Source organism: Lissotriton vulgaris, chromosome 3_1 (genome assembly GCF_964263255.1).
Source record: "Lissotriton vulgaris chromosome 3_1, aLisVul1.2, whole genome shotgun sequence".
In the NCBI taxonomy this organism is placed as follows: domain Eukaryota; kingdom Metazoa; phylum Chordata; class Amphibia; order Caudata; family Salamandridae; genus Lissotriton; species Lissotriton vulgaris.
In genome coordinates, this window is record NC_141689.1 from 1858901505 (window position 1) to 1859045683 (window position 144179).

A 144179-nucleotide genomic window follows, 5' to 3' on the forward strand; every position below is an offset into this window, starting at 1 on the left:
TAAGCCTTTTTCTAACAGTGTGATTTGTTGATTAGTGAGTGTAATATTTGAAAGGTTAATGATGGGAGCTTTGTTGTGGTTGGCTAATCCCAGTGTTTCTGGCTGCGTGTGTTTGGACGTCGTAGGAATTGTGGTGTCGTATTGTAATTCCCTTGTCCTCTGCCTCTCCCTTTCGGGGGACCTTGGTTTTGTTGGCGCTGTTCCAAAAAAGGAAGAGTGTTGTGATTTGAAGTGTTTGGTGTTTCTCTATCCTTCATGTTTCTACTATCATTCTGTTGTTCTCCCTCAGATTCGGAACTAGTATAGGAAGTATCAAAGAACCTGACTTTTCTTTTTTGGAAAGTGCGAGGTGGGTTCTGCCACGGTCTACGCTGTGGGTAGTTCTCTTTGCTTCTCTCATAGAAGTCCTTTTGTAAGTATGGGTAGACATATTCAGGGTTATAGTTTGCTATATCTTTGCGTAATTTATTACTCTTCTTGTTCATTAAATAGTCAGTATAACCCGATATGTCCTTCTCTATTTCCTCTAATTTTTGTTTTGCTTCTAGTAATGCAGGGCTACCTTTTAGTTGGGCTTCTTGATCTTCTATTTCTTTACGTTCCACTACTAGTACCTCATGGGCAGTCTCTATAATGAGGAGGATCCAGTCCCGACTGCAGCGATTAGCTACCAGTGTCCAGTTCTCTATGAATTTTCTATTGTGTATAAATATACCTGGTTCATTTACCACCTGGAGACCTTTGGGAATTACTCCTTTTTTGCAGTATTCTACTAGGAATTCTGCGTGTAGCTCTGCTCTGACTACCTTCTTTTTTAAATTCCATAGGGCTCGCCACTGTTCTTCGTCTGACTTATCCAAGCAGACGGCGGAGATGTTTTTAACAGGGGGCCCATTGATGATCTTATTAAAGTGGTCTTCTGTGCAGCTAAGTATTTTTATCCCTTCCATATTCCCTACTATTGAATTGTTGGGGGGCCGGTCTGGGGCGTGGCAGTAAGAATGCGACAATGGAAATGGTATGTGAGGTATGTGTACCTCGAGCGTACCTCCTCAGCTAACTAGCTGGGTATAAACGAAGAAAAGTGGAGGAGGCCCCCTTTATCTGTCAATTCTGGGACAGGGGAGGAGAGTAGAAAAGCAGGGAAGTTCCACTGGTAACCCTTAAAGGTTAGTGTTATATGGTAGGTGCCCAAAGTCTTGTTTTTTACAAATATCAATCGCACAATAATGTTACCAAACCTTATCTGCAGCTTGTTAAGTTACATATTAGCCAACATTGTGTTGAAAAACTATCAGATGTCTTTAATAGCTTTCAGGCTCACACACTACTAATCTTATGTCAGAATTTAAAAAGAACAGAAAAGTTAGTTTTAGAAAAATATAACATTAGTATGTTTATTTCAGAATCACGAGTAAGTCACAATGATCACAGTTAATTAAAACAATTTTTACAGTAACAACTTTAAAAGCATTCAAAATCATTGGTATAAACAATAAACAAACAATTTATACATTATCAAGTTAAAAATGTTCACAAGAACAGAAGTCGACGCGGCGTTTCGGTTTTGGAGAAACAATTAAAACATTCTTCAGGACCAAGTTCTAGAAGGAAACACACAATTACTTTTTCGTGTTTACAAGTCATTTTTTACAACAAACACATAATCCTAAAACAATTCCTGTTGTCCAAAGATACAAAAACATACTACAGCTATTTCGCAGTTGGCACTAGTCTATATCTAGTTGTTGGTAATGTTATTGGTATATGTAAAAGACATCTTAGTTACTAAAAAGGTCACCACCGGTAAATACCAGTATCTAATTTCCACAGAAGTAATGTCATTCTGTTATCATTCAGTCAATGTATTAAGAGTGGCATTGGTTACCCTAATATTAAAACTCCAATCGATGGTAATATAATTGGAGTTCTCAACACATACTAAATTCTATAGCAATCACCATTGGTCACTGGTTTGTAGATAGATAATAACTCACTCTTCTCACCCAATAAGTGGTTATAAAATTTGGAAACTATTACCTTAGTTGTAAAAAACTATCGTCCAGATAAATCATGGAGGACTAGCCGCCCGAATATAATTTCCGGGTCTCAGCTATGCTGCATCTTTCCAAGTGTAGGGATATGTCTTTGCATAATTATGGTGCCTGTGGGTGAATGACAATAGGACCCATGTCAATGTCTAATCAAACATTTTTTATGGTGCGTTTAACAAATAGTGGGGCAATGAATCTATATGTTATGCAGCTACCTTGTATTTTCATAAGACAGATTCGCGCTCTGGTAGTAGGAGCCACCGATATGGGATTTCTGTTGGGCTGTAGATAAGTGAAATTAGATTACAGTCATCGTTTTTCTAGAAGTAATTCCCAAAAATCCAAAGGGACTCTATTGTATGCACTTACCCAGATTTTAGATTACTGGACCCTCAATTTAACACGACCTTTTCAATTGGCTTGTGTTCAAGGTTGCTTTCATATGTTAGCAGGATACGCCTTGCACTGTAGATAGAGAGAGGGGGAGTTTGCAATCAGGATGCTCCCATTGCCCAAATGGTTCTATACTGCCCTCATCTAGTTATAATACTAGTGATATATATACATTCTAACGGTGAATTCGTAATGGGTACTGCTGTATATTTTTTGGCCATTTATCGCTATTACCCTTGATACATGAATTATGTCAAGTCGATATGGAGTCGGATTCTTTCATTTGAAGCATATTGCTTTAAAGAACTTACAGATATATTGCATCTTATACAGCTAGATACCACGAGTATATATAAAAAATCTTTAGTGTGGGTTTAATCTATGTATCTCGCTTTGTCAGTCGCGGCTACGTTTTAAAAGTGTTGCGTAGTGGTGCAGATCTCATTAAATGAAATTTATTCTAGCCGCATATTTTATGTCGGAGATATATCGGCACAAGGGTATTTCATTAACTATCAGCGTTCTGGCTGGTTAAAATCCTAACATTATGCAGTTCCTTTAGGAGACTCGTAAGCGGACTGGGAGTGCGGCTGTTTGAATAACCTCAAGAACTCGATCAAAGATGGACAGTTAGGTCTAAGGGCAGACGGATACTGTTATCTACAAACGCACATGTTCAATCGAAGCGGCAGGTCGTATTCAGCTTACCGTGAATTCGGAATTCGGCTTCCCTGCTCCTACTACGGTGATACTTCCCGGGATCTGCAGTCATCTGATATGCGGAGAGGAAGTGATTTGGAGCCGTTTTATGCTACGGGTCTAACAATTGGGCGGCTGCTAAAGTCACGCTGATAGGCTTTTGAGAGGTCACGTGGCCACATTCTCTGTTTACCTTCTGTCTCATTTCTGTTTATTAAACCATTTGGTTCTGTAACTAATCGCCGTATATAACGCATTAAGTTATGTGTAGAATTATCGAAAGACAAGTATGTGTGTAAGGATTATGCGTAGTTTACATTGGAAACTCTCCTATTCTATTTAAGCGCTAGTTGTGTTAAACACGAGTGCAGGAGGTAATTATCATACTCATGGAGTATCAAGGAATCGTTAAGCAGCAAATAACTACAACTTGTCAAGGACACTCATTTGTTCATATTAAGTAGATACAGGGAGGGAGACAATTATGTTTCCTAGATAGTGCTGTTGGTGTGGATGCCATATATTGCCACCTGATAGATAAAGCCTGTGATTTAACTTTATTACTTAGACTATCCTTTCCCAATCTTCTCTGCTGTTCAATCCGATGCGGACACTGTTGCATTTGGACATGTAGAATTGTTCACGTCTTTTTCTTTTCTGTGTGAGGTTTCCACCCCTGATACTGAGACTTACATGTTCTAAGCAGCACCAACGTAGGTCACTGAGCTCATGTTTTGCTATTTTCCAATGGTCAGTTAAAGGGGCCCCTATCTTATTGGTACGTAGAGCTGACCTGTGTTCATTAAGTCTAATACGTACCTCTCTAGAAGTTTCCCCTATGTAAATAAGGTTACAAGGGCAACTAATGAGGTATATTACACTTCTGGTCCGACAATTCATGAAACTCGTGGGTTTAATGACGACATCTTTTACGGTGATAGTACTTCCGCGAATAATGTCTTTACAGTTATTGCACCCTGAGCATGGGAATGTACCTGTTGGTAGAGGTGCATTATTGATGCAAGGCTGACTTACTGATTTATTTTCTCTGTACGTGTGTACTAAGCTATTTCGGATTGTGCGGTTCCTCCGATAGGAAAACGGCGGTTTAGGCAATTTATTGTGCTGTTTATCAGTGATAAGGTGCCAGTTTCTGTTTATAATATTCTTTAGTTTGTTACTTATAGCATTGTAATTAGTGACAAAGGCAATGGGCTGGGGGATGCTCTCTTTGTTGTCTTTAGGCAAGAATAGGTTTTCTCGATTGTAATATTTGGCACGCTTATATGAATGTCTTATTAATCTTTTCGGGTACCCGCGTTCCATAAATTTAGTTTTCAGAATGCTCGCATGCTTTTCAAAGTCCTGGGGTGTGGTGCAGTTTCTCTTCAGTCTTAAGAACTGACCAAATGGGATATTGTTTATTTGACTGGCAGGGTGGTTACTTTTGTGGTGAAGCATGGTGTTTCTATCTGTTGGTTTTGTGAAAAGTTCTACAGTTAAAATGCCATCGGTATGTTTAATAACTATGTCTAGGAATTCAATGCTATTGTCATCAATGTGGGACGTGAACTTCAGGTTTTGATCACCGAGGTTTAACCATGCGATGAACTCTCTTAATGTATCTATGGGGCCTGTCCAGATAAAAAAGACATCGTCTATGTAGCGGGACCACATAGATATATTCTCATAGAATGGAGATACCGTGTTCTAAATATGGTGTTCTTCGAAATTTGACACATACAAACAGGCCAGACTGGGGGCACAGGTGGCCCCCATACTGGTCCCCTTGGTCTGTCTGAATAGTTGTTTGTCGAATAAGAACAGATTGTTTTTTAATACCACTGAAATGCAGTCTATGATGAACAGTTCGTGGTCATTGAGGTCTCTATCTTCATTATTGAGCATGGATGTTATAACCTCTATTGTTGCGTTCTGTGGTATATTGGTGTAAAGTGCTTCTATGTCTAATGTGACAAGAAGCTGGGACTCTGGGTTGAATTCTAGGCCTTCTACTTTACTAATGATATCTGCTGTGTCCCTAATGAATGCCTTTTGGGTGGTGACAAGGGTTTGTCGAAAAACATCTACATATTTACTAAGCGGTTCTGTGAGAGACCCGATGCTAGACACGATAGGCCTCATGGGGGGGTTCAGGATGTCCTTGTGGACTTTCGGGAGTCCATAAAGGGCGGGTATAATGGGGTCCTGATTATTAAGGAAAGAGTATTCCTCATCACAAATAATATCATCGTCTCTAGCTTGTTTCAGAAGAGTAGATATGGATAATCTAAGGGATGTCCATTCATCCATCTTGGCAGGTTCATAGTGTTCCTTGTTCTGTAGTAGGCTGAGCATCCTATTGTTATAATCAGGGGTGTCCATCACTACGATGCCGCCCCCCTTGTCTGCCGGTTTAATGGTCAGTTCAATGTTATTCTGCAAAGTCTGTAGAGCTGATGCCTCATCTTTACTAAGATTATGATTAATCCAGTGCTTATGTTTAAGTAGATCATATATACTCTTATCTACGCTCCGCTCTAAGGCTTCTATGTCATTCGGGATCATATTAACACTGGGAGTCCAAACGGACTTGTTCTTAAGTCCTGATTTGTTTTGACTAGGGTGCCGTTCTTTTCCCTCAAAAAAGACTGCTAGCCTAATTTTCCTAAAGAAACTTTGGAGGTGCCTTTCTAGAGAGTATCTATCAATGTTGGAGGAAATTGCATATCCTAAGCCTTTTTCTAACAGTGTGATTTGTTGATTAGTGAGTGTAATATTTGAAAGGTTAATGATGGGAGCTTTGTTGTGGTTGGCTAATCCCAGTGTTTCTGGCTGCGTGTGTTTGGACGTCGTAGGAATTGTGGTGTCGTATTGTAATTCCCTTGTCCTCTGCCTCTCCCTTTCGGGGGACCTTGGTTTTGTTGGCGCTGTTCCAAAAAAGGAAGAGTGTTGTGATTTGAAGTGTTTGGTGTTTCTCTATCCTTCATGTTTCTACTATCATTCTGTTGTTCTCCCTCAGATTCGGAACTAGTATAGGAAGTATCAAAGAACCTGACTTTTCTTTTTTGGAAAGTGCGAGGTGGGTTCTGCCACGGTCTACGCTGTGGGTAGTTCTCTTTGCTTCTCTCATAGAAGTCCTTTTGTAAGTATGGGTAGACATATTCAGGGTTATAGTTTGCTATATCTTTGCGTAATTTATTACTCTTCTTGTTCATTAAATAGTCAGTATAACCCGATATGTCCTTCTCTATTTCCTCTAATTTTTGTTTTGCTTCTAGTAATGCAGGGCTACCTTTTAGTTGGGCTTCTTGATCTTCTATTTCTTTACGTTCCACTACTAGTACCTCATGGGCAGTCTCTATAATGAGGAGGATCCAGTCCCGACTGCAGCGATTAGCTACCAGTGTCCAGTTCTCTATGAATTTTCTATTGTGTATAAATATACCTGGTTCATTTACCACCTGGAGACCTTTGGGAATCACTCCTTTTTTGCAGTATTCTACTAGGAATTCTGCGTGTAGCTCTGCTCTGACTACCTTCTTTTTTAAATTCCATAGGGCTCGCCACTGTTCTTCGTCTGACTTATCCAAGCAGACGGCGGAGATGTTTTTAACAGGGGGCCCATTGATGATCTTATTAAAGTGGTCTTCTGTGCAGCTAAGTATTTTTATCCCTTCCATATTCCCTACTATTGAATTGTTGGGGGGCCGGTCTGGGGCGTGGCAGTAAGAATGCGACAATGGAAATGGTATGTGAGGTATGTGTACCTCGAGCGTACCTCCTCAGCTAACTAGCTGGGTATAAACGAAGAAAAGTGGAGGAGGCCCCCTTTATCTGTCAATTCTGGGACAGGGGAGGAGAGTAGAAAAGCAGGGAAGTCCCACTGGTAACCCTTAAAGGTTAGTGTTATATGGTAGGTGCCCAAAGTCTTGTTTTTTACAAATATCAATCGCACAATAATGTTACCAAACCTTATCTGCAGCTTGTTAAGTTACATATTAGCCAACATTGTGTTGAAAAACTATCAGATGTCTTTAATAGCTTTCAGGCTCACACACTACTAATCTTATGTCAGAATTTAAAAAGAACAGAAAAGTTAGTTTTAGAAAAATATAACATTAGTATGTTTATTTCAGAATCACGAGTAAGTCACAATGATCACAGTTAATTAAAACAATTTTTACAGTAACAACTTTAAAAGCATTCAAAATCATTGGTATAAACAATAAACAAACAATTTATACATTATCAAGTTAAAAATGTTCACAAGAACAGAAGTCGACGCGGCGTTTCGGTTTTGGAGAAACAATTAAAACATTCTTCAGGACCAAGTTCTAGAAGGAAACACACAATTACTTTTTCGTGTTTACAAGTCATTTTTTACAACAAACACATAATCCTAAAACAATTCCTGTTGTCCAAAGATACAAAAACATACTACAGCTATTTCGCAGTTGGCACTAGTCTATATCTAGTTGTTGGTAATGTTATTGGTATATGTAAAAGACATCTTAGTTACTAAAAAGGTCACCACCGGTAAATACCAGTATCTAATTTCCACAGAAGTAATGTCATTCTGTTATCATTCAGTCAATGTATTAAGAGTGGCATTGGTTACCCTAATATTAAAACTCCAATCGATGGTAATATAATTGGAGTTCTCAACACATACTAAATTCTATAGCAATCACCATTGGTCACTGGTTTGTAGATAGATAATAACTCACTCTTCTCACCCAATAAGTGGTTATAAAATTTGGAAACTATTACCTTAGTTGTAAAAAACTATCGTCCAGATAAATCATGGAGGACTAGCCGCCCGAATATAATTTCCGGGTCTCAGCTATGCTGCATCTTTCCAAGTGTAGGGATATGTCTTTGCATAATTATGGTGCCTGTGGGTGAATGACAATAGGACCCATGTCAATGTCTAATCAAACATTTTTTATGGTGCGTTTAACAAATAGTGGGGCAATGAATCTATATGTTATGCAGCTACCTTGTATTTTCATAAGACAGATTCGCGCTCTGGTAGTAGGAGCCACCGATATGGGATTTCTGTTGGGCTGTAGATAAGTGAAATTAGATTACAGTCATCGTTTTTCTAGAAGTAATTCCCAAAAATCCAAAGGGACTCTATTGTATGCACTTACCCAGATTTTAGATTACTGGACCCTCAATTTAACACGACCTTTTCAATTGGCTTGTGTTCAAGGTTGCTTTCATATGTTAGCAGGATACGCCTTGCACTGTAGATAGAGAGAGGGGGAGTTTGTAATCAGGATGCTCCCATTGCCCAAATGGTTCTATACTGCCCTCATCTAGTTATAATACTAGTGATATATATACATTCTAACGGTGAATTCGTAATGGGTACTGCTGTATATTTTTTGGCCATTTATCGCTATTACCCTTGATACATGAATTATGTCAAGTCGATATGGAGTCGGATTCTTTCATTTGAAGCATATTGCTTTAAAGAACTTACAGATATATTGCATCTTCTACAGCTAGATACCACGAGTATATATAAAAAATCTTTAGTGTGGGTTTAATCTATGTATCTCGCTTTCTCAGTCGCGGCTACGTTTTAAAAGTGTTGCGTAGTGGTGCAGATCTCATTAAATGAAATTTATTCTAGCCGCATAGTTTATGTCGGAGATATATCGGCACAAGGGTATTTCATTAACTATCAGCGTTCTGGCTGGTTAAAATCCTAACATTATGCAGTTCCTTTAGGAGACTCGTAAGCGGACTGGGAGTGCGGCTGTTTGAATAACCTCAAGAACTCGATCAAAGATGGACAGTTAGGTCTAAGGGCAGACGGATACTGTTATCTACAAACGCACATGTTCAATCGAAGCGGCAGGTCGTATTCAGCTTACCGTGAATTCGGAATTCGGCCTCCCTGCTCCTACTACGGCGATACTTCCCGGGATCTGCAGTCATCTGATATGCGGAGAGGAAGTGATTTGGAGCCGTTTTATGCTACGGGTCTAACAATTGGGCGGCTGCTAAAGTCATGCTGATAGGCTTTTGAGAGGTCACGTGGCCACATTCTCTGTTTACCTTCTGTCTCATTTCTGTTTATTAAACCATTTGGTTCTGTAACTAATCGCCGTATATAACGCATTAAGTTATGTGTAGAATTATCGAAAGACAAGTATGTGTGTAAGGATTATGCGTAGTTTACATTGGAAACTCTCCTATTCTATTTAAGCGCTAGTTGTGTTAAACACGAGTGCAGGAGGTAATTATCATACTCATGGAGTATCAAGGAATCGTTAAGCAGCAAATAACTACAACTTGTCAAGGACACTCATTTGTTCATATTAAGTAGATACAGGGAGGGAGACAATTATGTTTCCTAGATAGTGCTGTTGGTGTGGATGCCATATATTGCCACCTGATAGATAAAGCCTGTGATTTAACTTTATTACTTAGACTATCCTTTCCCAATCTTCTCTGCTGTTCAATCCGATGCGGACACTGTTGCATTTGGACATGTAGAATTGTTCACGTCTTTTTCTTTTCTGTGTGAGGTTTCCACCCCTGATACTGAGACTTACATGTTCTAAGCAGCACCAACGTAGGTTACTGAGCTCATGTTTTGCTATTTTCCAATGGTCAGTTAAAGGGGCCCCTATCTTATTGGTACGTAGAGCTGACCTGTGTTCATTAAGTCTAATACGTACCTCTCTAGAAGTTTCCCCTATGTAAATAAGGTTACAAGGGCAACTAAGGAGGTATATTACACTTCTGGTCCGACAATTCATGAAACTCGTGGGTTTAATGACGACATCTTTTACGGTGATAGTACTTCCGCGAATAATGTCTTTACAGTTATTGCACCCTGAGCATGGGAATGTACCTGTTGGTAGAGGTGCATTATTGATGCAAGGCTGACTTACTGATTTATTTTCTCTGTACGTGTGTACTAAGCTATTTCGGATTGTGCGGTTCCTCCGATAGGAAAACCGCGGTTTAGGCAATTTATTGTGCTGTTTATCAGTGATAAGGTGCCAGTTTCTGTTTATAATATTCTTTAGTTTGTTACTTATAGCATTGTAATTAGTGACAAAGGCAATGGGCTGGGGGATGCTCTCTTTGTTGTCTTTAGGCAAGAATAGGTTTTCTCGATTGTAATATTTGGCACGCTTATATGAATGTCTTATTAATCTTTTCGGGTACCCGCGTTCCAGAAATTTAGTTTTCAGAATGCTCGCATGCTTTTCAAAGTCCTGGGGTGTGGTGCAGTTTCTCTTCAGTCTTAAGAACTGACCAAATGGGATATTGTTTATTTGACTGGCAGGGTGGTTACTTTTGTGGTGAAGCATGGTGTTTCTATCTGTTGGTTTTGTGAAAGGTTCTACAGTTAAAATGCCATCGGTATGTTTAATAACTATGTCTAGGAATTCAATGCTATTGTCATCAATGTGGGACGTGAACTTCAGGTTTTGATCACCGAGGTTTAACCATGCGATGAACTCTCTTAATGTATCTATGGGGCCTGTCCAGATAAAAAAGACATCGTCTATGTAGCGGGACCACATAGATATATTCTCATAGAATGGAGATACCGTGTTTTAAATATGGTGTTCTTCGAAATTTGACACATACAAACAGGCCAGACTGGGGGCACAGGTGGCCCCCATACTGGTCCCCTTGGTCTGTCTGAATAGTTGTTTGTCGAATAAGAACAGATTGTTTTTTAATACCACTGAAATGCAGTCTATGATGAACAGTTCGTGGTCATTGAGGTCTCTATCTTCATTATTGAGCATGGATGTTATAACCTCTATTGTTGCGTTCTGTGGTATATTGGTGTAAAGTGCTTCTATGTCTAATGTGACAAGAAGCTGGGACTCTGGGTTGAATTCTAGGCCTTCTACTTTACTAATGATATCTGCTGTGTCCCTAATGAATGCCTTTTGGGTGGTGACAAGGGGTTGTAGAAAAACATCTACATATTTACTAAGCGGTTCTGTGAGAGACCCGATGCTAGACACGATAGGCCTCATGGGGGGGTTCAGGATGTCCTTGTGGACTTTCGGGAGTCCATAAAGGGCGGGTATAATGGGGTCCTGATTATTAAGGAAAGAGTATTCCTCATCACAAATAATATCATCGTCTCTAGCTTGTTTCAGAAGAGTAGATATGGATAATCTAAGGGATGTCCATTCATCCATTTTGGCAGGTTCATAGTGTTCCTTGTTCTGTAGTAGGCTGAGCATCCTATTGTTATAATCAGGGGTGTCCATCACTACGATGCCGCCCCCCTTGTCTGCCGGTTTAATGGTCAGTTCGATGTTATTCTGCAAAGTCTGTAGAGCTGATGCCTCATCTTTACTAAGATTATGATTAATCCAGTGCTTATGTTTAAGTAGATCATCTATACTCTTATCTACGCTCCGCTCTAAGGCTTCTATGTCATTCGGGATCATATTAACACTGGGAGTCCAAACGGACTTGTTCTTAAGTCCTGATTTGTTTTGACTAGGGTGCCGTTCTTTTCCCTCAAAAAAGACTGCTAGCCTAATTTTCCTAAAGAAACTTTGGAGGTGCCTTTCTAGAGAGTATCTATCAATGTTGGAGGAAATTGCATATCCTAAGCCTTTTTCTAACAGTGTGATTTGTTGATTAGTGCGTGTAATATTTGAAAGGTTAATGATGGTAGCTTTGTTGTGGTTGGCTAATCCCAGTGTTTCTGGCTGCGTGTGTTTGGACGTCGTAGGAATTGTGGTGTCGTATTGTAATTCCCTCGTCCTCTGCCTCTCCCTTTCGGGGGACCTTGGTTTTGTTGGCGCTGTTCCAAAAAAGGAAGAGTGTTGTGATTTGAAGTGTTTGGTGTTTCTCTATCCTTCATGTTTCTACTATCATTCTGTTGTTCTCCCTCAGATTCGGAACTAGTATAGGAAGTATCAAAGAACCTGACTTTTCTTTTTTGGAAAGTGCGAGGTGGGTTCTGCCACGCTCTACGCTGTGGGTAGTTCTCTTTGCTTCTCTCATAGAAGTCCTTTTGTAAGTATGGGTAGACATATTCAGGGTTATAGTTTGCTATATCTTTGCGTAATTTATTACTCTTCTTGTTCATTAAATAGCCTTTTCAATTGGCTTGTGTTCAAGGTTGCTTTCATATGTTAGCAGGATACGCCTTGCACTGTAGATAGAGAGAGGGGGAGTTTGTAATCAGGATGCTCCCATTGCCCAAATGGTTCTATACTGCCCTCATCTAGTTATAATACTAGTGATATATATACATTCTAACGGTGAATTCGTAATGGGTACTGCTGTATATTTTTTGGCCATTTATCGCTATTACCCTTGATACATGAATTATGTCAAGTCGATATGGAGTCGGATTCTTTCAGTATCCGTCTGCCCTTAGACCTAACTGTCTATCTTTGATCGAGTTCTTGAGGTTATTCAAACAGCCGCACTCCCAGTCCGCTTACGAGTCTCCTAAAGGAACTGCATAATGTTAGGATTTTAACCAGCCAGAACGCTGATAGTTAATGAAATACCCTTGTGCCGATATATCTCCGACATAAACTATTCGGCTAGAATAAATTTCATTTAATGAGATCTGCACCACTACGCAACACTTTTAAAACGTAGCAGCGACTGACAAAGCGAGATACATAGATTAAACCCACACTAAAGATTTTTTATATATACTCGTAGTATCTAGCTGTATAAGATGCAATATATCTGTAAGTTCTTTAAAGCAATATGCTTCAAATGAAAGAATCCGACTCCATATCGACTTGACATAATTCATGTATCAAGGGTAATAGCGATAAATGGCCAAAAAATATACAGCAGTACCCATTACGAATTCACCGTTAGAATGTATATATATCACTAGTATTATAACTAGATGAGGGCAGTATAGAACCATTTGGGCAATGGGAGCATCCTGATTACAAACTCCCCCTCTCTCTATCTACAGTGCAAGGCATATCCTGCTAACATATGAAAGCAACCTTGAACACAAGCCAATTGAAAAGGTCGTGTTAAATTGAGGGTCCAGTAATCTAAAATCTGGGTAAGTGCGTACAATAGAGTCCCTTTGGATTTTTGGGAATTACTTCTAGAAAAACGATGACTGTAATCTAATTTCACTTATCTACAGCCCAACAGAAATCCCATATCAGTGGCTCCTACTACCAGAGCGCGAATCTGTCTTATGAAAATACAAGGTAGCTGCATAACATATAGATTCATTGCCCCACTATTTGTTAAACGCACCATAAATCATGTTTGATTAGACATTGACATGGGTCCTATTGTCATTCACCCACAGGCACCATAGTTATGCAGAGACATATCCCTACACTTTGAAAGATGCAGCATAGCTGAGACCCGGAAATTATATTCGGGCGGCTAGTCCTCCATGATTTATCTGGACGATAGTTTTTTACAACTAAGGTAATAGTTTCCAAATTTTATAACCACTTATTGGGTGAGAAGAGTGAGTTATTATCTATCTACAAACCAGAGACCAATGGTGATTGCTATAGAATTTAGTATGTGTTGAGAACTCCAATTATATTACCATCGATTGGAGTTTTAATATTAGGGTAACCAATGCCACTCTTAATACATTGACTGAATGATAACAGAATAACATTACTTCTGTGGAAATTAGATACTGGTATTTACCGGTGGTGACCTTTTTAGTAACTAAGATGTCTTTTACATATACCAATAACATTACCAACAACTAGATATAGACTAGTGCCAACTGCGAAATAGCTGTAGTATGTTTTTGTATCTTTGGACAACAGGAATTGTTTTAGGATTATGTGTTTGTTGTAAAAAAATGACTTGTAAACACAAAAAAGTAATTGTGTGTTTCCTTCTAGAACTTGGTTCTTAAGAAGGTTTTAATTGTTTCTCCAAAACCGAAACGCCGCGTCGACCCCTGTTCTTGTGAACATTTTTAACTTGATAATGTATAAATTGTTTGTTTATTGTTTATACCAATGATTTTGAATGCTTTTAAACATGTTACTGTAAAAATTTTTTAATTAACTGTGATCATTGTGACTTACTCGTGATTCTGAAATAAACATACTAATGTTATATTTTTCTAAAACTAACTTTCCTGTTCTTGTTAAATTCTGACATAAGATTAGTAGTGTGTGAGCCTGAAAGCTATTAAAGACATCTGATAGTTTTTCAACACAATGTTGGCTAATATGTAACTTAACAAGCTGCAGATAAGGTTTGGTAACATTATTGTGCGATTGGTATTAGTAAAAAACAAGACTTTGGGCACCTATCATATAACACTAACCTATAAGGGTTACCAGTGGGACTTCCCTGGTTTTCCAGTATCTTATTAGAACACTGGAATCTCCACAATTCGACCCCCTAGCGGTGGGGCCGAGACAGCAGGGAGAAATTCATGACATTGTTCCATTCAAAGACAAATGTTTTTTCTTGTCAGCAGGAGATCTGCAGATGGATCTTAAAAGCATTCCTCCATTTTTTTAAAAAATGTCTGTATTTTTTGCTTACCTCTATGTATAAATATTTTTGGTATGTAGCATGCTTTCCAGTGATCACAAAATGCAAGTTAAAAGGAAGTGGACAGAGGAATTCTGTTGGTCTCTATAACTTCTAGGTTTGAATTCCTAGATCAATGCACCTAAATGCACAGCTGGTGAACTGTTGCTCAGAACTGATTTTGGCTATTGTAGACCCCTGCTTCCCCTGCAGAGCTTTACAGTCAATGAAGGAGGGTTTGATGGTCGACAGGGCTGAGTGTACCAAGAAGGTCCAAGAGGACACTGGGGTGTAGTTATGATTGTAGCGTTCACAGTGATTTTGAGTTAGTTAAGCAGTTGAGTTTCAAAAAATCTTAACTTATCCTTAAGGAAATTAACAGTAAGGAAAAGGGGTTCAGGAAATCCAAGGTGCATATACTTGTAAACATAACAGAAAATCAGTTGGAATCTAGTTTGTTCTGCTGTAGGAAGAAGATTTAAAGTAAGTAGTAGAGATGGACATTATAGAAAAGCTAAAAATAATACCCATGAATGTTAATTGGTTAAATTATCATGAAAGTAATGGAATACAGAATTACTTATGCTCTTCAGCCCCAGATAATGCACTAATTCAGAAGTGATAGCTATTCCTTGAAGAGAATGGGATGTTTTAAAGAGAATCCCAGTGGAGAAGCATCACTCTGCTGCTTTTGATCAGTGTAAAGGAAATATAAAATGATAATAACTCATGGAGCAGGACAGTGGAGGAGTGGTCTTCTCACTCCTAAGTGAGCAATAACTGTTTGGCCACCCGTCTTAGGCTGCTCAAGCCAGTCATGCACACTTTCCCTATTCTCCATCCAGGCTGCATTACATGGCCATGCTCTAAGAGGCTGGGAGAGAGCAGGCACCCATTCCCTGGTTGTGAGTTGAACCAGGATGGCCTAAACCAATCACAACCCTGCATTGCAGCATAGTGATTGGTTAGGGAAGCCTGGGTGCTTACCAAACACTATGTTGCATTGCAGCATTGTGATTGGTCAAGGGAGCCTGGCTGTTCTTCCTGTCCCATAGGGAGAGCAGGAGCAAGGAGCCGAGACCCGGTACCAAGGTAAGTGTGTAATTTTGTTTACATTTTGTTTGTTTTACATCGCGCTACCTCGTGCCCCCTGCCCGCCTTTACCTCCACTTCCCCACAACCACACAAAAAACTGAAAAACTGTGAGGTCTCACTATAAGTACATTTGAAAAAATAAGCCAACTCTTCAAAGTATTGCAAAATGGATAAGTCTGACTGATTTTGGCATGAATGTATATTCAAGCAAATGTAGCGGTAGTGGATCTTTTTTTAGTTATGCATTTCCTTACCTGGGATAAGCACTGTTTTATCTTGTTTCTACAAAGAGTTCTGGTCAAGATAGGTAACACTAAAGCGATCATAATAAGGGCAAGAACATCACTCTAGATCCAGTGGGGACCAAAGGAGGATTCGGAGATCATGTAAGAGGTGTTGTCTAGAAAATTGATAGAATCCTGGAGATTGCTGCACTAAAGAAATATTTCTCTTCCGTGTCACAGTTACTAGAAAAGACTAATATACTGAAGTGGGTGAAAGAAATATAAGATTGTGCATATTTTTTAGAAATAGAAACCCACATGCATTTAAAATGGAGTATAAATCACAGTATCGCCATATGCCCAACTGAGTCACGTGGAGGTGTATTTTTCGACATGTAAGGCATATTTGATGAGAAAATCGGTGAAGGAAGCTGACAACAGTAAAGTAATGGCGGAGGAAGAAGTTAAATGTGGGTTAGGATGGAATATTAATATAGGTTTTAGTTTTGCCCATTTTTATTAAAAGAAGCGCAGTGCTGCTTTTGGGATTAAACAATTGCTCACAATATAAAAAAGAAACATTAAATAGCACAGCCAATATTATTTGCACAGAAATTCTATTTAGACTTTCTTGGTTTGCACACATAATGTAATAAAAGAGAGCCATTACATTGTCAATCGTTTGTTTTGGATCTGTCTTTCCAATTATCAACGAATGAGTCAATATAAAAATGTTTACCTTGTATACGTCTATAATGTGTACAATTCCACATAATGTAGTTCAAGAAGATTTCCGGGTCTTAGTTTGACATGTACACCTTAATTGTTCTGATGTTAATCTTTATTTGGCCGTAATCCAGATCAATAGTTTAAAGTAGCCTTGTTGAATCACAATTTTCTTGGTGCACAAGGACAACCACATCTTATTGTTTGAAGTACAAAACACATGCACCACCATACGTATTCTGGTCTTTCCTTTTACAGAGGAATACCCAGATAACACCAGACATACCAATTCACAGATTAGCAATATATATTTCAGAAACAACACTAGTGTCTATCACAAGGGCTTAGTCTTGACTTGTCCAGTGTGGCTTGTTCTTGCTTATGCGTCACTGAAGTTAATGAAGACTATTTCTAACTAGTGTTCACAAAACATAATCAGAAATCTTTGGAAACACATGGTGCAGACATGTTTATTAATTGCAATCCCAACTCTAGGTGGATTACACTGATCAGAGTAGGGGTCCGAATCGCTTCTCCTTTCCTGAACATTTGATCTTCATACTTGTTGTCTGCTGCTCATGAAAGGGTATTAGCTGTTGAAACCAACAAGAGCTTCCGCGCATAAAAAAAATCCAAATAGCTAAACATTCATTCAGAATTATTCAGAATTATTTAACTTTTGCATGGTCGTGCTGGATTGGAAGTCCTCCACTTTCAACCTGTGAAAAATCACCTAGATAGAAATAGGTATTTTACTTTGTTACCACACTGAACTCCTAAACATATTACATTTATTTATTATTATTTTTTTTTTATAACCTTTATTTTAGCATTCAGTAGAAACACAAGCATGGGCCTACAACCACGGGGGCCGGCTGCTAGACAGATTGAAATTCGTTGATATCACAATACGACACAGCTCATCAGCCGACAACCCAAAGGTCCGGCAGCGATTCAGAGTAAAACTTGTATTGGAATGCATAGCTGAATTTCAGGATAAGACAGAGGTTTCATTTTATATTATATAAGAGAGGATCAGGTGCCATATTATCAAACAGGAGAATGCGGGGGGGAGGGGGAGAAACAGGATATACAAGTAATGACCACTATAATGGAGATTTGGCGCCAGAGCATATAGGTCGGTACAAAAGAACACACAATATACATTTCCATATTGCTCCAATACTTGAGGCCTGCCCGCCCATAAATCAGGATATCATAAAAGCAAAAGCACGAAGTACAAGCATACAATAAGAATCCGAATGATTCGTAGCTATACTGACCCTACGAGAAAGAAAGAGAAAGAAGAAAGGCCATGAAAAATAAAAAAGGCAAAATAACCCCCCCCCTTCAAGCCCCCCACCCTGCACCCCTGCAAATGGCTACAGCCTAACCCCACCAGCAGCGTGCTTGTCGCCCCTAACAAATAAAACCCCAAAGGGAAGGAAAAAGAAGAACGGAAGTGGGCATATCCATGTGGGCTCCCAGCACCTTTAGACCCCCCGCCTGAAACAGCCACCCCCTATCCCTAAAAGACAAACTTATGAAAGCAATGTAGAGAAATTAGAGGGTACCGTGAGACACCGCCCAGCCTCTTAGAGCAAACAGTTGCAGGCCCAAAACTTGTAAAAGCCATGCCAACCCATCCCGATCCAGCCGATCTTAACCTTGGCCCTTCCGAACGAAAACACGAACCCCATCCAGCAAGACCCAAAGGCACACAAAGAAGCAATAAAAAAGAAAAGAGTCAGCAGAAATTAGCCCATGGCTACCAGCAGGCAGTGAGTCCTCAGGAACTGTAGATGCAGACGAACTCTCCCTCCGAGACGAACAGTCCCAATGTGTCTTGAACAGGAGTCGTAGCGTCGCCAGGAAAGGAGAAGATGACCACAAAATGGATGAAAAGTCACAGGCAAAAGTCTCCGGGGAACGCCTGACGATATCTCCAAAGCCAGTAGTGGTGGAAAGTTCAGCAATACCATGCCATCCTCGGAAACACCGTCCACCAGGGCACCATCCGATGGTTCCAGTACTCGTTTCTTCACGGGGCTCTCGCACGGAGTCAAAATGGCCACGTTTTGAATGGCTGCAGAATCCCGTTTCAACAATAAGGCCGGGCCCGGTTCCATCAGGAGCATTTCAGATAGGCGCGTGTCCAATTTGCTCAACAAAGTATCCACATGTGAGCGGAATGCCCAAAGTTCTGCCAGTATTAACCTCAGCGATGGCTCATGCACCGTTCGATCCATATTCTCGTACTCAATATCAATCACTATCACCTCCCCGGGTGAATCCGGCATCCTCGGGGGGGACAGACAGGATTTCGAACTTGCAAATGCGAAGGGTGACCAGTCTTTGTTCGCAACCACGGTCAACCCAGTTAAGGCCGCAGGCCGGTGACCCCGAACCACCGAACCCCGGTGGGCGGGAACCGGGTCCGCGGGACGGGGCCCCCACCCGCAGCCAGCAGCACGCAGACTCACTCCTCCGTCGATACTGAGCAATGAAAACGATCGCCACCAAATCCGGGCTGAAACAAAGCCTCCACTCCGGTCGACCGGGCCCAGCCTGAGTCTCCTGGCCGATGTTGTTGCACTACATCCCGGCTGTGAAAGTACTCCAGGCCCTGGCTTCACCGCTGGAGCAGGCCGCAAACTTAAACTCGATGCAACTCTGTCAAAAAAGCCGATAAAAGTTTCCGGATTTCACCATCGGAGTGTGGGACAGTTCATGCACACAGAGACTAGGCGTTAAGTCAGGATAACATGCAGGATATCGCGGCGGGTTACGAGGGTCGATGGAGCCGGGAGCCTAAGCAGCCATCTTGCTTGCTGACGTAGCTCCTCCTCCATATTACATTTATTTAATTCATTAATTCATTTCTTTAGATTAATTTAATTTTACTCAATGCAATAACTTTGATCTTGATCAAGGTGGTGTTTATGTTAAGTTTTATCTGATGTAGGACAGTCACTCTTGTTGCCCTGATCACCCCCATTTTGTGACTGATACTGGTGGTTACTGATCTGAAAGTGCCCTGCTAACCAGGCCCAGGACCAGTGCTTCGTCCTTAAATGGTGTATGGTAATTGGTATAATTATAATTGGCCAAGACAACCGACCTGTAAGTCCCTAGTAGATGGTAGAGCATTATATGGTAGGTCTGTTAGGCTTTTAGATCCCAGCGGACTTAATACCTTTAAGTGTACATTGCTGGGGTGTCTGGTTTTATTTTAAAGTCAGGCCTGCCTTTCAGGCTGGTTTTAAAATAAAACAGTGTCCAAATTCAACTTTGGAATTAAAAGTACTTCCAAAGTCCAAAATTACCTTTTTATTACATATAAGTCCCCCCTAAAGTCTACCTTATGTGCCGCCAGGGTAAGGTGCCTTGTTATAATAAGCATTGGCATAGCTAATAGGTCTCGGTTTTGGGACCTTATAAGTATTTAGTTATGCAGCACAATATCCTTGGTGCAATAACATCAACTGTTGCATGGCTAAAAACATATAAGGTCCCAAAGGCGAGACCTATTGGCCATGCCAATGTTTGACGAGTCGAAATTTGCCATGATCCTAGATGTAACATGAAATGTCAAGCATGGCTTCTTATTTAGAGGTACTCTAATGTGCATACTTTTCTATCAAAACCGAAACTGTGTATCAATATCGCTGTGAAGTCAGTTTAAACGTGTCATGTGTTGAGTTTGGCAACATTGGTATAACTGGTAATGCCAAAATTAATCATTTGAATTTGCTGGCAGAGAGGCGGTCAGTTTGAGGTAAGGAAAGTACAGGGGCCCTGAGAGTAAGGGATTAAAATGTAAGTGGTAAGAGCTTAAGAAATGAGGCTTGGTGATGAAAGAGACCGTAGAGAAAGAAGGAAGCAAGAAGGACAAAAGAATAAGTGTTAAGCTGCTATAGAAAACGAGAGCCATGGCCCAGCAAAGAGAATAATAATCAAGACACAATGGAAGAGAGGCCAGGAAAGAGAGAGCGACAACAACATGTTGATGGACCCCTGCAGAAGTGGGGAGAAAGGATCAGAGAAAAGGGGAGAGACAGCAGAGATGGACAGAAAAGAAAGAGATGGTGTGTAATGTTGACTCCAAACAAGAATTGTAGAAAAGTAGGTTTATTGGAAGAAAGCACAGGAGCAAGGTAGGTCACAGCTAGGCTGTCCTGTTTTCAGTTTCTATTTTTAGTAAATTCTGGTGGGGTTTTTTCAGTGTTTTCAATATCTTAAAAAACAGTTGTTATCAGTGGTTACACATTTTCACGCCATTAAAAACAACAGAAAAAGTGTTTTTCCCGTGTTTATGGAACGTTTTGCTTTTATCATTGCTTGCTTTCTGCACTGAAAAAACATGTTATGTTATCCATTTATTGAGCACGACAGCTGCCCCAGCAACGAGGCATCCCGGCGCTGAGAACCATAGCCTAGCCAACTGAGGAGAAAAGGGGGGGAGGGGGAAGGGGAAGGGATTACAGAGGAGGAAAGAGGTGCGTTTTTACTGCTTTGCGAAAAGCAGACAAATTGGTGAGGTGACGAATGTGGAGGGGCAAGGAGTTCCATAGTTTAGCTCCCTTTACTCTGAAGGAGCGATCTCCAATACGGCAGAACTTCGTTCGAGGGACCACCACTAGATGTTGACCCATGGAACGAAGATTGCGTTGGGGGTTGTAAGGAGTAAGCAGCATTCGGAGTAGTTCAGGGCCATCCGTTCTAAGGATTTTAAAGGCGATGGTAAGAGCCTTGAACTGGATGCTAGCTTCTATGGGCAGCCAATGAAGCCTCTGAATGGTGGCTCTGGCCGAACATCTTCTGGGCAGACCTACGATTGCCCTTGGCGCTGAGTTCTGAATACGTTGGAATCTAGATAACTCAGCTTTATTTGCGCCTAGGAGGAGGACGTTAGCATAGTCCAGCCGGGCAAGGATGGTGGCTTGGACAATAAGTTGCCTTGTCTTGGGGTCAAAGAAGCCCAGGATGGGACTTAGGCTTCTCAGCAACCCGATACAAGTGGCTGCCACTTTTTTTGTATGCGACTGGTAATTCAGTGCAGAGTCCAGCCATACTCCTAGGTTTTTTACCAAGGATTTTGGTGGGGGGGTAGGACCAAGCAGGGGAGGCCCCCAGTGGTCGTTCCAACCGCTAGTGTTCTTGCCCAGAAGTAGCACCTCTGTTTTTCCCGCATTGAGTTGCAGGCAGTTTGCCGTCATCCAGGTGGCGACTGCTGCCAGCCCATCCCTAAATTTAGTGGACGTGGCAGAGGGTGATTCAGTGAGGGTGATCACCAGCTGGGTATCGTCAGCGTATGAGACTAGTGTGAGGTTCCATTCTTTAGCCACAGCTGCCAACGGTTGCATGTACACATTAAAAAGGGATGGGCTAAGGGCCGAGCCCTGGGGGACTCCTTGGCCAATTGCATGGGGTTGGGAAATAAAAGGGGGGGCTGATACGCGAAACGATCTGTTCGTGAGAAATGACCGAAACCATTCCAGTGCCAGTTCAGTGATCCCTATGCTCTCCAGGCGGCCCAGTAGGATATTATGGGAGACCGTGTCGAATGCTGCGCTGAGGTCGAGCAATATCAGCGCAACATGGTATATAGACAGTGTACGTATAGTGTATATGAGGTCCAAAGAGATTTTTGCAAATGAATCTTATTGTAGTACACCATACAATACTTCTTCAGTGAGTCTTTGGTCATATGCGCTTGTGCTTTCCTTCCCATGTAAACTTCTGTGAAAAGGCCCTGTCAGCATTCATAGCCCCTTGGGCTGAGAACCGTCAGCTAAGGGACACAGTTGGGATGACTCTTTCTTTGATGCCACATAAAGCACAAATTGATAAAAATTTGCATTTTTGTTCCTGGGCATAAGAAAACAGTGCACCAGAATGGACTAAAAAGTCAATAGCATCCCTCATTAACTCTGAAGATTGTAAAGATGCTTTCAGCATACCATCTAACAAGTGGCGAGGATCTCCTACAGGGAATCACTTCAGCTCGGGTATCAATTTTGACAGGTCATCACATACATTTTTTATATACGTAGCTGAATCACTACAAATACAAACAATATCACTCCAATCTTTGTTGAACTTGGAAAGAACCTTTTTTGCAGAGCATAACAAGTGACACTGCGTTCCATGTTTTCCAAAAGTCTGGTGTCACGTTTTCACCACTATCCCAGATGCTTGGTGATATATATACTTGTCACTATACCTTGCATTTAATGTTTAAAGCATGAGGTGTTGGCAATTCACTTACTATCAATACTGTCCCACTAGAAACTATGGTCTGATGTATTAAGGGTTTTTACCCATTCTCTGTGAGTAAATGTGATGACACATATTAGGAAAAATGTTATGAAACTAGCCTCTTTACCTATCAGTGAAATAATCAAATGCAGCCAAAATATCAAATCTGAGTTTGATATCTCCTGATTCTCTACAGTTTATAAAATAATTAAACTAAACCTAAAACGTGAAACTAAACCCTGAATCTTTAGACCAAAGGCCATAAAACTGAAAAAAATAAAAGGAAGACTAAACAATATTTTAGTGGCATCCCTAAAGAACAAAACACAAGCAGAATAATGTTAGCCAGTCTTTCCTACTACTAGCTTGTATAACAAAGTTACATTTTATTGACCCCTTCAGTAAGAACAAAATGACTCTTTCACTTTCTTTTTCCTTTCTTTGAATGGCATTTAGTTTGTGGTTGTGCAGGTGTTTTTTCAGTGTTTATATGTTTTCACCGGTGAGGGCTATTTTTCTTTCAGTGGGGTTTTATCAGTTATTATAGGTTTAAACCTAAAACCCCACAGCCTAGTCACAGCCTACGCAGGACTTCTTCCCCTGCAACTGTCTCTATAGAAGCAAGGAAGGGAATCCTGCAGCAATACAGAACGTTGAAAGAAAACGATTCTAAAGAATATTTAAAGAGACAACATGACACATCTTCTTCCTTATAAAACAAAAGAAAAAAAACAAATGGCTAGAGAGAGAACATCTGAAAGAGACAGCGAAAGAGAGCAAGAAACAGAATGAGCGTGAGGGGAAACGGAGGGAAAATATGAAGACAAAGAATTTGAAGCTGAACTTGAAAGAGCTGAAGGGAATTCTGGAAAATGTAGCGAGGAGCTGCTGGAATAAGAAACCGAATATTAGTGTAGGAAAGAGCAGAGGGAGAGGGACCTAAAGGGAGATGGGAGAGGCCAACTGTTAGATATGCATGAAGTGGAAGGAAAATGTACTTACAAGGCTGAAAGAAAACCGCGAGACAGGACGATGAAACTGCAGGAGGCAGGAAGGAAAAGGAAAAAAAAATTAGGAGAAAGGTGGGGGAGGACTGAAATAGAAAGAATAAAGCTAAGAGCACTGGGGTGCTGAGGCAGAATGTGAACATGTCGATAGAAATCTGTGAAAGGAGGCAAGTGAGATACTGCGCGAGGAAAGCAGGGTGCAGGAGAATGGAGGCTTAATGAAAAGACACCGGGGGCCACAAAAAGAGAAACAAGGGAGACAAGAAGATGTCGAGCTCATGAAAAATTGATTGAATGAGCTGCACAGGGCTATTCTTCAAAGTTTTTCCGTTTGTAATGTCAGATAGTGCTGGACTTTACTTTTCACTGCTGCTGGAGTGATATGCAACGCATACTATACAATGCTGCGCCATACTATTGACATGATGCTGACAGTGTCCCGGACGTAGGAGCAGCAGTTGTGCATGGAGCCAGAGGACACACACCTTGATCCAGGCGCGCAACACCCATTGAACTCACCCGGCTTCAGCCCCCCCATCATGTGTGGCAGCGCGGGATGAGACAGATCTCGGGCACACACAGAGCCGCTCCCGAACATTTCACAGGTCTTTAAAAGACCATTTGAATGTTAATTAGGCCTTGCAGTTGTTTCACCCCTTGTTGAAGGGCCTGCAGCTCCACTCTGCCTACTGATTAAAGGTTCAGCCACCCCCGAAATTTTTTCTTAGCCCCCCCCCGAAATTTGGCTCTAGTTGCGCCTCTGCCTTGATGCATGAAAGGCACGCAGGTGGCTCCTTTTCATCCAGCTACCACGCGTCCAGTAGCTAGGTAATCCCCCAGCAAAACAAAATCAACGCTGACACCTTCTCAGCTATGTAGGACAGATACTGCCCTGAAGCCAGCAGCATGACACGAGCTCGATATCTGCCTATAACCAACCATGCATGCTCGGCCTGGCAGAGTTCATCTGTACCTTGTGCCACATCTTTATGGGAATGCATGTGAAGGGCACATTTACAATGGTCATAGGGACCTCAAACTTGGCATGTGCGTGTCTTGTTGTTGTGGCTCAAAAATAATTTCTGCAGCGCAGATGTGTGACTTTGCACAGAACTGCTCTGTAAACAGCATTTTGGTGGGAGTTTACCTGTAAAATTGTACTTTGCTGCTGCTCTCGCTATTTTCCAAGGAAAAGTTCCCATTGTGACGTGAACATCCAAGTCTGTGTAAGTAGTGGCGAGACCTTGAATAATAGAGGTAAGGAACAAAGAGTATGAGAAGAAAGAGTGGAAAGGAGAGAGTGGAAAAGTAGTCGGGTGGAGGAAAGAGGGAGAGAAAATGTAGGGAAAGTGGAAAGATGGAGGCGGGAGACTACTGATTAAAGGAAAGAACGAATACGAGGCGATACCTGATGGGAAGGCTGAAACTTGGCGCCTCGGGTAGCCTCCGCTCTGCTCTAATGAATAACAAGCATTGGCCGCACGGCCGGGCCGCAAAATAAAATAATACAAAAAATAAACTGCGAGTTGTGCGCACGCGCGCAAAATAATTACAAAAAATAAACCGCGAGTTGTGCGCATCCGACTAAAAAGGTGATGTGCACGTCGCGGGCGTGCTTGTGCATGTGCAGGTAAGCTGGTCGCCGCTTTGAAAGCACTTCCAAAAGCGGCTTACTATATGTCTCGGCCGAGCCAGATGGGATAACTCCTAATTAGATTAGGAAAGGGGCTGGAAGGGGAATTTTGATTTTTGGAGACTAGTGCATTCTGGATCAAACATTTGCCCCACATCTCGGGAAGTGGTAATAGTAAAGGGTGGCAACTTGAACTCCATTGGTTGGGGGTGTCATCCTCTTGCCAGCCAAGATGGGGAAGACATATGGGAGATGTTCAGGAGCCCGTCTGATCCCTGCCTGAATGTTAGACCTGGCACCTTGGCGTGAGTTTCCCTTCCATTTTTTGCTGATGTGCCTCAGATGTTTTTGCTGGTGTCCGCTGCTCAGGGCACTGCGCCATGGCCAATCCGTGCCGCAGTCCAAGTGCTCCCTATGTAAAGTGTATATGCGATTGATTTCCATGATTGGTTCATTGGATTTACTGTCAGTCCCCAGTAAAGTGCACCAGGAGTGCCAGGGCTTGTAAATGCCAATACTGCTAGTGGGCCTGCAGTGCATGTTGGGCCACCCACAGAAGCAGTCTTTTAAAATGTGTCTAGGGTCTGCCATTGCAGAACCTGCGTGCAGTCTGGTACTGTCATGCTGGCTTGGCAAGTGCACACACTTGCCAGCCTCTAAACCTTCCCTTAACTTCATATTAGTCACCCCTATGGTAGGCCCTAGGGCAGGGTGCATTGTAAGTGGAAAGGTAGGACAAGTCCTGATGCATGTGGCATGTCCTAATAGTGAATTACATCCAAATTCGTTTTTCACTATTGTAAGGCTACCTGTTCTCTTAGGCCAGATGAGATGCTGGAGTTATTACACCCTATAATCCCAGCAGGCTCAGGGAACATGGTAGAAAGTCAAGCTTAGTACGCCTGAACTTAGAATAATAAAATACATCTTTTAGTAAAGGTTATTTTAATATCCTGTGTTTGCAAATGCTACTTTTAGAAAGTTAGAATTTGCTTGCCTACCCATTTCAGCCCATCTCTGCTTGGATGTGTATCTGACTGTCTGGGATATGTGAGTAACAGGGCTGGGGGATGACAGGTGGTGAATGCAAGGATCACACCTTGGTGGGAGGTGGGAGTGCCCCTGGACTCTCATTAGGGATTTGATCTGCCGCCACAATGCTGGCTCCGCCCCCTGGGGAGCGACTGATGACTCAGCCAACACCTGGCCCAGGAGAGGCAAAGCACTGTCAACAAGGTACTCCTGGCTGCCCCTGTCCACACAATGCTGGCTCCACCTCCTGTGGAGCGTCTAATGTGCCTGCCCCTCACACTGAAAGGAAAAGCCAGGAACTGCACAACAGGGTGCTTCAAAACTGAAATGGACTATGCAAAGGCCCCCCTGGCCTGAAAAGACAAAATAAATGCTGTATAAAAGTAGGAGCCCTGCTCCTTGTAAATCAGAATCCTGTTTCCCACAAAGAACCTCTGCCCAACTAGAAGGGGAAGAAGACGCTGGAAGGACTGGCCTGCTGCTTGCCTTGCTGAGGAAGGAAAGGAAAAGACTTGCTGAAAAGACTTTGCTGACTTGTGCTTGAAACTTTCTCCAAGGGCTTGTCTGAGCTTGCCCCCTGACCTGAGCCACAGGACCATCTGGCTCAACCTGCTCTCTGCTCGTCTGCTGGTAATTTCAAGGACTTCTGCCCCGCCTGAGCCGTGACCTGTGGTGCCCCCAGCCCCTCCTTGAGGCCGTGACCAAACCGTGTTTCTCCGTCCCCGCCGAGGAAGAGCCCTGCTCCGTCGAGCCGCTCTCCCCCTGCTGAGGGAAATCGCCGCATTACCTTGCCTTGGAGGCTCGCTGCCGTGACCTTTGTGGTGCCCCCCAGCCCCTCCTTGAGGCCGTGATCGAACTGTGCTTTCCCGTCCCCGCCGAGAGAGAGCCCCGCTCTGTCGAGCCACTCTCCCCCCGCTGACGGAAGTCGCTGTATCACCGCCGTTGGAGGCCCGCTGGTGCACCCCCCTACACTCCCGACTGACGTCCCTACCGGACCACAAAAGACCCAGAGACCAGATTCCCTGAAGCTTCAGGAGCCTCGGGCACCAGCCTCGCTCTGCTGAGAGCCGCTGTGTGCCCCGCACCCGCCTTCACGGAAGCCCCCAAGAAGCGCCGCTCGCCAACGCACAGTGCTCACCACGGGCAAGAGGCCCGCAACGTTATTCTTTCCCCTTCAGCACTGTGCACAGTGAGTGCCCCGGTACATCTGGTCCCCCCACCTTAGCCGCCTCTCTGCAAGCAGCGCACGCCAGAGGTGCGTGCCGACCCACCTGAGCAAGCCGCGAGAGGCGTACAGCTTGATCGGACTGCCCCGTACGCCTCGTAGCTGAGAGCGAACGCATCGTACACGTGCTCAGGCTAGATGTGTGAGACGCGGTAGGGTTTCGGCCATTTATACCGGGAAAGGCGTACAGAAGTACTACGAAGCGGCTAGTAAAGACCCAAAGAGATACCAACGATCTAGAAACTGCTTTTGAAGTAAAAGAGACTCAAAAGAACCAGTTAAGAACTGTAAACCAAGAGAACAATTGGCCTATTTACAATCTGGTGGCTAAGAGAAACGTTATTTCGCTTGTGATAAGTCTGATCTATATATTTTTACATGAAGGAAAGTATTTTTATATATAATACTTGCCTGGTGTCCATTTGTGGGGGGATTGGTAGATTTTAAAGTGTGGATTATTACAAATGCTTAACTCCATAGCGCCTGAAGAATAGCCTTGGCTGCTCACGCCACGCACCTAGAGGGTGAGCAAGGGTAATTCTAAGGGGTCATCCTTCTCCCTGACTTAGAGGAGAGGGTCCCTGTTTGTCACTAGTACATACTTGCGCCAACCAGGGACCCCCAATTCTAACACTGAAACATCAGGAGAAGAAGATCTGCCCTGCTGGCCCCATGGACTGTACCACAGAAGGCTTGCACTCAGAAGGACTGTACCTGCTGCACTTTCAAGGCTCCACAAAAGAAGGACTGCGCCTGATTGAAGGAAAATAAGTGGACTACCTGAGCAGCAACAGGTAAAAAAATGCTGGAGTAAACGATCTGCATCACCTATTTAAAGGACTACTCCAGCTGACCATATGCATTGTGGAAGATTGAGTCCCTGATGCCAACAGGCAAACCAGAGATTCTGAACCCTTGGCTGGTGCTACAGGACACTTTCTGACCCAAAGGAAAGTACTCAGAAAAATGTATGAAAGTTTGGCAAGTTTTTCCAAAGGTTTGGCGAAAAGCTCCAGGAGAAGACTGGCTCGACGTTGAGTGTCAAGCTGACGTCGTCAACTGGGGAATTGGACTGACAATGCTGGTGTGTCCCACTGAAACTCCAGAGCTCACTGTAGTTGATGTTGAGGAAAAGACCTCCAGACACCCACTGAGGCATTGCGCTGAAGCAGGCTACTGTCATTGAATTGAGCATTGGATCCAAATGACCTGAGGACCAGCTGAGGAGCCCGTCAATGAGAGAAAAGCAAAAAAACGAAAGTGACTAAGTGCAAAGGTAAAATCTTGACCGGGACCAAGCACTCATCATATCCGACCTATGCTCCATTGCAACCGCCTGAAACTTTGGTTTTGTCCCATTCCAGCACCACCAGATAGCCATGAGTAGTGCTTTAAGCTTTTTGTAGCTAGACAACACATTATTTTATTTAATCTGTAAAAAAGCATATCTCCAGTACCCTACATTGGAGCTTTGACATTTTGGTATCATTTGAATGATTGCAATATTTTCTGCTTTTATAAATTGGTGCTGGATTTCTATTGTGTTGTGTCTTGTACTTATTTACTCTTTTGGTGATATTGATTGCTTTACACACGTGACTTCTAAGTTAAGCCTCAATGTTCATCTGCCAAGCTACCAAGGGTTGAGCAAGGATTCATTTATTGAGACTTGACTGGACCTGACTAGGGATAGTGGTTCAGTAGCTCTTTATTTGGCGATTAAAAAACACCATAAAAGCACATATAAATACACAGATTAAAATACAATTTAATCATCAGATGAACCCTGACTCAAAACACAATGATAAAAGGAAATTCATTGGCACAAGCGTGATCAAACCTGACCTCTACTTTCTCTTAATTGCAACGAAACTTTGATAAAATTCATGACACAATAGAAGGTCCTGGGGTCGCTTGCCCTTTGTAAAAAAGAGTAAGGCAGCTTTGGCATGGGTCAGATTGGCTTGTTTTAACATTTCCACTAATAATTTGTGCCTAGGTGTGAAATAAAAAGGATGCAAGAGTACAAAATGCAGGGGTCCTACTGTCCTACTGACCTACTGTCGCAGCCGCAGGCCCCCTTCTGCTCAATTGATAAAATTAAACCTGGCGGGTCAGCCAATATATAAGCTAAAAGATTGAGCCTAAAACGGACCATGAGAAACCTGTCCTGTGCGCTGTACATTAGGCGGAGGTACGGTTCCATGCCCCCGTTACTTTTAACCAAGCTATGGGCGATCACTGTGTGCTTGGTCCCTTCTACAGCTGCTCTATGTGTCGTTCTCTGGTCCCCAACATTTTTTTTTATTCTAAGCTTATCTAAGGTTACAATTAATGTGGGGTTTGTAAAAAGATCCACATGGCCTAACCTTTCCAGGTTGGATTTTAGATATTTGAGCCATGGTATATTCATGCTTTTATCCCTCTCCAGGCAATCTTTTAAGATTTGCCTGCTCAATGCTGCTTCGGGATTTAACCAGATTTTTAGCCAGGTCACTATAGGTCTGAATTTGACCAAGTCCTCAATATACGGACAGCGATTATGAGCGATTACAGCTGGGATACTCTGAGGTATTTTCAAAATAGATCTTAATATTTTGTTTTCCTTCCGCTGCAATTGCTTGATGTTAACAAAGCCCCAAAGTTCAGCCCCATATGTGGCTTTGGAACAACAAATGGGACTGTACAGGTTCATGACCTGTTCCGGGGACCAGCGACCCAGCCTCCGCCCATAGTTGGCTATAGCGCCGTTAGAGGATATTAGTCTCGAGCAACGTTCCTCCACCAGGCAATTACATTTTAGGGAACCATCGAATAGCAGGCCAAGGTATGAAAAGGACTGCACCCTTTCTAATATGTGTTTTCCTATATTATAGGAGAATCTAGTACAGGGTTTCTTACCCGCCAGCATTACATATGATTTGGTCAAGTTGACTGAGAAATCCAGGGTGTCCATAAATTTGACGAAACCGTCAATTATGGCATGTAGACTCTTCGGGGTACGAGCTAGGAGAACTGCGTCATCTGCGTACAAAAGTACCGGAATATCGCGCGTTCCTACTCGGGGTCAGTCCGTCTTTAAATTAATCAAGAACTGCTCTAAATTATTAAGATAAAGTGAAAATAGGAATGGGGCGAGAATACAGCCCTGCCTCACACCACTAGTGCACAGGAAAGGATCAGTGTTCCCCCCTTCCATATTATAACGTACCCTGGCAGTGGTTTTCCTATGTAGTTCTCTCAGGATGGTGATCAGGACTGGATCAAGTCCCAGGGTGCTCATCAGTGACCAAAGTTCGTCCCTGTTCACGTGGTCAAAAGCCGCACGCCTAGTCCATGAACCCCAAATAGATGGCCTCATTACTGGTTTTAGTATATTTAGCAACCAATAAGTAGAGGTTCAGGCATTGGTCGCTTGTGCACCTCCCTGTTCTAAAGCCATACTGAATTTCCGAGATGGTGTTATTTTCATCGGTCCACTCAGTAAGGTGATTAAGGACAACCCGACCCAAAATCTTAGCTGAAACGTCAATCAATGAGATGGGACCGTAGCACTGGGGGTTGTCCTTATTGCCCTTCTTAAAGATGGGAACTATTATGACCGTAGACCAGGATCGGGGTAAGCCTGACCTAATAGCGGCAATTATTACTCTAGTAAGGATTGGTGCCCATAACTCAACATTACTCAAATAAAGGTCAGGTGGAGTACCATCGGGGCCTGGGGCTTTATTTTTTGTCAGGCCCATAATTCCCATAGTTATTTCAGCTAAAGTAAAGTCCACAGCCTTATCTTGCAGAGCTACTTGACCCCTCCCATGACTGGGTTCCTGTGCATGATTATACAGGCCCTTAAAATGTGTAACCCACTGGTCCGGCAGAATATTAGTTCCAATCTCAGGGGCATTGCTGTCCTGGAAGCATGGCTTGTTAATAATTCTCCAGAATTCAGCAATGTCCCTTCTATCCGCTGTCTCTCTCAGGTCTGCCCATGCTTCTCCCTAAAGGGCTGCTTTCCTCCTTTTGACTGCCTTCTTATAATACTGTCTAATTAGGGCTATTTTTTTTATTTTCTCTGGGTTTATCTTTTAAAGTATGTTTAAGCTCTCGTAGAGCACGTGAACATTCACCATCAAACCACTTTGGTGAGTTGTTATTTCTTGTGGGTGCGCTCGATTTCAGCAAACCCTCGACCAGCCTAGTTATTTGCCCAAATGCACTAAGTAGTGCTGACCCCTCTACTGCAAGATCTAAACACTGCTCAATGGGGAGTTTCCCTTTGTCCAGTAGCGACTTGTAGAATATTGCCCCATCGATTTTTGACCACCTGAGCCATCTTCCCTAGTCCATAGCCCTCTGGGTGATATCAACCGCCGCTCCCACCCTAGATCGGGGCATGTGCCTAAGCTCAATTACCAGGGGGTTGTGATCACTAAACGGGCCCCACTCGATCCCTGCATAGTTAATCCGATATTTCAATAATTTGGCTACCAGGATATAATCTATGAATGATGAGCATCCTCTCCTCTTAAAAGTAGGGGGGAGCGACCCATCACCCTCCAGACTCATCATATCGATCGTGTGCTCAAGGTCGTGTGTATTCAGGATCCTGCTCATTATCGCTCCCTCCCTGGTATGATCAAAATGGGGGCCATTCTCCATTGGGCAGCGAGACCAATCGGCATCTAGTGGGAACAAGAGTGGACATAAGTGACAGTTCAGATCGCCCATTACTAGGGTCATTGCAGCAACTGCCCCTTTTTTAAAAGTAACCTCTTCAGACAGTCTGTGGTCTAGTTCCTGGAGGATAGGATTATGTTCTCTATGGGTTCCTGCGCTGCATACATTTACCAGAACCATCCTTAGCCCACTGCCCGCGAACCTCAAAGCTTGTATGTTGTCAGATGACCAGGCCACACCGGACCACATTCACTCCAGGTTTAAATCTACATATATAGGCAATCCACCTCTTGCTCTTCCTGAGCTCGATTTCTGGGCAGGTAAAAAAAACATTTATAGCCCGTCATGTGGAAGGTGCTGTTATCAATAACCCATGTTTCCTGTAGGCTGATAGCTTAGAACTGGCTTATAAACTTACGCCATTCACAGTTTTCAAATATGCTAGCCAAGCCGGCAATATTTCATGAGATTATACTCAATCCGCCATCGGCTACTTGGTCATCTAATGATTCATGACTGCTAAAAGGTACTGGGGACAAGACAGGCTTTGACCCAGTAGTGTCTGTGAACCTGAAGGCCTTATCTATGGCTAGTGGGTCAGTGAGAGCCATTTCATTTAACGCTTTCATCTCAGTCCTACGTGGTTCCACCTGATTGATATACCCCGCTTTGCTTCTTGCTGGCCATACTATAGCAGGTGAGGATAAAGGTAGTCAATCAATGTCCTCGAGGGACGCCAGTGGGATAAACCTGTTTCTCCAACTGGGTAAGCCCCCATCCCTCGCCGCAACACTACGCCAAGAGTAGCATCCAGCCCCCTCTCTAGTTGGGCCCTTCCCTGCTCTCCCAATTAAATGAGGGGCATCCTTAGGTGCAAATTGTCTAGGTTAAAAATATCCTAGGGGCAATGGGCTTATCACGGAGTTACTTATTCTGCACAAGAGTATATGTGCTACTACATTCTTATCCCTAAAGGTTACCACTATACAATTGCCTGCAATGTCTTTTGGCCTAGTGCCTAGCCACTTCACTCTTCTAACCTGAAGAATTTCCCCTTTGTTATTACCAGGAAGAGGTGTGTTCAGATTCAACCAATGTGTGATCTTATTTTTTAGTTCTGTGTGTGACTCTGTCTTCGCACTCTTTAGTTCCAGTGCCCCTGCGAGAATTACTATGTAGGGGCACTCTTCCGGAGGCAAATTGATAGTAGGTAAATTAGTGGTAGTTGGACTATTGGTCGCACAATCCCGCTGTACTATCTCTTGTTCATGAGCAGGTACTGGTTGATCAAAAGGTTGTTCTGGCAATTGTATGGGCGGACCCTCATCTACCTGTGAGCTCCTCCCATCAGTCACTGTGTCTCTATCCTGCCACATTGGGGGATCTAGTAGGTTAATAGTCTGAGCAAGCGATGGTTGGCCAACAATAGGTAATCTGGGTTGTGTGGTCATCTGGTGAGCTGGATTACCTTCTCGAGTGGTTCCACTATTAGTAAGGTCCGGGATGGTGCCTGATACCCGGCCCCTACTTTTTACTTCGCTCTAGATCTTGTCCAACCTGCTAGCTAATGGCTTAAACTGGCTTATAATAAATGACTCCAGATGGGTCTGGAGATCAGTCACTATTTGCGCCATCCACAATTGAGGAACTGACAACTGGGGCGCCCGGGCTACCCTATCCTCCCCTGGAGTACTTCTTGTTATCACTAAGGGAGTAGTTAGTCTAGTTTTACTGGCTCTCTGTTTTTTGGGGCAGGCTCTATATTTTCTAGGTATTGGGGCTGGCTTGCCACTCTCGATATCCACTGCATCAGCCCTGTTATCTGGCTGAGCACAGGGGATATCCTGATCTTGTAACACTATAGAGCAAGTGGGAGAGATGTCCACAACCTCAACCTCCGACCCCTGGGGGGAGGTGGGTAAACCGATTACTGGTGTTAGGGACAAACGCCTCTCCGTTCGCTCAATTTCACTCGATACTGCCCCAATCACTTTCCGCAACATGCGGTCATATGCAGTGGGCTGAGTGACAGGGGAGGGCAGTATACTTTTCTCTGGGCAGGACTCGAATGGGTGTGGGATTCCCCCTTACTTTAGTGGAGCGTGTTTGGACAGGTAGTCCTGGTAGTTCCTGGTAGTTCCTTTGTTGCTCCGTGGATGCAGGTGAGCAAACAGGCGTGCTCCCCCAGATCTGGCCCCCCAACAAGTAATCCTCGATCCGCAGCAGGTCTCCCCCTCAATGCAACAACACCAATGCTCCACAGTGAAAGAATTTGCGCAGCGGCACTCGCGCCAGCGGGTGCTGCAAGGAGTAATGACGGGTGCAGCAAACTCGCCTCAGGTGTTTGTGGCGCTCGGGTTAGCACACGGCTGCTGGGACAGGTAGTCCTGGTAGTTCCTTTGTTGCTCTGTGGATGCGGGTGAGCAAACAGGCGTGCTCCCCCAGATCTGGCCCCCAAAAAGTAATCCTCGATCCGAAGCAGGTCTCCCCCTCAATGCAACAACACCAATGCTTCCCAGTGAAAGAATCCTTGAATCCTTGGGATAACATATGGTTAACTTGTTACATTTAATAAGAGATTACATTAATTTAGAAACTTGTAGGAATTTTGAGTTTAGTGACCAACAATTGTAATTTAAAACACTCTTTAATTGTATTTTAAGTCACAATTGTGAAAGTGCCACTTTTAGAAAGTTGGCTTTTTCGTGTCCCAACAATTTGGTGCCTGCAGCCTGTATCCTGGGTCACATAACTAGGTTTAGCTGGCAGTTGATCCTTGTGTATTGATCACAGACAGTGAAACAAAGAGGGAGTAGGTGTTGGCAGGATGGACCATCTCTGACTTGATGAGAGCTGTCAACTACCACAACTGCACTTCACAAAAACTCGGAGCACACTTTCAAAGTATTTGATGCTTGTGATTTGTGTCACTAGAGAAGCTGGGGCAAGAGCAGGGAGGCAGGAAACCCCAAGTGCCTTGAGGGGTGAAAACCTCCAGAAACTTCTATTACGTCAAAGTGGGTACTAAGTATAATTAATGGACCCTCAGACCCAAATCTTCAGTGCACCTCTGGGTGTTTGGAAGACTCAGAAGGACTGCTGTGCTATTCTCTAACAAGGACTGCTACTCTGCTGCTTTGCTGCCCTGCTGCCTTACTGCCTGAGTGAGAAGGACCAGACCTGAATCTTGAACACAGGACCACAGATTGACTCCAAGGGCTGGTTGGCTGGCCTCTGATCAGATCCTCAAGGACAGAAAAAGCTCCATCAATTTTGAACCTATCACCTGGACTCTGCCTGCTGTGAGTATTGCACCCCCCAAGTGGTATCACCCCAACCTTGGACCCCTGGAAGTGGGCCTGACGGTGCTCTGCCAACCCAGCTATGGTTTCTCAGGAAGAGTCAAAGCAGCGTGATGCATCTCCTTGCAGTCTTGGGTTGGAACTGTCACAGCGAGATGTATCCTGATGTAGGACTTCCCCTCAGCCTTCTCTGAACTGCGGCTGCATGATGCATCCTCGACGCAGGAGGTCACAGCTACCACCACACAGCACATCCTCAATGCAGGAGCTCACAACTAGGGGTGGGTGATAAACTCTGCTCTGCCGGCAGAGTTGTCAAAGTTTTGGCTACTCTGCGTGACAATCCCAAATTCCACCAACTGCCAAATGGTGCAGGATTTTCTCACGAACAGCTCACTTAAGGTAAGTTGGTAAGTGCAAGTTATAATTGACTCCCCCTAATATGATTTTCAGATGCTAGAAGGCCACGCAGCAAGATTTTCTTACCACAAGCAGTCGCAGTTGATTGAAAATGCGCCCAATAATGGTGAGAAAGCTGCTGCTCAACTATAAAATCTATTCGAGCAGCAGCAAAATCAACTCAAGCAGCAGCACCCTTTGGCATGCCCAATGGTGCTTCTCACGCTGTTCTTTCAGAGCGGAATCAGCTCCCGACGCTAAGAATCATTGCACTCAGGGTGATGTTCTGATTTCAGTCCATTGGCAGAGCTTCATTTAATCTTGAAGAGTTTTCATGTAACTCCACCAGTTCTGCCCACCCTACTCGCCCTTCTCTGCCACCCAGATTTACAGTACTTTGTTCATCTGGCCTAACTTGGCCCCGGTATCCAGCCAATACTCCATCGTGGTCGGCCTGAACTTGTGACTTTATCCAGGGCCAGCGCGACCAGATATCCACAGTTGGCGCTTTGTGCTTTGAGGCCCTGTTTTTACTGAAATCGTTAAAATTGCATATCCCCAGTTCTTCTGGTAGGATTTTTGTCGTTTTGGTCTCAAATTATTTTACTCTATTTTTCTAAATTGTTGTGGGACGTTTCTTGTGGGTTGCTATCAGTTTAATATTGTTTGAACGTTTATATGTTGTACCCATTGCCTCTAAGTTAAGCCTAACTGCTTTGTGACATGCTACCAGAGGGTGAAGCACAGGTTAATTTAGTGTTTGCTTGTGACTTCCCCCTGACAGAAATTGGAGTTGCAGATTGAGTATGGTTTCACCCCCTCAATCAATAAAACAACTTCCCAAAATGTCCATCTTTCAACATGTATATAAATATCTGGTTATATTTGGTGGTGATTGTTTTCATAGCTGGAAACTACCTAGTACCCTTCCTTAACTAATCTTTGCAAGTCCCCTGTCTTTTCCAAATTTTTATATTATCCCGTATTCGCCTTAAGTGGGTTGTACTGAGCTTATTCAGCAATTAATTCATTATTGTTTTCCTCATTTTTCAATAGTGTTGGCACTTTGATGTATTATATGGACCTGCATTTCCGAAAAAGGAGATTCAAGGAACCATGGGAAACTGAGAATACACTTAATAGAAAACACATTACACCTGACAAAAATTTTTTGGGCCATTTTACCAACAACTAGCGATAATTATCGCTATGTTGGCTTAGCGGCAATATTTTTATCGCCGAGCTGCGGCGATTTTTATCGCTTAGGAGCCTTGCTATTATCAAGGTTTATCTCCTAAGCGTAAAATCGGCCGAAATGCATGAATATCGCTGAAAAGTCAGCGATATTCATGCATTACCGAGCTAATGCTCTTAGCCATGTTATCCACCTACCATTGGATAACATGGCTAAGAACTGCTCAGGGGCAGGTGTTAGCTTCCGGAGATATTCGTGCTTAGCGCGAATATCTCCAAAAGTTGGTAATAGGAGATAGCGATGTTAGGCACTGTTTCCAGTCGCTAACATCTTGGCACGCCCACTTTGCATGTCATTAGTGATAAATTTCACTGACATGCAAAGCGGGGCCCAAGATGGTCGCTATTTCCTACTAGCTGTCGCTAACTGGTGTTAGCGACAGCGAGGTAATAGGGAGATAATTTTATTTCCGCTTTCTTGGCTTTTAAAGCCAAAAAAGCGAAGATAAACCCCCTTGATAATATGCCCCTTTGATTTTTGTAGATTTTCATATTTTTTTCTGTCCAAGTTCACATTGGATCAAAATGTTATTAAATGTTAAGTAAATAATATGAGTCATCTGTTGTTCTCAAATATTATTTTGTTGATATGTTTTTAAAATTCTGCTATATATATCCTTTTTTAACATTAAGAAAAATGCATAATGCTACAGGAAGCTCAGTAAAGAATGTGCCTTTGTGAAGTCAATTACAGTTATATATACAATTCAAAATAATGGTACATTCATACAGATAATAGTGAATCCAACTAGAACCGTTATATACAAAAATATTATAAATTGAAGATTAAGTGGCTATTTATTATATTCCTAGTAGACCGTTACTCAAATGTAAGTGTTAACAGCACTGGTGATAGACTGAGGACAAAAGAGTTGGGAAAACCAATGTGCTAAAACAAGGCTATCTAGGTGTATTTTATGTAGAATGGGTGCACAAGAGCTTCACGCTTACTACACTGATTTTGGCCAGTATACTTGAATGATCTCTGTCAGTACTTTTATGTATAACTTGCCATGCTATATGATTAGGCAAGATAGTTCGCACATGTGGGAAGGTGGGTTATAGTAGGTGGAGGTAAGTATATTCAGCTAGTAATAATACCACAATCCTTAGTCAGGTCCAGTCAAGTCTCAATAAATCAGTGATGTGCATTTGAGATGTCATCAGTGCTGTCATGAGTGATGTCACCGACCATGTCATGAGTGATGTTATATGTGACTGCTGTGAGTATTGCACCCCCCAAGTGGTATCACCCCAACCTTGGACCCCTGGAAGTGGGCCTGACGGTGCTCTGCCAACCCAGCTATGGTTTCTCAGGAAGAGTCAAAGCAGCGTGATGCATCTCCTTGCAGTCTTGGGTTGGAACTGTCACAGCGAGATGTATCCTGATGTAGGACTTCCCCTCAGCCTTCTCTGAACTGCGGCTGCATGATGCATCCTCGACGCAGGAGGTCACAGCTACCACCACACAGCACATCCTCAATGCAGGAGCTCACAACTAGGGGTGGGTGATAAACTCTGCTCTGCCGGCAGAGTTGTCAAAGTTTTGGCTACTCTGCGTGACAATCCCAAATTCCACCAACTGCCAAATGGTGCAGGATTTTCTCACGAACAGCTCACTTAAGGTAAGTTGGTAAGTGCAAGTTATAATTGACTCCCCCTAATATGATTTTCAGATGCTAGAAGGCCACGCAGCAAGATTTTCTTACCACAAGCAGTCGCAGTTGATTGAAAATGCGCCCAATAATGGTGAGAAAGCTGCTGCTCAACTATAAAATCTATTCGAGCAGCAGCAAAATCAACTCAAGCAGCAGCACCCTTTGGCATGCCCAATGGTGCTTCTCACGCTGTTCTTTCAGAGCGGAATCAGCTCCCGACGCTAAGAATCATTGCACTCAGGGTGATGTTCTGATTTCAGTCCATTGGCAGAGCTTCATTTAATCTTGAAGAGTTTTCATGTAACTCCACCAGTTCTGCCCACCCTACTCGCCCTTCTCTGCCACCCAGATTTACAGTACTTTGTTCATCTGGCCTAACTTGGCCCCGGTATCCAGCCAATACTCCATCGTGGTCGGCCTGAACTTGTGACTTTATCCAGGGCCAGCGCGACCAGATATCCACAGTTGGCGCTTTGTGCTTTGAGGCCCTGTTTTTACTGAAATCGTTAGAATTGCATATCCCCAGTTCTTCTGGTAGGATTTTTGTCGTTTTGGTCTCAAATTATTTTACTCTATTTTTCTAAATTGTTGTGGGACGTTTCTTGTGGGTTGCTATCAGTTTAATATTGTTTGAACGTTTATATGTTGTACCCATTGCCTCTAAGTTAAGCCTAACTGCTTTGTGACATGCTACCAGAGGGTGAAGCACAGGTTAATTTAGTGTTTGCTTGTGACTTCCCCCTGACAGAAATTGGAGTTGCAGATTGAGTATGGTTTCACCCCCTCAATCAATAAAACAACTTCCCAAAATGTCCATCTTTCAACATGTATATAAATATCTGGTTATATTTGGTGGTGATTGTTTTCATAGCTGGAAACTACCTAGTACCCTTCCTTAACTAATCTTTGCAAGTCCCCTGTCTTTTCCAAATTTTTATATTATCCCGTATTCGCCTTAAGTGGGTTGTACTGAGCTTATTCAGCAATTAATTCATTATTGTTTTCCTCATTTTTCAATAGTGTTGGCACTTTGATGTATTATATGGACCTGCATTTCCGAAAAAGGAGATTCAAGGAACCATGGGAAACTGAGAATACACTTAATAGAAAACACATTACACCTGACAAAAATTTTTTGGGCCATTTTACCAACAACTAGCGATAATTATCGCTATGTTGGCTTAGCGGCAATATTTTTATCGCCGAGCTGCGGCGATTTTTATCGCTTAGGAGCCTTGCTATTATCAAGGTTTATCTCCTAAGCGTAAAATCGGCCGAAATGCATGAATATCGCTGAAAAGTCAGCGATATTCATGCATTACCGAGCTAATGCTCTTAGCCATGTTATCCACCTACCATTGGATAACATGGCTAAGAACTGCTCAGGGGCAGGTGTTAGCTTCTGGAGATATTCGCGCTTAGCGCGAATATCTCCAAAAGTTGGTAATAGGAGATAGCGATGGTAGGCACTGTTTCCAGTCGCTAACATCTTGGCACGCCCACTTTGCATGTCATTAGTGATAAATTTCACTGACATGCAAAGCGGGGCCCAAGATGGTCGCTATTTCCTACTAGCTGTCGCTAACTGGTGTTAGCGACAGCGAGGTAATAGGGAGATAATTTTATCTCCGCTTTCTTGGCTTTTAAAGCCAAAAAAGCGAAGATAAACCCCCTTGATAATATGCCCCTTTGATTTTTGTAGATTTTCATATTTTTTTCTGTCCAAGTTCACATTGGATCAAAATGTTATTAAATGTTAAGTAAATAATATGAATCATCTGTTGTTCTCAAATATTATTTTGTTGATATGTTTTTAAAATTCTGCTATATATATCCTTTTTTAACATTAAGAAAAATGCATAATGCTACAGGAAGCTCAGTAAAGAATGTGCCTTTGTTAAGTCAATTACAGTTATATATACAATTCAAAATAATGGTACATTCATACAGATAATAGTGAATCCAACTAGAACCGTTATATACAAAAATATTATAAATTGAAGATTAAGTGGCTATTTATTATATTCCTAGTAGACCGTTACTCAAATGTAAGTGTTAACAGCACTGGTGATAGACTGAGGACAAAAGAGTTGGGAAAACCAATGTGCTAAAACAAGGCTATCTAGGTGTATTTTATGTAGAATGGATGCACAAGAGCTTCACGCTTACTACACTGATTTTGGCCAGTATACTTGAATGATCTCTGTCAGTACTTTTATGTATAACTTGCCATGCTATATGATTAGGCACCTTAGTTCGCACATGTGGGAAGGTGGGTTATAGTAGGTGGAGGTAAGTATATTCAGCTAGTAATAATACCACAATCCTTAGTCAGGCCCAGTCAAGTCTCAATAAATCAGTGATGTGCATTTGAGATGTCATCAGTGCTGTCATGAGTGATGTCATCGACCATGTCATGAGTGATGTTATATGTGACGTCATCAGCATTGCATTGCGGGCGCGCAAGTTATAGTTAGCTGAGCTAACTATAACGGAGGAATTTCAAAGGTTTTGTATGAGAGAAATGTTCAGCTAACTATAACGTGTGAAAACTAGGGTTTAATCAATGAATTTGCTTGGTTTTTTAAATGCTAATTCCTAACTATATCATGTGTGAAACCTATGGTTTTTTCAATGAGTTTGCAAGGTTTTTTAAATGCTAATTCCTAACTATAACGTTTGTGAAACCTATGGTTTTTCTGTGAATTTCAAAGGTTTTGTAAATGATAAGTTATAAATGTATTAATTATTATGTCTCTCTTTTTACACTAATTTCTCATATTGTTAATATAAATATTTATATGTATTACATTTTTTAGATTATATTTCATATTCTTATTATAAAATAATAACAAAACTAAATTGCAAAGTATTTTTGGGATTAATTATCGCTTCACTTAGATTGCAAGTATAACACAACTCCAGCAATGCTCTGGGGCCCTATACTCACAAAGCTGTATCAATCCTTACACCTGTTTCAAGCATGTGCAAGGTTTTGACGCAGCATAACCTCAAAAGTAACTGAATGAAATGTTATACATTTCAATCAGTCACTTTTAGGAGGCGTTGCTGCACCCCCTTCGGCACAGGAAAGCCTCTTCTGGCGCACGGCTTTACAATGTAATGCACCCTCCAGATGCGTCACATTGTTAATAGCACACACCATGGCACATCTTTTGCACCACCACTGTGTCACAAAAGTGACATAACAGCTGTGTAAAAGAGGCACAAGGGGATTGTAAATCCGCCCCTAACACATACAAATTCACCCAGGCAGTTTCACCATCAGCGCAAATTGAAGCATAGACTTCTAACATATTTATGTACATATGTTACATTCAAGTGCATCGCACATACTACAGTATACTATAGGTAAACACCTTATAGATTTATGCTGTAGCACTTTCTTATAGTTCTGCACTTTCATATTCTCCATACACTAGTAATATATTCATTCATTCATTTATAAACTACACACTCATTCTGACAAACTTTTACACACTAACATAGAAATATAGTTCTTTCTTTAACCAGTGAAGGTAGTTCTAAAAAGAACTGTTTTTTTTTGTTTTGTATCTTTTTTGTGTTTTCTGAACAAATTCCAAGAGGAACAAAAGAACAACTATTGTCGAGGACAGCAATGATCCTGTATCCTGCATTTTATCAGGTCGATAGACTGTTCCCCATAACACAAAAGTTTATTGCAATAAATGCAAAGAAATGTAACTTTAGCAAAGTCAGAATCAATATGTGGGTGTGGACTGCTTGCTAAAAATGCTGCCGCAGTTGATGGGGTGCAAGTTCTTCATGTGTCGCACCATATTTGCTGTACCAAAGGAGTATTTTTTACATGGATCACCCCTTGAAAGAGTTGCTTGGCACATTTTACAGGTTACTTTTGCAGCTTTTCTGACCTTCTGGGAAAGTGAAAAACTTCCAAATTAGAGCTTCTTTCCTCTTCTTTGGGGGATCTTCACAAATGAAATCTCCCTCTGAAGAACTGCTGGAAGATGACTCCATTGCTCTTATTATGGTGATCATCCTTCTATTTGAGAAGATTCTCACAACAAATGCTTCTTCTCAGAAAGTCAAAGTCGAATAATTATAATGAGACAGAACTTTCAACTCTCGCAATAGGAAAAGTTACGAACCAATCAAATCTCTACTTTTAAAGTCACATGACTTTGCATACGCTTATGATGCTCTTGCGCAGCTCTTTCAATACGATTACGCATGATATTCTACCGCGATTTGTGTAATTCTTTTTAAAAGTAATATAGGATTATTAAAAGTATTTAAAAAAATCATAGTTATCCCAAATGTCTGCCCTTAGTATCTACATTAAATTACAGAACGACGGACATGACGTCACACCGAAGCTTTAATGCGACGCGTAACGTCAAAGCATATTCGTACTGTATGTGCGGGTATACGCTGAGTATGATAAGCATTACAAACTATGGTGCAATCACCCTCTCAGTGACAAATCAGAGCTCAGGCGCACTAAGGAGAATGATTAGAAGTGCTGACTCATTGCAGATCCGATTCTGGGCCTGTCTCTGCGTACATTATAACACCGCCCCATCTCTCTCTGTTGTTAATTGATAGAGCACACACTCATACTTGCACATGCGCGGTGCACGCCCACCCACACTACCCTCATGCCACCACCAAGCATGCTTGCTATCATTTAGCCTAGAAATCAATACATTAGCCAATGTGATCTCCCCCAGGGCCATCATTCTTATAGACCGCGAAAACGCTACCAATGACGCCACTGGGCTTGGTTTGGTCATCCCCCACGGTTCCCATATAATGCGGGCACTGATGTGAGCACGCTCTCTTTTGCCTGCCTCTGCTGCGATGAGACAAAGACTGTCGAAAACACCCCAGACTCAGGAAAGCCACAGCCTTTCAAGACAAGACAAAAGACGACATAAAAAAAAGGTAAGAGAAGACATCACAACATCAGATTCCACTGTAAATTGTATATGCATAATACTATTTTTTATCCTTCATATGGCTTTCCTACCCCTCAATGGTTTTAAATTGTACTTACATAATTGAAATATTTCTTTATAAGTCACGAGGTTCTATGCACGTCTAATCTTAAAAATTGTGCGTGCATACATTTTTTGTGTCGTATTTCTGTACTGCTCCACGTGCTTACGCCTCTATTATTATTAATTGTGCATCCATGATAGTATTTTTTTTCTGCGTCACAACACCGTTCCAGGCCTTTATTAACTTATTGATCTTCCTTTGTTTGCTGGAGCTGCAACAGTCTTAACTACGGAATATTAAGAACCCACATTAAAATTCACTTTTGATAGTAGTTACGCAACTCAGTTTCAATGACTAATCAAAATCTCCTTTTCTTTCCTTCACCAAACATCGTTCAGAAGCAACTACGGGCGATCGAGCAACAGCATTGGAATTCTCTGCAACTTATTGAATATACTTTGACGTATAGAAGCAGAGTTCAAGTGGAGTGGTGAACTCCGATGGCCGCACTCTTTATACAAGGTAAGCACAGCAGCCTAGATCTCCAAAGCCTTCATAGGAATGCATTAGAAATAAGTCGGCATAAAAGGCATCAGTAACGCAGTAGGGACTTTCATATAGACACCACTTGAACGCGGCACTATAACAAGTAAAATGTACCAGGTACACTGCCCTCGTGAAACTGTAGTGTAACTTTTAATTATGAAAGGAGAGAGGGCCATATTATCAAACCTTGGCAACAGAATTATCGCCACTTTATCGTCAGGAAAGTGGCGATAATGGGTTTGATAATATACTCTATGGAATTCCAATCGAAGCTCATGTTAGATGTGAAGGACATCTGACATGAGCTTCGATTGGAATTCCATAGATCATATTATCAAACCCATTATCGTCACTTTAGCAACACTTTCCTGCCGATAAAGTGGCAATAATTTATATCGTCCAAGCTTGATATTATGGCCCAGAGTGCGTAGTGTACAGCAGCTTCTCTGTAAAATGTATAATTACCTCTGAGCAGTGACAACAGATAGGTTACAACAGTCTGACAAACAGATCGTCAACCTTATTACACCACGTTTGAGTCACTTTCAACATAGGTAAAGTGATGCAAAGAGCTAGTAAATCTACTTCTGGTTCAACAAAAAATCTCAACTCCAGACTCTGCGACACAGTTGTTTGTTGTTTTCTCTCTCACTCTCTGTGACATAATTTCTCTTTCTCTCTTAAACTTAGACACTGCTGTCTGCTTCGACGTGTAGAAGATCTGCTCAACTAAAGTTGTGAACTCTACTTCCTAATGTGTTTGGTGCAAAGCTTACACAACGGTAAGCACAGAGGCCTAGAACCACAAATACTTCATAGGAATACATTAGAAATAGTTCGGCATAATGGGCGTCAGTAACGCAGTAGGCACTTCCATGTAGACACCACTTGAACGCTGCACTATAACAAGTAAAATGTACCAGGTACACTGCACTCGTGAAACTGTAGTGTTAGCTTTATTTCTGAAACGAGAGAGGGCCATATTATCTACCCTTGGCGACAAAATTATCGCCACTTTATTGACAGCAAACTGCCGCTAAAGTGGCCATAATAGGTTTGATTATATGCTCTATGGAATTCCAATCGAAGCTCATGTTAGATATGAAGGACATATGACATGAGCTTCAATTGGAATTCCATAGAGCATATTATCAAACCCATTATCGCCACTTTCCTGCCGATAAAGTGGCAATAATTTTTGTCGCCCAGGCTTGATATTATTTCCCAGGGTGCGTAGTGTACAGCAGTTTCTCTGTAAAATGTATAATTACCTCCGAACAGTGACAACAGATAGGTTGCAACAGTCTGACAAACAGATCATTACACCACTTTTGAGTCACTTTTAACATGGGTAAAGTGATGGAAAGAGCTAGTAAATCTACGTCTGGTTCAACAAAAAATCTCAACTCCAGACTCTGCGACACAGTTTTAATGTTTTCTCTCTCTCTCTCACTCTCTGTGACATCATTTCTCTATCTCTCTTAAACTTAGACACTGCTGTCTGCTTGGACGTCTAGAGGATCAGCCCACCTGAAGTTGTCCATCCCAGTGCCTGCAGTGTTTGGTCGCAAGCTTTATACAACGGTAAGCACACAGGCCTAGATCTACAAATCCTTCCATGGGAATGCATTAGAAATCAGTCGCCATAACGGGCGTCAGTAACGCAGTAGGCACTTCCATATAGACACCACTTGAACGCGGCACTATAACAAGTAAAATGTACCAGGTACACTGCACTCGTAAAACTGTAGTGTAACTTTTATTTATGAAAGGAAGAAGGGCCATAATATCAAACCTTGGCAACAGAATTATCGCCACTTTATCGTCAGGAAAGTGGTGATAATGTGTTTGATAATATACTCTATGGAATTCCAATCAAAGCTCATGTTAGATGTGAAGGACATCTGACATGAGCTTTGATTGGAATTCCATAGAACATATTATCAAATCCATTATCGCCACTTTAGCGACACTTTCCTGCCGATAAAGTGGCAATGATTTTTGTCTTCCAAGCTTGATATTATGGCCCAGAGTGCGTAGTGTACAGCAGCTTCTCCGTAAAATGTATAATTAGCTCCGAGCAGTGACAACAGATAGGTTACAACAGTCTGACAAACAGATCATCAACCTTATTACGCCACTTTTGAGTCACTTTTAACATGGGTAAAGTGATGCAAAGAGCTAGTAAATCTACGTCTGGTTCAACAAAAAATCTCAACTCCAGACTCTGCGACACAGTTTTAATGTTGTTTTCTCTCTCACACTCTCTGTGACATCATTTCTCTATCTCTCTTAAACTTAGATACTGCTGTCTGATTGGACGTCTAGAAGATCAGCCCACCTGAAGTAGTCCATCCCAGTACCTGCAGTGTTTGGCTGCAAGCTTTATACAACGATAAGCACACAGGCATAAATCTACAAATCCTTCATAGGAATGCATTAGAAATAAGTTGCTATAACAGGCGTCAGTAACGCAGTAGGCACTTCCATATAGACCCCACTTAAAAGCAGCACTATAGCAGAACTGGAATGTATGAGTCACACTACATACGTAAAACTGTAGAGTTACCACAACTTGTAATGCTTCAGCTCATTTACTCACATCTACATATTTCTGAACTCTAATTTTCTTTTTTCTTTTGCAGATTACCAATCGGACACCTTTTGGAATTCATTTCACAATTTCTTTATAACATTGTTTAACTTATTTTGCCAGTTCTAATATAGTTATAATTGAGTTTTGTTTATATGTATTGTTTAGTAAAAGTTAATAAAAAAAAACTTCATACTTCTTTAATTTTGTGGGGGAGGGGTATGACGGTCCACAATAAAAATAATGTTGAAATACTATAGTAAGATATTCAAGACTAGGATTGAAAACTACTGAGTTCTAACTAACTGATATAATAAATACAAAGGTGAGAAACTACCAAAATGGCGGTGGACGGAGTACGTAATCAACGTTTGGCGCCTCGGCACTACCTTTCAAATAAATATATAAAAAATATGACTATTAATACTGTACAAAAATACAGCACCGGATGAATCACACGTACCGGGAAAAGAAAGCAACAGATTTACTAACTGATATAAAGAAAGGTTTGCTTGTTGAACTTGAAGAAAAAAACATGAACTTCAAAACGACGCTGATCATGCAAAGAGAGTACAACTGCTACACCAAAAAAAAAGGAAATCTTTACATACAAAAAGCGATACATTATCGCCTCTTTTATCATCAGGAAACTGCTGATAAAGCGGCGATAATGTGCTTGATAATAGGCCCTTGTAACTTCCCGTAGCAGCCCAGGTTCTGATCCTAACCTAGGCTGCTATGGGTATTCACAAGTATATATTATCAAGCCCATTATCTCTGCTTTATCGGCAGTTTCCTGCCAATAAATGCCACGATAATGTATCGCCTTTTGTTGATATTATGGACCATTGCTCTTTTTTTTACCAGTAAACTTAGGTGCATATTATCAAGGACCGGTATTAAAATTCAGCCCCGGATGAATCAAACGAACCGGCAAAAGAAAACAACAGATTTAGTAATTGATATAAAGAAAGGTTTTCTTGTTGAACTTGAAGAAAATGAAAACGTGGGCTTCGAAATGACGCTGAGCATTCGAAGAGAGTACAACTGCTACACCAAAAAAAAGGAAAGCTTTACATACAAAAGGCGATACATTATCGCCGCTTTTATCGACAGGAAACTGCTGATAAAGTGGCGATAATGTGCTTGATAATAGGCCCTTGTAACTTCCCATAGCAGCCCAGGTTCTGATCCTAACCTAGGCTGCTATGGTTATTCACAATTACATATTATCAAACCCATTATCTCCGCTTTATCGGCACTTTCCTGCCAATAAATGCGACGATAATGTATCGCCTTTTGTTGATAATATGGACCATTGCTTCTTTTTTTTGACCAGTAAACTTAGGTGCATATTATGAAGGACCGGTGTTAAAATTATCACCATTTTATTGGCAAGAAACTGCAGATGAAACGGCGATAAGGAGCTTCATAATACGGCCTTGTTATTTCCCATAGAACCCCATGATAGCACCAGAACATAGGCTTCTATGGGACTTAACAAGGACGTATTATCAAGCCCACCCTCCCAACATTAATAAAAAACTCCAGACAATGCAGATACCCAGAGCTAGAAGGTCATTTTACATATCACTGCCCCAGAAATGTGGCGTTCCCCGCGACATGTACGGGGACAGAGAGAGAGAGAGCTCAAAACATTTTTTTTTTTAAAACGACCCAAGGGTTGCCACTCCCCGAGACTGCAGGGAGTAGGACTGTAACCCCCCGTGCATACTTCAAAAATAAAACCAGAGGAGTGCCGTTTCCCAGTGCTCGGGGCACCTTACAAGCCCCCATTATGCAGAAAAATTGCCCCCGTAATTTACCCCCGGGACCTAATGAATAAAACGGACTTCTACTTTTTTTCACCTTTTCCACCGCGTACAAGTACTGCACGAGTACCCCGCCATTTTTTATTTTTTTTTAAATAAAAATTGACCCTAAAGGTCCAAGTACCACCCCCTGACCAAGAATATAGGCTCAGAATGTTTCTACCCTGCCCCCTTTCCTTATGTCTCAACTTTGTTTTACTGTTTTCTAGTGACTCTGCTCTTTCGACAAAAAACATGGCTGCCAATAATTCCTGGTTTGGAGTATTGACAGCCAATCAGCATGCAGCTCCTGCTCGTAATTGTAGGTATTTACAGATGCGTACGCCTGCAATTTTTCTTTAAAAAAATAAAATGAAAAATAGAGCCTAAACATCCATATACGACCCCCTAAGCAAGCCTAGAGGGTCAGAATATCTCTACCCTACCCCTTCCCTTATTTCTCAACTTTGTTTTACTGTTTTCTTCTGACTTGGTTCTAGCGAGGCACAACACGGCCAGCAACACTTCCTGGTTTCGAGTGTTGACAGACAGTTCACAGCCAATCAGCATGCAGCTGGCACTCGTAGTTGAACAGATTTCAGTACGCGTACTGAACTCTGGCTCTAGAGATCGCTATGATTTTAGTTGCAATTTTCTCAAAAACTACTGAACGGATTTACACCATTTAACAAAAAGCACAATCTGCGAACAGAACTCTACCTCTCTGCCAAATTTCGCGTAATTCCGTTCAGCCGTTCGGGCTGTAGCCCTGGCTAAAGGTCGCTATGGAAAATTGCATGGGGAAAACACGTTTTGGGACCCCCTTTTTTATTGGCTCCCACTTGACGAATCACCCCCAAACTTTCAGGGAAGGAGCGGAACTGAGCAGGCCATTTTCATGGAGAAATTTGCGAATATTCGTCCACCGACGCCAAAGTTATTCTAAATAGAAAGTTGTGGATTTCCTATGGAAACTAGGTCCTAACTATAACTACCTACTGGCGACCGCCAGTAGGTAATATATATATATAGGTCCCTATGGAAATTAACATGGGGAAAACACGTTTTGAGACCCCCCTTTCGGCACCCCCTTGATGTATCTCCCCTAAACTTTCAGGGAAGGAGCGGAGCGGAGCTGGCCAAAATTCTGGAAAATTACACACAGATTCCACAATCGGCGCCAAAGTTTTTCCCAATAGAATGTTGAGCGCATATAGATATATAATTTGCTCAAATTCAATTTTCTCAACAACTTCTGGAGGGATTTTCACCAAATATAGAAAAGGCACTACTGCATACCTGTCCCTACCATTTTGCCAAGTTTGGTGTAATTCCGTTCAGCCGTTCGGGCTGTAGCCTTGTCTAAAGGTCCCATAGAAAATGCCATTTGAAAAATTTCTAATTCAATTTTCTCAAGAACTACTGGAGGGATTTTCACCAAGGCCCAACCATTTTGCCAAGTTTGGGGTAATTCCATTCAGCCGTTCGGGCTGTAGCCTTGTCTAAATGTCCCTATGGAAATTAACATGGGGAAAACACGTTTTGGGACCCCCTTTTTTCTTGGCCCCCACTTGACGAATCCCCCCGAAACTTTCAGGGATGGAGCGGAGCAGAGCAAAGCAATTTTAAGGAAAATTACACGCATATTCCTCAATCGGCGCCAAAGTTATTCCCAATAGAATGTTGGGGATTTCCTATGGTAACTAGGTCCTAACTATAACTACTTACAAGCATATTCCTCAATCGGCGTCGAAGTTATTCCCAATAGAATGTTGGGGATTTCCTATGGTAACTAGGTCCTAACTATAACTACCTACTGGCGACCGCCAGTAGGTTATACAATCTATTTTTCACTAAAAAAGCAGCCATTTATACACTTATATACTCAATTCTTCTTCCATTAACCTTCAGATATACATATATAAAACATATTTAATTTTCAGAACTAACCCATTCACTGGATGATGTCATCAGTGATGTCATGAGTGAGGTCACTGACCATGTCATGAGTGATGTAATATGTGAAGTCATCAGCAGTGCATTGCGGGCGCGCGAGTTATAGTTAGCTGAAGTAACTATAACGGGGGAATTTCAATGGTTTTATATGAGTGAAATGTCCAGCTAACTATAACATGTGTCAAACCTATGGTTTTTTCAGTGAATTTCAAAGGTTTTGTAAATGCTATTTCCTAACTATAACGTGTGTAAAACCTACGTTTTTTTCAGTGAATATATAGATATAGATATGGATATGGATATATATATATATATATATATATATATATATATATATATATATATATATATATATATATATATATATATATATATATATAAATATATATATATATAAATATATATATATATATATATATTACCTACTGGCGATAGCCAGTAGGTATATATAGTTAGGATTTTTCCCTATGGGATTTCTGAAAATTCTATGTCTAATAACTTTGGCGTTTGTGGACGGAATCGGCTGAAATTTTCAGGAAAATGGCACATTTTGTTTCTGAGCAGCTCCTGGAAATTTGGGGGGGCCGTCAAGGGGGGGCCGAGAAAAAAGGGGGGTCCCAAAACGCGTTTTTCCCATGTTAATTTCCATAGGGCGGTTGGCCTCACTTTTAGCTCGAACGGCTGAATGGATTTCCACGAAACTTGGCAAAATTGTAGGGACTGTTAGCCCGATGTGCCTTTGCTAGGTCTCAATATATGTGCTTTAGTGGATTTTGAGAAATTAACGTTTAAATCAAGATATATATCTGTAACAGCGCTCCGGGCAGCGATCCGGTTAGCGAACTTTTCGCGTATCGGAACTTTGCGATGCGAAGCTGATTGGCCCTCCGGTGTCTGTCAACATTCTAAACAGTCCGGAGCGGCCGCCATCTTGTCTCTCGGTAGGATCGAGAGACAAGAGGAGGCCAAAACAAAGGGGGAAATTACCATAAGGGGGCATAGTAGATCCTCGTTGACCCTCTAGGTTTTATGTGGAGGTTTTAAAAGGGCCCAGGAGGGTCAAAAAAAATTTTTTTTTTTTTTTTTTGCGCCAAGTTCGCGAACCGGAAAGCGTTCTGGGCAGCGTACTATAAGGATAAAAGAATGATAGACTTTTCTAATACTGTATGTTAATTATATGTTGTTTTTGTTCGTTTTTTTTTAATTTTTTTTTTTTTTTGATTATAAAAAAATGTATGGGTCAGAATTTTCATAGTTCATTAAAAAAAAATGTTTAGAAAAGCAGTGCTTGTAAGACTGTCTGAAGCTCTTTTGCACCGGCTGCAGCTTCACTATTGCCCTGGTGTGGCCAAAGATCGCCCATGACATAGGCGGCCGGCTCCCGAAGTCCGGCGGAACTTTTTTCCTTTTCCTTTCTGCTTCTTGTCCCACAATCCGTTTCATCTGAAGACACGACCAGGTCCCTGAATGTGTGCAGGGGGACGCTATTGATTGAATGAAAATGGCGGCTTGACACAAAGCTGACTCAAGCGTTGCTGTTGATGCTATACAGACAAAAATTGGTTTTCAGTTTGTACATTCTTCAGGATTTTTTTTCCACCCAAGGCTGATTGAGAGTTTGTAGAAAAATGGCTTCAGATTTTCCACATACTACTCTTCAACATTCTTCCTAAATGTAACAATGTGAGACTCACTAGGAGAACGGCTGTTTATCTTTCCTTTCAAAATGCTGCCAACAATATTTTCTGAATGGAAGACACCATCTTGTAGCATAAAGGGCCGAAAGGGGTTCTGGTCTGGCCGATTGTTGGTGGAGACATTTTGACTATATCTTGGACCTGCCCGGCCTCGCCCAAAATGGCGCCGGTATAAATGGGACTCGTAACTCCTTGCCCGCAAATGTATATCTAGAAAATGTTATTGTAAGTGGCCCTGTCTTATTTTAATTACAAAATGTACGTCCACCGATTCCGCAACTGTTAGACACCTTAGTTCTTGCAACCTAATGGCCCGCTCGTTACGTTCCTCTACAGTGTAAATGTCTCCTCATCATATACGATTTCAGTTTGCTCCGTGGCCGGCCCACGTGGTTATAGGCCCGTATTTGTATACTGACATTTTCACAATAAAGGTTTTTAAAACAAAACACGGTAGTAGTATTTACATTGGTAAAGTTTTTACTTTTAGTCACTGTTTTCGAATCAGTAAAAGGCAAGTGAAATAAAGCAGTCCAATTACATGACGGATAAAAGGTATAATATGTAGGAACGTAGTAAAGATAAATGGTCAAGGGCAGTTGTGTTTTCCACTCCTGCAACATAAAGTGATCGATAAGAATCTGATAATCAGGCGTATCGGCGACTAAGACAGCAGGCCGAGTCTCTTTTACTCAACGGCTCCGTCATGGAACGAAGAAACGCCCTTTTTCTCGAAAAAGGAATATATTTTGCTTGCAGGACAGTTGTAAATTTTCCGCGAAAGTACATTAGCCTGGAATATTATAACATATATGTTTAAAAAAAAATAATGTTCGAAAACAATAAAAAGCGTAATTTTTAGGTCATATGACCAAGCTTTTCATCATTAAAATAACAAAAGTAAAATGAACCAATGAAAAGTTTTATTAACAAGTCACATGACCTGTTATGCTTACGTTACGCGCTGCGCGCCGCGCCCCGGATCACTTCCGGGTGCGCTAACGCGGCGTGTCATATAACGCATTACGCGACAACGTAGGTCAAGAATATAGTCAAAATGTCTCCACCAACCAGCGTTCGGAACACAACCCCTTTCAGCAGTCCAAAAAGTTCTGTTAAATGACAACAGAGGGGACAGGCAACAAGAACCATCAGTCAAAGAGGGGAGGGCAAGTTCTTCTCTTCCGGGTCATGTTGGGGCGCTACCGGAACTGATCGAATTGGTAGTCTACAGTGTTTCTGGATGTTTCAGACTAAAGCTGGCGTCAGCATGAGAGCACTACCATCTCGTAGCTCCGTCGTGGCCATTCCACGAGCAGACATGGCATCCGCTCCCCACCAGAAGCCTGCGGGAGTCGGGGGCCCCCAAGACTTTTGTAGAATCTTCACGGCTGAGGGGACGCTTTCGAGAATGGGACCCAAGCCCTATCAGGGAAGCGTCCGAGTTCCAAGGTGTCCCAGGGCCATTTTAGTGGACCAGGCCCAAAACCGAAGAGCCGGCCGCCATTTTGAGAGTCCTGTGGCAGCCGCCTATCGCTGCACCGCAAGAGCGGGAGCAACTTAACTACATGGTGAGCGAGACGCTGTAGTCGCAAGAGCGGGCGGTAAACAGCTGAATGGCGGAAGAGGCACAGTGTAGCAAAAGCGGGCGGAATGGCAACTAAAATGGTAAAGGGGCGCCCCACTACAGCGTGTCTTCAGGTCAAACGGATTGTGGGACAAAGTCCAGAATAGAAGAGTCATCAAAAGGCAAAAAGTTCCGCCGGACCCCGGGAGCCGGCCGCCTATGTCGGGGGCGATCTCAGGCTACACCAGTGCTATAAGACTTGGGGAGGGGGTCGGAGCCAAGCGTCTTCTCCGAGTCCGTGCCATCACACCGCCCCTTGGGGGCCTCCGTCAAGCGGTTTAGGGAGGTACCATATAACATTGTTTTCAAATGCAGTCAGGTCCACAAACGACCCTCACTTACTTTGAGAATAGTGAAGCTGCAGTAGGTGGAAATAAGCTTCAGACAGTCTTACAAGCACTGCTTTTGTAAACATTTTTTGATTTTTTTGTATTTTTGCACAGTTTTATATTTTTTTTTTTGTTTTTGATGGAGGGGAAACAACAAAGCACAGGCATTGAAAAAGGCTCAAACTCAGAACTCTGAACTATGGCACCCAACATCCAGGACTTTCCATCCGGATCTTGGCGCCTTGTGCTGCTTCCGACCTATTCACACTACGGTCCACTACTGACATCATCTTATAAACCAACGTTATGTAAATAGTTATTTAATAAAATGTTTTACCCTGTTTCTTTGCTGGTGTGTTGTCTATATTTTTAATATTTGCATAGGGTTTGTTGTTATTTTGGGCGGGGTGGGTGACGGAGCCGAGCTGTCTTGCAGCCCTCATGGTGTGGAGCTCAGTTCATCTCACTATTTTCGTATTTCTCATGAAGGGTTGTTTATAATATTTCTATTTTAGCGAGGTCAAAAAGAGATCCAATTAGTGGCCTACTGATTTTGCTCGATTACTTTTATTTTTTTACACGATTTTTCACGATCTGCAAAGACTAAATAGAGTATTGCGACTTTGTGCTTGTTTGTAAATAGAGAATGAACCAAAGAGAATCAATTGAAAAACAGTAAATGCTTGGATAATAATCAATCAAATGGAGAGACAAGCAGGCAGGACGGATTACAACGGGGGTAAAGGCCTGCGTTAACTACTCTTCACTATCTGCAAAGAGAGAGTACTACTAAGAGAAAAGAGGGAAGGGGGGCAGCGTTCAAAGCACATCAGCGTGCATAAATACGAAAATGTTTTTATCTATCACGTACTTGACATTTTAAAGCTTTTCATATTTGCTATTAAAAAACCAATGAAATTCACAGAAAAAACCATAGGTTATAGTGGATATATAGTTAGGAATTTGCATTTACAAAACCTTGAAAATTCAATGAAAAAACCATTGGTTTTAGGCCATATATAGTTAGGGATTTGCATTTACAAAACCTTATTTTACTCGCATAAAACCATTGAAATTCCATATATAGTTATAAGCGCTAACTATATATCGCGCACCCGCAATCCACTGCTGATGATGTCACATATTACATCATTCATGACATGGTTAGTGACATCACTGATGATATCACTGATGACATCTCAAATGACATCACTGATGACATCACTGAAAACATCTCATTTGACATGACTGATAACATCACTGATGATATCATTCATGTGATAATACCATGAACCTCTTCAGACTCTAATATAACCTTAGATACAATCAGTGTAAACAGACAGTCACAGACTGTCACTCATCCATGGAGTTACTCACACACCTAGTCAGTTATGCCAAAAATCAATCACACCTCCATTTTCTCAACTATACAGTTATACACACCTTACTTATTCAAACATATACTAACACATATTTACTTTACTGTCTTATACAATCTCTGATACATGTTCACAATGATCCATACAGCCACTCACACATTCACTGGCTCTTATGCACAGTTATTTATAGATGTCAACTCTCACATGTACTGTGTTTTACATATGTACTTAATTTGACATGTAGCACTGAGATATCCATTCACTCACTAATACACTCATGCACAGTCAACCGCCCATACAGCTGTTTGCACATGCACTTTTGAATCTATACATATAGTGAATCAACTACTCACACATCTATGTACAGAGTCACACACCTTCCAGCCACCCATACACACACACTCAGTTTCCCATACAAATACTTGGACAACCAATCAATAACCCATACAGTTACTCATATAGCTACTGATCAACATAGGCAGCAGTTTGTAGAACAACAGATATAATGATGCACAAATTAAAACAGTTTAGTCACTAACCCATGCACTCAGTGAGACACATTTAATCACTCACTCAATCAGTCAGTCATGCACCTAGTAAATCCTTCATCCAGACACTTATATATCCACTCATTCTTCAATATGTAAAACATATTTTAACTTTACAGAAACATACAGTCACTGGATGTTGTAATCAGTGATGTCATCAGTGATGTCATTTGAGATGTCATCAGTGATGTCATCAGTGATGTCACTAACCATGTCATGAATGATGTAATATGTGACATCATCAGCAGTGGATTGCGGGTGCGCGATATATAGTTAGCGCTTATAACTATATATGGAATTTCAATGGTTTTATGCGAGTAAAATAAGGTTTTGTAAATGCAAATCCCTAACTATATATGGCCTAAAACCAATGGTTTTTTCATTGAATTTTCAAGGTTTTGTAAATGCAAATTCCTAACTATATATCCACTATAACCTATGGTTTTTTCTGTGAATATATATATATCATGTGATCAAGCCTCTGGCTAGAGGCGAAACGCGTCATGCAGGACTGCTTGGGTATTACTTTTTTGAAATAAAGAACACTTAACTTTTGCACGAAGCTTTGGGTCCGACTTGTTCGTTTTCCTGAGGAATGGAGGAATGATGCTGTGCGCATTAAACGATATCGGATTTCATATATATATATATATATATATATATATATATATATATATATATATATATATATATATATATATATATATATTACCTACTGGCGGTCGCCAGTAGGTAGTTATAGTTAGGATTTTTTTCAATGTTAAATCTCAAAATTCTATTTGGAATAACTTTGGCGCCGGTTGACGAATCTGACTGAAAATTTCCTCAAAATGGCCTCGCAGCGTTCCGGTCCTTCCCTGAAAGTTTGGGGGGGATTCGTCAAGCGGGGGCCGAGATAAAAGAGGGGTCCCAAAACGCGTTTTTCCCATGTTAATTTCCATAGGGCGGTCGATTTCACTTTTAACCCGAACGGCTGAATGGATTTCCACCAAATTTGGCAAAATTGTAGGGACTGGTAGCCCGATGTGCCTTTGCTATGTCTCAAGATATGTGCTCCAGTGGATTTTGAGAAATTTAGGTTAAAAAAAATATATATATATATAGCAGCGCTCCGGTACGCGCCCCGGGGAGCGCTCCGGGCGCGCCACGCGAGGTGCGCATGGAAAGCTGATTGGCTCTCGGGTGTCTGTAAACATTCGAAACAGTCCAGAGCGACCGCCATCTTGTGTCTCGGTAAAATCGAGACACAGGAGGTGGCTAAAACAAAGGGGGAAATGACCATAAGGCGTCAGAGATAGACCCCTTTGACCCCCTAGGTTTGATGTGGGGGCTATAAAAGGGCCCCGCGGGGCATTTAAAATATTTTTTTTTCGTTTTGCACGGGGGGAGCGCCCGGTGCGCGCACCGGGGAGCGGCCCGGGGAGCGTACTATGAGGGAAAAAGATGACAGAGTTTTTAAAAAATGAAGTTTTAATTTAGAAATTGGAGGTAGTTCTAAAAAGAACTTTTTTTTTTCTTCTTTTTGTTGTTTTATATTTTTATTGTGTTTTTTGAACTTTTTGAACTTTTTTTGGCTTTTCAAAACAGTTTTATATTTTTTTGTATTTTTTAAGGGGGAGAAACAAAAAAAGGGAATTGAAACTGGCTCAACTGGAGCAAAAAAACAAAAAACCCAAAAAATTACTTCTTTTTGGGGCACTTGTGATTATCACCTGCAAGGACGATGAGCTTAACGCTTTTTTCACCATAGGCGATAAGCTTGCCACATGCAGAACAAGTGATTTTAAAATCAGCAAATCTTGGCTGAATGCAAGGCATCATCTCGGATGTTTCTGGTCCCGATGAAGTGGGTTGGTTTGTTTGGGAGGTGGTCCTTGATGACTGGGGGAGGTTACTGGCCAGTTCCCTGAACTCTGCACGAGAGTAGTTGATTGGGTGCTTTCTGGTCATATGACGAATCATGGTATAGTTACCAAATGAATATTTTTTGTTTGGGTTGCCCCGTGAAAGTTCATCATTGCAGATTAGGCAAGTTACCTTGGCCGCATTCACTTTTTTCTTCCCCTCTGGGATTGAAAAAAACTCCCATACAATGTGTGGCTTGGGTTTGTATGGGGTATTTTCTTCAGGCAGCCATCTTCTCCTCCCCTCCTCCTCTTCCTCTTCCTCCTCCTCCTGTTCTTGACCACCAATATAATCTTGTGGTGGTCCTCTTGGTGGTTGTGGTGGTGGTGGTGGGGCAGATGCACCAGCTGCTGCTGCTACTGAAGCCATTATTAATATCAAAAAGGTACAGAGATGTACAAACAGGTCTTCCTCAGTCAAAGGACAAAGTCAGAATAAGGAAAAAAGGTGGGGTCTTTCATCATTTAGAAAAAAAAACTGTCCTGAACCAATGAGAAGTGTTATTTTCAGGTCACAAGACCAGGGGCTTCATCATTATGAAACTAAAACTGTTATGAACCAATGAAAAGTGTTATTTTCAGGTCACATGACCCGACGCGCTTACGCTACGCGCCCCGGGGCGCGCCCGGGGGCGCGCCCCGGGTCGCGTAGCGTAGGCGCGTCGGATGTTTACGTTGCGCGGTCGTATTCGCTCGAGTACTTCCGGGTGCGCTTACGCCGTGCGTGTCACGCGGACGCGGCTACGCGATACGTCACTAACATGTTTTCGTTTGCGATATTGGCGCTCACGGGACGCTCCCCGGAGCGCGCCCCGGGGCGCTTTTCAGAAGTACGCTTTTCGGGGCGCTCCCCGGGGCGCGCTCCGGGAGCGCTCCAAAAAATTTTTTTTTAAAAAAATGGGATAATTGTAGGGACAGGTAGCCCTATTCTGAAGTGGTTTTTAAAAAAATTAACTTTAGAAAAATATGTATTGTGCTATATTGGGCTTAATATATGTTAGAGCCAAAATGTAGCCCAAATGTAGCCCAATGTAGCCCAAAGATGGCCACCAGAGACCAAAAAATGTAAATGTAGCCCAAATTTCAACTAGATGTAGCCCAACTGTAGCCCAATGACAGAATGTACCAGAGTGTTCTAAAGAACAACTAGAGTGCTAACAGTCTAATTTATAAAGTGAAACTTATAGTTAGGAATTAGCATTAAAAAAACCTATGAAATTCACTGAAAAAACCATAGGTTTCACACCAGTTATAGTTAGGAATTAGCATTTAAAAAACTTATGAAATTCACTGAAAAAACCATAGGTTTCACACCGGTTATAGTTAGGAATTAGCATTTAAAAAACCTATTAAATTCACTGAAAAAACCATAGGTTTCACACCAGTTATAGTTAGCTGGAAATTTTACTGATATAAAACCATTGAAATTCCACGTTATAGTTAGTTGGACTCACTATAACTTGCGCGTGTAATGCACTGCTGATGACATTACATATTACATCACTCATGACATGGTCAGTGACATCACTTATGACACCATCCAGTGAATGTGTGTCTTTCTAAAAAATAAATATGTTTTATATATGTATATGTAAAGGTCGAGGGAAGAATAAATGTTTAAATTATTGTCTTAATAAATGTTTTTTTCAAAAAGAAATGATTGGATAACTGGCTTATTAACTGTGCCTTAGTGAATACATATATTAGCGAGTAATGTTTAAATATTTGAATATATGTATCAGTGTTTCACTTTGTGAATAACTGGCTGCATGGATTGATGAGTACCTACATGTGTAGGTATTTGGGTTCTTAGATGTTTTTTTAGTATCAGTATGAGTGTTTCTATGGTTTTATGGGGGTATTACTAATCACATAGATGCATGAATGACTAACTCTCTCTTTGTATGTGTTTAGAAGACACCATATGTGCAGGACTGTATGGGTGGTTGAGTGTGTATAGTTTTATATGGAAATAAATGGATGTTCAATAGTTTATTTGCATGTGTGAGTAACTTTTGGATGATTGTTGGTGTGATACAGGATGTATAGGTGTATCACTACATATGATGAGTGAGTATATGTATGAGTGACTATATAGAACTGTTGGTAAATGAGAGAATGTGTATATAGATGGTGGAATTACTGAATTGGTTGTTGTAACTGGTATGGGTATCTCCATTTTTTTGAAAATGTTAATTTCTATTTTCCAATATGTGTTTTAAGGGTTACATTACACTTAAAGGAGGTCTGTCATCAGTGATGTCATGAGTGATGTCACTGACCATGTCATGAGTGATGTAATATGTAATGTCATCAGCAGTGCATTACACGCGCAAGTTATAGTGAGTCCAACTAACTATAACGTGGAATTTCAATGGTTTTATATCAGTAACATTTCCAGCTAACTATAACTGGTGTGAAACCTATGTTTTTTTCAGTGAATTTAATAGGTTTTTTAAATGCTAATTCCTAACTATAACCGGTGTGAAACCTATGGTTTTTTCAGTGAATATATATATATATATATATATATATATATATATATATATATATATATATATATATATATATATATATATATATATATATATATATATATATATATATATATATATATATATATATTTATATATATTCACTGAAAAAACCATAGGTTTCACACCAGTTATAGTTAGGAATTAGCTTTTAAAAAACCTATGAAATTCACTGAAAAAACCATAGGTTTCACACCAGTTATAGTTAGGAATTAGCATTTAAAAAACCTATTAAATTCACTGAAAACCCATACATTTCATACCAGTTATAGTTAGGGATTAGCATTTAAAAAACCTATTAAATTCACTGAAAAAAACATTCACTGACCATGTCATGAGTGATGTAATATGTGACGTCATCCGCAGTGCGTTGCAGGCGCGCAAGTTATAGTGAGTCCAACTAACTATAACGTGGAATTTCAATGGTTTTATGTCAGTAAACTTTCCAGCTAACTACAACTGGTGTGAAACCTATGGTTTTTTCAGTGAATTTAACGAGGGTGAAGGAGAAGTACTCCAGGATCGAGTTGGACAGGATTCTCCCTGCCCCACAATCTGGAACCCACCTATGCCTCACCTCAATTGAGGAGGATGTCCTCACTACTATCCACCCCTACATGGTCCATGGGCTACCTGTGAGTCATGTCCGCAACGTGGTACCAGGTAAATGGGATGACAAGAACAAGTATACAAAATGAATGTCTGTCTTCCACATCATCCACTCATGCACATGAACTTCACCCTGTACAGGCACATGCACCTGCACCTCGGCGACAACCCAGACATGATCACTCACAGCGATCCTCACCTCCAAAATTGTGAAGTTGCAAGCACGATCCCCATTGGCCAGAGGTGTCCAGTTCTTCCCCCCACTTCAACGTTCACAGCCTCCACCCAGTTCATAGCACCAGGGTTGTCATCCTGGTCAGTCTGGGTGGGCGCAACCGCCCTGCCTCCTGATGTTGAAGGTCCTGCCTTATCCTCTTCTTCCTCACTTGTTGAAAGAGGTCATAGCCGCCGGGGCACCAAAGATGTCCTGCTCTGAACCGTGTCCTGCTGTTGTTCCTTTTGGCCAGCTGAGCCCACTGAAATGTAGGCAAATAATTTTGTAGTGGTTGTACACATCAGGACAAGACACATACCTAGATGAGCCATGGTCAGACTTTGTTCTGCTCTAATCACACTATACAGTTGTCAGTGTTTATGATCTTAAATTACGTGTATATTCACTGTCATCTCCTGATTTGAGTCTGACATGGATATCTCATAAGATTTTTGGTGGCTTAAACATCTGTACTGGCCAACTCTCAACTTTGGCCTTCTTGTGACCTGTGTGTCCTGTCACTGCTACATGGGCATGTTCCAAATCCAGGGCCCGATTCACAGAACTAACTTAAGACAAAATCCTAAACTTACTACTTTTGGTATTCAGAGAATGCACTTACTACTTTTGGTATTCAGAGAATGCATTTACTACTTTTGGTATTCACAGAATGGATTTATGACTACTAACTTTACGTCCGTACTCGAGATTTCGGCCAAGAGGTGGGGATTCCGGCCCATAGGTGGGAATTCCGGCTTGTAGGTGGGACTTCTGGCCCGGAGGTGGAGATTTCGGCCATGGCTAACTCTCCGCCACTGGCCGGAATCCCCTGTTCCGGGCCGGAAGTCCCACCTCCAGGCCAGAAGTCCAACCTACGGGCCAGAAGTCCCACCTACGGGCCGGAATCTCCGCCTCTGGGCCAGAATCTCTGGCTTGAGTGCGGACGTAAAGTTTGTAGTAGTAAATCTATTCTGTGGATACCAAAAGTAATAAGTGCATTCTCTGAATACCAAAAGTCGTAAGTTTAGGATTTTGCCTTGAGTTAATACTGTGAATCGGGCCCCCAGTCTATAAAAAGAGATTAGAGAGAGTCAAGATGGTATTGAAAAGGGCCTGTGATATGGAGTCTCAGCACTTTTACTTCTGGATAAATGTTACCTGCTGTGTAGCATTGTTTGAGAAAAGACAAATGCCGATTTGAATGTCACACATCCATATAGGGTCTGGGCTATTCGGTTTGCTAAATTGAGAGGCTAACCTTTTGATATTCCCTCACAAAAGCTGACAATCCAGTGTCACATATTGGCTTCAGAGACTGATCAGATAGGTCTGTGCACTGGTGAACAGTAGTGGCTCATTGTTACAGCTACCTATACATGAAGAACGGCATGCAAACCACTGAGGGTAGGATGTGTGTCTGTGGACACACTTGGCAAAATTGGAAACACTTAAGAGTGAGGCAAGGATTTCAAAGTCTGTCTTGACTCCATGGCACATAATAATCTGTCTCAATCAGAAGCCAAACTCACCAAATGCAATGCAAGTCACAGCATTCAATAACCATTGGCCTCTCATACACACACTGGACAGTGTCTGTACCATTCCTCATCCAATGCACACATCAGTTAGGATTCGCTTGGTTCACTGTTAGTGGTACTGGAAGTGCAGATTTCTGTACAAATGCACATGTGTGGCTCAATTCCCCAGTTGTCAAGAAGAATCTGCAACTCCCAGAATGCACTCTGCCCTGTAAAGTCAATGTGCTACAGTAAGCCTTTTGCTTCATGATGACTGCTGCATAGACACCGAATAGGTGAATGGAGGCATGGGACACACAATGGTACAGTTCTGTCTTCACTCACATCGTACTTCCAGACACATATTACATATAATGCACTTGCCAGTCTCTGCTGCTCATGCTCCTCCAGCTGAGCATGGAGGGTCAGCCAAGCTGCATGCAGGATCCTCCTGTACAGTGGTGACAGGCGGGGTTAACGCACATGGTGCTGGGAAGACGGACACGGTAGCTCCTTGGCCTTGTGCAGGGCCCAGCATTTTAGGTCCTCTCAGCCCTTATGGCATGTCCTCGCATTCTTGGTGTAAACGCTCACTGCATTGCAGTGCTCACTAATATCGGCCAATAGTCTGCCCGCACTGCATTGCTCAGCTGGTCTTCTGGGCCCCCATATAGCTGAGGATATTTGGTCAGCACCCCCTCAGCTAAGATGTATAATACCCTTTCAGTGAAAGGAGATGCTTTCTCCTCATAACCCTCAGCCGTTTTGGGGAAATAAGTTTGAAAAGAGCAGCAGAATGTCAGAGGATCTGATCTGTGAGAGAGGATGACTCAGAATGAACACAAAATGGTTTTCAACAACTTCCTGTGATGTATTTTCTGTCTCCCAATTCCTGTATATCATTTCCTGTATGAAATAATGGGTTCTGGTTCAATTTCAGAGATTACAACCCGAAAACATAATTTCCTGTTGCAGAGCGACAGGTTCTCATGTGAGACGCATGCTTCGGAACCGGAAATTACGTTTTCCGGCTGTTATCTCCAAAATTGAACCGGAACCCATTATTTCATACCGGAAATGATATATAGGAAGTGGGAGACAGGAAATACATCACAGGAAGTAGTTCTCAGCATTTTTCATTCATTTATCCACAATCACAGATCAAATCCACTGCCAATCTGTTGTTCTGTAGTGAAGAAACCTGAAATTACAGTGCTAGAGAAAATCATAGACATGTAACAAAAGGGGGAACAAACCATTTAATGACATTTGGGCTAGGACAAGGGGGGGTGGGCTGACACAACATCAAACCCCAGTTTAGTTTTCTCCTCCTTTGCATTATGGTATATGTAGTCCACAATAGGAGTTGTCTGTTGTGTTACAGAAAATTGGGGCAAGCAGTGCTGTTCATCCCAGACACATAGTGTCAGATTCACCCATTACATCGTCATTCATGTATTGGGGCCGTTATTTGTCGGGGATTCATATCTGTTGGGGGCAAAAACTCTGAGAATGCGATAGTTAGGCCCTTTTGTGGTTAAAAAACCCCTCCTCATGAGGTCCGGGAAGGTCTCTCAGAACATGTACATCTTTCTCCTCTGAGTCAATAGATTCCTTAAGGACATCCACTACACCGATTGCTGACATCCGCACATGACCTGATGCACGGTCAGTCTTTTGACTAATGTCAACAGCTGTGGTTTACATGCAGTTAGTGTGGCATGCAAAGTAGTCTCAGGATGGAATTTTTGGAGAGAGTCATAATTATCCAACTTTCACAATTGACAACAGACTGCAAACCACATTTTGTCCATGACACAACAGGTTGCTCATGTGAAAAATGTACTAGGAGGAAGGGGTCCCAGTGTAGACAAAGAACAATATATACAATTCAAAAGAATTAATCATCAACACAAACAATTAATCCACAATGTTTTAATTCACAGAGGGATGGGGTGTAATGAATATACACAACAAATAATCAATAGTATCAACGGTTGTACAGTGCCCCGGGGAGGGAGGGAGGTAGTGATCAAGTGGGGATGAGGAGGTGATAGGTAAAAGTGACTGTAAAATCGTTCAATTAAGCAAAACAATATTGGCAGTCAAATACGTAACCAAAAACGCCAAAGTGTTTGGCAATTATCATTAGGTGAACATACTTCACAAAATACAATTGATGTAAAATAGTGGCGTGAAGTTGAAACAAGAGGAACAGTTGCCGACGTTTCGACCCTCTTATCCATGCAGGGAATAATTGCACCCTTGCTGCGGGGTCTTCATCAGGACAAAAAAAGGGGGGGGGGGGCAGGCAACTTCACAAAATACAATTGATGTAAAAATAGTGGCGTGAAGTTGAAACAAGAGGAACAGTTGTCGAAGTTTCGACCCTCTTATCCATGCAGGGAATAATTGCACCCTTGCTGCGGGGTCTTCATCAGGACCAAACAAGGTGGGGGGGCAGGCAACCTGGAATTAGTCAAGGTAGAGCTAGATATACATAGTTCTGTTGAAAGCGATGTTCATCAAGGACGTATCTGTGGGTAAGTATCGTCGATTTAGTAGTTTTATTAACGGCGTCCCTGTGAGAGGACCGCGCTGATAGACAATATACTTGGGTGTCCGTTAATGGGCCGAGTTCTTTGAAGATTAGCGAACCACAGGAAGTGGATCCAGCGATACTGTTAGCGCCGAGTGAATCGGACGGCTCTGCCGTCGCACGGAGCCGTCCGATTCACTCGGTGCTAACAGTATCGCTGGATCCACTTCCTGCGGTTCGCTAATCTTCAAAGAACTCGGCCCATTAAAGGACACCCAAGTATATTGTCTATCGGCGCGGTCCTCTCACAGGGACGCCGTTAATAAAACTACTAAATCGACGATACTTACCCACAGATACGTCCTTGATGAACATCGCTTTCAACAGAACTATGTATATCTAGCTCTACCTTGACTAATTCCAGGTTGCCTGCCCCCCCTTGTTTGGTCCTGATGAAGACCCCGCAGCAAGGGTGCAATTATTCCCTGCATGGATAAGAGGGTCGAAACGTCGACAACTGTTCCTCTTGTTTCAACTTCACGCCACTATTTTTACATCAATTGTATTTTGTGAAGTTGCCTGCCCCCCCCCCCTTGTTTGGTCCTGATGAAGACCCCGCAGCAAGGGTGCAATTATTCCCTGCATGGATAAGAGGGTCGAAACGTCGACAACTGTTCCTCTTGTTTCAACTTCACGCCACTATTTTTACATCAATTGTATTTTGTGAAGTATGTTCACCTAATGATAATTGCCAAACACTTTGGCTTTTTTGGTTGCGTATTTGACTGCCAATATTGTTTTGCTTAATTGAACGATTTTACCGTCACTTTTACCTATCACCTCCTCATCCCCACTTGATCACTACCTCCCTCCCTCCCCGGGGCACTGTACAACCGTTGATACTATTGATTATTTGTTGTGTATATTTATTACACCCCATCCCTCTGTGAATTAAAACATTGTGGATTAATTGTTTGTGTTGATGATTAATTCTTTTGAATTGTATATATTGTTCTTTGTCTACACTGGGACCCCTTCCTCCTAGTACTTATTGAACCCAGGTCCCAGTGACTATGTTTGGGTAAACCCCCCTTATACATACTCCCCATGTGAAAAATGTGGCAACCAGCTGATCACAAAACTTGCATACCCTGACCTTTGTTATGTGCAATGGCCCGGTTTCCCGGATTCTGAGCTATCCGAGTTACAAGAGGTATGTGTAGGCCATGCTTTAAAGCTACATTGTGCAAAACACAACAGGCTAATATGATCTTGCACACAAATTCAGGGGAGTACATCAGCACACCCCCTGTACGGTCAAGACATCGGAATCACAACTTCAACAGACCAAAAGTGCGCTCTATGACGGCTCAAGTTCGTATGTGTGCCCCATTGAACCTATGCTGCAGTACAATGGTTGGATGTGTGCAAGGGGTGAGGAGTTGTGGGGAGAGTGCATATCCAGGATCACCTGAGAAGGGAAGAAAGGGCAATTGGTTACATTTCATTCTTTAATTTACACAGAACATGATCTATACTTTGGTGCAAGCAGTGTCTGTTGAGACCGTGTATGTTGCTTTATGAGTCTTACAGTACAATGGTTGTTAATTTAAGGTGGCATTCATACATTTCATTTACACATATTACTCTTTTTGAGTGATTGGTACTTACCCAGTAGCAGCATGTTGCCAAATTCTTCCCCAGCCATCTACCAGGCAAGAGGTGACATGCAGAATACAAAGCTGTCATGACTACTGCCTGGAAACACTACATGCACATCAAAGAATCTTCCACTGGCATCAGAGACAGCCTGTACATTGATGGAATGGCATAGGTGTCTGTTGCAGAAGCTGTGTGCAATATGGTGGGGTGACTGAAGGTCCACATGGGTACAATCAATTGCACCCAGCACACATGGGACGCAAGCAATGAGATAGAAATCTCCAGCTGCCCTTTCTCTCATGGCCAGTGTATGGGGTATTCGTATGTGTTGATGTGCTCTTGCAGTGATGCAGCTCAGTACCTGATGCAAGTACTACGACTGGCTTGCCTGAGAGATGTTCACAAGGTCAATGGAGACCCTTTGGAACCACCCCGTGGCAAACAAATGGAGAGCAGAAAGGATCTTGAGATAAGCTGGAATGGCATGGGAGCTGAAGGTCAAAGAGTCAAGTTCCTGCTCCCACTCACAAGTTCACATCTGGAGGGAAACAGTATCTGGCCCTGACATCTTGGCTGGACATCCCAAATAGGTTGATCCTTTGTCTGAAGATCCTCTCTACTCTCCTCTTCCTCCTCCTAAAGTCTTCTTGCCGCATGGCAAGGGGCAGAGAAACAAACACATTCAGCGACATGTTGAAAGAGTTTGTGTGTGTCTGCTTTCATACATGCTGCAGGGCTGGGATAGGCTGTTGGGCTGCAGTATGGCGGCTGAGGCATGGTGGGGTATGGTAGGCACTTGAACAGGTGTTTAGCCTTGAGGGAAATGATAAACGGCCAAAGTGCGTGTATTCCAGCCCAAATTGGGAGAATCCGACCTGGGAGCAGAAATTCCGGCACAAGTGCGGGATTTCCGCTCCTGGTGCAGAAATTTCAGCCCGAGTGCGGAAATTCCAGCTGAGTGCGGACGTTAAGTTAGGAGTCCTAAGTGCATTCTGTGAATACCAAAAATCCTAAGTGCCTTCTGTGAATACAAAAAGTAGTAAGGTTAGGATGTTGTCTCAGAGTAGTTCTGTGAATCAGCCCCCTAATCTTTTTGATCTCCAGCATATTCATGTATGAAATTGATGGATTGGTGACTATAAATAAATAATCATAGAACACAATTTATATCAATCAGATGTCTAATTTCAAACATCTATACAGTTGACCCTGGGCTTAAGGGACAATGTTTAGTGTAGATACTTTCAAATAATGCAAGAAATTGGAAATGCAAAGCATGTTGAACATCATATATTCTGTGGGACAGTTTGAAGTTGTACTACCAATGATAAAATGTTATGAGAAATCATTGAAAAGTCATATGTTAAATATATTTCAATAGAAGCCAGAATACAGTTGATGCACAGCTTCACCAGATTTCATATGTTGCACCAAAAAATATAGATCTGTATTACCATTGCATTAATCCCAAAAAAACATTACAAAAAGAAGTTGTTCACAAGACCACAACTTAATACTTGAATGGATAACATATGAACAATTGCATCCTCTGAACCCAACCGGCCATATTTACAAGGTAGCTGCAAATCTCTGGATTTTAGGCATATGGCTGAGGATTATGGAGGTCTACCGTTCTGAAAACTGCTCCTAAAGAGACAATGAAAGAGAGACTGAGAGAGGACGAGAGAGTGTGTGTGTGTGAGAGAGAGAGCGTGTGGGTGTGTGTATGTGTGTGTCAAAGTTCCAATTGAGTTTCTAAACTTCATAACCATAATGACAGCGCTAATACAAGAAATGTAGGTGCCCTGTGCAAGACATATTTTGTGGCCAATTATGTAGGACAACCTTGATATTTTTGCCATTTGTGTCAATTTTCAGCTCATTCGAGCCCTCTTGACACCAACAATATTGAATTATAGTTAAACCTCCAGAAATGCAGATACACAAAAAGAGCCAAATATGCAAGTTGGCCGACATCCATTAGTGAAAAATTCCTCAAAGAAACTTGAATAAACATTGATAAAGCTTTTTAACACTATTATTTTTTGGAGAATTCAGCGTCTAACCAGCCTGTTTCTAGCATTGCAGGAGAGGAACATTTAGAGTGACATGGTGGATATTAATATAAGACACATGCAGACAGTGCTTAAAATAGGGGCTTTGACTGTTAGAAAATCTGAATCACATCAATTCCCCTTCACAGCTGGCATTCTTGCTGCAGACGTTAAAATCAAACCGATATTTTGTAAATGTTACCATTCCATCACTGGCAATTTATTAAGTTTCTCCTTACTTCTCCTCTTAATTTTACAAGTAGGACCCAAGTAAAGGTGGAGGCTCTGGCAATTCCCCAATTTGTTCATTACTTAAAACATCTCTTCCTAATGATGCAGTCTCCACGTTCTGGACAATAACATGCATGCAAATAAATCTATATATTTCTTATCGTGGATGTAGCTAATGAAGGCTTTAGTCAGGGCACAAGCGGGGGGTATACGCAGGTGGACGGCATCCACCCACTATTTTCACAGGATGGATACCTGTCCACACTGCCGAGAAGTTGGGCCCCACTGAAAAATAAGCTGAATTTGTCCCGGGGTTATTTGCAAATGCGGGGAGACATTCAGCAGCGCCTGCACGTTGCTGTCTGCTTTCAATCAGCAACAACATGCAGGCAGTGAGGGGGCCTTCTCAGTTCAGACTCGTGATGGGCACATAACAAAGGCCGAATTTAAGGGGACATCAGGCCTCCTTTTGTTGGGGTCTCCTGGCTGGGAGCAATCAGGAGCCTCACACCTGATGCAAATGCAGCAGGGCCGAAACAAAAGCTCACAGATTGTTAGTACGTCACACATACTTAAGCAAGGCAGCTTTTCACTTTCTTCAGTCCCTGTTTACAAGATATGCATGCCCAGTAAGAATGTCGGATGCATTGGTCTTTCCCAGTATTTACACAAAATAAATGTAATTTATATAGTGCTTACTACCCCTGAAGAGGCGTTGAAATAATTTAAATATCAGTATTTTTTCTTGTAAAGCACTATGGGTAGAGGAAGTTTGCGCTGACAAAAGGCAACACTGTTTTATGAGTAGCTTTCAAAAGTGTGAATCTTCTGCCTCAATCAGGAGGGTTTGCGTGTGTACTCGAAATGTGCTCCAATGTGCTCATGATAGACCTGCTAAACATATATGTGAGGGCTCAAGATCTGATGTCACTTCTTATGATACCACTTCCTGTGATGTCACGCGCAGCAATGTCACATGTCACGCACCGTGATGCCACTTGCATTCTGATTAACTAGGCTAGTTCCCCCACTTCTTTTTTTAGGACTTGTGCCCTGGCTTTAGACAAATGTGAAACGGAGCCCTTTGACATGGTTTTCCTAGAGGATTTTTTGTAAAATGAAAACAATAGAAATTAATATAAAAAAGCATATGATGCACTTTACCAACAGTTCATGTAAAAATATAGCTTACAATAGAACATAATGTTAAAAGGCATGTTATAAACCTTACTGACAGTATATTTGAAATATCAGACTTACAACTTGATGTATTAGGTGCGAAGTAATCACAATACCTAGTCATCATAGCTATGCGAGCATGATTCATTATAGAGCTTTAAAATATATTTGTGGTAGTTAGATGACATCACTTGAAAACATACTTTAATCATTTTAGAAGAGAGACACAAGCCCCTGCCACTGCCCCTGAACCTCCTCCCCACTGGAAAAACTATTTGGTGTCCATTTCTTATAAGGGTTATGCAGACTCATACAGTGTTGACTTGTTCAGAAATACATGGAAAATGTACGTTTACATTTGAAAGCCAAGCTTGGACAATGCCTTCTTTGTTATAAGCAACTTTGCATGCTCGTGTTTTTTAAACATATCATTCAGGTTAACACCACATCACATTTCATGTACTTTCCCTGTTTAATATCATTCGCGAGTCCAGCTTCAAAGTCCTAGCCACGAGAAACTAGGGAAAGGCGTTCACGGATGCAGTGGCATTGTGGATTTCCAGTCACCAGAGAAATATTGATAGTTTAATAGCTTTGAGCGAATGTTGCCTAAAACCATCGTAAAAGCTCCTTTCCTATTTATCGTTTATCATCATTACCAGTGTCTGTCAAAAACAAACTGTTTCCTGGCACTCCCGGAGAGGCTTGTTGTCCAGGTTTAGGCTCTGTGGGTTGAAACCAGACTTGAGAAGAAAGTGAGAGGGAGAAAAAAACACGGAGACATTTGAGGCGCGTGCCTGGACTCAAACTTCACATGCACAAGGCAGGGTCAAATGTGCGACGGCCCATTTCCTTTTTTTCCCGTATTTTCTTAATATGGAGGCATTTTTGTTCTTGTTAAGAAATCACTTCTGCTACGTCCTGAAAGATGGTGGAGTATGTGATACTTTGTATACCTAATGAGCCACCTTTATGAATTTGAGGTAAATGTGCGTTTAGAAGTGCACTCTGTGCGAGCAAAAGCAGTAGAAATGGTTGTACTACTTAGATAATTATGGCTTCGTTGAAGTTCAACACTCACATGCTAAAATCCATAACACTACCACAGACCCATAACCCTGCCACTATCTTACATCTGGCAGATTTGTGATAGGTGTGAAGGTAATCTGCGGATGGAAAAATTCACACAACATGGTCCTGTAAGTGCAACTTTTTCACAGTAAATTTGACTTAACATGTGCAAAACGTAGAAGTAACCTATAATATTTACCTTCTAGGGCTACTATATGAATAATATTTCATCAAGTCAAACGCAGAATATAACATTGCGTGTCTCTCATTACATATATTTGGATAATTCTTCATTTTATGGTATTTATTAGCTTACCCTTTGAAAGCACAGGGTGGTTCAAAGTCAGGTTAATATTCTATGACAAACTTCCAGCTGAGGCAAGAAGCTATTTTTGTTATTCCTGTCCACTATTATGGGAAAATCTCATAATTTCTTCAATTCCCACCTCTTTCTCATTAAGCTCTCTGTGCCAAGCTCTTCAGCTGCACATCAATTCTACTGGTAAGATGGCTGTCGTAAATTAGGAGTCTAATTTATATGTTGGCCTAGAAGGAACTCTATTGGAAAGGGTGTAAATGTATGCTAAAAAAATAAATAATGCCCCCTTGTCATGGGAGGTGGCTCCCATAGCGAGGGGGCACTATCTTTTTTATTTTCAAAAAGAAAACCCCATTTTAAAAAAAATAAAAAAAGAATACTGTTTGGTGCAAGGCTCCGTCATGTTGGTGAAGCCCTGCCCCAAATTGAGAAATGCGTTAACAGGAACCACTGTGACAACAGTTCCTGCCAATGCTATTTACTCCATCGTCCTGGCGGAGAAACGGCCCATCAGCCAGATGTATTTTCTGATGTGGCTAAATTATTTATTTCACTTTACAGAGATTTGTCTCGGTTTTTATTCACTTTTACTTTGTCACTTTAACTACATAAGATGCACTTTTATGTTTTCCATTGTATTTCTCTTGTAACTTTGATTCAAAGCGGTAAGCCATTTACCCTTCAGTCTTCCGGAACTCCATGACCTTAGTTATTTGGCCATACAGGCATTACTAGTAAACTCTTTTACTGAGTTTATGTAGTATTTTTTGGGCAAACCCTTTACTTTTTACTCTATACTATTGCTTTGATTTAGGCACATTTTTGCAGTTTCATTACAGACATCTTTAGCTGTCAGTCGCAAAAAGCCTTGTAATTAATACTTTGACATAAACTTAGAATTGGATTTGGATCAGCACGTAGCTTTTCTTTCTGTGTTATCTTCTTGTGCATGATTTGGTGGCATTCCTTTCTCTTGTGTTGTTCCCCCTATGGAGCATTTTTTTCACCATGGGTTGATTGACGTATTGTGTCCATCCACTGGTGACATTATGGACTATTTTTTCATATGAATGTTATTTGAGCTATTTGCTTATTACCGCTGATGGAAGGAGAGCTCCCTTTAGCAGCTTGCATTAAATGATGTGATGCAAAGCATGCCTTGTTGTTTGGACATTAGAATTTCTGAAAGTTTTAACTAAGTAAAAACACTGAAACTGTCTTGGTTTATGCAATGGAGGCTAACGTTCACTAGTATATATATATATATATTCATGAAGTATTGTGTTGTTCTTTTGTTCTCCTTTACATTCCAAACTGTTAGCGTGAGTGCCAGTAATTGGATATCTTGGGGAAGGCAAACAATTAGCTGGGGTTTTCCCTATTCTGAGGAAAGCATGGTCTCTATAGCAGGACCCTTTGAAGAGGCACTGGGCAGTTGCTATGCATGGATGACAAACTACAGGGTGCCATGTTCCTCCTCCTCCGTGATACCAAAGGGGATGACGGACGGAGCGCTGGAGCAAATCAAAGACTCACCCCCAGTCAACAGATCTGGGTTTATTCCATCATCATTCTTTAGCTCACTCCACCACCCCAGTTCAGACATGGCCATATGCAAATCAGTCTGACCCTGTGCCTCATGGGAACAGTCCAGCCCGAACTGCCAAGCCATGTCTTCCCTGGACCGGAAAAAAGCATCCTGGGACCTGTTTCTGGCTAATCAGCCGTCATCAGCCAGGATAGTTTGAATCCAGTGGCAAAGGGAGCAAGGGACCCACATCTATGCATACCCTGCCAACTTGGCTATCCTGTCTGATGAGGGCTGAAAGCCCCAAACCGGTCCTAGGATGCCTGTTTCCTGTCCAGGGAGGACCTGGCTTGGCAGTTCGGGCTGGACTGCTCCCATGGGGCACAGGGTCAAGACTGATTTGCAAATCGCTGGGTTCAAACTGGCATGGCATGGTGAGCAAAAAAATGATGGATTTAAGCCCAGATCTGTGTACTAGAGTGAATGTATGACATTGTTCTGCATTCTGTCCATCAACTGTTGTTTTTGCATTTGTCACCCCGAGTGGGACGGGTATCCTCAGACGTGAGTCCCGTGCTCTCCATGCCACTGGAATCAAGCTATCCAGGCTGATGAGGGCTGAAAGCCCGAAACCGGTCCTAGGATGCTTGTTTGCAGTCCAGGGAGGACTTGGCTTGGCAGTCCCTGCTGGACTGTTCCCATGGCGGTACAAAAGGGGGTGGTGATGGGCGGGGCATCTGAACCAATCAAACACTCACACCCAGTCAACAGATCTGGGTTTAATCCATCACCGTTCTTTAGCCCACTCTGCCACCCCAGTTCAGACATGGCCATATGCAAATCAGTCTGACCCTGTGCCTCATGGGAACAGTCCAGTCCGAACTGCCAAGCCATGCCTTCCCTGGACCGGAAACAAGCTTCCTAGGACCGGTTTCTGGCATTACAGCCGTCTTCAGCCAGGCTTGCTTGAATCCAGTGACAAAGTTAGTAAGGGACTCACGTCTAAACATACCCTGCCAACTTATGGCAAACAAAGCGGTACAAAAGGGGGTGGTGATGGACGGGGCATCGGAACTAATCAAACACTCACACCCAGTCAACAGATCTGGGTTTAATCCATCACCGTGCTTTAGCCCACTCTGCCACCCCAGTTCAGACATGTCCATATGCAAATCAGTCTGACCCTGTGCCTCATGGGAACAGTCCAGCCCGAACTGACAAGCCATGCCTTCCCTGGACCGGAAATAAGCTTCCTAGAACCGGTTTCTGGCATTACAGCCGTCTTCAGCTAGGCTTGCTTGAATCCAGTGGCAAAGTGAGCAAGGGACTCACGTCTGAGCATAACCTGCCAACTTATGGCGAACAAAGCGGTACAAACGAGGGTGGGGATGGATGGGGCATCAGAACCAATCAAACACTCACACCTAGTCAACAGATCTGGGTTTATTCCATCACTGTTCTTTAGCCCACTCTGCCACCCCAGTTTAGACATGGCCATATGCAAATCAGTCTGACCCTGTGCCTCATGGGAACAGTCCAGCCCGAACTGCCAAGCCATGCCTTCCCTGGACCGGAAACAAGCTTCCTAGGACCGGTTTCTGGCATTACAACCGTCTTCAGCCAGGCTTGCTTGAATCCAGTGGCAAAGAGAGCAAGGGACTCACATCTGAGCATACCCTGCCAACTTATGCGAACAAAGCATATGGGGCACAGGGTCAAGACTGATTTGCAAATGGCTGGGTTCAAACTGGAATGGCATGGTGAGCAAAAAAATGATGGATTTAGGCCCAGATCTCTGTAGTGGGGTGAATGTATGACATTGTTCTGCATTCTGTCCATCAACTGTTGTTTTTGCATTTGTCACCCCGAGTGGGACGGGTAAGCTCATACATGAGTCTCGTGCTCTCCATGCCACTGGAATCAAGCTATCCTGGCTGATGAGGGTTGAAAGCCTGAAACAAGTCCTAGGATGCTTGTTTCCAGTCCAGGGAGGACCTGGCTTGGCAGTCTGGGCTGGATTGTTCCCATTGGGCACAGGGTCAAGACTGATTTGCAAATGTTTGGGTTCAAACTGGAATGGCATGGTAAGCAAAACAATTATGGATTGAGGCCCAGATCTCTGTACTGAGGTGAATGTATGACGTTGTTTTGTATTCTGTACATCAACTGTTGCTTTTGTATTTGTCACCCCGAGTGGGACGGGTAAGCTCACACATTAGTCTTGTGCTCTCCATGCCACTGGAATCAAGCTATCCTGGCTGATGAGGGTTGAAAGCCTGAAACCAGTCCTACGATGCTTGTTTCCAGTCCAGGAAGGACCTGGCTTGGCAGTTTGGGCTGGATTGTGCCCATTGGGCACAGGGTCAAGACTGATTTGCAAATGTTTGGGTTCAAACTGGAATGGCATGGTAAGCAAAAAAATGATGGATTGAGGCCCAGATCTCTGTATTGAGGTGAATCTATGACATTGTTCTGTATTCTGTCCATCAACAGTTGTTTTTGCATTTGTCACCCCAAGTGGGACGGGTATGCTCATACGTGAGTCCCGTGCTCTCCATGTCATTGGAATCAAGCTATCCTGTCCGATGAGGGCTGAAATCCTGAAACCGGCCCTAGGATGCTTGTTTCCAGTCCAGGGAGGACCTGGCTTGGCAGTTCGGGCTGGACTGTTCCTATGGGGCACAGAGTCAAGACTGATTTGCATATGGCTGGGTTCAAACTGGAATGGCGAGCACAAAAATGATGGATTTAGACCCAGATGTCTGCACTGGGGTGAATGTATGACATTGTACTGCATTCTGTCCATCAACCTTTTTTTGCATGTTCCTCTTCCATGGGCATCCTGCCAAAGTGGCGGTGTTGTGCTGGACCGACTTCTATCTGGGAGATATAAGGAGATGTCACTTGGGCCTCCTTGGGCTCCAAGGCAGCGCCGTGAAGCAAGACAGGCATCTCAGGCTGCTGGCTCCTGACATCCAATACATGAGCAAGACACTCCATGTGCTCATTGATAGGTCAAAGAAGAATGAACCCAATCCCTTCTGCTCCTGTGATGTCTGGGTATCTCTGTGCAAGTCAAGAGGAAGTCCAGTGATTTCAAAATTGAGTCATATTGTCATGGGAGGATAGACGTCTGGGATTTGTCCTTATTGTGAGGACAATACTGAAGGCCATATGTAGTCTTTCATGTTTTTAAATAGCATTTTGCACTATTCTTTCCTGCCTGCCCCCCACCTCGGCCCCCCAAGCAGCTCCTGCTTCCAACTGGATTCTGTGGGTTCAACCCAGCGACACAAGAGGCTGTTTAATAGCTCCACTAAGTTTTCCTCTTTCTGAAAGAGACAAGAATGATTTCTAATGAAACAGCACATACAATTCCAACTTGCGTGGACTAAAAATGCAGTGCACACAGTGCTAAGAACAGGAGTCTCCTCTGCAATGGCGGCGGAGTGTCGCCCCACTGGCTCATATCCAGCACCTGAAAAAGAAAACAATATACTTTCAATGTTTTATTTTGCAGCTGCTGGCTGAGCCAATGTGCAGTAAGGAAGGGCGGGGTCATGGGAGGGGGGAGGAGGTGTGCTATATGCATTTCTAAGTGCGCATGTGTGTTTGGCCGGCTGTCTCAGTCTGGCCAAACACACATGCACACTTAGGTTTCTCCACATTGGCCGCATTGAACAGCCAGCTGTAGACACTGCACATACTTCCTGTACTGAGCTGAGAGTCATTCCAGCCCGCTCAGGCCAACACCTGCGCTGCTCTCATAGTATGAGAGCTGTGTGGGGATTGCACCATGAGTGTGCGATGCAGTCCCAGTGTCTGCAGGGACAAGAAAGAACACTGAGTAGCGACGGGGAGGCGGTCAGCAGCTACAGGTAGGTTTTCCTTTCTTTAAAAAACATTATTATTAAACTCCCTCCTCCTGTGCGCCCACTCCCCAGTACCGCCGCCTCACCACTTTATGTTTATGCAGCCCATCACTGGAGCAAGAAATAAGTTCCAATACATGGTGATGCCTGGGATCTTTAAATTAATATTAGCAACATGTAATTACACCTGTCTCGATTCCAGTCAGTTGGGCTTTTCTCTCACATTTCAACACAGATCAATCATACGCAAATTAGTCTTACCTCGCCCCAACGTGGATAGACCAGGAAGAAGTGATCTGCTCTTACCCCTCTAAATGAAAATATAAGCCAGACATGTTTTTTCTCTGGATGGCCATATCATTTAGAAGCTGCTCGAGTTCTATCGCACTGTAAACTGTCAGATCAATGTCGGGAAATGCCCTTCTCACTCAGGGTTAAACACTGAGAAGTAAAAATAGTGATTGAACGTTTGATACAATGTGAGCCACTGGTAATCAATATAGGTCAGATTCCGGTTCATTGATTTTGTTGCTCAAGTAACGGAACAACTTGATTTCTAGATCTGAAATCGGAGGATGAAGAGATTCAATAGAAATAATGAATCGTCTGATATCAGCAAGATCTCTCTAGCTATCTCTATCACCATCTCTCTATAGCTTTTTATATATCTATATTCATAAATATGTATATATGTGTGCTATACATATACTTAATGTACATATAAAAATATATGTACATTAAGTTTACAAATATATATATGTGTGTACACTATATACATATATATGATGCAAATATATATGTAAACTTGATGTGTATATATATATATATATATGTATGTATGTATGTATGTATGTATTTATATATATATATATATATATATATATATATATATATATATATATATATATATATATATATATATATATATATATATATATATATATATATATATAATATATTATATATTACCTACTGGTAGTTATAGTTAAAACCAAGTTTCCATAGGAAATCCGCAACATGCTATTTGGAATAACTTTGGCGCCGGTGGACGAATCTTTGCAATTTCTCCAAGAAAAAGGCCTGCTCCACTCCGCTCTTTCCCTGAAAGTTTGGGGGTGATTTGTGAAGCGGGGGCCGAGAAAAAAGGGGGGTCCCAAAACGTGTTTCTCCCCATGCAATTTTCCCTAGGACCTTTAGCCAGGGCTACAGCCTGAACGGCTGAACGGAATTACACCAAATTTGCCAAAAAGGTAGAGTTCGGTTCGCAGAGGACCCTTTTTGTTGAATGGTGTAAATCCGTTCAGTAGTTCCTGAGAAAATCATAAGTAAAATCATAAGTATATATAGAGGAGCTTACTGTAAGCTTACTTTAAGCTTACTGTACTCTGTACCTTCCCGAGCTTGAGCTGAATGCTAATTGGCTGTCAACACTCCAAACCAGGAAGTGTTGGCAGCCATCTTGTGCCTTGGTAGAACCGAGGCACAAGAAAGCTGAAAACATTTTTTTTTAAAACTCGCGGGGTACGCGTACGTACGTGTACTGAGCGAAAAAACCCCAAAAACCTGGATTGCTTTTTTTTTAAATTAGCCCCTGGAGGGACCAAATCCCGGGGGCATATTTTTAAAAAAGTGTGGGGGCCCAATCACCCCCACACTGCCCCGGGGACTGCCGCCCCCCGGGGGAAAGTCATTATCCTAGCTGCGGGGCACATGGCCCCCCGCAGCCCCGGGGACCGCCACCCCTGGGGCAAAGACATTAATGATGGGGGTCCTCCAAGACCCCCCCGAGCCCCGGGGACCACCACCCCCCAGGGCTTTTTTTATAAGTATGCGGGGGGCTCACCATCCCCCGGGGCTTCGTTTTTTTTTTTTAACAACCTGTGTGGGGGGGCTCAAGCCCCTCCACACGCCCTGGGGACAGCCACCTCCCCGGGGCACAAATATGCAAAATAGGGGGGTTCGTGATGGACCCCCCAGCCCCAGATACCACCAACCCCTGAGGCTTCTTAAATGATGGGAGGGGGAGCTCCTGGAGCCCTCGATGACCCTGGGGACTGCCACCCCCCAGGGCCGGCTTTTGCAGTGTCCCAGGGCGCCTACCCCCGGGACACTGCTGTTTGCTGTGGTAGGGCGGGAGCCTCACAGCAAACTGCTTTGATTTTTGAGAGAGCAGGAATCCTACTCTCTCTTTCAAAAATCAAAGCTGATTGCTTTTCTGTATGGGGAGCAGAATGTTAGCTGCTCCCCATGCAGAAAAGCAATGCCGGCTCTCGCAGGATGCGGGGAGCCGGCAGGGACTGTGGGGGGCTTGGGGTCCCCCCCACGGTCCCCAACGAGGAAGGCAAGGTCCCGGGGGATGGGGTCCCCGGGGACCAGAAGTGGCCCGGGGGCAGAGAGGAGAGAGGAGTAAAAAGGGGTGTGGCCTCTTTACACGTCTCTGCAAAGCAGCCCCCTGGCGCATACTGGAGGTTCCTGGTGGGCAAGTTGGCCACCATGGACCCCCAGTATACATGGGGACTTAATCTCCCAATTTAGAACGTGGTACGGGGCGTGTTTGCACAGTGGTGAAGGTAGGGGGCAGGGCTAGAGGTGATATGTGTGCAAACATGTTCTGTGGTGCGTTTTAAGTTGGGGAATTAATTCTTCTTCAATCCAGAGGTCCCCTAGGGGCCAACTAGTCAAACAGGTACCTCCAGTAAGCACCACGGAGCTGCGTTGCAGAGTGTTGTAAAAAGGGGGCGCGCCCTCTGAACACCTGTCTGCAACGCAGCTCCCTGGCGCATACTGGAGGTACCTGTTGGGCTAGTTGGCTCACAGGGGACCTCAGGATTGAAGAGGAATTAATTCCCCAACCTAAAACGCGCCACAGGGTGTGTTTGCACACATGTTACCTCAGGCCCCACCCCCTTCCTTCACTATTGAGCAAAATATTCCTGTAAAATCAGCCAAACTACGTATTCGGATTTACTCACCTGTAATCACAAGAGATGTCAGTACTGCATCTTTGAGCACACTACTGATCTTGAAAAGTAATTCTGACCATACTTACAGTAACTTGAATTTCCTTCCATAGGGTAACATTGACTGCTTTCACTAGGAAATTCTTCTAATTGTAGAGTTTTGGAAGTTTAAAAAATTCCTCAAAAATGAGCCGAAGTTCGAATTCCGATTTACTCACCTGTTATCAGGAGAGACCTCACTGCTGCATCTTTTAGCCCACTACTGATCCTGAAAAGTAATTCTAATCGCAGTTACAGTAACTCGAATTTCCTTCAATAGGCTAACATTGATATGTTTCACTTAAAAAAAGTGTGGAGTTTTGGAACTTAAAAAAATTCCTCAAAAATCAGCCGAACTACGAATTTTGATTTACTCACCTGTTTTCAGGAGAGACCTCAGTGCTGCATCTTTCAGCTCACCACTGTTCCTGAAAAGTAAATTTAACTGTACTTACCAGTAACTTGAATTTTCTTCCGTAGGATATCATTGCCTGCTATATAAAATATATGTAAATTAAAAAATATAAAAAAAAAAAAAATATTACAATTTCAATATTTTTTAAAACATTTATTTTTCAATTTATATAAAAAATATGTAATGTAACTTAAAAAATAAAATATCTAAAAATAAATAATTTCAAATAATGTAGTAAATCAGTATAAAAAATATAACAATTAATACATTTAAAAATCACTGAAAAAACCATAGGTTTCACCCGCGTTATAGTTAAAAATTAGCATTTAAAAAACCCTTAGAAATTCACTGAAAAAACCATAGGTTTCCCACACGTTATAGTTAAAAATGATCATTTAAAAAACCTTAGAAATTCACTGAAAAACCATAGGTTTCACACGTGTTATAGTTAGCTGGACATTTCACTCATACAAAACCATTAAAATTCTCCCGTTATAGTTAACTATAACTTGCGCGCCCGCAATGCACTGCTGATGACGTCACATATTACATCACTCATGACATGGTCAGTGACATCACTGATGACATCTCAAATGACATCACTGATGACATCACTGATGACATCATCCAGTGAATGTGTGTCTAATGTCCAGCTAACTATAACATGTGGGAAACCTATGGTTTTTCAGTGAATTTCTAAGGTTTTTTAAATGCTAGTTTTTAACTATAACGTGTGTGAAACCTATGGTTTTTTAAGTGAATATATATATATAGTTAGAACCTCGTTTCTATTCCAAAAGCGTTTTTTCCCAATAACTTTGGCGCCAGTTGACGAATCTTTGCAAAATTTTCAAAACTAGTGGCCCGCGCCAGTAAACTCCTGTCTTTAAAGTTTCGGGGTGATTTGACAAGCAGGGGCCAAGAAAATTGGGTCCCAAAATGCGTTTTCCCCATGTTAATTTCCATAGGAAACTTTAGACAAAGCTACAGCTCGAACTGCTGAACGGAATTACACGAAATTTGGCAAAAAAGGTAGGTGTTGGTTGAGAAAGAGGCCTTTTTTTTAAATGGTGTAAATCTGTTCCGTAGTCCCAGAGAAACTAGAAAAAGAAAAAGTTTAGATACCTGTGGGTGCAGTGGGTTTGCAAATCGTCCCGAGCACGAGTTTCATTCTGATTGGCTGCCAACACTCCAAACCAGGAAGTGTAGGCAGACATCTTGTGACTTGGTTGAACCGAGTCACAAGAAAACAGTAAAACAAAGATTAAAAACAAGAACAGGGGGCAGGGTAGAAACATCTGACCACCTAAGCCTGCTCAGGGGGTCCCAAAAGGACTCCCAGGACCGAAAAAAGCAATTTTTAAAAAATATTTTCAGCGGAATTCAAGTTGGGGTCGCGAATCCTGCGAAAATAAAAAAAACAATGAAGTGCGGGCCCCGTGCTTCATTTTAATGAGGGCCCCGGGTGAGCCAGGTCCCAGGGGCATTGTCAAAAAATAATAGCGAGGGCCTGCAGCCCTATGGACTTCCACCTCCTTGGGGCTATGCTGATTATGTGCAGTGGACATGCGGCCCCCACAGCCAAGGGGACCGCCACCTCCCTGGTGCTTTAAAAAAAAATAATGCATAAGGGGTTTTATTAGGCTGTGAGGAGGTGCATCAGATTATCACATGGATGATGTCATCAGTGATGCCATTTGAGATGTCATCAGTGATGTCATCAGTAAGGTCACTGACCATGTCATGAGTGATGTAATATGTGATGGCATCAGCAATGCATTGCGGGGGCGCGAGTTATAGTTAGCTCCACTAACTATAACAGGCGAATTTCTCTGGTTTTGTACGAGTGAAATGTCCAACTGACTATAGTGTCACTGAAACCTGTGTTTTTTTCAGTGAATTTCTAAGGTTTTATAAATGTTAATTTCTAACTCATCATCATTATAAAATCTTTATTTCAGCAATTTGCCATAAAAGATATAAAAGAGTAAAATAGAAAATTCATGGTTGTCAATTCAAATCACTATAGCAAGAATACAAAAGTTCCCCAAAAATTCTCCGTAGGGAGCAGTATGGCAATAATAAAAGTTAATACAGTAAAAAACAATGCTATAGACAAGGCTCTAAGAACTGCATGTCATAGTCACAATCAAGCTTTGGGAATTAAAAGTCTTCGCTTGTGCCACATTGCTACCAAAAATTGAGAAACAGCAAAAATAATAGGTCTGGATGTGTCTGTTTTTAAGACTCTAAAAGCATACATACAGTGTAAAAAACCCAAATTCTTACAAAGGGGTACGAGCCAATACTTCCTATAGTCATGGTAAGCTGGACAAAAGAAGAGAACGTGCAGATAATTTTCCCTGTCACTGTTACACCCAGGACAATTTTCCAAAGCTGGCGATGACCACCTGCTAGTAAAGGATCGCAAAGGTAGAACACCATATCTCCATTGTATAAACACTTTTTTTTGCTAAACTAGGGTAAATTTCATCCATAAATTGTTCGAAGTGATACAAATCTTTGACAGTTAAAAAAGAAACAGTTAAAGTGCCGACTAAGGAGTTAGACAAAGCAGCAGCATGTTTATGTTCACAATAGATCTTCGTAAAAATTTTTTTGAATAATCATATTGGAACCTTTCTCTGGATCAGACCAGAGGGCGGGTAGTCCTATTCTTGCGGATTCATTCTTTATGAATCTGAGCCAGGTAATTTTCCCTGCTCCAGGGAGGCTTAGTACTGTGGAGAAGTGTGGCTCAATGATTAGAGCGGCAGACCCTGATGCAGAGGTCTAGCCCGGGACCAGGGTTCAATTCCCCGCCTCGGCTGGTCTTGGGCTCAAAAATTCCACGGACTTGATAATTCTCACCTCGGTGCCTATTCCAATCATGGAGTGCAACTCTGGGCAATAGCTTGCTTAATCTCCACAACGGCTCCCACAACGCTAAGGATGCCTGGCCTCCACCTTGGGGGTGCCCAGGAGTGGACGCCTCACAGGGAAAGCCAGGATGGGTTCCACAGTGGTATTCGTACAAGCGCCTTGAGACCCTTGCGGGTGAGTAGTGCGCTATACAAGTATCAATTTACATTTTACTATAAGTTCTGTGCAAGTTCCGGAGTCACCCAGAGCCTACGCCAAAACCTTAGGGGTTGAGCACTAGCGCCTCATAATGGGCTTAAGTCTCAAGTCAAGCCTTAGCGGCAGGAGTGGTGTACGAGATGGTAAAGCTAGCAACTGTCTTAAGAATTTGTTTTCTGTCTTAGTTATTTCAGTCCTGCAGGAGTACCCCCATAGTTCCCCTCCGTACATAATCGTATCCCTAGCTTGCATTTTGTATACTTCCAGTGGTGGGCCAACCGGTTTAATAGTGGAAGTATTGGATAGCTTCAGGATGCCGCCCACAAGTTGGGCCAGTTTTAGCTGCGACTTGATTTGCTGAGGGCCCCAGGTCAGGTTCTCATTAATGGTAACCCCCAGGTAATCAAAAGTCGAGACCCTTTCCAACCTTGACATACCTAAACTAGGATTTGGGCGAGTGGTTACGGGGGGGTTGAAGATCATAAACTTGGTTTTTAACGAGTTTATCTCCAAACCCCTTTGTCTGCAGAATTCCTCAAAACCATTCTGAATGCGCTGTATCCCCATTGGGGACTTAAATAGTAAGAGGGTGTCATCTGCAAACATAATCGCAGGAACCCTACTGCCTGCCAACTTTGGGGCATCATTATTCTGCACTCCATTCAGGTGCAAGATTACCCCGTTGACATAGAGGCAGAACAGGGTAGGTGCGAGCACACAACCCTGCCTAACCCCCCTGCCAACGGGGAACCTTGCAGACAGTGCACCATTCTTCCCGCATCTGACTTGGGCGAAATTCGCCTCGTGTAACCTCATCAATATGGTCAACAGTGGGACCGGTATGCCCAATTCTAGGAGAACAATCAATAGTTTCCCCCGAGGGACTAGGTCAAAAGCCGAGCAAAGGTCGACGAACACATATAGAGGCTGCCACCCTCTATACTCACAGTTTTCCAAAACAATAGTGACAGTCGGAAGATTTGGTCCATAGTGGAAGTGTTCTTTCTAAACCCTGCTTGGTATGGGCTAAGGATTGTGTGCTCCTCCATCCAGTCCTGCAAGTGATCCAGGATTAACCTAGCGAAGATCTTCTGTGGGACATCTATAAGGCTGATGGGCCTGTAGTTGGCTGGGAGCAGAGGAGAACCCTTTTTAAAGATAGGGACTATCTCTGCGCCCAGCCAAGTACAGGGCACCACCAAGCCTCCCAAGAGTGCATTAAAAAGGATCCAAACATATGGACCCCATATCCTCGTTCCTGCCTAAATAGATCGCCCGGTAGTTTATCTAGGCCTGGAGCGTTGCCTAGGGCCAACTTGAAACACTTCACTAAACATGAATTCTGCTTCCACCTCAGAATGTAGACTAAAAGCTGGGTATGCCAATGAAAGTTCCTGAACATCAGACTGATCCTCGCTACAGTAGAGACACCGGAAGCGGTCTTCCCATACTTCCGCAGCTATGTTCGATTCAGTGGCAGATTTTGGTTCTCCCGTGCCATTATTAATTATTGACCAAAATTTCCAGGAATCTTGGGTTGATAGTGCAGTTGATAAGCTTACCCACTTCTCGTGGTTCCACTCCTCCTTCGCGCATTTTATCAACCATTTATAATACGCTCTCCTGGCTTTAATGTCAGATTTACAGTTTTTTTCCTTAAGAGCCCGGACTAGTTGGGACTTTGCAGCCCTACATGCTGCATTATACCAAGTGTGTTGTCTGGCCCTTTTGTTCCTCTTAGTCCCCTGAGGGTTGAGTACCTCCGCCAAATTGGATACTAGATCCTCATGGAGAGCCTGCATCTTTGTGTAATAGTCAAGGGGTAATGGTTGCGTATTTAGCGTGTCAACCTCAGTAAACAGGGGGACAATCCGGCTATAGAGTTTCCAAATTCCTTCCGGATGTTCCACTAATTTTTGTCATCTGACTCTACTCCTATCATTGGAGAGAGTTAATCTATCATCAGAATCCCCAGGGCCTGGGATGCTACTCTCACCAACGTTAAGCGGGCCCAGTTCTAAAGTCAGGGGATTATGGTCACTCTCCACTCGTGTAGTTACATAAAAATCAATAACTAGTGGCCATAGCCGAGTTTCTGCCAGGATATAGACAAAACGTGACATATGGCCTGGTTTATTAAAAGTGCACTTGGCTAAGGTATCAGAGGGAGTGCGCCTGTTACAGGCTCATAGAGAATATTTTAAAGTAAGAGCTGTAATCTGTATGGCTAGAGGAGACCATGCCCTCGGAGATGGGGCCTGAGTCACAGGTATGGACCAATAGTCATCTTTTGCAGCTAAAACTTCATCCTTCAGGCCCTCTAGGGGCTCAAAATGACAGTTCGAAATCGCCCCCTACCAAAAGATGAATGTCACTCAGGATGGTATGCAAAAAGTGGGACAGCTCCTCGATAGCCCTAGACTCACTGGTTATGGACACTGGGCGGTAGTAAACGTTGATGAGGGCAAGCTTCCACTCGTTGGGCCATATGAGAACTACACATTGGACATCTTGCGAATGGGTGGTTAATGTCGTAGCAGAGCATCCCAGATGGGAGTCAACCCATATAGTAAGGCCTCCCGACAGGCGACCATTCCGCCCCCAAAGTGCCGGGACGTGGAATGTAGCAAACCCCCCCGGCACTGTTCTTCACACGCCCAAGTCTCTTGAAAGAGACATATATCATTTGTGTCTACAAAAGATCCCCAGTCAGGGCATGTCATTTTATTAGGCAGTCCTGCCACATTCCAAACAGTATCTTGAGTGCGACTCCCTTTCTTCCCGGCTGAGTGCTCATTACAGACTTGTTCTGTCCCCCTTCAGGAAGTCTAAAGCCATGCGCCACAGAACCCGATGGACTATCTTCAACTGCTGTGATTGTGTAAGGCTCGAGTGGTGTGTTTAATGAGGGTTCGATACTGATGAGAGCGGGGGTTTGTTGGTTAGTTTGAGAGACATGAGGAGCTATCTTTACCAAACATCTTCCCATGCTATCATTACTTGTAGATGTCAAGAGATTCCCTCTCAGCCTATTTCGTCCTTTCACCCTCTCTGTCCCTGGGATTGACCCCATGGGATCCTCGTCATTATGCTCCAGTCAATCCACCATATCCAGACAGCTGTATCTGTTTTGTGTGTGAATGTCGAAGGGTGGAGGAACTACTCCATACCTGCCCCTATTTATCCCCACCACTCCACAAGACCCAACTCTCTTCCAGTCTCGATCAATAGCTGGCCTGTAATACATGGGGCCTGGGCGATAAAAATACGACAGTGGTAGGGATTGTATAACTGAGCCGGAATTGGGCTGCATCCAATCGCATATGTGAGATACAGCCCGTACATCCCTAAAATTTACCAAAACACAATCTCCCAAGATGTTGTTGGTTCTATGATTAACCCAAGATACCCTTCGCAGAAGCACAATTTCACTACTAGCATGACCCGGGAGGGGTCTATTTCTGCTCAGCCAATCTATAACCTTGTTTTTCAAGGACAAATGGGATTCCTCCATAGCATTTGGTTGTTCGGGTACCCCAGCCAAAACCACCACATACGGACTTGATTCTGGTGGCAGATCTACTCTAATTGGTCTATTTACACCTTTTCGTTCATGGTGATGGTGGGCCAGACTGGTGTTCTCAATATTGACAACTATAGGGAGACTACCCGATGGGACAACAAGAGCTGGCTGGGTTGGGACTGCCACATGTGCAGGAGACAAATCAGAAGGTGCTACAAGGTTTTTTGGGCTTAAACCCCGCTGTCCATTTTTAACTTGATTTTGGGCAGAAGTCACCTTGTTAGACTTTACATAGTCCAAAGTGCCTGTTGCAACTTTTTCAATGTTTGTCAGTCGCTGCTCTATTAGTGAGAGTCTCAATTCAAGCGATTGAAACGATGAGTGAAAAAGGAGACCCAATTTTGCCAGAAGCGGGTCCTCTGTTGTTTCTCTTGGAATCAGTGGGGTTGACCCTTCTAGGGTGGATACTGTTGTCAATAGCATTGGCAATGGCCTACTGTCTATGACCTTTGGGGTCTGCGGTGCCCGGACCAAAGTCGTTGACGCGCTATCATCATTGCGCTTTGCAATCTTGGAATTTCTGGGGCAAAAAGCTACGCTGTCGCGCTTCTTTTTTGATATAGCGCATTCAGTTCTCCCCCGTAACTGGCGCGTACTATTATCATCCAATCCACCTGGTGCCTGATTGGGTGCAAGGGTGACAGTTGTATTGATCTCAACTAGTAACTGTGGCTGTGTTTCCACGATCGGAGGTAAATTCCCCAAAGCCTGGGTGGTATCAGAGGTTATGCTAGTGTCCGGCCCATCCACGACTTTTATTAAGGAATTATGTTCCGGTGTACGAGCGTTCGCAAGAAGGCCCAGCGAAGATCTTTTAGCAAAGGCGATATCTTGGGAGAGCCGACGCTCGACCAGAGTTATTTCATGGTCCAGTAATGAGTTGGCCCTCAGGATAAAATTGTCCAAGGTCCCTACGACATGTCCTCCTGTTGTCAGCTTCTTACTCCTGCTTTCACGACCCGCCATTTCCCTGGTCAAAGTAATACAACAGGCACTTACAGGTGCAGGGTGGGGTTCAATGTCAGATGCAGACGTTAGAGAGGTGGCCCGGTCCGATCTCCTCCGGGCTAAAACGAGCCCTTGGCTTCCCGCTAAGTAGGCGGCGGGAAGGGGCTGGTACTCTCGGCATTGTGGGTCCTGTAGTTCACCCCAGCACTCGGGCTCTTCCCACGATGCTCTGTGTCTCTGTGGCAAAAGGCTTCCACTGCGAATAATCAAGTGGTCTGGTCCCCTTAAGCCTTCTAAGCAGACCCAAAGGAAAGTACACAAAACCTCCTTTTAAATATATTTAAATCAAATATTATGCCAAGACCTTAAGTCTTTTGATTGTTTCACTAAGCGTTCCAAACGTGGAGGTCAAGAAGTCTGTCACAGGGTGTTATAAAGATTTAAGTTTTTACTGGTATTTCTTTACTCATGTAAACGCCCTTGCCGTTCCAGCAAAGCACCGCCTGGCAACACTTTGTTAACCGTCCCCTCCCTCTTGGTGTCCGGGGAAAGACCTGGAGCCAGAAATGCGGAAGCCGGAATGAGCCCTGGAAAACAACTTCGGGCACCGCAGAGGATGCTGGGTGAAGACAGGGAAGGAAGCCGGCGGAGCGCCGAAGAGTTCGGTTGGGTCGGAGGATTCGCCCTACCGATCCGGTGTCAGGTAAGTGTTCAGTCACGAAACCAACAGCGGGGCAAAGGAACAGAAGTCCGCCATGAATCAAGCCCCATCTGCCACCAGCCGCGAGCCAAAAGAAAGCGGCAGCCCACACGCCCGAATCCACATGGAAAACTTCAGCAGAGGTGACGCGGGTAGTGGTAGCTGTCGGTGATTTCTCCACAATTTCTCCGCAATAACACCCACCACGGCTTCACCCGAGCCTCAGCGGTCTCGATTCACGGGATCACGGGTTTCAGATCGCCCACCGTTGTCCGCATTCACCCTCGGAGCACTCGGGGCAGGACAGCACAGCTTCACTCAGCTTCGCACTGCTCCGCCTGAACCGAGTCACAAGAAAACAGTAAAACAAAGATAAAAAACAAGAAAAGGGGGCAGGGTAGAAACATCTGACCCCCTAGGCCTGCTCAGGGGGTCCCAAAAGGACTCCCAGGACCAAAAAAAGCATTTTTTTTAAATAATTTCAGCAGAATTCAAGTTGGGGTCGCGAATCCTGCGAAAATAAAAAAAACAATGAAGTGCGGGCTCTGCGCTTCATTTTAATGAGGGCCCCGGGTGAGCCAGGTCCCATGGGCATTGTCAAAAAATAATAGCGAGGGCCTGCAGCCCTGGGGACTGCCACCTCCTTGGGGCTATGCTGATTATGTGCAGTGGGCATGCGGCCACCCCCCGCAGCCCCGGGGACCGCCACCTCCCTGGGGCTTTCAAAAAAAATAATGCTTAAGGGGGTTTTAGTAGGCTGTGAGGAGGTGCATCAGATTATCACATGGATGATGTCATCAGTGATGTCATTTGAGATGTCATCAGTGATGTCATTTGAGATGTCATCAGTGATGTCACTAACCATGTCATGAGTGATGTAATATGTGACGACATCAGCAATGCATTGCCAGGGCGCGAGTTATAGTTAGCTCCTCTAACTATAACAGGCATATTTCTCTGGTTTTGTACGAGTGAAATGTCCAACTGACTATAAAATCCCTGAAACCTGTGTTTTTTTCAGTGAATTTCTAAGGTTTTTTAAATGTTAATGTCTATCTATAATGTCCCTCAAACCTATGGTTTTTTCTGTGAATATATATATATATATATATATGTATATATATGTATATGAAGTATAAAATGCCCCGTGAGTGATGCTGTTTGTTTGACATAGTTGTGAACTGACATCTATTTACTTTCAGTCTGCTTAGAATCATTGCGGGTCGTGTTAATCTGTTCGCTGCACGTCTTACATAAATATTTTGAGTAATGTATCCAATACTGTTGCCAGCATTATGTAAGAATTGGTAATTCAACTTTAATATGTCACAACATGTGTTTCATATAAAAATACAGAACTGCACTATATCAGCATTAGGTGAAAAGCTGCAACTCATGTTGATGTATTTCGTTTTATGCAAGTCCATCCATCACGCTTTTTCTGGAATATCTAGATATTGTTTTGCTGGCATATATATTATTGTTCTTCTATACCATACTGATGGGGCAAGTGGACATGTTTGGCCATATAGTTTCAGTCGTCATAAAACCTATCCTGTCTTAAAATGCCCACTGACACTCTCAGAATAAGCGAGGTTACAAATAAACAAACTTAACATCCTGTGTCCTATAAATAAATACTTGTAAGGTCTACATCCCACTACACCGCTGCCAGGATTTTGCAATCCACCACTCGTTCACCATTTCATCTTCTATGTTTGTCTATGTTCGTCTATCTTCTATGTTTATTGTTGATTTTCAATGATGACCCTAAACATTCTGAACCAGCGTCCACTTTCTAGAAAGACTCTTTTGTAGCCCACAGACAGCACATAGCATCTATCTCCTCAGTGTTAGGAGACCGCGAGGCAGGCACTGATTCTCTGCATTTGTAAACAACAAACTTAGGGGTCTGAATCAGAATCCAATAGTGATTCTCTAATGCTGTACCTATGCCAACTAGTGTTCTTGTTTTTAAACAGGAAGGGGCTAACGTTCATTAAAATAGGTTTTTGTTAAGTTCCCTATCCCTTTTTAATCACCACTTATATCATTTTTGCACTGTTCATTCCCATCATGTCAACATCATGTGGTATATCCGAGTGATTGTGGGTCGCTACCCCGAACCGGCTATCAGGGTATGCAAGTGGTCTCAATGATCAAGAGACACAATACCCGATAAGGATTACCAGATGAAAATATTGATCCATACAAGACTTTGATGGGAATCCTCAACCAGGGGTGACTCACAGTTACCGGTGTCTCACATTTTGGCGATATGGTTTGTTATTTCTACCTATCATTTTTGGTTCCTACGCACACTAGTTGGCATAGGTACAGCATTAGAGAATCACTATTGGAATCTGATTCAGACCCCTAAGTTTGTTGTTTACAAGTTTAGTTCTAGCGGGGGATATTACTTAGGCTGGGTCTTTAAACATCCCTCTAGCCCTACTATAGCGTTTGGTTTCTCACATCACACACTGCTTCTCTGCAGACAGTACTTTTATTGCAACCCTGTTCAACCATTTTACTGATACCTTGTGTTTTCCTATCTGTTCCTCCTTTGATCGTGTCCTAGAAGAATATGAGGTTAAGCTCTGACTGCACACCAGACATATACATACTTTGTTATCATATCATATATCACTGACAGCAGAACACATAATGGAGTTATTGCATCTCTTCCTTTTCGGATTTCAGATTCAGTAAAGATTGGTGTCATGGGTTCAATCTAAGAACATTCAGATGTGAACTGGAAGTCGTACTTCAAGCATCCCCAACATGACTGCTCCTTTTCATTGAAGAGGGCAGCTATCGAGAAACATGTGTGCAGGAATGCAACCGACACAGGCTGTGACAACATTGATGGTAAAAACACTTACTAGTGAGTAATTGAAAAATGAACTGCATCTACCTCATGCCTTAGGAGAATGTGTGCTGATCAGCTGCCAACATGACCCCACTTGAAAATGTACATATAATGGGCTCACCAAAGGAAGTTTCCCATTTATTCAAACTGATGACATGGTATTGGCAAGCGAAATAATATTAAGAGACTAGAAAGGGCATGAAGGAGAAAATAAAAAATGAGAACGGTAAACAATAAGGAAAACACTTTGCAAACAGTATCAAATACGCTATGTTGATAACACTTTAATTACATGAGCACTAATATCCAGAAATTAGCCGCAGAGCTAGAACAATTTTGTTCTGTTTTGATGTGGCCAATTCCAGAAATAAAAGTGATTTCCCAGAGATTTAACTGTTCAGAAAAAATAATCAAGTAACACAGTGTGAGAATAAAACACTTTTCTCCACTTAAAATAAAATTACAAAAAGTGGTAAAATAAATCAGTATTAGGTAGACAATGAAAATGCAGGAGAGTGTTCAGTCAAGTGGCAATAATTACCATAAAAGCTTGAGAAAAGAAGATGCAACATTATATGCACGCCTAGTTTGTAATTGTACTATTTGCACTGTAAAAGTACTATTCTGCTCAATAGGCAGCATCAGGGTGCTGATGAGTTTTTGAATCAGTAATTGAAACAACTAGTATTTGTTCTGTTTTCAGCAGAGAAGCCGCTTGCCATAGCTACAATTGAAGAAACACTCTTAATCTGGACACTGTAGGGTCGGGGCGACGCAGGATAATTTGCAGGATATTTGGCCGGCGGGACAGAGCTCGTTTAGGCTTCGTCCGCCATGCTTGCCGCCTTGGCCACCCTACCTGCATTCTTTAAGTTCTTGTGATAATGGGCTGGAGAGATCTTATGCCTATTTTCATTGTTAGCGTCAAGGGAGAGACACCAACGTCTTTCCAGTTTTTTGCAGAGGATTTTTTCCTTCCTTAATTCTGGTGAGAACCATGCAGCATGCATGCGTCTGGTCAGATTGGTTTATGATTTTAAAGGGGCCAATTGAACTAAGGATGTTTTTACTACAGTGTTGTAACTAGCCAAACAATCTTCAATATATCCTAATGTTAAGTTGACATTGGCCGGAAATGTGTTCGCGAAGCGAGCTGCCATGTTTTTTTGCCATTGTCTTTGAAGACTGCAAGAAGCTTTGGTGGAAGCAGGAGTTGCCCTAATTCTTTTTATTTGAAGGTTAAGTAGAGAGTGATCAGACCATTAGAGTGAGGAGGGGGCCTCACAACCAATGTTAGAGGAGTTGGTCAGGATAACATCTAAGGTGTGACCCGCAAGATGTGTAAATCCTACATTGACCTTCTCTAGTCCCAAGGCAGCTAGGTCCACTAAAAGCACCCAGGTGTCCACATTGGGGATCATCTTGCTATGAACATTGAAATCTGCTAATAGTAAAAATGTTTAGTGGAGATAATATGGGGGGCAATTAGTTCCATGAGTTCTAGCGAGAAATCCTGGAGGGTGCCACGAGACCAGTATAAAAGTGCATCTTTCATACAATAGTGAGATTGGAAATCAATTTTGAAAATAAGGATTTCTATTTTATTATTGCTACACTGTTTAAGTATAGATACATTAATAGAATCCTTAGAAACAATTACTAAACCTCCGCCGACCTTGGACTGCCTATCAAGCCTTTGAATACAGTAGCCATCAGGGATTGCCACCGCAATAGAGGGGATGGAACTAAGTTTGAGCCAGGTTTCCACCAGAAAACCAATATCGGTTTGTCCAGAGGAAAGCGAATCCCAGATTTCAGTAGCATGCTTGGGCAATGATCTGACATTAGCCAGGAAGCAGTACCACTCCAGGCTAGAATTACTGATAGAGGGGTTGGGGGGGGAGGAGATTATTTGAGTCCAAATGAGTCACTCTTTCCAGAAGCTGGTAGCGGACAGCCAGAGTGTTCCTGCTTTAATTCTAAGCTGTGGAATTGGCAGTTCCTACATGCAAAAGGTCCCTCCATCACTGAGAGGGTCATGAAGTTACATTTGGATGCGCTTACCCATCTTAGAGCAAAAAAGCTCTGTGTTCGTGTAAGAAGGTCTGTGCCATTGGCTAACACCTGGTTTGAAAGGAGCAGGGGTCCGGGCTCTTGGCGACGGCTGGGCGCAGACAGGCTTGCTTTTGGGGTGCCTTCGGCGCATCAGCTGTGCTTCAATTGTGGCTGTTCCTGCCCCAGTATCACAAATTGTGATAGCACCGACATTTACAGGGCTGATTGCTATTACACCAATAAATATTGTTTCAAACACAGTTGTTGAAGGGGTTGTAGGAGTATTTGCGACACGGTTCATCCCTTTCGCAGAATTCAGAGAATGTTGCTGCCAGGACAGCACCACAGAATGTTCAATCATTAAGAGAAGGGAGGAGAACTGTCTTTGTAACAATAATTGTGTAGGGAGAAACAGGATCATTTGATGATAGGATTTTTCCGCCATGATTTGAAGAAACTTCAGAGATTACGAAAGCGGGAGAATCTGCGATACTAGCTACTAGTCAGGAAAAATGCAAGACCCTTAGGTGTGCCAAAATTTAAGGTTGAATTAGATGAAATGATCATAGGATGCTTAGACATTTACACCTTGATCAATATCAGGAGAATTAACTGATATTAACTGATATAGGAAATTATGACACGTGAGGCAGCCACACATATTAAATTAATGGAATTTGTGGGAAAATATGAAGTGGATCATCTTTCTGTTCCTGTTAGAAATTGGGTCTCTAGTAGGCAGAGGTTTGCATCCTGTCCAAGTAGGGACCACAATCCTAGCCAGGACAGCCTAGATACACACTTTAAATTAACCTGTGCTCACCCTCTGGTAGCTTGGTACAGAGCAGGCAGGCTTAACTTAAGAAACAATGTATATAGTATTTGTCAACACACACACACATTAACACAATGAAAACACCACAAAAAGACTCCACACAAGTTTAGAAAAATAGAGAATATTTATCTGAGAGAGTCTCGGTGTTGAGCCTCACAGGATGTAGAACTGCTGTTGTTGAACCGCCTCTGCGTTCTCATCGAAGGGCAATGCGTCGGTTTCGATTGGCACAGTGGTGATGATATGTCGATTTTGTAGCATACCAGCTGCAGAACCCACTTATGAGACCCTGGACTGGAGTAGGCACCTCAGGCAAGGGTAGGACTCACAGATGGCAGAGTCCAGCAGCACCAGCAGGAAGTATTGTGTGCCCCTGAGACTTAAGACTATGGGAGAAAAGCCTGCAAACTCTTGGAGTTAAGAGAGTTGGGTCCAGTCCCTGTCCTCGGCAGGACAGAGATCAGCAGGCAGCAGGGCAGTTCAGCAAAGCAGAGACAAAAAGTACAATTGATGGACAGAATGCAGAACAATGTCATACATTCACCCCAGTACAGAGATCTGGGCTTCAATCCTTAGTTTTTTTGCTCACCATGCCATTCCAGTTTGGACCCAGCCATATGCAAATCAGTCTTGACCCTGCGCCCAATGGGAACAGTCTAGCCGAACTGCAAGGCCAGGACTGATTTGCATTAGGCTGGGTCCAAACTGGGACGGTGTGTTGAGCAAAAAAATGATGAATTAAACCCAGAGCATTGTGAATGGTTGCATTGTCCAGCATTCCGTCCATCAATTGTTTCTTTTGCATATATCGCCCTAACTGGGAAGGGTATGCCCAGACGAGGGTCCTGTGCTCACTACACTACTGGATTCAAGCTAGCCTGGCTGATGAAGGGTGATGCCCTGAAACCGGTCTCAGGATGCTTGTTTCTGGTCCAGGGAGGACCTGGCTTGGCACCTCGGGCTGGACTGTTCCCACAAGGAACAGGGTCAAGACTGATTTGCACATGTTATGTTATGTTATATGCGTTTATACCGCGAACGGCAACTCAGGAATGTCCCGGTGTGGTACCTTGCGAGCAAATGGGAGTTATCCAGAGGAGTTCTATACAAAGAGCAATGTTTTCAGGCATTTCCTGAACTGCTTGACATCTTGGATGCAGCACACAGTTCCAAAGGGAGTGCGTTCCAAGCCACAGCAGCCTTATAGGCCAGAGAGCTGCCGCTCATTCTCTCCCGGCAGAAATGTGGAATCACTGAGAGGAACTGTGCCATAGAACGTAAGTTTCTTGGGGGCACATAGAATTTAAAGTGATTCCTGAGGTAGCGAGGGCCAGACTGATCCAGGGCTTCGTGCACTCTGGTAAGTGCTTTAAATCTCAGTCTTCCCGCAACCGGCAGCCAATGGATATCGCACAGATGTTGTTGTATGCTTGATCTGCGAGGGATATTCAATATAACCCTGGCTGCGGCATTCTGGATAGACTGAAGTTTTTTCAACTGGTAACCAGGAACGCCCACTTAAAGAGTGTTCGCATAATCAATGCGTGACAATATTGGGGCGCGAGTGGCCATCTCTTAAGCCGGCTGTGGTAGAAGTGGCAGAAATTTCCTAAGAGATCTTTGGACACCAAAACATTGTCTGGCTAATTTTTTTATCTTGGTGGTAAACCTGAGATCCTTATTAAACCAGGTCCCCAGGGGGCATATTACCAAGGCAGGCAAAATAAAATTATCGCCGCTTTTGCAGCTATAATTTCATCGCCCTATTAGCAAGCTGTCGCTAACATCAGTTAGAGACAGTTTTTAGGTGATAGCGAGCGGTTTGGGGCCCGCTTTGCATGTCAGCGATATTTATTGCTAATGACATGCAAAGTGGGCGTACCCAACCTGTTAGCGACTGAAAGCAGTCGCTAACATCGCTATCGACTATTATCAACGCATGCGTAGTGGTTAAAATATTTGTGCTAAGCGCGAATATCACTAAATCCTAACGCCTGCTCAGACCACTTCTTAGCCTGTATATCCAATGGGAGGTGGATATTCAGGTTAGGACCCTATTAGCGATAATGCCTGAATATCGCTGAATTTCCAGCAATATTCATGCATTTCGCCGCTATCGCCGGATATTTTAACGCTTTGGAGATAAACATTGCTAATAGCACGTTATCTCTGCGATACAATCCGGCGATGCGCGGAGATAAAAAAAATTCGTTAAGCCTATTTAGCGATAAATATTGCTAGTTGTTGATAATATGCCCTCAGATTTTTTACAGGTTGGCCCTCTGAATTGAGTAACGGATATTCGACCACCAAAGGGATTCCTTGAATTGAGAAGGAAAGGTACCATACAAGAGGATTTCGGACTTATCCTTGTTGCACTTAAGCTCCGCAGCATGAAGCCATTTTAAAATGGCTGACAGGCAGGCTCTGGCCTAAGCAGGGGAAGAGTCATCTTTACTCCAGGTAAAGAGGAGCTGGGTGTCATCAGCATAGGTGATGCCCTTAGCCCCCAGCTCCTCAGCCAGATAAATCAGAGGAGTCATATAAATATTAAAGAGGAGAGGGCTTAGGGTAGAGCCCTGAGAAACTCCAGTGGACAGAGCTTGTGACGTAGAGATTAATGTGTGCAACCAGACTTGCTGTGAGCGTTGGTCCAAAAATTAATCAACCCAACGCAGTGCAGAACCTGTCAATTCAATGTCAGCCAATGGGGCCAACAAAAGCGAGTGAGGGACAGTATCAAATGCCGCAGAGAGGTCTAATAAAATCAAAGCCTCTCTGCCGCCAGCATCCAAATACTCTCTGATGGCCTCAGCCACTTCAACCAAGGTGAACTCTGTACTATACTGGTCCCTATATCCAGATTGAGCTGGATGGAACAGGCCTTTGTCTTCCACGAAGGCAGTAAGTTGTCTATTTACCGCCTTCACACAGACTTTAGCCACTGCTGGCAGAAGCGAAATTGGCAGGTAACTTGTTGGAATCAAAGGATCAAGCAATGGCTTTTTAAACAAAGGCAAGAGATTGACTTGCTTGCACTTCAGAGGGACATTGGCTGTCCTCAGGGATAGATTAATCAGAGTGTTAATCTCTAGGTTAACTGTCTCAGCCACTGATGCCAGCAGCCTGGCCACGCAGGGATCTGACGGTGAACCAGATTTAAGAGCTTTTACAATTGCCAAAGAATCTTGCAGAGTGATAGAGAAAAAATCAGAGAAAACAGAGGAGTCATGTGGTCCCCCTGGTGCGGCTGACGGGACAGCGCACTCAACTGATAGAGTCATGGTTGAGGATATCTTAAAATTATCTTTAATTGCCTGAATTTTATCGATAAAAAAGCGCGATAATTTCTCACACCAAGCAGCCGATGTTGGAAGAATAGTACTTTCAGCCGTGGGTGCCTGGAAACTAAGTACAATGGAGAAGATTTCCTTAGCATTATTTTTTGAAAGAGCAATTCTCTCAGCATAGTACATGCTTTAGCCTGCAGAATGGCAGCATAATACTATTTTTCAGCTTTTCTCAATAGCCCTTTAGCCAGGGGGCAATAGGATTGACGCCAGCTCCGCTCTAATTTATACGTACCCTCTTCTGAGTTTTGAGCTCCTTAGAGAACCAAGGTTTCGAAGGGGAGTCTCCGCTTCGTCTGGGGTGAAAGGAAGAGGAAGTAAGCTCAACCCCTTGAGTTATCCAGCTGTTAAAATTTTCCCAAGCAACCTCCACATCTTGGGCTGAGTCTGGCTTAGACTCCGCCAAGGTTGGTCTGAAGGCAACAGGATTGATTTTGGGCGCCAGTCTGTGTTGGGTGGGTTTTTTGAAAGGAGAGGGTCTTTAAGACACCAGCAAAATTGAATAACCACGTGATCAGTCCAGGTAACGTGAAAAGGAGGCTTAATAATAATGGGAAAATTAGAGCAAAAAATGTTGTCCAGGATGTGACCGCCACAGTGGGTAGGGGAATTAACCCATTGGGATAGCTGGGCCAGATGTAATGAATTAATGAACTCCCTTGTATCATCTTCCTCAGAACAGTCTAAATGGAAGTTTAAATCCCTGAGAAGAAGAAAGTGGGAGAAATGCAATGAGCGAGGAATAATAATGTCATCCAATGCTTTCAAAAAGGTGCCTGCAGGACCAGGAGATCTAGAAAGTTGTGAGTAGGGAGCTACCCTTTCTAACAGGAAAAGGATTGGGTCAACAATCATACAAAATACAGAACTCCTTCTCCTGGATTTTATGAGTCATAGGTAATGTACATCCCTTAGCGGACGTTCTCATTAATGAAAAGGGATTTGCAGTATTGTGTTATTATGAATTTTAACTTTTATAAAATAAATGAATGAAATTTTACAATAACTTTTGTCCGTGTGCATGAAGTTTTCATAGTACTTTAGGGTCCAACAGACTTTTAGTTGTAAATTTGGTAACCCGTACAATACTGCAAATCCCTTTTCATTAATGAGAATGTCCGCTAAGGGATGTACATTACCTATGACTCATAAAATCCAGGAGAAGGAGTTCTGTATTTTGTATGCAGGACCAGGAGGTCTGTAAACCAAAATACCACCCAGTGAGAATTGTGAGGAGATGGTAAGTGAAAAATTCAAAGCCTCTCCATCTCCAATGCTCACAATATCACCTTGTTGAAAGGACCACCTTTTCCTATAGACCACCGCAACCCTGCCTCCTCTGCCCATTATACAATTGACCCAGGGCACTTTAAAACCCTGGGAATAGCTAGTTCTGTAACAGGGTTGGCAAACTCATGGTGCCACGTCTCCGTGATGAAAAGCAGATACAGAGACTCGTCTTCGATAAGGCCCCAAACATCCTGAAAGTGGCAGATCAAGGAGCAAGCCTTAATAAGGGCTGCCTGGATAGAGGGGCCCACTTTACTGTCTCCTCCCAGGAACACTGGGGTGGGAGTGTCTGTGTTGCGCAAAGAAAAGTTACACATCTCACAATTAGTGTCAGGGTTTTCCAAGACCTCCCAAGGGAGGCACGGCAATGAGGAGTATGAAGCTGGCACAGCTCAGCCCTACTATACCTTGGGGTGCAACAGAAGGTTGTGGAATGCAACGCACATAGTGGCTGGTGCTGGCCACCTCTGGGAGGCTGACAGGTGCAGACAGGCTAGCCTTAGGGTCGCCTTTAGCGCGTAAGCGGAGCGCACGCGCAGCGCACATGTGCAGCGCACATTTTTATAGACCCGCCTCCCCTAACAACTAGAGCACACACTGCAAGAATGGCGTCTCTAGCCTTGCGCCTGGAAATCAGCACCGGAAAGAAGCGTCCGGGGAGGGGAGGAATCTCGGTCCCAAAGTGCAGTGCAGGTAAGATTAAAGCATCAAATTCAATTTAATTCAACAGTAATTTAAAAATAGCAGTTAAAACAAGAGCGCATCAAACTTTTAAAAACGCAATGTAAAAATGCCAGAAAAGCAGTAAAATGCTCTGCGACTCAACCAGCCCACTAAGGTAAAGGTGAACGCTCAGCACGCATTTTTATAGACCCGTCTACTCTAACAACTAGAGCATGCACTGCAAGTACGGCATCTCTAGCCTTGAGCCCGGAAATCAGCCCCTGAAAGAAGAGTGCAGGGAGGGGAGGAACCTCCATCCCAAAGTGCAGTGCAGGTAAGATTAAAGCATCAAATTCAATTTCATTCAACAGTAATTTAAAAATATCAGATAAAACAAGAGTGTATCAAAGTTTTAAAAACGCAATGTAAAAATGGTAGAAAAGCGGTAAAACGCTCTGCGACTCAACCAGCCCACTAAGGTACTGATGAATGCACAGCGTGCATTTTTATATACCCGCCTCCCCTAACAACTAGAGCATGCACTGCAAGAATGGCGTCTCTAGCCTTGAGCCAGGAATCAGCCCCGTAAAGTAGCGTGCAGGGAGGGGAGGAATCTCCATCACAAAGTGCAGTGCAGGTAAGATTAAAGCATCAAATTCAATTTTATTCAACAGTAATTTAAAAATAGCAGTTAAAACAAGAGCGTATCAAAGTTTTAAAAACGCAATGTAGAAATGCCAGAAAAGCGGTGAAACACTCTGCAACTCAACCAGCCCACTAAGGCTGGGTCCAAACTGGAATGGTGTGGTAAGCAAAAGAATGATGGATTAAACCCAGATACTTGTGACTAGGGGTGAATGGCTTCATTGTATAGCATTCCTTCCATCAGTTGTTTCTTTTGCATATGTTGCCCTTAGTGGGAAGGGTATGCCCAGACGTGGGTCCCGTGCTCACTACACCACTGGATTCAAGCTAGCCTGGCTGATGAAAGGTGATGCCCTGAAACCGGTCCCAAGAGGCTTGTTTATGGTCCAGGGAGGACCTGGCTTGCCAATTCTGGCTGGACTGTACCCACAAGGAACAGGGTCAAGACTGATTTGCATATGGCTGGGTAAAAACTGGGGTGGTGTGGTGAGCAAAAGAATGATGGATTAAATTTAGATCCTCGTGACTGAGGGTGGATGGTTGCATTGTCCAGTATTTTGTCCATCAATTGCTTCTTTTGCATACAGCAAAGCAGAGAAGCAGTTCTTCACAACAATCAGTCAAGGAAAGGTGGCAATTCTTATAGCACAGCAGTCTTTCTTCCAACAGAGTTATTCCCAGGTCCAGCAGGGTACTGATTTGTTAAGGTCAGAAGTGCAGTACGTATACCCAAATGTGCCTTTGAAGGAGGGGATGACTTCAAAGCAGCTCTGTAAAGTGCACAGGTCTCCCTTCATTCCAGCCCTGCCTGTCTAGCTAATTGTGGGCGGTAATCAGTCCTTTGTGTGCAGACAGGACACAGCCTATTCAGATGCAAATGTGAGCCCCCCTCCATCTCCTTCCCAGGATCGCTACCAGAATGTGGATGAATGCAGTCACACGCACCCTTCCTTTGTATGTGCCTGTCTAGAGGGAATGCACAAAGTGTGCTGTCACCCAGCCCATATGTGTATTAGGGACAGGTTGCAGGCACACTGAGCAAAGTTAATAGCAGATAAATGTCCACTTTCTTTAAGTACTATATGTGTGGATGGACCTGCACACCTAAGTAAATTGCTTCTAGAACAATAAAAACGATATAATTCAGTTTCAAACTGCTTTATGGCATGCTTTCACGCTACAGGGTTTAGCCCTGAACCCCGTTATTAATAATGAATTAACTAAAGGTTTGGGAAACCCCAGACCTGCATGAAGCACAGCAAAAGACCCTAAGGTCTCATTCAGTATCCAATCTTTTCTCAAAATGTATGACGTTTTTTGTGAAATTAACACAAACTCAAATACAATTTAAGTGAGAGTTACTTTCAACACTCTTGTATTTTCATGATCCTCAAAAAACAATATACAATGCACATTCGCAATTTAAATCATCATTGGTGCATTATACAATGACTAACTCATGTTTCATTTTTGCAAACAACATACACTGCACATTGGAAATTCAATCCCAATGCATTTCGGGTTGTAATAAACACTTCGTCAGGGGTTATTTCAACATGGCAATGCTGATTTGTGTAGATGAGGTCCTCTGCTCGGAGCTACAACAGAAGTAAACATGTCTCATGAATGTAAATATATTTTCCTATCAAGGTGTCTTAAAAGTAGGATTTTCACTCAAGGAAAAAAGAAAAGGAAAAAGACAAAGAAAAGGTACTCCCATGTGACAACATGCACTCTATGGCTGTGTGAATTTTATAAAAGACATGTGCTTTGTGCAACATGCACCTCACTAACATCCGTAAGTTCCTAATCCGGAATCATGTGTACAGTGATGTAATAGAGTGAGAAGCTATAGGGTCTAACCATAGCTATCAGATCATTACCACCAAAAAGCTGCTTACCCGTCTTTAGAGTCGAAAAATGCTAATCTTGCAATGGCTGTGAACAAAGCTACAAGGCGGGAGAAATACACGTTAACCACTCAACCGCTTAAACTACCAACAAACAAGCGAACTCTAGCTGAACTCGCTGCCTACTATATTCCGAAGCTTACCAAATTATGCAGAAGTACACGCTAAAGAAAGAAGAGAAAAACAGGAAAGTACCGTTGAACAACCGAAGTGTTTGTTAAACATTCGAATTACAGTAAAACTGTCATGTGGTAACTAAGCTTGTATGCCGCTGTATGTGGGGCTTACCGTTGTGTGCAGAAATACTGCGTGCATATACTAAAATAGAAAAGAAGAAAGAAAACAATTCTGCCGTCAAGCAACCAAAGTACGTGGTAAACACTCAAATTACACTTAAACTGATATACGCTAACTAAGCTCATTACCCGCTGTATTTGAGTCTTACCATGCTTGTGAAAGTTCTAGGAGTGTAAGCTGAAAGAAAAAGACCGAATAGTGCCGTCAACCATCTGTCCGAGAACTGTCACGGTAGGTAATCGGCATTTAGAGAATCGTGATTACTAAAAAATCTCACCCGATGCAGACGCGGTCTGCTTGCCTCTACTATCCGAACTCGCCCCCACCTCCGTGCGTGTAGACATATCTACGCATGTGGTGCAATTTAAAGAACCTGCATTCTCTTTGTAGAGGGAAATGCTAGAAACAACTTTCTTGTCAATTGAACAGATTGACAACGACTATAGGTAAAAGTGCTCCATTGCATCACTCGAGGCATTCTGACTGACTCATCTATGCTAAGTACTAATGGAATCAAAATATGAAAAGGAAAAGAGAATATGAGTGTAAACAAACTCGCCAAAGTTCCAGTAGACATAACGTCACAGGCTCAATGTAACCATAGCATATGAAAGGATCTGTCAATGAATATCTCCGAAGAAACTTATGTAGAATGCGACAATTTTAAAGTGAAAGAAAGGAAAAGTATGATGTGAGTGCAAATCCTTTACATGTTGAGACATTATAAACACGTCAAAGTGAAACAGACATATGCATCAAGTGAAATAATATCCTCAAAAGAAACACAGAAGTTCATAATGATCATTGAGCCCCCCAGGGATCACCGTTCCTAAGTATTTAATCCAAAAGGTCTCTCTACGTGCTAAGGTTGTGTGACAGTCAGTCCCTGAGGTTATCTCAATTTTATCAAGAATTTTATCAAGGATGGTGAACCTTAGTTGGGGGATAGTTTGTGATGTATTCACCCAGTGTGCTGCCAGACATGAATTTAAATTCATATTACGAATCTTAGTCTTATGGTCTATAATGCGCGTTTTAATTTTTCTTGAAGTTCTATCTACGTAGACAAGCCCACAGGGCAGTGCGATCTTTTTTCCGGTGTGTGGGTGAGCAAAAGTATTTCCAGGAATGATGTTGCTGCATTGTCCACAGTTATAACAGTTCCTCATGCCTTAATAGCACTGTTTCGTAGAAGAGTGTCCTGGTTTCAATAGTTCCCGCAGGTTCTTGGACCTGTTGTGTGCAAATAGTGGTGGATCATGAAACAGACCAGCAAAGTCTGCTTCTTATTCAATTATGTCCCAACGCTTTCTGATGATAGCTTTAATTTGCCCAGATTGGACTACAATCCTCATTATCACAAGACACAGGCATATTCTAATTGGAAATACTACATTTTTCGCTGTACCATAGTTATTTTGTTTGGAAGGACCGATATTATTTACAGAAAACAGTTACATCCATGGGGTTTCCCAGGGCCCCTTCATACGCCAATACCTTTATGGCAGTTTGAGTACCAACATATCTTCAAGAACCCAAAATGGCGTGAATATGCAGTCATCTTCCTACGGTATATTGACAAAATACTTGTGATTTGGAGAGGATCTAAGACACTGCTCGAGGGATGTATTCACAACTTGAATTTATGCAATCCCAGGATACAGTATACCAATGACATTCAATCAGAAAAAATCCTTTTCTGGACATTGAGATTCAAAAGACCGCCACAGGTCTACAAACGACAGTATACAGAAAGCCTACTGATGTAAACAATGCGCTTTACTACACCAGTGCTCACCCACAGTCTCAGAATAGGCACCTTTCAGTATCACAACTCACCAGAATAAGGAGAATAACTTCTAATGACACAATATGTGAGCAATTCATTCAGGAACAACTCAATAGATACAAAGAAAGAGGCTATCCAGAAGATGTATTGACAGAAGCAACAAGGAAGGTAGCCTAAAAGAAACGTAAAGACCTGCTCTTGAAAACAGAAAAACCATCAAGCCAACGTGAGGTTTTTGTTTTAAAACACTTATTACAATCTGGGCAAATTAAAGCTATCATCAGGAAGCATTGGGACATACTTGAACAAGAAGCAGACTTTGCTGGTCGGTTTTATGATTCACCACTATTTTTACACAGCAGGTCAAGGACCTGCGGGAACTATTGAAACCAGGACACTGGCTATAAAGGAATGAGGAAATGTTATAACTGTTGGCAATGCGGCAACATAATTCCTGGAAATACTTTTGCTCAACAAACAAAGGAAAAAAGATCGCACTGCGACACACTTCGGATTGTAATACTGAGTGAGTAGTATATGCAATTCAATGCCCCTGTGGGCTTGTCTACGTAGGCAGAAGTTCAAGAAAAATTCAAACGTGCATTATAGAACATAAGAGTAGGATTCGTAATAGGAATTCAAATTCATGTCTGGCAGCACACTGGGTAAATACATCACATACTATCCCCCAACTAAGGTTCACCATTCTGGAGAAAATTGAGATAACCTCAGGGACTGACTTTCACACAACCATAGCATGTAGATAGACCTTTTGGATTAAATACTACTGTACGGTGATCCCTGGGGGGCTCAATGATCATTATGAAGTTCTGTGTTTCTTATGAGGATATTATTTCACTTGATGAATATGTCTTTTTCATTTGGACGTGTTTATAATGTTTCAACATGTACAGGATTTGCACTCACATCATACTTTTCCTTTCTTTCATTTTAAAATTGTCGCATTCTACATATGTCTCTTCGGAGATATTCATTGACAGAGCATTTCATACGCTATGGTTACATTCAGCCTGTGATATTATGTCTAGTGACACTTTGGCGAGTTTGTTTGCACTCGTATTCTCTTTTGCATTTCATATTTTGATTCCGTTAGTACTTAGCGTGGATGAGTGAGTCAGAATCTCTCGAGTGGCGCAATGGAGCACTTTTACCTATAGTCGAATTCAAAATAAAGTTTTTTCTAGCATTTCCCTCTACAAAGAGGATGCAGGTTCTTTAAATAGCATCACACGCTATTTAGATACGTCAACACGCACAGAGGTGGGGGCGAGTTTGGATAGTTGAGGCAAGCGGACCGAGTCAGTATCGGGTGAGCTTTTCACTAATCACAATTCTCTAAATGCCGATTACCGACCGTGACAGTTCTCGGACAATATGGTTGACAACACTATTCTCTCTTTTTATTTCAGGTTACACTCCTAGAACTTTAACAAGCATTGGTAAGCCTCGAATACAGCGGGTAACAAGCTTAGTTACCGTATGTCAGTTTGATTGTAATTTGAGTGTTTAAGACATACTTTGGTTGCTTGACGGCAGAATTGTTTTCTTTCTTCTTTTCTTTTTTAGTATATGCACGCAGTACTTCTGCACATAAATGTAAGCCCCACATACAGCAGCATACGAGCTTAGTTACCGCATGACAGTTTTAATATAATTCGAATGTATAACAAACACTTCGGTTGTTCAACGGTAGTTTCCTGTTTTTCTCTTCTTTCTTTAGCGTATACACGCAGTATTTCTGCATAAATTGGTAAGCTTCGGAATGTAGTAGGCAGAGTTCAGCTAGAGTTCGCTTGTTTGTTGGTAGTTTAAGTGGTTGAGCGGTTTACATGTATTTCTCTCGCCTTGTAGCTTTGTTCACAGCCATTGCAAGATTAGCATTTTTTGACTCTAAAGAAGGGTAAGCATGTCATGACGTCACCCACCTGGTTCTTCCAATCCTCCGATTGTTTCCTCTCTGGTGCCCAGAGTTCCAAAATCCTCCCAGAACCAATCCAAATAACAGAATTATAGTAATCTCTGTCGATCTGAAAGGCTCCTGGGGGAAAGGGGAAGTGGGGCGAGAAAAGCAAACAATAACACAGGAACTCAGCTTCTTGTGCTCACTGTGTAGATGTCTTCTCAACTGGAAGTGTTTCTGAGTTCTCCCTCTCTTTGTCTATACAAGGAAATCAGAAAAATAACTATACCTATTAACACAATAGACTATCACAATATCTTTGAGTTTGACATCAGCATACCTATAGATTGAGAACTTATTCAGACACCTCTTTGACTCTTTGGTCAATACCTTCGCAGGTCCTTATGAGAAATAAAAGTACTGAAAAGAATTGTAGAAAACAGTCAAATTCAAGATTCCACAAGAAATTGTACTCATGCCGTTAGAAGGGTTAGTTTTTGTTAATTACACACACTACCCTTCCTGATTAACTCCTACCTTGCTTTCTCAGGGACTGAATATTCAGTGGGTTCTGGAAAGATAAAGAAAAGAAAACAACACCAAAAACAATTGCTCTGAAAAGTATTTAAGTTCCTTATCAATCAAGAAGTTAGCATCAGCTTTGGGAGCTTACATTAAGAGTAAATATCAGCCAAAGAATGAATTTTCAAAATAAACAAGATCTATTCTCAATGTTGCTGTATGTTTGTTATTTGGGCATTAAAATGTTCCTTTATAATGACAGGCTTTTAACACAAGTCTTGATTCAAGTCTTTGATTCTCACGAATAGTTGAATAATTGGTACTTAACAAGAAAGTCTCTTTCCTTTTAATTGTGGCTTACCGATTTTAGCAGTCTTCAAGGAATCATATAAAGATCGGCTTTAACGGTTTTAACAATACTTTTCTTGTCCTTTCTTCCTCTGGCAGGATTCGAGGAAAGCGCTAGGGAGTGGCTGGCCGGTGAGGAAGAAGTCATGACCTGTTTCCGGGGAGCCGGAGAATGAAGAGGGCTGAGGACAAGAAGAAAAAGGGGAGCGGAAAGCGAAGCGGATCAAGGAATCTTTAGAATCCGGTGAGTAACGCTGTTATTTCTTTGGAAAGGGGCCAAATCCAGGCGGCTACCAGGAACAAGAAGGAGACTCGCAGGTGAGTTTGTTTCAAGATGAAGCGAAGCGCTGCTCTGAGACCGGGTGGGGTTTTTATACCTAGCAGAGCCTGAGCGTCCCAACGGTTGTAGCGCTCAACACGTGTGATCTTTTAGCGGTTCGAACACCTGGTCCACGTGTATTTTAAGGTTAGTCATAACCACTAACAACAAGCATTGCTAATGTCAAGGAATCGCATTTTGAATTATGTTTTAGCATAATAATACTTCATTTTACAATCTGGGCATATGTTAAATGAAGTTGCTGGGCATTAACATTACTTATCTAGGCGTGTGTCTAGAATCTGGTATTTATGAAACAACATAAGAAACAACATAGAGTGTCATGACTGCCATGAATCTGATATAAAGGAATAATCAAGGCACACCCTTAACAAAGTGGCTTGTTGGCGGTAATGATCTGGTAGCTATGGTTAGAGCCTATAACTTCTCACTCTATTACATTCCTGGGCACATGATTCCAGTTTAGGAACCTACGGATGTTAGTGAGGTGCATGTTGCACATAGCACATGTCTTTTATAAAATTCACACACCCATAGAGTGCATGTTGTCACATTGGAGTACCTTTTCTTTGTCTTTTCCTTTTCTTTCTTCCTCAAGTGCAAATCCTACTTTTAAGACACCTTGAAATGTAAAGATATTTACAGTCATGAGACATGTTTACTTCTGTTGTAGCTCTGAGAGGAGGACCTCATCTACACAAATCAGCATTACCATGTTCAAATAACCCCTGCCGAAGGGTTTATTACAACCCGAAATGCATTGGGATTGAATTTCAAATGTGCAGTTTATGTTATTTGCAACAATGAAATATGAGTTAGTCATTGTATCATGCACCAATGATGATTTAAATTGCGAATGTGCATTGTATATTGTTTTTTGAGAATCATGAAAATACAAGAGTGTTGAAAGTAACTCTGACTTAAATTGTGTTTGAGTTTGTTTTAAAGAAATTTCACAAAAAACTTCATAGATTTTGAGAAAAGATTGGATACTGAATGAGACCTTAGGGTCTTTTGCTGTGCTTCATGCAGGTCTTTAGTTTATTCACTTTCTTTAAGTGGCATTTCTAAAATAGTAATGTCAAATCCAACTTTACCCCTAGAGAGGATTTATTGTTACCATTCCAAAGATATGAAACATGATTTAGCTACTCCTTTCTAATCAGGAATTACAACGTCAAAGTGTTTTAAGAAATTCCCAATGCTAGTCTTTGAGAGAAGTAGACCTCACAGTAGTGAGAAATGAATTTAGCTGTTTCTCACTACCAGGACATGTAAAACCTTAACTTTTACATACATAGCACCCTGTGGTTATGGCTACCTAGGGCGTACCTTAGTGGTGACCTATGTGTAATAAAAGGGGAATTTAAGGCTTGGCAAGTGGTTTTAAATGCCAAGTGGAAGTGGCAGTAATCTTCACTCACAGGCCTTGCAATGGCAGGTCTAAGTCAGGTTTGAAAGGCTACTTGTGTGAGTGGCACAATCGGTACTGCTGGCCCACTTATAGCATTTAGATTACAGGCTTTGGGTAACCTAAATATGCTATTCAGATATTCATCAATGTCGCCATGTTTTGGGGAGAAGCACATACACTTTAGCACCAGTTACCAGTGGTAAAGTGCTCAGAGTCATATGGTCAACAAAAAGATACAGCAACACGTACAGGTAAGCAGGCAAAAAGTTGAGAGAAGACTACCTTAAGAATGGCAGGTCTAACAGTTCCCTTACAGAAATGCATTAGGGCACAACTAGATGATAAAACTATTGTGACAATAAGGTAATCAGGAATGAGATTTCACATTGCAGAATTAATAAAATGCATCCACAAATGGAGTGATTTTGACAGATTAGAGTGTAAGTGGGTGAAGACACAGTGAAAGAAAAATAAATCACCAGATACCCCTGAAACGAATGGTAAGTCACCACCAGGCACACCCGGATGAATATGATGTTACAGCTTTCCCTATGAGGGAAATACCCAGTAGAGGTATGTTCATGTACCATGGTGTAGAGTTGATCTTGCAACATTTACAAACACTTTTCTAAAATTGAGAGGAATTCCTGCACAGTTGTATATACAATTGAAAGATTTGTGAAACTTTCAAAGGTTTTTTGGACAGTCTTGAATACTTTCTTTGATATTGTGGTGCAGAGTGATCTGTGGACTAGATGCAAGATAGCTGTGCAATGGCCATGCTCTTAACCTCCAAGGGATGTGCATACTTGTGCGCCATCACCTGTGGTAATGACTAAATATGATGAGGTTATTACCTTTTTGAAAGGAAAAGTTCCAGCAAAATACATTAATAGGGCAAATATTAAGAGAACCACAAACAAAGCTAAAGAATCAGTGCACAATTATTATTAGGGACTGTTGCAGTTGTTTAAACAACACAGTGGAAAAGAAAATCCTGAAAATTGAGATATGGGAAGTTTTGTGTCACAGTTTGTTCTTGGGTTGCGACCAGAGATCGTTATGCACATATAACAGAATGCACTTTGTTGGCAGAAAAAACCTGTAGATAAGATCGTGAGGTATGCAAAATACTGTAGTGATGATCAGGAAATGAAGCAGAAGAGAATTGCGGAGAAGGTTATGCTTGCACAGACAACACTGTCTAAAAAGAGGTTTCAGAACCAATCGCATTGCAGAAATGTTGGTGGAATACAAAGTGTTGGTTTTCAAGCTGGAGGACAAATGGCGCAAGGTGGAGTTGGTGTTTCAAAGGGCAGAGGTCACAGTGTTCCAGTTGATATAAAAATGGAAAAACACATTACAACATTGAAAACAACTCCTTGTCATTATAGTAACAGGCTTGGGTATTGGAAGACAGAGTGTAGGCAGAATCCAAAGGAGTGAGTGGTGAGAGTGAAATACAAGGGGTAAATCAAGTGCAGATGCAAAGTTTTCCAGTTCAAGTACCAGCCCAAAGAATGCAGATGCCAGTGTCGTCACAAAGTCTCATGATGTAAGACCCAGAATGTCTGAAAGCCCTACAACATATGGGAAATATTAGATTTAATAAGAATCAGGTACCAAGAGAAAATTCTAATCCATTTCAAAATCCGAACCCACTTCAACAATTTCCTGTATTGGAAAATAAGAGTTTGGATCCTGATAATGCCTAATGATGGTTCCTGAGGGGTTAGGAATATTGTGTACTTGGCGCAGTCTTTGAGGTAGACTGAAGTGAACCATTTGTACAATGAGAAGTTAATGGCCACCAAGTGTCATTCCTTATTGAGCACAGGACCTACTCGTTCCACTGTTAGAACTGTGGAAGTCCTAGACCTACCCCTCCAGGAAAAGTGGAGGAGTGTGGCTCAATGGTTAGAGCGGCAGACCCTGATGCAGAGTTCTGCCCAGGGACCAGGGTTCGATTCCCGCCTCGGCGGGGTCTCGGGCTCAATTTCCTCGGACTTGTTAATTCTCGCCTCGGTGCCTATTCTAATCAGGGGCCCCACGCTGCAACTCTGGGCAATAGCTTGCTTAGCCTCCACAACGGCCCCAACAGCGCTAAGGATGCCTGGCTTCACCCTGGGGGTGCCCAGGAGTGGACACTTCACAGGGAAAGCCAGGAGGGGTTCCACAGCGGTATGAGTATCAGCGCCAGGAAGCCGAATAGGTGACACCGCAAGGTGACCGTCTGGTGACAGTGCGCTCTATAAGTACCATGACATTTACATTTACATTTACATTTATAATGCAAGTTGTAGTTGTCACAAATAAGCAAATTACAAATCCTGTTTCATTTAAAGTGCTTGTAAAAAGATGTTCATTTGAGAAAGACCATCAGTTTGTGATATGTGATTCAATTCCTATTGATCTATTACTAAGGGATATATTGTGCAAGTTAGAATGCACCATTTATTGCACACCAGATGGTGTTGAATTTCAAACACATGATGATGATGTAGAATTTAAAATGGGCAGACAAGAAACTGGTGTGGGGTTATATCCTGTGAGAACGGTGGAGGATTTACCTCCATATTTGAGAGAGACAGTGAAACCGTTTTTCAGGGAATAACATCAAACTAATCAAGGGTGTTAAACCAGTCTGAATCACAATAAAACCAAAATTAGTGTTCTTAAGAATGCGTCCATTTAATCATCACCAATGGCTGGAATAATGCTGTTGTTTGAAAGTAAATTAAAGCAAGGGATTTTGTAGGAAATTGTCGGAAGACTTTGCCATTAGCCCATAATAGATTTACAAAAACTCAGTAGAGAATACCGGATTCTACAGGATCTGCAAATGATTAACAGCACAGCCACTCCTTGTTGTCCCATGGTACAGAATCCAGCAACAATATTATTTCAGATCTCTTGCAATGCCAAGTGGGTTACCGTTGTGGATCTTTGTCAGGCCTTCTTTGCTACTCCATTGCATGAGGACAGCCTACTTCTGTTCTCATGTGTGTTTAGAGACAGAGGGCATGATTTAGATGTTGGTGGATGGGTTACTCCGTCACAATGGTGATGAATATCCCATCTGCCAAAATATAATTCCCATTATATGCTATTAAATTTCAGTGGACAGGATATGTGTCACTGTTGTGATGGAGTAACCCGTCTGCCGAGATCTAAATCAGGCCCAGAGTTTATGCAATGTCTGAGTTCTATAAGGGAATGCAGATAGTCTATCAACCTTTGATCAGACCTTGAAAAATAATCTTGAGACTCTGCAGATGCCATATAATTCAGTTCTTATCCAATATATTGATGACCTACTTGTGGCATCAAGTACACAAGAAGCTTGTAAACAGGACACAATTGCTCTTTTAAACAATTTAGCTGAGAATGGGCACAAGGTGTCCCCAAGCAAAGAAGTACTTTATTTGGGACATATCGTTGAGAAAGGAATGAGAAAGGTGTCACAGGAAAGAATAGAGACGATCCTAAAAATGAATACACCCAGAATCCAGACAGAGGTCAGAATATTCCTGAAGATGGTCGACTACTGTGAAAGGTGGATACCCAACTTTTCCCTAGTGACCAGGCCTTTACTGAGGCTGATGCACAAAGATGTGCCTGATCCCCTTCCAAGGGACAGTGAATGCTTGCAAGATTTCATAGAGCTGAGAGAAAGTCTCTGTCGTGCCCCGGCATTAGGAATGCCTGATTACAGTGAGATGTTCATACTGTTTTGCAGTGAGAGAGAGGGCTGCACTCTCTAAGTGCTTATTCAGCTGCATGGTGTCAGGATCCATAAGACTGCCCACCACCTTTGGCACTCCAGCAGTAGTGGGGGAACTACTCAAGGTGAACCTAGGATGCTAGGTGCATTTCACTCACTTGCATCCTACCTAGGAAGACTGCCTGTCGGGTGGGGGCTCCTAGCAGGTTCTCAACACATGCCTCTCATCCTCGGCTTGTCCCCTATTTTACTCCCCTTGTTCCCAGAGGAAGAAAAGCGGACTTATATTTCTTTAATTCTCTGCTCCCATATGTGGTGGTTTTTTCCTTATCTTTGTTGCCAGGTCACGCCAGAGTTTGACTCAGCAACCACCATGACTCAGCAGCCTCCGTGACTCAACAAGCCTCCATGACTCAGCAACCCCATGACTCAGCAAAATCCATGACTCAGCAACCTCCATGACTCAGCAACCTCCCTGACTCATCAGCCTGGCACAAAGTATTTAACTCTCACCCAGGCTCATCTTCAGTGCTTCGCATTGAGTTTCCTGTTAAAGATCCTGCGGCCACTTCTTTGTAACCAACAGGCTCTACTATACCCCCTACAAAATAGGGAAGTTTGCGCCGGTCCCCCCACCACAATGTCCGAGGTGCCATGAAGCGCTGGCGGATGACATCCATATGTTTGTTGAATGTAAAGAGCTAGAGAAATATTGGAAAGAGATAGGCCAGGTTTTGTCAGGTCTGTTTAGCACTGTGATTAATGTAAACTCCTCTCTGGTCATTTTCGGGGATGATGGGCTGTCTTATCAGACAGTCACTTTGAAAGAGAGAGGGCTTCTTCTCTACTTGATCTTATTAGCAAGGAGGGAAATTTGTAGGAGGTGGAAGGATCGCCTCCCCCCAAGTAGCGAGGACTGGCTCAATGCAACATTTAATATGGCCCGGTTGGAATATGAAAGGGCAGAGGAGAAGGCATCTAACATCTGGCACCCTCTAATGAGATGGGGAAGGAACCTAAGGTTGATCCGGACACTCCAATGATTACACCATGTCCCCGGTACTAAAGGGGAGGAGGTCTGGTGACCCAAGTTACAGTGTGGTCAGCCTGGTGGCCCACAGAGAGATAGTAAGGCTGTAAATGTTCCACAAAGACTTGACACGGTGAGATGAGGAGTAAAATAAAAAAATAATAAAAAAAAAAAGATCCTGCGGCGTGACAGCTCTTCTCTACAGGTGCTGGTCGGAGGAGACCTGTTCCATCCTTGCTGCTGGTACTCGCAGATAAGTCTAAATCATTTTTGGGCTACATTTAACTCTTGTGCTCAGTGGAATTCCATTGTTTTGACTCCCAGCTCATTTTTGGATATTGGGGTGATCTTGGGTAACTGTGCACGAAATTCTTTGCAGGAAGAAAGTTACTGACTTTGTTTCCTATATCAGAGTTCCCTCTGCTTCCCACTCAGCTTACTTTACGCTACTTACCTGGATTTTGGAAATTTCCTCCTCATATCATTTATGTAATTCGTGCATAGTTCTTGCTGATAGAAGTGTTTATTATTATTGCAGTGTTTATTGTTATCCTGTTACGTCTCTGTTTTTCCTTGCTGAAAGAAGGTCTTGGTAATGCTCTCAAGCCTTGGACATACTTCAACTGAAGGCTACAGATTATGTCTTACCTCATTGAAAAAAGAATGTAAGGTGTGCTTATGTGTAATCTTCATTGGCACAATATTGTGTGAGTGTGTATTTATCTTTGACGCAATATTGTGTGGGTGTGTATTTATCTTTGACGCAATATTGTGTGGGTGTGTATTTATCTCTGGCACCATATGGTGTGAGTGCAGTTCTGATTTATTCTAATCATTCTAAAAGACCTCTTTTATCGTGACCCAATGCAGAAGTTTATGCATTGTGGAAGAGGTGTGGCGCAGTGGCCGGGGTGCCTGACTCCAGACCACAGGGTTCACGGTTCGATCTCCGGTGGCAGGTTAGCCTAGCAACATGTGACTCTGGGCAATAGCTTGCTTAATCTTCCCGACGGCCCCCAGAGCCGAGACACCTCCGTCGGAGGTAGCTGTGCATTTTACAAATGCTAGCATTTACATTTATATATTTATATATATTTTTTTTAAACTGTGTTACATTATTTTAACAAACGAGTAGTCCAATTTTTAAGCAAGCATTTTGCAATTTTTTAGCAAGCATTTTGTCTTTTGTATTATAAAATTATCATATGGAAATTGTAATGATTTTAATTAATTATGCAATGAATCTTTTGACTTGACTTGACATTTATATATGTCATTGATTATTTGTGTTCTTATTGATGTCTTTTATTGCTGCTGCAGGAGCTGCTCTCCTTGCTTATTTGTTTGCTTCTCTGCCAGCACAAATGCGCACCTGTTGTTTCTTTCTTTATTTTAGCTTTTTGTTTTTACTAAATATTTTAGTTTATCGTTTGTTCCCAAACCCCCCTCCCTTGAGATTATCGGATGAGCACTGGTGTCTCTGGTTCAGTGTTCGTCGGATGATTTCTTTGGATTTTTGGGGTCCAGCTGCCTCTGCGTATCCAGTAAAGAGAAGAACGCATTACACCATTCATCTTCCCAGATTGGCTCCTGATACATGGAGAATCTCGAAGACATGTATTTCAGTAACACTTGACCCTGTTGCCGCATGACTACCTGGTTGTTTTTAAAGTGGTTGTGGCTGTTGGTGTCAGTATTGAGAGATGTGAGAGCATTGTGATGGGACATCCTCTTACAGCGATGGCCTCTCACTTGGTTGAGATTTTGTTCACCCGTACTAAAAACACAGTATTTGACAAACAGGAGACTTACAAAGTATGAACAACAAATAATTGTCACAGAGAAAGTTATATTAAAATGTTGTCCATCATTAAATCCAGCTACATTATTAACTTTGCCTGTGAATTAAACTGATGGGGATAAAATTGAACAGGACTGTCTAGATGTTATGGATTTATGCACCAAGCCAAACCTCTTGATGAGCCCCACTTTTTAATGTTTGTGGACAGCTCATGTTTAAGAGACAATTAAAAACTTTGAGAGTAACATATGCAGTTTCCACAATCCAAGGAGTGATAAAAGTCTCCTGTCATTAAGATTTTACTTCCACACAGGTGCCAAAATTGATTACCCTTGCAAGAGCTTGATGTATTTTAGCTCAATTCAGAGTTACTATATTTGCAAATAGTCCATAAGGCTTTGGTGTGGGCCATGACTTTGTACAGTTATGGTTACAAAGGGGATTTATAATATCATCAGTTCAGGAGAAGAAAAGGAGAGTATGTAATGGACTACTAGAAGCACTTACTCCAAGAAATTGCAACAATTAAATGTGTAGATCACCGGAGTGAGAATGATTATGTCACTGTTGAAAATCGCTATGATGAGAAAGTTGCACAATTGTGTACACTTGTGGCATGCACATTTATTGGAAAATATGCAAATGAAACTGAAGAAGACACTACCTATGTGATGTTGATGTCAGTAGCTGATACTTGGGAATAAACCAAAATATTACAGGAAAAGTTTCAGATGCAGAGCAGCAAGAATAGATCAGAGCAGGATGTGTTAAAAAGGCAAATGACATTTGGGTTTCAGAAGATGGAAGTCTAGCGTTGCCAGATAGTTTGTTGTTTCCCATGACACAACATTTCCTTGGTCCTGCACACATTGGCAGAATGCAATAGTTAGGCTGTTTAGGCAAAATGTATTTAATCCCTGATTCATGGTTCTAGCAGAAGAATTGTCATAGATGTGTAAAATGTCCACAGGTGAATGTGGAAAGAAGAACACTTGTAACCATGAGTCATGTACAAAGATCAGGAAGATCCTTTGACAGGATGCAGTTGGACTTTATTGAGATGCCTGTTTGTAATGGGCTAAGGTATGTTAAAGTGTGCCTTTTCTCTTGATTGGTGGAAGCCTAACTAAAGTGGAGAAATGAGAGTCTCGCTGTAGCTAAGCTTCTATTATGTGAACTCATACTTCCTGACTTCTCTGAAATCAGACCGAGTGTTGTAATTGGCACTTTCTGGTTGGCCGAGATGATGCCCTAGCCAGGCAGAACCTACCACTTCCATGAGGGGCGGGTGATTACACTCTGTATAAACTACATTCATGGTGAGTGCAGGTTATTCCGATTACCTAATTTGCGATTCCCTAAATGCAATGCAGGAAGCAGTTAAAAATGGTGACCTTGATTTAAAGAATTGCAAATTATCTTCTAGTAGTTGGTGGTAATCTGAAAATTCCTGGAAAAATGGAAATGTTTGCATTTTTCTAAGTGCCATGTGGCGCACATGCATGACCTTATGGCTTGTATGTGCGCCACATGTGCACACTTACCTTTTTTGGGAGTGCATCAGGGTGGCCTTTTGGCACCCCTTTCACCCTTTTAATTGCATTTGCAATTTGCGATTACCAATTTGGTATTCGCAAATTGCAAATGTCTTCGCTAGTAAGGAATATGTAGGAATCTGATTTTTTTCCATGAAACCTTCATACATTGCATTTTGCAATTCCATAATAGCGAATCAGCAAAATTGGCTATTATGGACTTGCGAAATTCAATGTTGATACATCTAGCCCATGACCTCTATCTCCAATGTATCCAGCCAGGACCGAAAATGGAAGACGTCTGTTGTTCCAGTTGCATGGCCATTTTCTTTACAGCTGTCACTGGGGAATGCCTAGATGTGTTCCACCAGCCTCCAGTGTGCACTGGAGCCAAACACAAAGGCATACAAAGAGTTTTAGAGCAGAGAAATGTCCACTGTCTAGTAGTGCATTTCTACGCTAATCATGACAAGAACACCTTTACTTCTGGAAAGGGTTTGACACCGCAAATCCAATGTGAGGAAACATTATGAGGCTGCTCCACTGCAATCCACTATTGCACCCTGAAGTAGTTTCAGCCATTCCTCCATGTTAGCCTATAGGAAGAGCAAACTTCACAGGCAGTGTACATGCACATGGGTATTCCACACTACCTGGGCATGGAACACATCTGTGTAACTGCCCTGCCTTTCACATATCACTCGCTCACCCCTTAAGATGCACCCTTGGGATGTTCCATTGGTAGTGAAAGGTAGTCTCTGGATGGCTCATTATTTAAAAACACCAGCCTGATCTGACGCGCAATGGAGCAAACACAGATCTGCAATGGCAGGCTGGACACATGTTCAGAAACACCATTGGTGAAAGTGCGCACACCAACCTGTATTGGCAGGCAGGACACATGTTTGAAACCACAAAGGTGCAAGTGCGCACTCTGCTTTGCAATGGCAGTCTGGACACTGGTTTACAAACATTATAAATGCGAATGCGCACACACAAGTCTGCAGTTGCAGAACTGACCTATGTTTAGAACCGGCAGGTAAGCATCACTTCCTAACATTTATAGGATGGGCACACACACTTTCATACTGCATTTACAGGGGGAAAGTGCGCCAGGCTTTAAGGCCACATTAAAAGAATCAGCTACACCCAGGAGGTGTGCCATGGGTGGAGCCTACCCCTTAGGTAGGAAAACAAACATGGGTGTACATCTCTACCCAGGCAGTAAACATGCAGGTGTAACTACCTAGCCACTCACCTACTCCAAGTTCTACCCCTTTGGATTTACCCTATGGCCACTCCGAAGGTAGTGAAAGCCTCTCTCAGGGTTGGCTACTGAGTTAGAAAGGCCGACCTGAGCATGAGAGATGTTTGACAGGCTATTCCGGTGGGTGGCACAAACAGTGCTGTGTCCCACTACTAGCCTGTGCAGTACTCGTCGTGGGTATGTGGTGTACCTTTTTACAGGGCGCTTGCAGGTATGACAACACCTAAGCCTTTCAAGTAGGTACCCAATCCTGGTATGTGTAGGAAGTGCATACACACTTTCCCTTTGCCGTACAGTGGTAAAGTGCCCAGAGTTCTAAGGCCATAAAAAGAGAGTTGGCAAAAACCAGGATGACAAAAAGCAAAATGTTTTAGGGAAATCCCCCTAAGATGGGCCATGTCCAACACAGAGGGACCCATTTCAATAATGAGGTCCGTGGAATGCTGCGTGTGGCTTTCAGCTGTAACAGAGATTGCACTGCAGCTATCGCCCTTAGGCTTCATGGATAATGGAGCAAGTAATAAGAATCCTGAAGTCACTATTGGCCAAAATTTGTGCATCCACTTCATTGAAAACGCCAGATGATTTACCGTTGGTTTTGATGAACCTTCGAAGCACCCCTGACAGTAGAGCATGATTTATGCCTCACGAAGTCCTCATGGGTCGAGCTATGAGACTGCCTACTGTACCTGCAAATGTGCTTGTAAACATCACAGATGATGTGTTACCGATTACTGCAAGGGATTAGCTGATGTGGTGCATTCTGTTTTTCACCAGGTTGGAGCTGCAACTGCCACTCCACATCAGGAGCAGTGCCACAACGTTAATCCAAGTGGATAGGTTTTGGAGAAGACATATGTGTGGAAATCCTGCTTGGAGCCAGGGTGGAAAGGCCCCTACCAGATCATATGATTACAAAAACTGCGTCAAATGTGTTGGGATGCCTAATTGGATGCATGCATCACACACTCAAAGAGTAAGGTGCCCCTATGAAGAAGTCATGTTCTTTGAGCCAAATCTGAGTCTCCATGACCTGCACTCCCAGAAGGACCAGAGGGGGGCAAAGTTCTGCAAGTTCTGGTGCAAGTTCCTCAAATCTTGTAAAGTGGTGTGGAACTACACAGTGAAGAGGAAAAATCGAGAACTGAAATAAAGATTCTACTAAAACTCCGAAAGAGCAATCAAATGATCCAAATGAAGGAACGAGTGTGAGATGAGAAAGACCACTGACAAGGCGTTTTTAGCAAAAGGCGAAATAATGTGGCTTAAATATATGTATAATATTAACGTACAGACTTAAATGAAAAAAAGCGTGTAAAAATATGCACAATTGTAGTAGTTAGGTTTACTTACATGTATTAGGCCTTAAAATGTTTAAATCAGCATTTCTTAACAAGTAGTTCAACTAAACTGTTTTGAAGCACGCATAAAATGTTTAATTTATTGGCATTTCAATGATTATGTTTTTATTAAATAAATGTTTCATGTATCTCTGCAAAATATTACTATTTATTCAAAAAAGTGTTGAAATACTTGTTTAGAATATATAATTTCGTAGAATTATGAAGAATAACCACACATAAAAAACATTAGATAAACTGAACTTGACCTCTTTTAACATACTTGTTTTAATTCCAAGGGATGATGTTGTGTAAATAATTTTCTGCGGTTTCTGCAGATGTTTCAATTTCTACATGGCCCTTCTTTAGCTAACATGTAATTTGTTTTATTTAAAAATTAACGATGAATTCTCATTTGTGGGAAAAGGCCTCATGTGTAGTTTAGACTAATACAACAAAGTTGCATAGTTGGAGATTACTGACTGTGAACCATTATATTTGTGTGAAAAGAAGAGGAGTGATCCTGTTTCCAGGAAGACCCCTGAAAAATGATTGGACAAGAGGAGAAGATACAACATTACTGCAACATAATTTTTGATGAGTGTGATTGCAAATTAATTGAACTCAAACTCAGACAGGCATCCATCCATAAGAAAATGAGAAAATATTAGGAGATCAATGAGCAGTTATATTTCCAAATTATATGTGACTAATGAGGAGATGGATTCGCATACGGAATACGTTTTAATGAGTTTGAACCTGGATCTAGCAACATATAACCCCCCCCCCCCTCGGAGGAGGAGAATGAGGACTTCTTTCGATCAATGAGAAACTCATGTGTGATGGGTCTGGATGAATACTTGATCTCTGTTATTTAAAGAGAAAATAAACTTTGGGTGAATTGTTTGGTTCCTATTTTTGAACACTGTTAAACTCTCGCTAAAGTCCCTCCGTCCTGGTTAGCAAGAGTTATAGACCTATCATATAAAAAGGATCCCATCATTTGCCAAACTACTATAGGAAAATGTATTTACCAAATGTATTTAATAACATTTTTGCTAACAGCATTTTGGAACACTTACACTCCTGAGTGGAGGCAGGAATGATCATTCCATTAGAGCAGGGGTACTCATAGTACGGCCCGCGGGCCGGTGGCGGCCCGGCAAGCCTTCCTGGGCGGCCCGCGGACATTGCAGACACCTGTGTTTAAAAAGAAATAAATTAATTAGTGTTCGCAAATACAGCCGCAGCAGCGCGGACTCAGACTCTGCTCTGGGGGGGCCCGGGGGATTCCAGTGATTGTCAGAGGGGCGCTGCAGGGGCCTAAGAGGTGAAATTCAACAAAGCCTAATTTACATGTAAATGGTCTTTTAAAGACCCATGAAGTACTTGGCGGGGCTGTGTGCGCGCGGGCGGCCGGGGAAGCTGTCTCAGCCCGGGCTGAGGGCTGACACACACACACTGGTGAGAGGACAGAGAGGGAGGGAGGGGGACAGAGAGGGAGGAAGGGGGACAGAGAGGGAGGGGGACACAGAGGGAGGGAGAAGGGAGACACAGAGAGAGGGTTGGAGGGAGACACCGAGCGAGGGAGACACAGAGGGAGGGAGGGAGACACAGAGGGCAAGAGGGAGACACAGAGGGAGGGAGGGGGACACAGAGGGAGGGAGGGGGACAGATAGTGGGAGACAGGGAGGGAGACACAGAGGGAGGGAGACACAGCGGGAGGGAGACACAGAGGGAGGGAGGGAGACAGGAAGGGAGGGAGGGAGACCGGGAGGGAGGGAGACACAGAGGGAGGGAGGGAAACAGAGAGTGGGAGACAGGGAGGGAGACGCAGAGGGAGGGAGGGAAACAGAGAGTGGGAGACAGGGAGGGAGACACAGAGGGAGAGTGGGAGACAGGGAGGGAGACACAGAGGGAGAGTGGGAGACAGGGAGGGAGACACAGAGGGAGAGTGGGAGACAGCGAGGGAGACACAGAGGGAGAGTGGAAGACACAGAGGGAGGGAGGGAGACACAGAGCGAGGGAGGGAGACACAGAGGGAGACACAGAGGGAAGGAGGGAGACACAGAGGGAGGGAGGGAGGGAGGGAGACACAGAGGGAGGGAAACAGAGTGGGAGACAGGGAGGAAGACAGAGGGAGAGTGGGAGACAGGGAGGGGAACACAGAGGGAGAGTGGGAGACTGGGAGGGAGACACAGAGGGAGAGTGGGAGACAGCGAGGGAGAAACAGAGGGAGAGTGGGAGACAGAGAGAGAGACACACTGGGAGGGAGGGAGACACAGAGAGAGGGAGGGAGACAGGGTGGGAGGGAGACACAGAGAGAGGAAGGGAGACAGGGAGGGAGACACAGAGGGAGGGAGGGAGGCACAGAGGGAGGGAGGGAGGGAGGGAGACACGGAGTGAGGGAAACTGAGAGTGGGAGACAGGGAGGGAGACACAGAGGGAGAGTGGGACCTGGGAGGGAGACACAGAGGGAGAGTGGGAGACTGGGAGGGAGACACAGAGGGAGACTGGGAGACTGGGAGGGAGACAGAGGGAGAGTGGGAGACAGGGAGGGAGACACAGAGGGAGGGAGGGAGACACAGAGGGAGGGAGAGGGAGGGAGAGGGAGGGAGAAAGAGGGAGAGAGACACAGAGGGAGAGGGAGGGAGGGAGAGAGAGAGAGAGAAGGAGGGAGAGAAGGAGGGAGAGAGAGAAAGATGTGTGTAATCTGGGTCTGGTGGCTCAGTGGACGAAGGTGTCTGCTGCAGGGACCTGTGTTTAACTTCATGGTTACCATTTTTGTTTGCTTTAGCCCCGCCCCCTCCCCCTCTGACCCCGCCCCCACCGGTGCAGCCCTCAGCCACAAACCACACTGTAAATTTGGCCCCCCGAAAGAAAGTTTGTGAGTACCCATGCATTAGAGCAATCAGGTTTTAGGTAAAATCATTCCACAATAGATAATATATGTGCCCTTCAACTTTTAACAGCTAAATATGTGAAAATTAGAGGTGCCCTGATATATGAAGCTTTTATTGATTCCTCCACATTTTCTAGGAAAATTTTAAGTTTTAACACACCTGTGACTACCCCGGCAATTAGATTAGATTAGAGCAGGTCAAGTCCCACAGGGCTCTTCTCACGTTGTAGACAGCAAGTTCAGTGCTCTTCTGATTTTTCTTTTGTCCATGAGTGTTGTGAATTGGGTGCCTGGAGATGCCATATTTATACCTGGCACAAACTATGGGCTGGGAATGATGCCTGGGGAGGCCTGAAACCAATGGATAAAAGTTCCCGGGACTCGCCCTTCTCACTTTGGACATTTTCAAGATGGCCAAAGTATTTGACTATAATCTGTGCTGAACTAGAGAAAGAAAAACAGCTGAGGCAAAAAAATGCTCAATCCTGCCCACCTTTCCTCCTATCATCGCTCTATCTTTCCTCCATCCATTCATTTTCTCTCTCCCCTTCTTATCTTTCCCTCTTCTCTTTCTCTGACTCCCTCCCTCCTATAGTTGGGTCATGCCAGACCATCCTGTCCTGAAAGCATCCCACCCCCAAGCCTACAGACTACCAGTGGTGTGACAGAACGGACAACCCACCCCTGCATGCAAGAGGAGCCCAGTATTTGATAAGGACTAGTATTGCTGGTGGTCAATTGATGGGATAATCTAAATCGGGTTTCACTTTCATATGTACACATGCTCCCATGTACTTGTGAAAAGCACTCTGAAAGCTTGATGCCAAAGCAGCTGGGGCATGGGGTCCATGGGGCACCTCCTATGGCAGTGCTTTGCGGTGCTTACACCACCTGCTACATCTTCAAGAAGTACTTAAATTTTCAAGATGTAGCAAGTTTTATAAGCACTGCTAAGAACTGCTAAGAAGCCCTAGAGTATGAACGGCATTTAAGGGTCCATGGGTAGGAACTGCTATTCCTGATTTGCCCTTTGCCAAATCTGACACTGCCCACAAGCCCTGGCACCAGGAACAGTAGTACAACAGGGACTCTGATAAGCCCTGTTTTCTTTTTCTTGCTCAAAAAGAACATGCACATTTTAATTCATTTGTGTACTGATAACAGTTCAGAACCCATTTCAGAACTGAGGTTCCGTAACGATCGTAAGTGGTGTTTTTGACTCGCACGAATATGGTCGAGTCTGGTATCTATGAACCGCAAATGACGAGTTTAGTGGGTGTACGCAGTTTCGCTGTGTTAGCCTAAACCGTTCGTTTGTTTCGTGGGTTTCTCTATCTGTACCCACGGGTTCCATCTTAGATATGGCATCCATTTTGTTTCTTGCCCTCAAGTAGCCAGCGAACGGACGCTGTCCGCTTCGCGACCCTGGGATTCCCAAGACTTTTGCGGAAGACACGTTTCCTTTGAAAGTGTCTTCATGATGAGGGGGGTGACACTGTAAGGCAGATGGCCCCGCTCGAGGCTCATCTTGCCGTGCCGGTCTATTGTCTTAGTCGTGCATCTCATTAGGCACGTCCCTTGATGCCTGCAGCTCGTGTTTCCCGATACCACCCCTTTTACACCCTTTCCGATCTCCTCACTGTTTCTGCCTTCCTCTGCACCTGTCTCTGTTCCTTCTTCGATCTGTTTACTGCCAATTGGAATGTACTAATGGTGGGAAGATGGGTTTTTACAGTTGGGAACCACCAAATGTTTCCGTACTTATGTTCCGGGCCCTGAATGCATCAAAGCAACCCCTCCTGGTGATTATGATGGGAACCAAGTTATAAACCTTTGTGTATCATGTTAACCTATGAGAGAAATGTGTTTAAAAGGAGCGACCTACAGTAGCAATTCGAAGCAGGCTCCTTGAACCTACATGTGATGTACTTCTCGTGACTTCTGTGTTCCCTGCAGTAATAAACCTCAAATCTTTGACGCCGAAGGAAGTGTCCCGTGTCTCTGTCATTTGTACGCCAGAACAGGTTACCCACGAAGGTTTCAGGTGTTGTCCCCTGGCACCGCTGGGTCTTAGAAAAACCCAGTCCTTCAGTTGGCGCCCACGTGGGGCTGCATCAGTGGTACCGGTCCAAGCCCGACGATCGTGAGGAACTTCGTGTGAAATCTCCGAGGGAAGGTGCACCCCGCTTCATCGATCCTGTTGTCGAAACAAATGGCCCGACGACTTTTCCCACAAAGATTCCCGCCTCCTGACGGCTGCGACGGACTGCTGGCCTGACTGTAGCCCTGTTTTGGCGCCTGGCGTAGACCTTGGTACAGCGAGACGATTGACGGGCCTTCCTGGTGACGCCATCGATCTTTGAGTTAAGTATTTGTGGGTCGCTCCCAGAGTCCTTAGTTGTGGTTGCTTAGTTGTTGCATGGTTCCATTGCATTTGTGGTTCTTAGTACTTGGTTCTTTGTTGTGATATTTGACGTCTGCAGTCGCCAAAAACCGAGGGTTTTTGCTCTTTGCAGGGACTTGGTAAATCCCGTAACCCTTGAAGTTTGTGAAACTCGGCTAGTGTGCAAGATGCCTGGTCGCAGTACTTGTTCAGTTGTTTTAGACGTTGTGGTACGGATTCCCGACTGGAGGACTCGTGTTCGATACCTCCGGTTGGAACTCTAACTTATGAGCTCTATAGTAAGCACGGGTTAGGTCCGATTACCTTTAATGAATATTGGATTCGCTATACTAAAAAGGATGGTGTCCTTAGTTGGCCACCTCATGGTAGTTTCGAGACCCCGATTTTAGATAACCTCGAGGCTAAATTGTTTAAGAGAAAAGCAAGGCCGGCCATGTTTGATGCTTTTCGGTTGTGGCGTAAAGAAGCCAAGCAAAGAGAAATCAGACTGTTCAAACGTAATCAGAGAGATGGAGTTGCTACCACGGTAAGAAAAGCAGAGCAATTTCAGCGAGATAAGGAGGAAAAGGAAAAGGAAGTTTTCGATAGACTTCAGCGCATGTCTGTAGATAAATGTTATCCTGTTTTGCCGACGGGGTCGGATAAGACACAGGAATCAGTTGAGGATCCCTTATTGTCCTATCTTCTAAAGTCACCACCTCCGTACACACAGGGTACCACAGCTCCAGTGGTCCCTCCTGTGGTTCCTCCAGTACCTGTTCCTCAACCTGTTCCTCAACCTGTACCTGTTCTTCCGACTGTTCCTGCTCCCTTGCCTACTTCTGTCCCTACTGCTCCTTCGCTTGTACTTCCTCATACTCCTGCTCCCGCTGCTGTTCCTGTTCTACTCACTCCTACTGTTCCTTCTGTTTCTGACTCCTCTCTTGTTAATCCCTTATGTTATACTTCTCCATCTACTCGACGTCGTACTCCTTTAGTTGCGGCTAACTTTTCCAATTCTCTTGGACCTATTTCTGAGTCCGCTGGTTCGGACGGTCCACAAAGACGTAGTCAGCTTCCCGATAATAGGGAACGTGCTGCGCTGTATAATATGGCGATGACATGGATCCTACACCCCATTAGGAATCCTCCACGTTCGGTATTGAATACGTTTGGGCAATTCAATATACCGACACAAAGATATGTTTTTGAAGAAATGTGCAAGGCTTTACGTGACCAAATATCGGCTGATGCATCTGACGATGTAATGACTGCTTTGACTAATCTACAGCTCCAGTTCTCGAGCGGAATGATAGTAGGTTCTAATGTTCGACGCGCTGTTGAGCAATTGTTATCTTTTCGTCCCTCTATAATGCCTCGAGCCTTGTTTGTAGAAGACATTGAGGGACCGCTAGAAGCGCCTGGTCAGTATCCCATGCGTGAAGTTCCACCAGTGTGGATGCCAGGTGATGCTAATCAAGCTCCGCCGATCCTGCCACATTTCCAGAGAGTATGGATCCATCTTCCATGGAAATGATCAGAAGTTTTGCAGGTGAAGCAATCTTTGCCTGACCCTCGCAAAAATCCTGCAGGGTATTATAAAGAATTATCGCAGCTCGTAGATGCTACGATAATTAATCTTGCCGATATCGATATGCTGTTTGGCAATGTCGTTCCGCAACCGGTAAACACTTATGCCAGCTATGAAAGTGAACTGGGATAAGTTGTCCGCTTGCAAACAGAAGAAGGACGAGAGTGTCTCTGATTTCTTTACGAGATTTGAGGAGGCATTCATCGATCATAGTGGTCAGGATATGGGTACCGAGGGTGGTCAGAGGTTGTTCGTGGACAAGTTTGTCTCTAACTTGTTGCCTGACTTGAGCAACAAGTTGAAAAATTCTGAGAGTGCGTGGGCTGTCTCTACTTCTGCTCAAATATTGGCTACGGCACAGTATTATGAGAATAGGGAGAAAGAAGAAAATGATCGTGCCGATAAAAAGACGAAAGAACTCAAAACTAAAGTGTTGTTGCAGCAGGCGTATCCTCCGCGTTCGAATCAGAATGATTCGCAATAGCGTAATCGATCGCAGTCTCAGTCTAATAGATCGCAATCTCGAAATGACTCCTCTTCACAGAGATCTTCGTTGGGGTACAATCAGTGTGCCTATTGTAGAAATGAGGGTCATTTGAAATTCGATTGTCCAGTTCTTAATGAGCGTAATAGTGGTAATTCGTCTAGAGGAGGACGTGGTGGTCCTCAACAGACATCACATGGAAGAGGTCGTGGTACTCAAAACGATCGTTCCACTAACACTTCGGACTCCAATAATTGTTTTGATCAACGTGGATCATCGCAAGGAAGATCTTCGCAGTACAATGTAGATGATTATTACGTCGATCAGGGAACTGACGACGGTAATTACTAGGACAGCCATAGACAAGGAGAGGGAGTAGTATCAGTTCCGGTTGATCAGAGAGGGCCTTACGTCGCAGTTGCCACCTCGAGCGTCGTTGAGCCTTTTCTGTTGGACACTGGTGCAGCGAAAAGTTCCATCATGCATTCGAAACTCCCTGGCGCACCTTTGTCTGGCTTAACAAATGTTTCCATTGGATTCTCTGGCGCCCCTGTTAGCAATCCAGTTTCGCGCCCTTTGCCTCTTACCATTGGGCCTTGTGAGCTGAAAGCTCCATTGATTTTGACCACTGGTTGTGGGGAAAATCTCTTGGGTCTGGATTTGCTAAAACGTCTGTATGCGACTTTGTATTGTTCTCCTGCGGGAGTAAAGCTTACTTTGGGTGAGAGAGTTATCTCTCCAATGTACTTGTCTCTCGATAAACTTCCACCGGAATTGAGTTCTCTTCCTGCATCTTTGTGGGCAACAGGTCCCAATGACGTGGGCCTGCTTGACATCTCCCCTTATGTTGTTCACTTGAAATCTAATGTGCGATTGCCACGTATTCCCCAGTATCGTATCTCTCTTGACGGTGAACGAGCATTGTTAGCGATCATCTATGACTTGATCGAGAAAGATATCATTGAAGAGACTCGGGGAAACGTGTGCAACAGCCCTGTGCTGCCCATTTTGAAACGTACTGATCCTTCGAAACCACCTGTTTATCGTTTTGTTATCGATTTACGGGAGATAAATAAAATTGTGATTCCTCAGTTCCCTGTGGTGCCTGACATTACGGCTCTACTGACTCTGATTCCAGCTTCTGCATCTTGGTTTTCAGTGATCGATCTGAAGAATGCGTTCTTCAGCATTCCGATTGCTGAAGAGAGTAGAGACCTTTTCGGTTTCTCTCTTGGAGGTCGCAGCTTCCGGTTTAAACGTGCTCCTCAGGGCTACTGTGAGAGTCCATCGATATACAGTCAAGCCTTGAAGGGCCAACTTGATGCATTTGTGTTGCCGGCTGGTGCAGCCTTGATCCAATACGTCGACGACTTATTGGTGGCCGCAGACACTCAGGACATTTGCAAAATTGCTACAGTGTCGTTGTTGCAATATCTCTGTGACTTACATCACAAGGTGTCACCTTCTAAACTGCAATATTGTTGTCAAGAAGTAACCTATCTAGGTCACTTATTGTCAAAGGAGGGAAGAAGGTTGACCCCAGAGAGAATTGCAGCGATTACGCGAATGACTGTGCCAACGACTCAGAGAGATGTGCGTGCCTTCATAGGTATCACGTCATACTGCAGGCAATGGATTCCGAATTTTTCATTGTTAGCGAAACCATTGGTAGCTCTTACGTGCAAGGATGTTCCAACTCCTTTACCATGGACGGACGAATGTCAGAAAAGTTTTTCTGAATTGCGTGACGCATTGTGTTCGGCTCCCGTGTTAGGTACTCCTGACTACAGCAAGCCGTTTACATTATACGTTCACGAGAGGGAAGGTTGTGCGTTGAGTGTTTTGATGCAACCTTTTGGTGGTAAGCAACGTCCATGTGCATATTTTTCCTCGACCTTGGACCCGGTAGCTAGAGCATTGCCGAGTTGTTTGAGAGCAACAGCGGCAGCTGCGGTGTCCATCCGACAATCTGCAGGATTGGTCATGGATAATATGCTTACGGTGATGGTTCCGCACGCAGTTGACACTCTTTGAATCGTACTAAAACACAACACTTGACGAGTGCGAGGTTGTCTGGGTACGAATTGACACTGTTGGCAAGTCATATTCAGATAAAACGTTGTAATGTCCTGAATCCGGCGACTTTATTGCCAATTAGTATGGAATCAGATGAAGTAGCACCCCATGACTGCTACTTACGGACAGAGGAGGAAACAAAAGGTTGTGTGGACTTTAAAAACACTCATTTGGAAGATCCCGATGGGACCTTGTATGTGGATGGTTCATGTTTTAAATTGCCGAATGGTGATGTAACGACTGCGTATGCTGTGGTAACTTTGAATACTGTTGTGGAGACGGCGAGATTGAGTCAGAATTCTGCCCAAGCTGCAGAACTGATCGCTTTGACTAGAGCGTGTGTGTTGTCGAAAGGGAAACGGGTGAATGTGCTTTTGGCGTCGCCCATAGCTTTGGACGATTGAGAGAGAGGTTTTATGACGTCGCATGGCACTAAGATTCAGCATGGACAGCTGGTGAATGATCTTTTGGATGCACTTACATTGCCTAAGCACGTAGCGATTGTTAAATGTAGTGCGCATCGTAAAGTGACGGATGATGTTGGTCGTGGTAATGCGTTTGCGGATGAGACTGCTAAGGAGACTGCCCCGAACCTTAGCACTAGAATGTATGTGACTAGTTTGGTTAGATGGCCTACAGAGACTGGTATGTGTGAGGACACTATCGAGAGTGTGAAAGCGATACAGAATGAGGCCACTGAGACTGAAAAAACAAAGTGGAAAGAGAGTACGGGAAAGTTGGATGCGAATGGTTGTTGGACTGATTTGTCGGAGCATAAGAGATGGATGTTGCCAGATGCGTATGTGCTAGCTGTTGTGACGATGGCACACGGGTTAGCACATATTAGTGCGAAAGGTATCTGCAAGTTGTTGTCCCCTGTGTGGAAGAATGATGGTATCACTAAATGTGCTGAGAGATTGGTTAAGAATTGCATGGTATGCATGTTGTACAATCCTGGTAAGGGAACCCCTACACCTCCTGGCCATTTTGCTCCCCCTTCATGCCCCTTTGAGGTGATTCAGTTAGACTTCATCCATATGGAGCGATGCAATAACCTGAAATACGTTTTAGTGGTGGTTTGCGCATTTTCCCGATGGATTGAAGCCTACCCTCTCAAAGACAATATTGCTCTGTCCACTGCAAAAATCCTACTGAAGGAATACTTTCCGCGGTATGGAATGCCACGAATTGTATGGTCTGATAACGGAAGTGAGTTTGTGGGGAGTGTGATGAAGAATGTGTGTAAGGGCCTTGGAATTACTCAAAAACTCCATAGCGCCAATCATCCCCAGTCAGCAGGTTTAGTTAAAGGGTATAATGGCACCCTTAAACTAAAATTAGCGAAGATTCAGGCTACGACTGGTCTTTCGTGGCCTGACGCTTTGCCTCTAGCTCTGTTGTCAACAAGGGCGACTGTACACTCCCGAGTAGGGCTCAGTCCCTACGAAATAGTGTTCGGCCGTCCTGCGAATGTTTGGGGGGGCCCCTAGACTGAGTGTGTTTTCTGATCTTGAATATCCAATGTTGATCGATTATCTTCATGATCTGACTGCTAAACTGAGGTTAATTCACCAACAGGTCTTTGAAGCACTGCCGACGCAGACAGAGGGTCCAGGCCACCAGCTCCAGCCTGGAGACTGGGTGGTGACGAGGAACTTCGGACGCAAAAGAAATCTCGAGCCCCGTTTTACTGGACCCTACCAAGTTCTTCTCGCCACGAGGACTGCTGTCCGTTTGGAAGGTCGAAAACACTGGGTGCATGCCACCCATACTAAAAAGGTTCCAATACCTTTACCAGCGGACTCGTGGGTGAGGAAGGGCATTGCCTCGTCTGAAACTGAAGCATTGCAGACCTTTGTACCTTTTAGCGACGCTCAGCCTGTCGGAGAATCCTCAGTGCAGCAGAAAGACATTGTTGAACATTTGTCATCACAAGATTCAAGATCCGAACAATTGACTGATCAGCAGAACTCTGTCTCCTCATCGGATCCATTGTTTGACGAACAGACACGTCCTGGGAGAAGCCGCTACTCTTTGCGATCTAATACCAAGGACAAATAAAATGTTGTTTCTGTCCCTCGACATCTACGTTACCCCCTTGGCCACGATCAGTCTAAACACACGTATAACTGTGATTTTTGTACATATTGAGTTTTTTTCCACATATGTGTTTTTGCTTCCACAGCTGAGAGACTTTGTACATATTTGTGAATTAGAATACCTTGCATCCAGGTGAACCGTAGGGCCGCGCGTGTACTTCCTTCTGGTTAGTAGGTCTAGACACTAGGTCAGAGACCGTCGGTTCCTGGGAACTCCTGGGGATTGACTACTGCTACACAGAACGAAGTGCGTCAAGAAACGTTGCGGACGGTTTTAGAGGATGGCGTTTTCAAAGCTGATGGACTTGGAAAAAGCTCAGACGCAAAGATTCAAACTGCAACAGATTTCTCGTACAAAATGCTTTATGTTTCAGGTGTTCCTTCTGTTTCTAATTGTTTCATTGTTATTGGCGGGTGGGGTGTATTATATGATACAGTACTTCCTACCTTCTGCCATACCTACTCCTACTTCTGAACCTAAAACTATCTCCACTGTGTCTCCCCATTCCTTCCATATCCTACCTCAACACGAACAGGCTACACGTGCGGAATTCAGAAATAATTCCTTCATTCAGCTTCTTCATCAGCATCAGTTAGTGGTTAACACTACTAATTGTTGGGTGTGTGGGTTAATGCCACATACCACGGATAAAGGAATTCCATATCTGGTCCTTCCTTATAGCTCCCAGGGTTCAGCTCGAGCATTGCAAACAATGTTTCGAAGTGCACTAGATTCTTACCCCAATCGAGAGCCACGTCCTCCGCACTTTGGTCCTGGTCCGTACCACAAGCCTTTGGCCATAGCAATCGCTGATTTAGATAGGGATATCTATGAGCCGTCGCTCATCCCAGAGGAAGAGGTGCGAGCCTATAGGGATCTGAGTGAGGCTGAGTATAGTGCGCTCGTGGGTGAAAGACAGCTTAAAAGCTCGTCTCCAATATGGATCGTACCCCACCTTGGTAATTTCTGTCTAAAAGGTCGTGGCCGAAGCCCGAGAGCTCATCTTGGAGAGAGTGCTTGCTCTGAGACGTATGTCTTGCCGATGCTCTCTTCCCCTGTGTTTCTGACTGCCAATGGTACGTACTTTGTCTGTCATGATCGTGTGTATACGTGGTTGCCCTCCGACTTTGCGGGCACATGTTATATCGCGAATTTGTTGCCTCCGACGTTTACCGTTGATGCAGACTACCACAAGACTAGAGGTGTGAGAGGCGTGATTAGCGAAGAGGACACTGCCGGTCAAGAGGCAGGAGACTTTTTCAAGGGTTTCTTTCCGTTTTGGGGGCCTATGGTTAATAGTAGGAACCTGAGACAGTTGACTCGAGTGGTGGAATCGACAGCTAATGTCACTGACAGTGCCCTTGGTAATATCACCGCAGAACTTCAGGCGGACAGGCTTATGACGCTACAAAACCGTATGGTTTTAGACGTTGTTTTAGCAGACCGAGGTGGAGTATGTAAAGTGATCCATTCGAGCTGCTGTATTTTCATTCCAGATAACGCTCCGACCGTCTATCAAGCCATCTCAAAGTTGCATAAGATCTCTGAGTCCATACACGTGGACGTAGGGGATTGGACGCTACTTGGGTGGTTTTGGGGCCTGATGTCGACTTGGGGTTGGAAAATTCTGATGATCATCGGAGTTGTCGTAGCATTTCTGTTCACGTGTTGCCTTTGTGTGCAGTGTGGTCCTGCCTTATGTGGCCTCTGTGCTACAACGTGTATGAGACAGCCACCTGGTACCAAAGGAGCTCAGATGGACAGGGTTATGTTGCAGCAACATCTAGATGGTCTGATGAATATTGAATATGATTCCGACTAGTGCTTGCCTACATGAGGGCAAAAGGAGCGTCTGAGGTTCCGTAACGATCGTAAGTGGTGTTTTTGACTCGCACGAATATGGTCGAGTCTGGTATCTATGAACCGCAAATGACGAGTTTAGTGGGTGTACGCAGTTTCGCTGTGTTAGCCTAAACCGTTCGCTTGTTTCGTGGGTTTCTCTATCTGTACCCACGGGTTCCATCTTAGATATGGCATCCATTTTGTTTCTTGCCCTCAAGTAGCCAGCGAACGGACGCTGTCCGCTTCGCGACCCTGGGATTCCCAAGACTTTTGTGGAAGACACGTTTCCTTTGAAAGTGTCTTTATGATGAGGGGGATGACACTGTAAGGCAGATGGCCCCGCTCGAGGCTCATCTTGCCGTGCCGGTCTATTGTCTTAGTCGTGCATCTCATTAGGCACGTCCCTTGATGCCTGAAGCTCGTGTTTCCCGATACCACCCCTTTTACACCCTTTCCGATCTCCCCACTGTTTCTGCCTTCCTCTGCACATGTCTCTGTTCCTTCTTCGATCTGTTTACTGCCAATTGGAATGTACTAATGGTGGGAAGATGGGTTTTTACAGTTGGGAACCACCAAATGTTTCCGTACTTATGTTCCGGGCCCTGAATGCATCAAAGCAACCCCTCCTGGTGATTATGATGGGAACCAAGTTGTAAACCTTTGGATATCATGTTAACCTATGAGAGAAATGTGTATAAAAGGAGCGACCTACAGTAGCAATTCGAAGCAGGCTCCTTGAACCTACATGTGATGTACTTCTCGTGACTTCTGTGTTCCCTGCAGTAATAAACCTCGAATCTTTGACGCCGAAGGAAGTGTCCCGTGTCTCTGTCATTTATACGCCGGAACAGGTTACCCACGAAGGTTTCAGGTGTTGTCCCCTGGCACCGCTGGGTCTTAGAAAAACCCAGTCCTTCAGAACGCCACGGGGCACGCGTTAGTCACTGGGCCATACCTTGGTGGTTGAGGCCTTTTACTCCTGAAGTCCACGGGCCCAAAATGAGGACAGCCAACTTCTGTTCTCATTTGTGTTTAGAGACAGAAGGCATGATTTAGATGTTGGTGGATGTGTCACTCCGTCACAATGGTGATGAATATCCCATCTGCCAAAATATAATTCCCATTATATGCTATTATATTTCAGTGGACAGGATATGTGTCACCTTTGTGACGGAGTAACCCGTCTGCCGAGATCTAAATCAGGCCCAGAGTTTATGCAATGTCTGAGTTCTATAAGTGAATGCAGATAGTCTATCAACCTTTGATCAGACCTTGAAAAATAATCTTGAGACTCTGTAGATGCCTTATAATTCATTTCTTGTCCAATATACTGATGACCTACTTGTGGCATCAAGTACACAAGAAAATTGTACACAGGACACAATTGCTCTTTTAAACAATTTAGCTGAGAATGGGCACAAGGTGTCCCCGAGCAAAGAAGTACTTTATTTGGGACATATTTTTGAGAAAGGAATGAGAAAGGTGTCACAGGAAAGAATAGAGACAATCCTAAAAATGAATACACCCAGAATCCAGACAGAGGTCAGAATATTCCTGAGGGTGGTTGGCTACTGTGAATGCTGGATGCCCAACTTTTCCCTAGTGACCAGGCCTTTACTGAGGCTGATGCACAAAGATGTGCCTGATCCCCTTCCAAGGGACAATGAATGCTTGAAAGATTTCATAGAGCTTAGAGAAAGTCTCTGCCGTGCCCTGGCATTAGGAATGCCTGATTGCAGTGAGATGTTCATACTGTTTTGCAGTGAGAGGAGAGAAAGGGCTGCACTCTCTAAGTGCTTATTCAGCTGCATGGCGTCAGGATCCATCAGACTGCCCACCACCTTTCGCACTCCAGCCGTAGTGGGGGAACTACTCAAGGTGAACCCAGGATGCTAGGTGCATTTCACTCACTTACATCCTACCTAGGAAGACTGCCTGTCGGGTGGGGGCTCCTAGCAGGTTCTCAACACATGCCTCTGACCCTCGGCTTGTCCCCTATTTTACTCCCCTTGTTCCCAGAGGAAGAAAAGCGGACTTATATTTCTTTAATTCTCTGCTCCCATATGTGGTGGTTTTTTCCTTATCTTTGTTTCAAGGCCACGCCAGAGTTTGACTCAGCAACCACCATGACTCAGCAGCCTCCGTGACTCAACAAGCCTCCGTGACTCAGCAACCCCCATGACTCAGCAACATCCATGACTCAGCAGCCTCCGTGACTCAGCAACCTCCATGACTTAGCAGCCTCCGTGACTCAACAAGCCTCCATGACTCAGCAACCTCCGTGACTCATCAGCCTGGCAAAAGGTATTTAACTCTCACCCAGGCTCATCTTCAGTGCTTCGCATTGAGTTTCCTATTAAAGATCCTGCGGCGTGACGGCTCTTCTCTGCAGGTGCTGGTCGGAGGAGCCCTGTTCCATCCTTGCTGCTGCTACTCACAGATAACTCTAAATCCTTTTTGGGCTACATTTAACTCTTGTGCTCAGTGGAATTCCATTGTTTTGACTCCCAGCTCATTTCTGGATATCGGGGTGATCTTGGGTAACTGCGCACAAAACTCTTCGCAGGAAGAGAGTACTGACTTAGTTTCCTATATCACAGTTCCCTCTGGTTCCCACTCAGCTTACTTTACGCCACTTACCTGGATTTTGGTCATTTCCTCCTTATATCATTTATGTAATTCGTGCATAGTTCTTGCTGATAGAAGTGTTTATTATTATTGCAGTGTTTATTGATATCCTGTTACGTCTCTGTTTTTTCTTGCTGAAAGAAGGTCTTGGTAATGCTCTCAAGCCTTGGACATACTTCAGCTGAAGGATACAGATTATGTCTTATCTCATTGAAAAAGAATGTAAGTTGTGCTTATGTGTAATCTTCATTGGCACAATATTGTGTGAGTGTGTATTTATCTTTGGCGCAATATTATGTGGGTTTGTATTTATCTCTGGCACCATATGGTGTGGGTGCGGTTCTGATTTATTCTAATCATTCTAAAAGACCTCTTTTATCGTGACCCAATGCAGAAGTTTATGCATTGTGGAAGAGGTGTGGCGCAGCGGCCGGGCTGCCTGACTCCAGACCACAGGGTTCACGGTTCCATCTCCGGCGGCAGGTTAGCCTAGCACCATGCGACTCTGGGCAATAGCTTGCTTAATCTTCCCGACGGCCCCCAGAGCCGAGACACCTCCGTCGGAGGTAGCTGTGCGTTTTACGAATGCTAGCATTTACATTTATATATGTCATTGATTATTTGTGTTCTTATTGATGTCTTTTACTGCTGCTGCAGGAGCTGCTCTCCATGCTCTTTTGTTTGCTTCTCTGCCAGCACGAATGCGCACCTGTTGTTTCTTTCTTTATTTTAGTTTTTTGTTTTAACTAATTATTTTAGTTTATCGTTTGTTCCCAAACCCCCTTCCCTTGAGATTATCGGATGAGCACTGGTGTCTCTGGTTCAGTGTTCGTCGGATGATTTCTGAGGATTTTTAGGTCCAGCTGCCTCTGCGTGTCCAGTAAAGAGAAGAACGCATTACACCATTCATCTTCCCAGATTGGCTCCTGATACATGGAAAATCTCGAAGACATGTATTTCGGTAACACTTGACCCTGTTGCCGCATGACTAACCTGGTTGTTTTAAAGTGGTTATGGCTGTTGGTGTCAGTATTGAGAGATGTGAGAGCATAGTGATGGGACATCCTCTTACAGCGATGGCCCCTCACGTACAAAAACACAGTATTTGACAAACAGGAGACTTACAAAGTATGAACAACAAATACTTGTCACAGAGGTAGTTATATTAAAATGTTGAACAGCATTAACTCCAGCTACATTATTAACTTTGCCTGAGATTTAAACTGATGGGGATAAAATTGAACAGGACTGTCTAGATGTTATGGATTTATGCACCAAGCCAAGACCAGACATTAAAGGTGAACCTCTTGATGAGCCCCACTATGTAAAGTTTGTGGACAGCTCATCTTTAGGAGACAATGAAGGAAATTTGAGAGCAACGTATGCAGTTTGCACAATCCAAGGAGTGATAGAAGTCTCTTGTCATTGAGATTTTACTTCAACACATGTGCCAAAATTGATTACCCTTGCAATAGCTTGTTGTGTTTCAGCTCAATTCAGAGCTACTATATTTGCAGATAGTTCATATGGCTTTGGTGTGGGCCATGACTTTGGACAGTTATGGTTACAAAGGGGATTTATGATATCATCAGTTCAGGAGAAGAAAAGGAGAGTATGTAATGGACTACAGAAGCACTTTCTCCAAGAAATTGCAACAATTAAATGTGCAGATCACTGGAGTGGCAATGATTATGTCACTGTTGGAAATCGCTATGATGAGGAAGTTGCACAATTGTGTACACTTGTGGCATGCACATTTATTGGAAAATATGCAAATGAAACTGAAGAAGACACTACCTATTTGATGTTGATGTCAGTAGCTGATACTTGGGAATAAACCAAAATATTACAGGAAACGTTTCAGAGGCAGAACAGCATGAATAGATCAGAGCAGGATGTATTAAAAATGCAAATGACATTTGGGTTTCAGAAGATGGAGGACCAGCGTTGCCAGATAGTTTGTTGTTTCCCATGTCACAACATTTCTATGGTCGTGCACACATTGGCAGAATGCAATAATTAGGCTGTTTAGGCAAAATGTATTTAATCTCTGATTCAGAGTTCTAGCAGAAGAATTGTCATAGATGTGTAAAATGACAGAAGGTGAATGTGGAAAGAAGAACACTTGTAACCATGAGTCATGTACAAAGATCAGGAAGATCCTTTGACAGGATGCAGTTGGACTTCATTGAGATGCCTGTTTGTAAAGGGCTAAGGTATGTTAAAGTGTGCCTTTTCTCTTGATTGGTGGAAGCCTAACTAAAGTGGAGAAATGACAGTCTCACTGTAGCTCAGCTTCTATTATGTGAACTCATACTTCCTGACTTCTCTGAAATCAGACCGAGTGCTGTAATTGGCACTTTCTGTTTGGCCGAGATGATGCCCTAGCCAGGCAGAACCTACCACTCCCATCAGGGGCAGGTGATTACACTCTGTATAAACTACATTCACGGTGAGTGCAGGTTATTCCGATTACCTAATTTGCGATTCCCTAAATGCAATGCAGGAAGCAGTTAAAAATAGTGACCTTGATTTCAAGAATTGCAAATTCTCTTCTAATAGTTATTGGTAATCTGAAATTTCCTGCAAAAATGGAAAGGTTTGCATTTTTCTAAGTGCCATGTGGCGCACACGCATGACCTTAGGGCTTGTATGTGCGCCATATGTGCACACTTACCTTTTTTGGGAGTGCATCAGGGTGGCCTTTTGGCCCCCCTTTTACCCTTTTAATTGCATTCGCAATTTGCGATTACCAATTTGGTATTCGCAAATTGCAAATGTCTTCCCATTCATTCCTATGGGCCTCCAGGCCCAGAGGAATGAATGGGAAGACACTTCTTAATAGTGAATCGCACTTTGCGATTCGCTATTAAGGAATATGTAGGAATCTGAATTTTTTCTGCGAAACCTACATACATTGCATTTTGCAATTCCATAATAGCGAATCAGCAAAATTGGCTATTATGGACTCTCAAAATTCAATGTTGATACATCTAGCCCATGACCTCTACCCCCAATCTATCCAGCCAGGACCGAAAATGGAAGACGTCTGTTGTTCCAGTTGCATGGCCATTTTTTTTACAGCTGTCACTGGGGAATGCCAAGATGTGTTCCAAGAGCCTCCAGTGTGGACTGGAGCCAAACACAAAGGCACACAAAGAGTTTTAGAGCAGAGAAATGTCCACTGTCTAGTAGTGCATTTCTACGCTAATCATGACAAGACCACCTTTACTTCAGGAAAGGGTTTGACACCGCAAATCCAATGTGAGGAAACATTATGAGGCTGCTCCACTGCAATCCACTATTGTACCCTGAAGTAGTTTCAGCCATTCCTACATGTTAGCCTATGGGAAGAGCAAACCTCACAGACAGTGTACATGCACATGGGTACTCCACACTACCTGGGCATGGAACACATCTGTGTAACTGCCCTGCCTTTCACCTACCACTCGCTCACCCCTTAAGATGCACCCTTGGGATGTTCCATTGGTAGTGAAAGGTAGTCTCTGGATGGCTAGTTATTTAAAAAACGCCAGCCTGATCTGAAGCGCAATGGAGCAAACACAGATATGCAATGGCAGGCTGGACACATGTTTAGAAACACCATTGGTGCAAGTGCGCCACACCAACCTGTATTGGCAGGCAGGATACATGTTTAAAACCCACATAGGTGCAAGTGCGCACTTTGCTTTGCAATGGCAGTCTGGACACTGGTTTACAACCATCATAAATGCGAATCCGCACACACAAGTCTGCAGTGGCAGACCTGACCTATATTTAGAACCGGCAGGTAAGCATCACTTCCTAACATTTATAGGAAGGGCACACACACTTTCACACTGCATTTACAGGGGGAAAGTGCTCCAGGCTCTAAGGCCACATTAAAAGAATCAGCTACACCCAGGAGGTGCGCTATGGGGGGAGCCTACCCCTTAGGTAGGGAAAACAAATATGGGTGTACATCTCTATTGGCAGTGAACATGCAGGTGTAATTACCTGGCCACTCACCTAATCCAAGTTCTACCCCTTTAGGTTTATCCTAGGGCCACTCTGAAGGTAGTGAAAGCCTCTCTCAGGGTTGGCTACTGAGTTAGAAAGGCCAACCTGAGCATGAGACATGTTTGACAGGCTATTCCGGTGGGTGGCTGTAACGACTGGATTTTTGGACCAGATGGGATCAGCTCCTGAGAGCCCCTCCAACCCAGCCGGAACGTAACCATCTCCCTCCTCAGGACCATCTATCCAGGCACCTGGGTACCTACCTGAGGATGGGGAACTCGCAATATACAAGCTCATATCATCAGAAACACCACTAAATCTATAGGGATACTAAGAATACTCACTGATTACTAAGGACATCCATGCCCTACACCACACTCATACCTCATAGTCTTGCGACCACATAGGTCCAGACTAATCTACCCTGGGGCAGTTCTGATTATGTACTCTTACACACTGATCTCCCTCAGTGCTCACTCGACACGCAATCCGGCGTGTCTACACACGGGCCTGCAGTCCCAGTGCTCTCATTCACACACGATCCACAATCCGGCAGATCTCCACACCGTGTCCTTCCGGTGCTCTCATTCACACACGATCCACAATCCGACAGATCTCCACACCGTGTCCTTCCGGTGCTCTCATTCACACACGATCCACAATCCGGCAGATCTACACACTGACCACAATCAGTGCTCTCACTAACGCCACTTACCAATGACGACCACTTTCCTATGAATGTACAACACACACCAAGCACAGGGGTTTGAGGCTATGTGAAATTGCACCTATCCACTAGTGTCACTCGAATATCTGAGAATTTTAGGTGCTAAGGACAGGAGATCCAGACCCCTAGGTCTCCCTGAGACTAAGAAGTCTCAAACAACACAATTTAACACAATGTCCAGCACTCTACAAATGTATGGAGATGATCTATTTCTTTATCGCATAGTAGCTAATGAAACAATAATTATGGAAAAGCACCATATAATTACAACATTTCAATCATTTCATCCAAGTAAGGTAGGAGTCTTCAATAGTTGGGTAGTCAGGTCTTTTATTCTGTTCAAAATGCTATCTTCATAAAAACAATGTTGTAGCCAGTGCCTACGCGTTTCGTCCAACCGGACTTCTTCAGGGCAGGTTAGTCACTGTTTTTTTGTTGTCTAGTCTGATGCTTCATCTAAGGAGTTTGTCTCTAAAACTTCTTTCTCAGCGTGGTTGTGCAAACATTAAGGCGAATACCTTGTAAACAGTAAGTATGTTTTCTTAGTTTTCTTAGTTGAGGGTCCCGTAACTCAGAGAGATATTTTCATGCTTTCTTTGATGAAGTAATTTTGCTGAGCCGGAGCGTTGTAGGTCCAACTTATTGTTGTGAGCTGTAGAGTTGAGGCATCATGGCATCATAACCGCGGGACCCTCAACTAAGAAAACATACTTACTGTTTACAAGGTATTCGCCTTAATGTTTGCACAACCACGCTGAGAAAGAAGTTTTAGAGACAAACTCCTTAGATGAAGCATCAGACTAGACAACAAAAAAAACAGTGACTAACCTGCCCTGAAGAAGTCCGGTTGGACGAAACGCGTAGGCACTGGCTACAACATTGTTTTTATGAAGATAGCATTTTGAACAGAATAAAAGACCTGACTACCCAACCATTGAAGACTCCTACCTTACTTGGATGGAATGATTGAAATGTTGTAATTATATGGTGCTTTTCCATAATTATTGTTTCATTAGCTACTATGCGATAAAGAAATAGATCATCTCCATACATTTGTAGAGTGCTGGACATTTTGTTAAATTCACTTTCCTATGAATACCTTCAGCTCTCTGTCTCTATGTTGGGAAGTCTCTCTCACTATTCACTAAGGGTTCGCTACTACAATAATATTATGGGATGGCCGAATTACTTAGTATGTCAATTATCCTTTAGTTGCAGGTCTCCTCTCTCTCCCTACTTATTCAGTTATCACTTACCTGATCAGCGGTAACATCTGTTCAAACAGTAATACATGACTAGGAGACAAGGTTACCTCCACTGTATGGGGACAAAAGATATACACACTATGTGTAAGAGTTATTCCCTGATTTAAGCGCGCCTACTCCCTTTTGATCCTTCAGTTGCTTCACAGCAACTGGTTAGAAGAAAGGTTAGCTCTATCTTAAGAATAACACATTCACACTAGTTCACTAAGAACTGGGGTATCTTTATTACAATAAACATAAAATACACATACACAAATCTGCGGGGTCTCTATAACTAACAGGAACTTTTAACACACCGCTGAAAGAAAAGGATTAGACACACAGTACAAGGCTATCTGCGGGGTAACAGGAACTTTTAACACACAGATGGAAGAAAAGGATTAGACATACAGGGACAATGTCATCTGCGGGGACAGGAACTTTTAACACACCGCTGGAAGAAAAGGATTAGACATACAGGGACAATGTCATCTGCGGGGACAGGAACTTTTAACACACCGCTGGAAGAAAAGGATTAGACATACAATAGCCTAGGGAATAAAGACAAGGTTAAGGTGTAAGTGTAAAGGGGACTAGTTTAGACTACCTCACCTATTAGAAGGAAGATTTCTCTCTGACTCTGATGGGGTCAGGGCTCTCTCTGTCTCTGGTGGGATCAGGGCTCTCTCTGTCTCTGGTGGGATCAGGGCTCTCTCTCTGTCTCTCCCTCCGTCACCACAGCTACACGCCTCTGGTTCAATTGCTCAAGCTGACAGCCTCAGCTCCTCCATCTGCTTTAATGCTCTCTGACAAACTGGCAGTCCCAGCTGATAGTTACTGCTCTCTCTTCAGCTTCAGCAATCATCTGCCTTCTTTCTCCATTCCAGAACTGCACTGCTTTCTGCAGCTCCAGCAGACATCCTACTCTCTCCTCTGCAAGAACCAAACTGAACTGACCACTCCTCCTCTCCTGCAATTCACTAATATGGATTCCTCTCCCCTCATGGAAATTTCCAACAGAGGGCTACCTCCCACCGAATTCCTGTGCTAGCTCCAGAGCTCTTTGCGCAACCGCAGTGGCCAGCTGCTTGTTACGTCTGGGCCCAAGAGACAAACACATTCTTCCGATAAGAAGCAGTCCTGACTGGTTTTCCCCTAGCAGTCAACAGCCTTAACTATAAACTTTACCTTTCCCCCTGAAGCCTCTCAGCTCCATCAAAATGGAGTCTCTCTAGTTCTGGGCCTTGTAGGCCTGAGAAGGATGAAATAACCCTTAGCTCTGTCAGAGTACCTACATAAACCATACCAATGTGTAATATAAAGTCAGGACCACAGGATCCAACCTCTACTATAGGCAGTAATGACAGGCCAAAGCCAATAGGTAATAGATGGCCTCTTCTAGGTCCGGAAGAAAGGGCTTAAAAGGGCCAACACAAGCTAGGAATACATATTATAGATGTGAGAAAGATTAAAGTCTTTATCACTCTCAAATAGAGCCAAAAAGCCTGTCAATACAGTGGCGCAAACAGTGCTGTGTCCCACTCCTAGCCTGTGCAGTACTCGTCGTGGGTATGTGGTGTACCTTTTTACAGGGCGCTTGCAGGTACGACAACACCTAAGCCTTTCAAGTAGGCACCCTATCCTGGTATG